This window comes from Tauraco erythrolophus, chromosome 3 (genome assembly GCF_009769465.1).
Source record: "Tauraco erythrolophus isolate bTauEry1 chromosome 3, bTauEry1.pri, whole genome shotgun sequence".
In the NCBI taxonomy this organism is placed as follows: domain Eukaryota; kingdom Metazoa; phylum Chordata; class Aves; order Musophagiformes; family Musophagidae; genus Tauraco; species Tauraco erythrolophus.
The window spans coordinates 74,878,090-75,020,016 of NC_141467.1; the positions used below are offsets into that span (position 1 = coordinate 74,878,090).

The 141,927-nt window shown below is 41.2% G+C and overlaps 7 protein-coding genes and 1 non-coding gene across 14 annotated transcripts in view; 4 read left to right on the forward strand and 4 right to left on the reverse strand.

Annotated features, from left to right (window-relative positions):
- Nucleotides 1–3,159: 3,159 nt before the first annotated feature.
- SLC7A13 (solute carrier family 7 member 13) lies at nt 3,160–9,972 on the reverse strand. The gene is made up of 4 exons (XM_009981828.2): nt 9,249–9,972; nt 6,232–6,363; nt 4,183–4,547; nt 3,160–3,405 (listed from the first exon to the last, which is right to left on the reverse strand). The coding sequence occupies exons 1-4, from the start codon at nt 9,970–9,972 to the stop codon at nt 3,160–3,162; spliced, it is 1,467 nt and encodes a 488-aa protein (XP_009980130.2).
- An 11,852-nt stretch (nt 9,973–21,824) lies between these two features.
- LRRCC1 (leucine rich repeat and coiled-coil centrosomal protein 1) lies at nt 21,825–44,125 on the forward strand. Of its 3 annotated transcripts, none has more exons than XM_086608710.1 (19): nt 21,825–21,923; nt 22,064–22,269; nt 22,599–22,664; nt 23,392–23,559; nt 26,421–26,590; nt 26,691–26,900; nt 27,722–27,934; nt 28,938–29,105; nt 29,454–29,602; nt 30,750–30,954; nt 34,125–34,264; nt 35,911–36,112; nt 37,007–37,192; nt 38,423–38,597; nt 39,332–39,495; nt 40,647–40,855; nt 41,046–41,183; nt 43,088–43,223; nt 43,844–44,125. In XM_086608710.1, the coding sequence occupies exons 1-19, from the start codon at nt 21,865–21,867 to the stop codon at nt 43,964–43,966; spliced, it is 3,087 nt and encodes a 1,028-aa protein (XP_086464836.1). In that variant the 5' UTR covers nt 21,825–21,864; the 3' UTR covers nt 43,967–44,125. The 3 variants fall into 3 exon arrangements, with proteins under 3 accessions (XP_086464836.1, XP_009982684.2, XP_086464837.1); XM_009984382.2 differs by having other exon boundaries at nt 27,722–27,924; nt 28,931–29,105; XM_086608711.1 differs by lacking the exons at nt 21,825–21,923; nt 22,064–22,269; nt 22,599–22,664; nt 26,421–26,590 and having other exon boundaries at nt 23,491–23,559; nt 27,722–27,924; nt 28,931–29,105.
- A 3,573-nt stretch (nt 44,126–47,698) lies between these two features.
- On the forward strand, nt 47,699–62,920 carry E2F5 (E2F transcription factor 5). Of its 2 annotated transcripts, XM_086608712.1 has the most exons (9): nt 47,699–47,827; nt 53,902–54,011; nt 54,663–54,824; nt 56,059–56,102; nt 57,548–57,612; nt 59,271–59,535; nt 60,225–60,425; nt 60,856–60,900; nt 62,271–62,920. In XM_086608712.1, exons 1-9 carry the CDS (start codon nt 47,699–47,701, stop codon nt 62,378–62,380), a joined length of 1,131 nt encoding a protein of 376 aa, XP_086464838.1. In that variant the 3' UTR covers nt 62,381–62,920. The 2 variants fall into 2 exon arrangements, with proteins under 2 accessions (XP_086464838.1, XP_086464839.1); XM_086608713.1 differs by lacking the exons at nt 47,699–47,827; nt 53,902–54,011 and having other exon boundaries at nt 54,763–54,824; nt 60,423–60,425.
- Nucleotides 62,921–62,965: 45 nt separating this feature from the next.
- RBIS (ribosomal biogenesis factor) lies at nt 62,966–69,191 on the reverse strand. Its single transcript, XM_086608714.1, has 3 exons — nt 69,072–69,191; nt 64,511–64,627; nt 62,966–63,132 (listed from the first exon to the last, which is right to left on the reverse strand). The coding sequence occupies exons 1-3, from the start codon at nt 69,189–69,191 to the stop codon at nt 63,064–63,066; spliced, it is 306 nt and encodes a 101-aa protein (XP_086464840.1). The 3' UTR covers nt 62,966–63,063.
- A 903-nt stretch (nt 69,192–70,094) lies between these two features.
- Nucleotides 70,095–90,363, forward strand: LOC104372640 (carbonic anhydrase 13). Its single transcript, XM_086608715.1, has 7 exons — nt 70,095–70,207; nt 76,256–76,453; nt 79,933–80,051; nt 83,371–83,466; nt 84,636–84,698; nt 85,656–85,811; nt 88,127–90,363. Exons 1-7 carry the CDS (start codon nt 70,177–70,179, stop codon nt 88,238–88,240), a joined length of 777 nt encoding a protein of 258 aa, XP_086464841.1. The 5' UTR covers nt 70,095–70,176; the 3' UTR covers nt 88,241–90,363.
- Nucleotides 90,364–100,245: 9,882 nt separating this feature from the next.
- TRNAL-CAG (transfer RNA leucine (anticodon CAG)) lies at nt 100,246–100,328 on the reverse strand. The gene has a single exon. It is a non-coding gene; the product is annotated as a tRNA-Leu (tRNA).
- A 7,170-nt stretch (nt 100,329–107,498) lies between these two features.
- LOC104372641 (carbonic anhydrase 1-like) lies at nt 107,499–114,443 on the reverse strand. Its single transcript, XM_086608716.1, has 5 exons — nt 113,686–114,443; nt 113,278–113,475; nt 111,984–112,102; nt 109,450–109,545; nt 107,499–107,610 (listed from the first exon to the last, which is right to left on the reverse strand). Exons 1-5 carry the CDS (start codon nt 113,774–113,776, stop codon nt 107,593–107,595), a joined length of 522 nt encoding a protein of 173 aa, XP_086464842.1. The 5' UTR covers nt 113,777–114,443; the 3' UTR covers nt 107,499–107,592.
- Nucleotides 114,444–138,833: 24,390 nt separating this feature from the next.
- The window catches only part of LOC104376073 (carbonic anhydrase 3), an 11,959-nt gene continuing 8,865 nt past the window's right edge, over nt 138,834–141,927 (forward strand). For 2 of the 4 annotated variants that reach the window (XM_009982570.2, XM_009982569.2), the window contains exons 1-2: nt 138,834–138,870; nt 138,944–139,141. In XM_009982570.2, coding sequence (XP_009980872.1) covers nt 138,834–138,870; nt 138,944–139,141 — 235 coding nt within the window. Of the gene's footprint in view, nt 138,871–138,943; nt 139,146–141,927 lie in introns of all 4 variants that reach the window. The other 2 variants (XM_086609438.1, XM_086609437.1) reach the window with 2 other exon arrangements.

Consider the following 141,927-nt stretch of genomic DNA (forward strand, 5'->3'; position numbering starts at 1 on the left):
ACCTGCTATTCATCTAAACCAAACTGACTGTGATAATTTGTTCTTCTTTCCTTTTCTACTATTCTCAGAACTTAACTCCAGGAGACTATATGCACTCTGAACATATTATAAAAAATCAAGTCCAAGGTACCTCAGCTTAGGAATCCAACATTAGTGAACAATTTTGACCATACTTCATTTCCATCTAAAAGATGCGGAAGAACTGAAATCTGTATATAGTGGCTGAATATCCATGCAAAGCACGTGTGCCCCAATTCCTCTTCCTCCCCACCTCTTCGCCCTGCTTCCTAAGGTAAAGAAACATCCACAGTTGGACCTGAATCGCTATCAATGTTTGTCCATCAAGGTGCTTGATCTGAATTGAAGGATCTCAGGTAAAACCAACAAAAGCATTTGTTGTGCAACCCACACATCATCTTAATTCACTTTCCCCAAAGCAAAGATGATACCACTGCTTCAGCTCATGAGAGTAAAGACAAATTAGTGGCTGTTTGTGAAGTGCTCAGATGCTGCCATGAGGAACAGCATAGAAAAGTCCGTAAGAAATTAATAACGTATATCAAGAACAGCATCTGAGCAGAGAGTGATAAATAAAGTGCAAGGTCACATGTTGAAAAATGGGAAGAAAATAATAGTGAATTATCTGGGCACCATCCATTTTATCCAATAAATGAGGTAAGGGTATATTGAAAGAATAGTTTATGATCTGATAAACAAAGGCTGTCTCCGCAGAGGAGGCAGATGAAGTTTGCATGAGCAGTTTTAATTCTGACTTGTTCTAAATATTCTTATCTTTGCTGATTCTTTGGTCATAATTATTGAAAATCTGGAGGGTGTGCATGCCTGTTTATATGCCATTTCCTAGTTTTTTGTTTATAGAAAAACTATCTACCTCATATTGCAAAAAGATACATAGATTCAATCTGTTTCATATTACATTTCATTGGGACTTTTGAGTTCTCTAATTTGTTGAAACTGCTAAAGCTCTAAATTCAAGACTTGTATCATTAACAGATACATGCTACAATTATCCAAACATACTCTGACATATGTATTTACTAGGTACGCAACTCATTACGGAATTCAAGTGTGTAAACAAGCTCAAATAGATCTACTGACAGAAAATTACATAGAAATTACACATTCAATTGAGCAACATCCCCTTGATGTCTGCTTTTTCTAACCACATGGTCTTCAAGACAATATCATTTACCCATAAACTTTTTTCTTCTTATGATTTCCGTTTTTATTTACAGATTAAAACCTGGGTTTAAATAAGTGACCTGGTCAGGATCGGTTGAAAATCTATGGCACTGCCAGGCACCACAACTGCATTTGCAAATCCCTAGTCAGTGCTTTAGTTACAGTAGAATTCTTCCTAACTTATAATACTTTCTAGAATTCAGTTCTTAAAATATTACTCCTATGAAAATTTGTCTAGTCTTTTAATTTTTTATATTTAAATGTTTTTCTGATAGCACTACTGAGTGAAATTAAACATTGATTCCTGTCTGTCTTTCAGCAGGATCCAGTCTCCAGCTCAGCTGTATTCACTTCACTTCTCACTTGCATGGACTTTTCTTCCCACAGCATTTTAAAAGGTCTAATTTTTACTTCAAATTTTCATTCTGTGTACATCACCAGCTGTCAGAAAAGCCCCTTGCTTCATGTACTTGTTTTCATTTGGGGGCTTGTTCCAGTGCAAAGTCAAATCCTCCTAAACCTTCAGTTGGTTCCCAGCATTACTGATGGGCACCCTACAGTTTGGGTAGCTATGTATAAAGTCTTTATCTGTCATTCTGACCTCAAAATTTTTGATATATCAGAGAATTTAATCTTCTAGAAAGATTTTTTTTTTCCTACTGTTCAGTGTTATAATGCAATGCTCTGTAAAACCGTTTCTCTCAATGATACAACATCCAACAAGCCAAACATCACAATGTAAGTGCGATGTTAGTCTGGAGCCATCTACCGGTTGTATTGCTGAGCTTTATACAGACAGATCTAGGAAAAAAAAAAAAAAACCAAACCACCAAACCCAAACATTTTACACACACCGTTCTGTTGTAATTACAAAACCAATATCATTTATTAAGAGATTAATCACCTAAGTATGTGATGTTTCTTGTGTATTATTTCTTTAAGTTTAAATACTCCATGGATTTAATGTGGCCCAATTAACAAAATAAACAAATCGAGAACTTCTTTATCTTGCTTTCGTAAACAAAACAGAAATGGAGAGAAGGGCGCCTAAAAAACCTCTTGTTTCTCAATAACACCGAGAAGGAACTAAGGAACAAGGTAATAGTAATGTTTCCTAAGATTGAAAAAATATATTAAAGTAATTTAGATATCTTGAGTTTTATCACTGTAACAAAGAAGATAAATAATTTTTATAGCTTTCTTTTATGCTTAGCAAGATTTCACCCTGCATTTGTATATGTTGTTCTAAAATAGCTAAGGCACACCATGTACGGTTTTCTTGGGATTAAAAAAAGATCTCAGTCAATTTTATTACATCTTTCAAAGGTTTTTATTACAAATAAATTCAGACAAAAAAGGTAGCAGATGAAAAGAAGTATAAAGCCTTTAAAACCAGCTACTACAAGCTAAAATTAATCCAGACAACTTAGAGATCAAAAGTATGTTATATAAGGATGCTGATAAGTACGCATTCACTCATTTATTATACAATAATATTGATAAGTATTGGTGCAGTAATTTAGTCTTACTTCTATTATTGCAAGTGTATATGCAATTTTAACTGTCTTCAGGAGCAAGAGGGAGCATTTTACAGATTTTACAGTTTAGGAGGGATTCTTTGCACCTACTAAATATGTATACACATACATAAACTACGCATATGTATGTGTACATACAGACACACAAAATATTTACATATTAACTCATGAAGCTAATGTCTACACATACATATGTATATATGTATATTTGTGCACATATATGTAAATGCATATATATGCACATAGACGTGTGCAATATATGCATGTTCATCTATATATGTATATACATATACACACATGCATGCACTTGCATGCACACCTATATATCACACCTAACATCTAAGTTGTTCCTTCTACAATCTCAGTTAAAGAAAATCCTCTGTTGGCTGATAGTTGTACCGGAATTAAACATTTGCCATTATCCACATTTGCTCTCAGCAGATCCATCAGCAGGAGAAACTTCCAACAGGAGCTGTAAGTGGCAAGTAATTTTATCAAGAAATGCAAAATGCAATTTAAAATATATAAAAGGTAGATAAACAATAAGACTTCCCAGCATAAACAGGAAAGCATAAACATATTGCAGGTTTGGAGACCAAACTATAGGAGCTAAAACTAGGAAGAAAGACATTGCCACCATCGCAAATGGAACTGGTAGAAACACCTGCAAGAGAAAGAAAAAAACAGGTTTAGGAAATAAACTCAAAAACTGTGATTTTATGCATCATTCATAAGACTAACAATGCGTTCTTTGCCACACTCAAGTAACATTTCTCATGTTGCTGCAATGTCACCCAGGATGAGATTCATCTGACCTCAAATACCCTACAAGACAGGCAAGTTTTCTAAACTACTTGTTCATGCTTCTTCTATTGTCAAGAGAGAAAGACAGGCAGGTCCTGAAAACTCTTCATCCACATATGATATTACGGGCACCTAAAAGAAACTCAGGGTTGGGTGCCTACAAGAAGCCTTGACAATGAGCATACACTTCTAACTCATGTTACTGATAGGTAGATTGAGATTAAATTAAATTTATGCTTAATGTCTGTGGTTCTGTCAGGAAAGAGGGTACAACAAGGTTTAAATAACTGTTAATGGCCACTTTGGATCCCACACTGTTCTGCTTACTGCTCCACACTGGTATGGTTTCCCATTTCACATTGTTTGCCCATTGTTTGCCCATGTCTTGCCCATTCTGTATATATCCATCCCTTGTTTTCAAGCTCAAGCTCTCTGGGGCAGAGACCATCTGTTGTCTTTTCCCTTTCCTTTGACAGTGTGAAATAAAGTTGTTGAATAAGGCTCTAAACATTGAGATTATTATTTGTATTTTTGTAGTGACTATTCACTTTTGACTTGCACTTGTTCTGTAACTTTTGCACGCTACCCATGACTCGAAAAAACCTGTAAAAATACTTTGCAACTTATTTCCATTTACTTTGTATGGCCGATGTAGATGAGGTTCCCGGTATCGAAGTACAATCAGGCTTGCACAAGTCAATCCAATCATAAGCCAGGCAGAAAATCCAAAGTAATTTGTTAACATAATAAGGTCAGAGGGGATTATAAAAATGGATGCAACGGTGGTTGAAAAAATCATGGCTGGTGCTGGAGTACAGGAGTGGACATTAAGCATGGATATTAAAGCAGGTAAATGTCCTGACTGACTTCCAGCATAGCTTAATCGACCTAGTGTGAACATGCTGCTGTTGAGGGCACCAAATATTGAGACAGCAACAGAGAGCGGAATGATCCAGGCAACAGAGGGGATCACTCGATCAGCCCAAGTGACTGCCACAGCAACTGCAAGAAAGCAAAGCATTAGTGTAGTGTAGGTATCATGTTTTGAATTACTGACAGACTCAACAGAAATGAAACTTAAAATACATGAAATGCCTATTTTAATACATGAAATACCTATGATAACCTAGTTATCAGCAATGCCTGGTTGTTTTGGGTTTTTTTGTTACAGTAGTCAAACATGACTAATCTAATCCTAAAGGTATTTAATTCAGGAGCTAAAAATTTCCTGGAGGGGTGACAGCAAGAAGGAGTCCTGCCTGCTGAGCAAGCAGTATATCTGCTGGGGCCAATCCCACGGTAATGGACAGCCCAGTGGGAGCAAGCTGCATCTCCCCACCATGAATCTCGTATACGCATGGGCAAGACCATGCAGGGAATGAAAATGAATGCATTAGTCCCTGGCATGACCACAGTGGTGACATGATCTACTCTTACGAGGAAACTGCCAACATGAGCACTTGTACATGCAGAGGCGGGTCAGCAAGTGTGTTATTAATGAGGTTTTGCTTTGGGTGGAAGTGGAAAATGAGAAAAATTATTTCTGAAGATATTCAATACTTCTTGGAAATTAGCTATATTCCATATTGTAGCAAGGACTAATTTAGTGGGTCTATAACTAACTGCCATGAGGAATATAGTGATCTGCACAGCATAGGAAGTTATTGGAGTAGGAGGAAACAACCCAAAAAAACCCACAAAATGTAGTGAACAAAGAAGAAATGCAGCAATGCATAACAATATTTGAAACAAGAGCTATAATTTTAAGGCTATCTCCACAGCTGATATAGATAAGCACAGTTCTCCCAGTATGTTTGGAGCTGCTCACACCAGCTGAGCCGCTGCTATTCACGGATACTCTGGTATTTGCTGCCTCCTTCATTGTAGGATGGATCCGCAAATGTACGCATCTCTCCCGGCAGATAGCCTGACAACAGCTGAACCATAATACCAGGTTGCTGAGTGACAGCTACACCGCTCCCATTTATGTTATTGAGCTGTTTTCACAGGAAAAAAAAATAATTGATCCATCCAAATGAAGAATGTTTTTTGTCAGTCCTGGAGGCAAGGTCTGACAGCTCAGCCTCATTACAGTGGTATTTACAAGGTGGTTTGGACAATCAAGGAGAAATACAGCTCCTCTTGGACATTTTCATGGACAGCTTATTGGTGTAGGATCTGAGAGAGGCTTTACATACACTGGGCTTTTGTACAGGCTCTTCTAAGGAATCACAATATTTGTCATTAATAACACACACACACACACAAAATGGCTATATTTTTGTGTCCTCAGTTTTTTCTATATTACTTATCATGGTGGACTTGTCCACCTCCTAAACAGTAATGGCTTTAGCCTGAGACACCATGAGGTAGGGAAAAAAGGTGAAGAGAAAAAACAGGAAAATAAAGGTCTTCTCTATACTCAGCAGAGACCTGATCTTCTTTCTGATTTATTTTGAGACAGTGCAGGCATAAGCCAACATTTTCAACACCTAAAAACATCTATCTGCATTCAGTCCAACTTGTGTCACACAGCAAAATTAAACAAGAATTCCCTGTTAAAACTAGAATGAAATTCAAACTTTCTGACTGTGAAGTTACATGAGCAGAAGTAACCCAGTATATTGACATCAGATAGGTATGTTAGTGGACCACATCTTTTTAATAAAAAAAATCAAATTCATACCTGAAGAGACAATTTCCTTAGGTGTGAGGACAGTCAGATACGAGATGTTCACCAGTAAATAGAAAACAATTACTGCAGGAACAGAAGTCATCACAGTTAAGGGGATATTTCTGCTAGGGTTTTTCATCTCTTCTGAAAAATACAATTTAAAAAGACTAATAAAGCAAGCACTGCAGCTTCTGCAAGTGTGTTTCAGTAGCAAATCTGCACAGAGCTTGACAAGACCAACACCAAAGTCCTGCCCAACCCCTAATTATGGCTCTTAAGCTACATTGTTTGTGAGGTCTTACAGTTGTTCTCAAATAGATTACTACCAAAGAAGCCTAAACAAAATATTTTACATTATGTTCAAATCTCTTTTTTCTTATTTAGCTATTTTTTAACTGTCTTGGAAGGAGGGATGAATAAAGGCCTGAGAGACAGACAAAAATGACAAAAGAACTGATAATTAGATTAAACATTAGGAACAAATTCTTTACTGGGAGAGTGGTGAGAAACTGGAACAAGTTGCCCAGAGAAGCTGTGGATGCTCCATCCCCGAAAGTATTCAAGGCCAGGTTGGATAAGGCTTTGAGCAACGTGATCTAATGGAAGGTGTCCCTGCCCATGGCAGGGGGATGGAACTGGACGATCATCAAGGTTGCTTCCAAGCCAAACCATTCTGTGATTCTGTGGTAACTTTTCTCTGATTTAACAAATTCTTGACTTATATTGGAGAATTGATTTGGTCAGAACTTTCAAGTAGCCACACTTTTAAATAACAAACTTGAATGTCAGACTCTAAAGTCAGTTTATTTACTCTTACATCACCTCAGGAGTCCTGATCTGAAACTTTCTGAGCGTATTTCCCTATTCCTGCACAAAACCTTTCTCTTTGCTCCTGCATCAAGAAATACAGAAAACGTAGGGGAAGAGACTGAAGGTATTGACAGAAGAGCAGTAATGCGGCAGCTCAAAAGGGAGCCACTCCCAGCTGGATTCTGCTGTTGATTATCTTTTCCAGAGCAAAGCTGGCAGAGGTTGGATGAGGCTTTGGGCAACCTGGTGTAGTGGAGGATTTCTCTGCCCATGGCAGGGGGGTTGGAACTAGATGATCTTTAAGGTCCCTTCCAACCCTAACCTTTCTATGATTCTATGATTCTACAAAAACTGTTTAGTGCAAAGCCCGACATCTTAGCTTAAAACTACACTTACCAAATAAGAAAAAACTCCAAACTTTGCAGCTGAACTGAGGCACTGGCACACATTCCGGAACATGTGATAGTCCCAGCAAAAGATGAAGTTGGTTTCCAGAATCCTAATAATTTACCCTCATCTCAGTCAAAAAGGGTCTTTTTCCCCTTCTTCACTCCTCTGTCCCTTCACTCTCACTCCCTCTCCCCCTTCCACTGCCCTCAGCATTTACTAAAGACTACCTGAGTATTGGCAACTGATAACTCCCACGGGAGAAGAAGTGATAAGTCAAACCTGGACCTTACTTAAGCTCTTGTAAGGAGACAGAAATCCCTTTCCTTCCTCAAATGCAATGTCTCCTGCCCACATTGTCAGCTTTGAGCCTGCCCCAACACCAGCTGTAGTGCACAGATCCAGAGGAACTGAATGAGCACAACAGTGGAATCCAGATATGGTTTATCGGAGAGTTTGGGATTTATTTCTAATATAAGAAACGCATTTGGTAATTTTGAGCCCAGAAGAGGACAAGCACCAAAACTGCCAATTTAAATTTATCTTTCCATTTGTTTTGTTGTTCGTTGCTGTCCTGCTGTCCAGCTGGCACCTGATGCTTTAGCTGAAGCTCGCAGGAATGAAGTTATTGTTGAAGAATAGGAAATTCAGTTCAGAAGAGTATTGCATAGGCTGCATCTGTCTAAACAGCTGTGCTGCACAGTGTATGATATTTATTAGTACTGCTAACTGATCAGAAAATAAATTAATATTTTACCAATAATTTTGTATTTTCTCAGGCTTACAAAGCTAAATGCTTGCCTTTAAGGAAATCCTAAGATTTCAAAATTATGCTTTGCTGATTTGCATCACCTTTTTTATTGCAGCATTTTAATACTGGAATAGCTGGATTGTAATAAAAACGGTCTTTTTTTAAACATTAACCCAATTTTCACACTGTTCTCACCATTGAACTTTGTGTTATACATTTCACACATTGTTTATTTAATGTTTTACATGCGATAGAGTTCAACAGATAAATAGGGTTAAAGATATAAGAGCAACATCCACTTACTTATCACTTAATTCTGTAAATCTGATGATACTATAAAATACTATTTGGCTCATGATGTGCATAACTAACATTATGAACATTATGTCTGCAGCTTTCATGAAAAACTGCTCTATTTATTACCATCACATGTGTCATCAGATACAGAATACAATTATTAAATGGATATTCAAAAAGGCTTTGAATGTTTAAAGTTGAGCACTATATGAAGGAATTTATACCTCTTTCCTTAGATTCTTCTTCATCTTCTGTACAAAACTCTATTTTCCCAAGGTAGTGACTACTGACCATCCTATATATCCCATAAAATTACTGTATTTTAACACCATTCAAAACAAATTACTACATGTACAAACCAGCTGCATAACCTCAGAGAAGGTACAGACCTTTAAATACAAATTAATCAATTATCTTTTCAGATTTGGTCCTTACTGTGCACGTAGTTTGGCATGGACATCTTAATCCTTTTCTAAAATGCACTGACACTAAGAAAGACAAAATGCAACTTTTTAAGGTATGAAAAAAAAACTGTTAATGCATGAGATTTTAAATGAACTATTTTGATCCTTTGGAAACGTCAGTCTGATTCTGGGGACTGCACAAGGAGAAAGAAACTTCCCTAGAGAGGAACAGCGTCTCTTCTACCAGCCCCAACAAACCCAGGACTCTCACAAAATGTAAGAGACCCCATGGTCTTGAAGGAGAGAGAAGTTCTACGAAGATGAGCTGAGGAATATAAGAATGGCAGCTGCAGAACAAAATCTAAAGAGGAGTGAGATACCTGCCATATAATTGAGGGACCACCAGCCACCATACGCATACAGTCCTTGGAAGAAGGCTTCGGCTACCTGTGAGGCATTGGGCATCTCTGAGCTGAATGCATCCTCAAACCTGGCCAGACTCTCCTTTCTCCTCCCAATGAGGAGAACTATGCCACCGATGGCGATTACAGACAAGGCCATGATCTTCAGCAGAGTGAAAACCGTCTGCACCCACGCAGCCATTTTGACGCTGCGGCCATTCAAAATCCCCAGGGTCCACAGAACGGCCAAGGCCAAGCATTTCTTCAGCACTTCCGGAGCAGGGCACATGCCGTAGAAGGGCTGGGTGGCGTATTCAGCAAACAGCAAGGCTCGAGCAGCATTTGATGCTGGCTTGGTAAACATTGACGTCCAGATAAACATGAAGGCAGGTAGGGATCCAAGGCCTCTTTTAATATGGCTGTATTCTCCTCCAGAGAAGGGCAGAGCGGTTCCCAGCTCCGCATAGCAAAGGGAGCCCATCAGAGAAACCAGTCCAGATGCTGTCCAGATCGTTAGCGCAACGCCGACATTGAGTAAGGAGTGCTTTAACACTCCCGTGGGAGACACAAAGATTCCTGCCCCGACAATTGTTCCTATAATAAAACTCACCCCATCAAAATAACCTATATTTCTTTTGAGTTGCATCTTGGCCTTTTCTTCTCTTTTCACATCTTTGGGATCGTTGCTCTTTCCCTTTCCCATTTTTCTCTGATTTTTTTCACAGCAGATTATATGACTTCAGAGGCTAGATTACATGTTTTTCTGTCTCACCTTGTTGTTAGCAGACTGTCACAGCCCTACTTGCTAGTGAAATGTTATGGGAAGCCTGGCTTAATCATTCAGAAAAGAGAGCATACTTCGGGCTTTGACCTCTTGTGTGTGAAGATGATTAACCAAACACTTCAAGAAAGGCTGGCAAATCATGTACACGTTGGTTTAATATGTACTTCAGAAATTATTAGGGTCTGGGGGTATTTTTAAAGAAACTGGCATAACAAATAATGCACAGTAAATGCTCATTTCTCAGCTGATTTTCATCAACAGATTTCAAATTTTTTAGGTGTGTCTTCAGAGACAACTGCGAAAGGTGGATAAATGTGAGCTCTGCATCAGACCTAGGGAAAAGGGAAGGGTATGGCAGCATGAAGAAAGATATCAGCTCTCCTTATGTTATTGACAGTGACATGGGCATTAACTGAACAGTCTGGTACTTCTTTTCCACCATCAATACATAAAAACGACAGTGATCACCAGTGAACACCAGTATGTTTTGCCAAATCCCATCAGTCACTGGGTATAGCGGAGCTCATTTATATTTCACCCATTAAACACTGCCCTGGAAATAAATTTGTCAGCTTATTCCCAGCTTTTCTCAAGTGCTCATCGTTACAGTAGCACCCAAGCATTTCCGAAGCAGGTATTAATCTTCAGACACCGGTGCAAGGGGAAGGGGCTGTATCACTATTTCCGTTGTCTGTATGGGGAACAGAAAGATGAAGGTTGAAAGTTCCCACCACCTCTTCAGGTGTAGCCACTGATTTTTCAACATATTTAACAATCTGTGGTATATTTTAATCTACATATTTAACAATCTGTGGTATATTTCTTCAAAATACAGAAAAGGAGCTTCTCTTCAATCAGATGTGGATACACCATAGCCATAGACATTTGCTCCGAAAAAAACCATTTGTTCTTTTTAAGAGATGTTGAAAAAAATGGGCAGAAAGTGGGAAACTAGCTGAAAAAGAAGCTCAGTATATACCTTAAGGGTTGTTAAGCACCCAAACTAGTAGCTGCAAAGTTCTTACTTTTTGTGAGTGAAGTTGTGGAACCAGTTTTGTCCCAAAGGTCAAAGCTCAATAACACAGCGAGTAAAACTCATGGCTTTTACAGGGCCCAACTTGAAAGACACAGTAGTTCAAATTGGTCCTGAACGGCTGGATTTTCACTCAAGTACAAAATAAATTAGTCTTAAAAATTAGATGTATGTAACCTGCCATCATGTGGAAGACCTGTAGTTAAACTAGGCATGTGCGCAGACTGTTATTTTTTAATTTTTTCAATGACTTAGTTAAAGTGAGTGTCCATCACCACCCAGAAACTACACAGCACAGTCAGTGACAGAATTCACAGCTCGAGAATAGCTTTTAACAGTAAGACAATTCTTCCATCTTCTGCAAATTCCTGCACCATTCATTATATACCTTCACCTCCAAAAAACATCAAGTCCTACAGACTACAAAAATTTGTTATACATGAAACACATCTCTATTTATAAAATGTTACATGCATTTTAAATTGTGTTTATTCACTTTAGAAACTGCAGTGTGTATTTAAGTATGCCTTTACCATTTATTGTAAATAATTCATAATAATTCAAAGTATTTATTCCCCAGTACTCATGAATTGGAAATTAAGTGTGACAAATGTTTTAAATGGCTAAAATACGTAATTTGTTGCTTTATTTCAGTGCCTTTTCTGAGTGTTCTTCTCTGTGAACGCATACACATTTTTGACATCCAGCAATCTTCCAACTCTTTATTTTGCGTGTTCTGCCACATACAGCTGAATTTGAATCATTATTTTTAAAACAAATAAATATTGCACTAAATGGCAGCTTGAGGTACAGATGCAAACGATTTCATTTCACTGTTCATCCTAAAGTATGTTAATTTCCAGTGTAATAGAGGCATTTCCAAAATCTCCCAAGCAGCAGATTAATAAGGACTTTTTACTTCTCACAAAGCTGCCTGATTTCAGAAAACCTGACTGGGATTATTACTTTCTCATGTGTGCTTTCTGCCTACCTCAGATAAACGTTCCTAGACTTCCAGCGAAAAGCTTTGGAGATTTATGCAAAGTATGCTTTTCATTTTGGTGTGCTGTTGCCAGAGTAGTAGGAGGTAAGAGCAGAGATAATGGCAACATTCCTACAAATCCAATAAAACCTGACATTCTGGAAACAGTGCGCTAACATGAGCATTACCAGGGCAGAACTCAGTAAAACACAGCTGGTTACACAACAACAGGTCGTTTTCAGCCAAACTGCTTTCTTTTTCAGTATGTAAGGGCAGAGGCTTCTGAAGCAGGTCATAAATATTCACTTCCCAGGTTTCCTGTAACATGTCCAACTTCTCCCTCTGGCTGAGAGGATAAATTGCCACAGTCTATATGATTATCTCAAGGTCTCATATTTCAGTGTCTCCTGCCTCACACCCAACTATGTACTCAATACCTGGTCACAGTCATTTTGATGACATTATCCAGAAACTCAACTGCTGAATACAGAGCAAAGATAAATGATTAAAATAACCTAGACACGTTTGTAAGACAAGCCTGAGATTCCCCCGGTACATGGAGCAGACTGAGAGGTTACATCATTATCAAAATAAAATGCCAAAGTACTGCAATTTTTATAGTCAACCAGGAACGACAACATTTCTTTTGAGTGCCAACTACCGAGAGTTCTCTTTGACAGTAAAATGAGGTCAAGAGAGGGCTATATAATAGCTACAGCTGAAAGCTGAAACTTCAGCTGATCATTTCTAGTTCTCCTAGTGTTTAGGATTTTTCCTTTTAATTTTCCGAATTTAAAAATTCTTTTACAATTTTCTGAATTGAAAAATTCTTTTAATCTTCAATGTCAAGTTTGTCATTGTCAACTATCAAATGCTTATCATGCTGATATCTTCAATCACTGTGCTTTCTCTAGATTTAAAAGAAAAACCAATACAGAAAAGTAATAGAAGAATATTTTTGTTGCCTACAATGGAAAGGTATTATCTCCTAATTGCAATTAACTGAATTTCAGTGTACTTGGATAAGGAGTCGCGATTTCAACCTTGTAAGAATTTCCTGCGTGTACTCACAAGGTCTTTCCTACGATCCACTCACTGATTAGATGGACTAGAAAGAAGCCCATTTGCCTAAACAACGTCAGATTTTAAAATATTTGTTTAATTCCTTTTCAATTAACTACACAGTGTTTCAAGCATGGTATTGACTTTTCTCTGCATCATCCAAAATCCTTTAATGAGAGAAGATACAGGAAAAATTAGAACCTCATTTGTCTTGCAAAGTTTCAATAAATATTCTTCTGTGTTGTCTATTAAGAAGCTTGCTGCAGCTGACATTCAGCAAGGATAAAGAAGCAGAGGAACAAAGCAAAATCTGAAGAGAGCTTCTAGAAAAAAAAGCTGTCCTATTTAATCTGCCTTGGGATATGTCAAGGGACAGACTGTATTTAGTATGACTGACAAATTTTATTTATAATCCTTTTTTTCCTCCTCTTCTTTAGCTCACCTTTTGTGGGAAGCCTGACATTTTAAAGCAGTTTTCTTTGTCTTGCCTTCTGAAAGGAGCCCAACAGCTATTCAAGGATTTCCGTAAGTCCTATTAGATAGAAGCCAGTTTACCCTCTGCCACACTGGACCCATGATGTATTCACAAAGTTTCATTTAGAAAATGAGTCTGCACATAGAGGCACGTGACAATCTACTGCCTTGGCAATATCCTTTTTTCCTGGTAGTCCACCAAGCTTACTACACATCTGCCTTTAACAAGAGACTTAAGGATCTATTTGTTTTCCTGGCAGATACATCATTCTACTTTTACTACTGATCAAGAAAGAGACTTCACATAATAGTCAGCTAATGGCAAACCAAAACTCAAGCGGAAAGCCACTGTTTTGTGATGTGGTACAATGCTCGCACTTTCATCCTACACAGCTGTTCATACTAGCATTACAGTTTACTTAAGGATTACTCTGTTAAAATATCAATGTAAGTGTTTCTGCATGAGCTGCTGCACATGTTCTTTGCTGGGCTCTAATGTGTAAAGAAAAGGATGATGGGGTTTTTGCAGTAACAGGTATTAATAACCAGTGGCTGGTAAGCATGTCTGATGGTAGCACTCACCTGTGCAAATGTAGACATTTAATAACTAGGTGTCTAGACTTCCCCTGCAGCAAATACCAAGAGATGGGTAGAGACTCATCCAATCCCAGTAATAGCTGTATGAAGTGCTCGCTGGAAATGATTCCACTTGTACTTTTAGAAGGGTAGAATCTAACCCACCACCCAACCCATGGGGATGGGCCTGCGTCTTCTACATCACAGAATCACAGAATGTTAGGGATTGGAAGGGACCTCAATGGATCATCTAGTCCAATCCCCCTGCCGGAGCAGGACCACCTAGATCAGATCACACAAGAATGCGTCCAGGCGGGTTTTGAACATCTCCAGAGAAGGAGACTCCACAACCTCTCTGGGCAGCCTGTTCCAGTGTTCTTTTACCCTTACTGGGAAGAAGTTCTTCCTCATGTTTAAGCGAAACCTCCTGTGTTTCAGCTTATATCCATTTCCCCATGTCCTATCATTGGATGTTACTGAGAAGAGCCTGGCTCCATCCTCATGACAGTCACCCTTTACATATTTGTAAACATTAAGGAGGTCCCCCCTCAGTCTCCTCTTCTCCAAGCTAAAGAGACGCAGCTCCCTCAGCCTTTCCTCATAAGGGAGATGCTCCACTCCCTTAATCATCTTTGTGGCCCTGTGCTGGACTCTCTCAAGCAGTTCCTTGTCCTTCTTGAACTGAGTGGCCCAGAACTGGACACAATATTCCAGATGCAGCCTCGCCAGGGCAGAGTAGTGGGGGAGGAGAACTTCTCTCGACCTACTAACCACACCCCTTCTAATACACCCCAGGATGACATTGACCTTCTTGGCCACAAGGGCACATTGCTGGCTCATGGTCATCCTGCTGTCCACCAGGACCCCCAGGTCCCTTTCCTCTGTGCTGCTCTCCAACAGTTCAGTCCCCAACTTGTACTGGTACATGGGGTTGTTCTTACTCAGATGCAAGACTCTAACACTGAAACACTCTGGGTTGCACTGTCAGCTTAGATAGCGACGCTACAGTGATCTGAAGGATAAAACCATTCATGAAGAAATGTCAATATGGCACACTACAGGGCTGTGGCAGTTGCAATGAAACCCTCCAACTATCGCTGACTGCTGATGCATCCTGTGCAGGACGGCTTTCATCATGTCCGCGTAGTCACGGTTGTCATGCAGGAGGTAAGACTCTCAGCCAAGGAGGACTAACGTGACCACATCTGACAACAGATCAGATCCAACGAGGGTATAAATGGCACCTTGCTGGAGAGCCAATCGAGGCGGTCCTCCTCGGAGCAGCGCGTCTGCAGTAGACTCTCCCCTTGGGTCAGGACGCTGCCCAAGGAAACTTCTCAAGGTTGAGAGACCTTGCCTTATTGGATGAGTGATGGTACATTCTGCGTTACTCTTCTAAAGCTTAGGAATTTCTAAGTCGACTGCATAGGAGCAATTTCACTTGAAATCCCAAATCTGTAACCAACCAATGTTGACAGAGCTTTAGTTGGTTTATAAAATAAATATTGTTTGGGTATATTATTTGCCTCAATTTATAAGTCTCTGTGACATTTACTGGCATAGTCGGCAGGATGTCCATAGAGAAACTGTCACAGAAACACGGCTGTGCCCCTTCACCCCCAGGGATAAAACGGGCAAAGGAGAAGTGGTTCAACATGGAGTGGTCATAGAGAGAGCAGAACAATATCATGGAAATAATCGAGACAGTAAGGGTAAAGGGATCATGTGTGCCATCTTGGGCATCTGTTTAATAAAAGCACAAGACCATTACAATTATTCTGGAAAACTGGAAAAGGATAATTTAAAGAAGCAATTAGAAATAGACTGTTTAAAAGGAGAATTACAAAGGGAAAGAGACTGAGCACGTTTATTAGAACAAAAGATTGAATTCATGCTGACAGAAGAAAAAAAATATCTCACTGTTGTCCAAATTCAAAAGTTGATCATGGGCGCAGACCCAGAGGACTGGGATGGAGACATCTGGGGAGATCCTGAGAACAGCTCCGAAGAAGTGGAGGAGTTAGAGGAAAGGGATGTGTGGCCCCTTATTGAAACAGAAAGGTCTACAGGTCTACAAGGCAGTAGCCCCCATATCACTGTCCATACAACCCCATGGACAGGACCGGAACTCAGTGAACTACAAGCCAAATTTTCACATAGACCAAGGGAAACAGAAACTGAGTATTTGTGGAGAGTGTCTCTCACAGGAGGGGATGGGATATTGTTCAGTGACGAAGAAGCAAGATGTTTTTTGGGTCCAGGGGTATTTCTGACCAACGGGTTGGCAGACAATCAGTCAATAACCTCCTGGGTGGCCTATTGTGCTAGAGGTGTAGACCCCAAAGAGAGAGGTTAAGAGACTGCTGGAGTTAGCAGAGGGAGTAAAAGAGCCTGCCTGCGTCCAAGTGATGTATGAGAAAGGGCAGCAGGGAGCACCAATGGCTGTCCCAGTAAACCCCAGCCACCTCAGACCCCTCCTTAGAGGGTTATCAGATGCTCTAAAGATATATGTCCAGTTTCTTATGGAGAGGATTCAGACAGCCATAGAACGCAACCAGCAAAACCCTCAGAAACCACCTGCACACGTATTAACCTGGGCAGAGGCTCTACACTGTGTAGCTACCCACAGGCATGAGATGGGATGGACTGAGCTGGGTGGTGGTGCAGATGGCAAGAGGATAGTCTGGCAAGCCAGTCCAAAACCCCATCCAGAACAACCTCCGCACTGAGGGTCTGAACCTTCCCGAGGTAGACCAAATCGTACTTACGACCCAGCAATGTTGAACGGCAATCCACTAACTGCATTTGGAAGCTGGTAGAATTGATGGAAGGAAGAGTTAAGAACCAGGAAACACAGGCAACCACCTTCCTTAACAATAGCATCCTTAACCCTTTTGTATCTTTGCAAGAGGACCTGAAGGCACTAAAAAACTAGGAGCCATGGTTTGGGGTTTGGGCCACCCAACCCGCATAGTGGACTCCTGCCAATGGTCTGCTGATAAGGAGCCCTATATATATATACCCCCGTGGGCTCTGTTGGGTTTGTATGGTGGGGTTTTGGTAGCAGAAGAGCGGCTACAGAGGTGGCCTCTGCGAGAAGCTGCTAGAAGCTTCCCTAGCTTCAAGTGGGACCCAAGGATAAGCCAATTGGGGCCTCTGTGAATAGCATATTGAAGAAGGAAATAAAAACCTGCACCATGTGGGACCTGCAGTGGAGAGAGGGGGAGGTGTGAGCTTCACTCTGGCCTTTCTTGGGCCAGGAAGCAGTTCCCACAGTCCAGCAGCAGCGGCCAAGAGCCTTCATCCCCCAAAACTGAGACCTGAGAGGAGTGGGATGCCAGACAAACAATCATGCAGACATCAAGGTCAGTGAAGATGGAGTGGGAGGAGGTGGTAGAGCTGAGATTCCCCTGCAGCATGTGGTGAGACAGCAGTGGCCCCCCTGCCGCCCATGGAGATTAACGGTGGAGCAGAGACCCACCCATAGCCCATGGAGGACCCCATGCCGGGGTGGGTGGCTGCGCCCAAAGAAGGTCAAGACTCCATGGGAACCCTGTGCTGGAGCGGTCTGTTGGTGAAGGACTGCAGCCCGTTGGAGGGACCCTACACTGGAGCAGGGGAAGAGTGTGAGGAGTCCTCCTTCTGAGGAGGAAGGAGCAGCAGAAACAACGTATGACCAACAGACTGTGATTCCCATTCCCCATCCCCCTGCGCCACTGAGGGGGAGGACATAGAAAAATAGGGAGCAAAGTTGAGCCCGGGAAGAAGAGAGGGGGTGGGGGAAGGCGTTTTTTTAAGATCTGACTTTGTTTCTTATTATCCTTCTCTGATTTGATTGGTAACAAATTAAATTGATTTTTTTCTCGAGTCGAGTCTGGTTTGGCCGTGACCGTAACGGGTGAGTGATTCCTCCCTGTCCTTGTCTCAACCCACCAGCCTTTTGCTACATTTTCTCCTCCCCGTCCCACCAGGACGAGGATTGAGTAAGCGGCCATGTGGTGCTTAGTTGCTGGCTGGGGCTGAACCACGACAGGGCCCAAAGCACATAAGTCTGGAATTTTTAATTGCTATGAGGCTCAAATTAGTGTTTTATATAAACAGCAAGCAGAGGAGTTAAGAATCAAACCCTCAAAGACAGCTATAAATATAGTGGGAATGACAGATGTAGCAGAGAAATGTTCCTTAGCTCAAACTCAACTCTGGCTACCCAGGGAGAAGAGGATGACAGCTGTGGACATGGCTTTAAGCCCCCACAGGGGCAACATACTGGGATTTGATGTGTTAGTGGGTAAACCATGGTACCTGCTCAACAGCAGCGTGTGGAGTTTTGAAAATATAGAAGCAAGGGTTGCCCATGTCAAGGCCTTATGGACTGCCCTGCGCTACCACCATCTAAGATGACCCATGTTTCCCAATAACCACTACCTACCACGGCCAAACTAAGCATTTTAGAAGTAAATAATGACCTCAAGAAAAGACAAATTATAAGTCACACTCACTCCCCCTATAATTCCCCTATTTGGCCAGTCCAGTGTAGTGAAGGGTGTCCCTACCCATGGCAGGGGGGCTGGAACTAGATGATCTTTGAGGTCCCTTCCAACCCTAACCATTCTATGATTCTATGATTCGCCTGATGGATGGTGGTGTTTGACCATCGATTATAGGAGGCTAAATAGTAATATCCCACCATTAACCGCTGTTGTTCCAAGTATCACCTCAATAGGAACAGCAACAGAGGCAGCTGCTCATCTGCGGATGGCTGCCCTGGATATCAAGGATATGTTTTTTATGATTCCCTTAAGGGAAAAGGATAAGCCCCAGTTTGCTTTTGCTTGGGAAGAGAGGCAGTACACCTTTGATCAGCTTCCCCAAGGATATAAGCATTCCCCTACTATTGCCCATAACCCCCTGGCCAAGCTCACTGATCCTGTTAAGGTGCCACCAGGTGTTTAAGTATACCAATACATAGACGATATTTTAACTGTGGGGAGACAGCACAGAACAGGTAGGACAGACAGGCCAGGCCATTTGGAGCCTGTTGACCAACACTGGGCTGCATGTCTCATCTTCTAAATGCCAAGGTCCCGGGCAAGAAATCAAGTTGCTAGGAGCTTGGTGGGTGGCTGGAGCAGTTGCTGATGATACTCTGCTGGCTACTGAGAGGGGACGGACTCCAGATAACAGAGTTGCAGCAGCTGCTAGGCACCTTGGGCTACTGGAAAAAGCATATACCAGGGTTTGCAGTAATTGTCCATCCCTTATATGACTTACTTTGGAAGGACAGAGAATGAGCACGGACCCTGCAGCACACAGAGGCCCTCAATATTCTTAAGGATGAGCTTACGACTTACCAGAGGTCAGGGCCATTACATCCGCAAGATCCACTGAGGGTAGAATGCGGATTTGCCGTCCACGCCTCCTGTTGCAGCATGTTCCAAAAGGGACTTTGGGGACTGGATAGGCCTTTGTTACTCTCTTTCATTTCATTTAAAGAGACAGAACAATGATACTCAGATCAGGAAAAGGGGTCCTTTCCCTCACTAGGGCAATTAAGGAGGCCAAGAAGTTGCACACCCTACAAGATGTCCTAGTACAGGGCCCTTTTCCCCTTCTAAATTTCATCCTTATTGGATTGCCCCCTCTCAAGTGAGCTGCCCAAAAGGCCACGGCACGCAAACGGTATGTATATTTAGATATATATTAGCGCTGGCTTCACATTCTGAATGTGTCGATACCGCTCCAGGATCAGATTAACAAGATGAAGGCAGTGGCCAAAGACTCAGAAGCAGTTGTTGCTGCATTAAGAACAAACTGGCTAGGAGAAGTTTTCAATATGTTGAGGTTTTCCCTCTTAGGGTAGTGTCGTGGGTTAGGCTGCTCCAGCAACCAAACCCTACACAGTCCCTCACTCACCATCCTCCACCCCCAGAGATGAGGGAGAGAATTAAAGAAGAAAACGGGAAACCCGTGGATTGAGATAAGAACAATTTAATACAGATAAGTACTACACAGTGTAGATGCTCACCACCCCCTCTTATCCAAAGCCCATCTCGTCCCGAAGCTGCAATCCCGGACGAACATGAGGCCCCAAGACAGAGAGCAAGAGAGAGAGAGAGAGCACTCTGAGAGTCCGAAAGTGAGAGTCCCAGAAGGGCAAAAGCCCTTCTTTCCGGCTGTCCCTCACTTTTATACTGGGCATGACGCTGCATGATATGGAATACTAATTGGCCAGCTTGGCCCTCAATCTTAAGTTCAAATACAAATCATAAGGAGAGTCGTAGATTCCCCATCCCGTCCATGCTCCCCCCTATCCTGTTGTGCTCCTGCACACTGGCAAGAACACAGCAGCTGAAAAGGCCTTGAGACCTCAGTGCCAACTACAAACATCAGCGCGCTGTCAGCGTTCTTCTCAGAGCGAGCCTCTGAGTAAAACCAAAACACGGAACTCTTCTAGCTGCTAAAAAGAAGAGATAACTCTGTCCCAGCTAAAACCAGGACAGGTAGTTAACTAGTCTTTTCCAGTCTTTGTTAATGATTATAGTTATAGTTATCATGATCTGTATTATAATGAGTTGTATCAAGCATATTGTAGTTAAGTCTGTATTGACTGTGAAGTACGCTCCCTTGAAACCTGTACAGGTGATACATATCCCTTTCCAACTGTAGAACAATTAAGGAAGGCTAACCCATAGCGTGCTTTAATGCTTATTGAGACTGTGCTCCCTTTTAACCTTGGAGGCAACAGGTGACTGCACCACCACTCCTAGAAAACCAGACAAAATCATGATTGTGGTCACAGAGTGGATTGTGTGGCAGGTGCTTCCACCCTGGCAAAATCTACAACCCTCCAGCCATTGCTGACTGCTGATGCATCCTGTGCAGGCCGACTTTCGTCATGTCCGCGTAGCCACTGTGGTCATGCAGAAAGTAAGACCCTCAACTAAGGAGAACCAATGTGACCGTATTTGACCACAGATCAGACCCAATGAGGGCATAAATGGAGCCCTGCTGGACAGCTGAGTGAGTTGGTCCTGGGATTCTCCTGCTCTTCAGGATTCGTCACAAACACCAGGGTGGGAGCCCGATTTCAGCACACTAGCCCTGACCAGGTAGGCCCATGGGCAAGTGCAAAACCCACTGCTCAAAGCGCTGCCAGGGCTTCAGCACAACAGCAAATTCCTGTTTCATGGAGCGAAGCTGTGTCCCTGTGAGGGGCGACCACCCCAGGCCTGCCTGAGCCGCTGGCAAGAGTCGATCTACGACCGGAGAAAACTCTTCATCATCCCTAAAGAAACCCAGAAGCCCCAACACATCTCCCTGAGGAGATCTCGCAGCAGCCCAGGTGACACACCCCGCTCCCTCGCTGGGCGCTCCCGCGCGGCAGGAAGGGCCCGGCCCCACAAGCGGCTCCGCGGGACCCGCCTCTCCGCCCGCCCGCCCGCTCGCCCCCCGCCACGGGCAGCCCGCGGCCTCACTCGGCACAGCGCGCCATGCTACGCGGTGCCCGGGCTGCGCGTGCGCCGGGACAGCGGCGCGGAGAGAGAGAGAGAAGCGGGAAGAAAAGGCGGGAGGTGCTGCTTTACGGCCGGGTTGTCGCGAGGGTGCTGTGCCTCAGCCGTAAAGCACGGGGCGCCGTTACTGGGAGGCGAGGGAAGTTTGAAGTGAAGCGGTGCGACCCAGCGGTATGGCGAGGGACCGCGCCGTCCCCGGCGAGCTGAGCCTCATGGATAAGGGCATTACGAGGTGAGGAGCGCGCCGGCGGGGCTGGTGCTCCGGCGCGGGGAGCCGGGCCCTCGGGGTGAGGGAGGCGGCGGCAGTGGGCGGGGGGCAGGGCGGCCGGGGAAGGCAGCGGACCGGCTGATGTCGGTGCCTTTCCTTCGCAGCTTGCTGGAGGTCTGCCTGAGCTCCGACCTGCGCTCGCTCAGCGTGCACTGTAACCGCATCGCCAGAATCGAAGGGCTCGGCCACCTCCGGAATCTGCAGCATTTGGATCTGTCGTCAAACCGGATCCGGCGGATCGAGGGGCTGAGTTCCCTGACGAATCTGCGCACGCTAAGCTTAGCCTGTAACCTGATAACAAAAGTGGAGGGTCTGCGATATTTATCTCTGTCCGTTTAGCGATTTCTCCAAGAGTTGTGTTATAGCTTGCATGTCATTAAGCTTATATGAAGTTAATGTAAGCTACTATCTGTGTTATGTGAATTTTAAAAAGAGCACATAGTCTCTGTTAGCTTTATCGTAGAAGGATGCCTTAAATTTAGAAGGCAAAACTGATTTTTAGTTTATGATTATAGTTTATTGTCATAAATTTCTGGTTATAACTTTAAAAGGTTGAGTTTGCAAGTTTTGATTTGATGAAGGCAGAGCATTCTTCTGAAAATCTTAACTGTTTGGGTTTTTTTTCCCCATTTTGTTTAGGACTGGAAAAACTCTTTAATTTAACTGTATTGAATTTGTCGTATAATCGCATATGTGATCTCTCTGGTAAGTGACTTTGGCATGTGCAGTGCAGTAGAAAGCAATTGCCTCACTTTAATTTTGAAAAATTTGACCAAATGTATTTTTAGAAGTTTCTAGTAGTTCAGCCATTGACTAAAGGCAGCAATTGCTGCTACTCTTAGCTTTCAAGTTTCTAGCATAATGGGTTGTTCTGAACTGAAATTTATTCTTCTGTATTTGGCCAGGCTGAAATTGTTCGCAAAGTAGTACAGTAAACATTTCAAACTCATTTCCAAAGGGAAAAATGCAGTAGTCTCAGAAAATGCAACTTTGGATACAATACGGAAGTTCTCTTCTAAGTCCGTTTGTTGAAATGGCCAATTGTTGCTTCTAACTAATGTTTTAAGCTACAGAATCAAAGGAGTTTGTAATAGAAAATTAAAAAGAACATGGATAACAATTTTGTTAATCAACTGAGTTATAAAAAGGAACTTCAAGAAAAATGTTTGGTTTTACATGTTTCTTAACAGTTAGAAACTAATCTGTTTCTTTAAAGTTAGCTCTCAACTAGCTTCAGCATTGTACTGTGTGATAGTATACTGTAGGTAATGAATATACATAGACAAGGATATGGAGCAAAAGTTGTTACATCATTTCCAGTTATGATGTGTTATTTACTCAATGTTTTTCAACAAGACGCCACTTGTTCTAAACCCTATATTCTAGTATCGTAGCAGAAATCATTATTTTGATTTTTTTTTCAAATTTTCAGGATTTCAGTGCCTTCACGGAACTAGTCATAAGATTAGCCATATTGACCTTCACAGCAACTGCGTAAACAATATTGATCACTTACTTCAGTGCACAAAAGGGCTGTGCTCTTTGACAAATCTGACGCTGCAAAAAAATGGAAAGGCCAATCCAGTTTGTCACACAGCAGGTATGGACCTCATGTTAGATAGATACTTCTTGCTTTTTAGGTCAATGATTTCTCTTAAGCTGTCAGCCAAGTTCTGAAGCTTGCCAATTCATTCATAAACTGACCAGCTTGCAGAAGTCTAAATTCTGTCAAAATGAAGTTGTTTTCCGTAGAGAAATCTCCCCTTCCAGCACCTTGGGCGTATGCTCAAAATTGTAACTTGTTGTATGCTTTGATAAGTGTCGTGGTTTTAGGCTGATCCAGCAACTAAAACTCACACAGTCTCTCCTTCTCCAATAAAGTAGAGAGGAGAGAAAAAAAAACCAAAAGGACTGAGGGTTGAGGCAAGAACAGAGGGAGCACCCACCAACCATGGTCCTGGGCAAAACAGGCAGCGCTTTTCTCAAAGCAAAACAGTTTATTAATGATTACTTAGAAGGACAAAGGGAAATAAAAACCGATTACTTGAGAGGACAGAAAGAAACAAAACCAGATCTTAAAACCGACACCTTCCCCCCCCCCACCTTCCTTTTCCTCCTGGCTCTACCTCCTCCCCCAGCAGCACAGGGGGCAGGGACTGGGGGAGTGCAGGTCAGTTCATTCCGTGCTGTTACTGCTGCTTCTTTCTTAAAGGAGAAGGAGTCCTTACACCCTTTTCCCCTGCTCCAATGGATCCCCTACCCACGAGGAAAAATCCACAAACTTCTCCAACGTGAGTCCAGCCCACTGGAAACAATCCTTCCCCACAGATTGCTCCGGTGTGGGCTATACCACAGTCTCGGGTACTTAGGGAGCTGCAGCCACTCGCTCCGGCGTGGGTCGTCACGAAGACTCCAGATGCCTTTCTGCCTTGCCGTGCCCCCAACACGACCATCCTCGGGCTCAGGCATCTTCTCCCCACGGGCTGCGAGTGGGTCGCTGCTCCACCGAGGCCGTCCTGGTTGCAGGGGGGCAGCCTGCTATCTCACCATCAGCCGCAGGGGAAACTCGGCTCCGGCACACCTCCTCCCGCTCCATCCTCACTGACCTGCTGTCGATGCAGCTGTTTCTCTCAGATCTCAGTCCTCTCCAGGTGAACTCAGCCCAGTGGGCACCCTGGGAGTGGGGTGCCCCCGAATTCCCCAGCTGGCTCCGCCGCCGCCATCCTCCGTGGGCAGCGCCGGCCCGACGCAGGCAGCCGCCCGGCCGGGAGCCAGGGAGCGGGGGCAGTGCCCTCCTCCCTTCTCTGGTCGATCCTGGGCGAAGCACCTTTTCCGGTCCCTTTGTCCCGACTTAAATAGGGCAATTTGCAGAGGCGCCCTATTGGCTCAACCCCGAGGGGGATGGCAGTCTGATCCGGTGGCCAGAACTAAGCCTAACCCGGATCCAAAACCGGGGAGGTCGCAGGGAGCAAAATCCCTCTCCTGCCACCAGAACCACCCCCCCCTCCACATCAAACCATGACAATAAGGCTCGACTTTTCACATGTTATTTTAGGTTAAGGCAGGAGACGGGCAAAAAGCGATGGGAAGAGAAAGTGTTGCAGAAATGGGAGGAAGGGAGTATTAATATTAAAAGGTTGGAGGGTGGAGAATTTGAAGGACGCACATAAAGATACTGTGCTATATAGAAAGAGGGCAGGCATGGGAGTAGGTGGTCATCTTCTACTGATAGAGACCACAAGATGAAGGTCAGTAATAAGCACTATGAGCCTTTCCTCCTTTTCCCACGCCTTCAGTAAGCACTGACAGACTGTAAAATGCTCTGCAGTAATTAGCATTTTCATCAAAATTAGTAGGCAGGGGTTTTGCTAAGCAGCGTGGAGGCAAGTTGGAGGAAAGTGTGTGGATATATCACTTTCAGTTGTGTTGCCTAGAGCTTCTGGGGTTTTGTGCCGTTTCAATGTTACACCCTGTGTTCAGGCAAGTTAAACTGTAGCATCCTGTTCTGGTGCAGGTTTTGTTTGTTTTCTTCATTTGTGTATAAGAGGGGAGAATCTCCTACAGGAAGGTAGATGTGGAGGATTGATGCTTTTTGGGCAGCACAAAGATAATTTTGGAAGTATTTAAACGTCAGTCCATGACTCTTCATGCTTCCTAAAATACTTAAAACTCGGAAAATTTCATTGCCAACTACAAAGAGTAGAACAGTAGGAATTACAATAATACAAGATAACAACCATATCAGGAGCGTGTAACTGAGGTGTAACGTGTACAATTCTTAGAAAGAAGCCTCGGAGATTAAGTGAGGGAAGCCAAGTAACGCCTTAGGTCATCTTTTCAAAAGCGCCCATGGACAAGTTTTACAAATGCATTCAGGCACCATGGAAGCAGAGAAGGGACTGTTAAAGCTATCTGGATAACCCAGAAATTTCCACTAGTTTTCTTCTGTAAGTGTTTACGTAACTCTTCAAGTGTACCTTTTTGTTGTTACTTTCAAAAGTAACTGCAACGTTTAGGAGCCCAAATTCTATTAATTTAAAGAAATTTAACTTCAATGCCTTACAGTTTGATAACACCTTACTTGGTTCACTGAAAAAGGATGAAGTTATCTGAGCCCTTTCAGGGCTTGCCTTTTCATTACATTTGTCTATCTTTGCACTTGACACAACTGTTCTGATGCAGTGGGACAATACTAAAAGGTTGTCTGTGCAGCTGCAGTGTGCTGGTGATGATGGGGAAATCCCTGTATAGACCAGGACTAGGCAGGTAACTTCCCAGTTTTTGTATGTTGTCTGTTGAAAGCCTTACAGGTAGGGAATGGTGAGACACTTGTAGGTAACTTGCTACTTCTTTTCTTTCAATAAAAATGCAATGAATAATTTAAGATGCCAAGGTACCTAAAATACACTAGACATCTCTTTCGGAGATTAATTTCAATTTAAATGTGGTCTTTTCCTCAAGGTTATAGAGAAACTGTTCTTCAGATGTTGCCCCAGCTAACAACTCTAGATGGAAGAAATGTTTCTGGTGAGCCAGTGGACCTGGCAGAAGAAAATTTTTCTGATGTGCAGTGTTTAGAAGACATTCTGGGCTGTTTGGTTTCTTCTGGGAGCCCCTCATCCAGAGATCGGGTGCCATAGTTTTTGCGTACTGATTTCAAAATTGATATATTTTATTTTTATATGGCATGCAGCTCATTAATGTTACAAGGGTTGTCTCTCCTTTTAATAGAACTATGTTTCTGTACCGGTGGTGACACCACATATTGACCAGGCGTTAGCTCGTTTTCATCAACGTACAAGAATACCAGTACAAAGTACCATCAGCTCCTCTACAGAACTTGTCTCATCTTCAGAACCAGAGAAGGCCGAACTTGATAAAATATACAGTGAGATAAGAATTAAAAAAATGGAAGATCAAATTTCACAGATACTGCAAAAGGTAGTTTATTTATTATTTTTTCCCCTGTGATTGCACAGAAAGTTTCGTTTGTAAAATGGGGTGTACCTCTTGATAATGCAAGGGTTTGCTGGGACAGACTGGAGCGTTTCTACTGGCATGTATGTGCTAACTTCATGCTAATGTGTACTTAATTTTGAGAAACTGGGGAAAAAAAATAAAACCAAGTCTTTAAAACTGAAGATTGCACTTTGAATCACGAAAACTCTTGTACTAAATAAAAAACTTAGTCTACAGGCTTAGGAGAACTATCTGATCATATTACATTAAGTAGAAAATTGTTTTCTGTTTTTTGCGCTGAAGCCGTCAATATATGTAACTGAACCTGAGTAAAATATGAAATGCAGTAAAATATCTGGATTATAGAGTTAGTGAAAATTAATTTTGCTAATAGGTCAAGTTGATCTGATTTGTTTGTCTGGTATGTTTTCATAGCAGTTCATGGTGTACCTTGCATGTTTGCAGGGCTTTTTTGGTTTGCAGGGCTTTTTTGGTTTTCAGTGCTGTATTTGTTTTACATTTTGCACCAAGCTTCTGTGCCTAAGGATTTTAAATAAACTTTGGGTATTTCAGAAAGATACAACTACATGTTCTCAAGCATGCTGTTCTGTTGGGTTTATTTTATCTTAAAACAACAAAATGTTTTACCAAGGAGGAAGGAGGTAGTTTGAAAGCAATTACTTACTTCTCTATCAAAATTATTTTGTAACTGTTAAATTTTAAAAATAGCACCTGAATAAGTGTTAGAAATTAACCAACTAGAAATTGTAAAATGTATAGATAAAACTTCTATCTGTTCTTAGGTATCTGATACCTCAAGAAGGGAAGCTCCTCCAAATGTTCTCAAAGCTAAGAGAGACACAGATCCAACTTCTGAGAGCGAAAATGAGAGTGGGAAAGAGAACAACAGAAAAGCTGTGAAAAGAAGCAAGATCCCTACTTACCGTAAAACTACCTTATCTACTAGGTGTCATGCGAATCACCTTAAGAACAAAATAATTGACAGGTATCCCAATGTTCGCCATATAAAGCCAAAATTAATTAAGCTGAATGTTGTCAGAGTGAATGCAATTTGACTTGAAACATTTTTTCTGAAAGTGGTAGGTCAGGTAAATTAGCTCTGTTAGTAATGCTCCAAAATGATTAGCTACCAAGGCTTCATAACAAATCTGTTGATTAGGAGAACAATTGTGTCGAACTTTGCAAGAGTTCGACCCTCTCCAAACAAAATGATATTTGTCAGCTGGCCTCACTCATAAATGTTTAATATACAAACCTCTTTTTTTTCTTAATCTGACTGTAACCTTCTGCATCCTTGTTTTTCCTACATTAGTCCTTTATTTATTGTTATGTATTATTTGAAACTTTTTGAAGTTCACTCTTCACTTGGTCATTTCCCTTTATGAGCATTTTCTGTCTTTAGGTGAAAAGGAAATTGAACTGAAGATTCCAAAATAAAAAACTTTCAGAATTCTAACAGCTTATATTTTCATCTTTGTTTTAAAATTGTGGAGACAGAAGAAGAAGAAGAAGAGACAAACAGAAGAATTGAGTCAAATTGAAAAATAAAAGATTCATGGTGTCAGAACAACAGTCAAGAATATAACTGTTCAGATTTTGTGATGAAACTGAGGGTGCCATAGTACTTTGATTTATATAGTAAATATCAGAAGTGATTATTAGAAGATGATATAAATTGGAAAATATTCATTTAGTCAGCCACTGCAGCTCTTCAGCTACTCTGCTTCTCTGAAATTGTTTCATATCTATGTGGAGATGTTTTTCAGATAGCATCTACTGGTACTAAATTTTTTTTTTTACGGCTGAAGATTTGAATTTAGCTGTTTGTTTTATGATCTGCTTGCAAATTATTTTCTAGGTGGTTTTGAACTCTGTACAATTTAGCTTCTACACAGAACTGTAAAATTTTGTCCTGTAAAAGTGTCTGAATTCTTTGTTACTGTTTAAACTCTGCATATTCTTAAATATATATTGATGTCCTGCTATTATAGGGAAGAGAAGAGTTCCTCGAAGTGTCCACGCTCCAGTCAGAGAGACTCTCATCTCAATTCATCATCAGATACTCAAGACTTGAAAGTAGTGGGAAGAAAAGCTGAAATATTAACTGCAAGACAGAGCAATGCAGAAGAAATTAATTCAAATGCCACAGAGGAATCAACATACAGAGTATGTTTTGCATTGTTCCAAGTTAAATATGAGTATGTCTTCACCTGAAACCAAGCATATGTCTCCCGGTGAAACTGGAAGTGACAAAATTTAAAATTGGAAGTGAAAAAATAATTGTGTGTAGATAGCATAAGAAAATAGTGGAGTTCTTGTAGTGTCAGCTGGAAGAGAATTTATGTTGGTTTGCTTTTAGAGGGGGTTTTGACCTGGTCATTTGCACTTTCCTCTGTCATCCATGAATTCCAGAAAGACAAAAAATCTTTTTCTACAGTTATGAATATTGTTTGTCATTTTTGGCTACATTTGAATGTTTCCTAGTAAGTTGATGCTTACCATGTTCTCGCTAAGGCACTGATTCAAGAACTCGATCAGGAGAAAGAAAGGAGGTGGAAAGCAGAGCAAGCAGAGAAGAAATTAGTAGAGCATGTCAGAGAGCTACAGAAACATGCGAAAGAAGAAAAGAATATTCAGAGTATGGCTGTATACACGACAGACAGGTAGGAAAACAGTGCTGTAGTTTGTTTGGTTTTTTTTTAATACAAGACAACTCAATTTATAGGCCTAAGAAATTAGAACAGCTTTAAACAAATTGCTTGGAAAATAATGCATGAAGAGTTAGTGCTAGAATTTCTCTTGGTATTACCTAATGGAATTCCTTTTCTGCAGCTTTCTTCTTGTTCTTGTCTTAGAACAGCATCAGTGTGTCACTTACCTCCATTTCTAGCCATTACTTTCCAAGCAATCTGTATCATAATTTTACTTTCTCTTTCAGCTCAGGCTCTAGTAGCTGTCTTATACCTTCAGCTTCCAAGTCCTCATCTCCCTTTCCACCTACACATACAGCTGTCTGTTTTTCCTGCACAGTGCACTTGAACAAAGGTGTTTCTGACAGGCCAGAGGTGGCCAACAGGCACTATGTTGTGCAGGTCAGGTCTAGCATATCTTCGTGTAGACTCTTGTCGTCATCCTTGTAAGTTCTGAGCAGTATCCTTTTTTTGAGAAGTTCTCCTTCTAACAAAGCATTGTTTGTTGTCAGCTATGGCTGGAGATGTCTGCTCTATTTGCCTTTTTCTTAATCGTATTGTATTTATCAAAGACACGTTTTCTTTCTTGTAAGGAAGAAACACCCCAAGTGCTTCCTGAGTTACCATCCACGGCTCTGATTATTTCCCTTTTTTTTCTTTTTGTTTTAGGTTCACTTCCCACCTTTATTTGTTACTGCCTTGGATAAGAGGCTTATTATGTTCATTTTCTTTTGATATAGATCTTATATCAAAAATTATCAGAATATTTAAGGGTATTTCAAAGTTTTCCGAAGAAAATGATCAAATTACAAATTGATACCAGATGTTCAACTTCTGTATAAAGTGAAATGATACTGGAATGTCATTTCCTTAAAGACCTATCTATGGGCTTTCTTCGGCTTAGTTTCTTTTAAAATGAAGCTCCATAGAGTAACGCTACACATGATTTTAGTAATATTTTACATATTTTTGAACAGTTTTACATGATGACCTGTGAATAGTAACACTAAGCAAAGAGCAAGATACAGTGCTACAACACTTACTAATGTCTCTCAATGTATGTGGCATCAAACTAAATACTAAAATGTTTGAAATACAACTTTCTTGCATTTATTCTCAGGTTAAAGGAATTGATATTGAAAGAGAGAGATGTTAAAGCAAGACTGCAAGCAGATGTCCAACAGTTGAAAGGTGAAACTGAAAGACTTACTAATGAGTTAAGTCAGGCAAGAAATAAGGAAGCAGAACATCAGAAGGCCATGCAAGCTTTAGAAGAAACACTATCCAAGATGGAGACACAGAGATTGCAGCAACGAACAATAGAGGTAAAGGTTTTTCTTGAGTAAATAATACAATGGCAACAGGATGGCTACTATAGTCCTAGATATTAAGAAACACCAGATTTTTTCAAGCCTTAAGTCTGATTTTTCCAAAATAAAAGCTGATTATTTTTTTGCTACATAGTAGTAGTTAATAATAAGTATCCATTTTAATTATCAACTAATGTCTTTTATAAATAGAAATACGTCATGTGAAGTAGACTTTAAGCTAAAGGACAACAAGTGCTATGTGCTTAACACCGAGAGTTGTTATTTTCTGAAGATATACAGTAACAAAACAGCATTTTTCTAAATGTTGCTGAAATTAATAAAGATCTTACTAGCGGGATGGAAATCTGGTGGTTCTGTTTGTTTTGCTGATGTAAAGAATTAGATGCATCTAGTTGCTACCAGAAAAATATAGTAATTGCTGAGAACTTATTTTAAAGATTCTGATTGTTTTGAGGGTTTTATTTGTTTGTTTGGGATTTTTTTTCATTTTGTTTTTACTTCTGGAGAAGATAAGGATACTTTTGTTGTCAGAGGCGCTTTGTTCAGTATACAAACACATTAAGATCAAGATGCTCGACCATATGCTGCTGCTATTTCTGACTGAATAATTCCTTAGTGACTTTTCAATGGCCAAATGCTGCATCCTCCAATATCTGTTCCTATTGTTTGATTATATTTCTGTATCAGCCCGTTCCTGTGTCACTGAATGCATCCACTTACAGAAATTCAGTCCTAATATATCCATCCTGAAGAGTCTCTGAACTACTAGTATGGTGCTCCTAGGATGTGTTGTGACTCAGATACCCTGAAAGAAAACGGAATCAGGGAGTGTGCTGACAGCCAAACTGCAAGCGCCGTTCAAGTAGCCACCCTCCACTTTAGGCTCCCATTTAGGCAGCTGAGTGGCTCTTCCGTTTTCTTCCTGACCTGTAAGCTCCTGTACCCTGGAGCTGTTATGGTTCTAGCAGTGACCTTCAATTTAGATCACATATGTGCTTGTCACTTTGAAAAGTACTAAATTTAGTGCTAGAGGAGAGTGTTTTCTTTTCTTTTCTTACAGGAAAAGAAAAAAAAAAAGGAAATACCTTATTGGTGTATGATTTTTATTTCTCCTTTGATGAAACTGTGGAAATAAGTGATCTCTTTTGATAGTTGCAGCATCGTTTTTATTAACTGCAAAACTTTATAAAGGGAAGGTCTTTCTTCCTGTCTTTAAGATCCTGTAGCAAATACTCATTATGTTTCAAAGAATAGTCATGATGCTCTAGGAACTAAATTCTCTTTTTCAATGTTCAGATTAATATACTTTTGGCCTGGTTTATCTACTCTAAGATTAACAAATTCTAGGATATTTTATAGATCTTTCTCATGGTACGCATTGGCAGTTAGCTACAGTGGTAAATGATGGTTACTCTAGGTGTAGTCGCTGTTTAAGGATTTCGGTCAACATTACTAGATTACTTCTTTAAAGAATTCAAGATAAACAAGTTACTCTGCATCTAAATATGTACCCTGTTTTCTGGCAGTCTTTAAATTTGCTTTTGTTCTCCCTTGAACTTTCTGGTTCCTAAACTTTTTTCAGTTTAGGAAAGAATTGCTTCACTTCATCCACAAAACAACAGGAATACAGTGGGGTGTGTTTAAGTGTTACTCGTGAAGAGGCTTAACATATAGAATATGAGAACTTGTCTTGATACTGGAGCCTCACAGCAGTTTTCATACAGCTGGAGTTACTGTATGAGTTTTGGGTACCTTTGGCATTCTCGAGCTGGAACTCATAACATGCAGCAGCACTAACATATTTCAAGGGCCATTGCAAGAGATGATAAACATTAGAAACTATGTTTAATTTGTCAGTGCAGGGCATTCCTTACAGCTGTTCCTTAACTTTTTTTTTCTCCTTTTGACTGATTGTTCAAAAATCAAGTTGAGTGGACAGTTGTGATGGAATTCTAAAAGAGAACAGATTTGAGATGATTTTTTTTTTTTTGTCTCTTTTGTTTTGCAGGGATTGGGGGTTTTTTGTTTGTTTTCTTGTGAGAGTTAGAAAGTAAACTGGGTTGTCTCTGTTGCATTCTGGCTCTGCCAGTAGATAACTGACACGGTAATCCTGAGTAGTCCATTAACCGTTTAGAGATTTGATGCTCTGGAAAGCAAAGAGATCAGAATTGTGTAAGTATGGAATGTGGAGATCCTTTGCTTTGCTTAGGAGGACAGGTTGACAAAGATAGTTAAGCTGTTAATGCTCACTGCTTGAATGCAAAAGGATTGAGAGGAATGCTACAAGTAACGATGAGGAGTAAGAATATCGCCATTAGCATCATCTCTGCTGTTTCTGTTGCATGTTCTAACTTGCAGCTTTCTGAAGTGTCTTGATTCGGAATTACCATTTCACGAGTAATTAAAACTTTTTTTATAACTTTTTTCATATTTTTTTTCTACTTGATGACTCAGAAAAGACAGTTTAAGGCTTAAGATTATAAAATGGAATTTTTCATAACAGCTTGCATCAAATGGAAAAAGTGGAATATGCCACCTGGTGTTTATACTGATTCTCCATTTTTTTTATAAAATCATTAGAAAGCAGCTCTGTTCAGCAACTTTAAAGTATAATACTCAGAAAGATACAGATTTTTGTAACTGGAGTGTTAAAGTGGTACTGCATACATCCAAAAATGCTCTGCTTAGAACTTACTGAAGTATTACAATGCGAGTTTCTAACTGAGGAAATCATTCTGCCAATACACTTGTTCTGTTTCCGCAGGACACTTTTGAACTCTTTATAAATTAAGTAAACATCCTTGGTGCTTCACAAAAATTGTTTTTCTGGTGTTATAGTAAGTTAAGCTAAGACCTAATTTTAAAAGTCTTATCTTAAATTTCTGCAAGTGTAACACAATATATTAAGTTAAAAAAAAAAAAAAAACAACAAAAAAAACCCCACTACCACCTTCTTTTGTCTTGGTGTAGGTAACATAATAAAATTCCATAAAATTTTGTGAAAAATACTGACAGTTGTGAAGCATGCTATAAACATAACAGCCCAGGTAGACATATATAAAACTTTAATAAAGCACCTGTTCCTTTGTATTCTAGTATAAGATATGAAGAATAGATTACAGTTTTAAGAAAATCTTGTTCCTCTCCTTATGAATTCTACACAGATGAAACAGGTGCAAGACGCAGAGCTTAAAGCATCAGCAAATGAAAGAGAAGTGCAGTTACTTCGAATATCCTTTCGACAACAGAAGGAGAAGATAAAACAACTACATGAACTTCTTATATTAAGAGAGCAAGAGCAAAGGTATAGGGTCTTCTATGTTTATTTCACAAGTTAATAGAGGTGCTAGTGTTGCAAATGTGTTTTGTTTAAATGCATTCTGCAAAATGTGAGTGTGGTTTTGTTTGGGTTTCTTTTTTTTAATGGGAGAGATGATCTTTGTAAAAATGTAGATGTCTTCCCACCCATTTTCTTGTTCACTTAAGAATATCTTCATATCTTGTAGATTGCTGACTCATAAGTCCGTGTAGGCAACTGTGTTCTTCCAGCCTTTCATTTGATAGGTTCTTGTCTTATTATACGGCTGAACTTTAAATTTTAAACACCTGATCTTTAATCCAGGAAATAATCAGATAAAAATAAAATTACATTTCAATTAGTCTGAAGATCAGCATATACTACAATAACACAAAGTGTTCCCAGAAAAAGTCAGCTTCTACAGTATCATACTCAGTGTGAGTGGGCGGCCTGCCTGGCTGTCTTCCTCTCTCTCAAAGTTTCCTTTTTTTGGAGAATACTTGAATGCAAGTTCTATACTGTTTAACCTAATACAATCAAATATGTGTACAAACTAAAGCAGCAAGCAGTGTGTGGTATACTAGTATGAGAGGGAGGTTATTGTCGGGGGAGTTCCTGGCTACTACAATAGAAAGCACCTGTGCCTTGTTAGGACAGGTGCTGTGAGTCACGTTGGTCAACCGGAAACCACGTGACTCATGGAGGTTTAAAGGTGGGGCACTCCCAGGAGGGAGTGGGGCAGTTCCCGCCTGGAGACTGGAGTGATAGGAGCCCCTGGAGAGCAGCGTCTTGAAGCTCTCTGTTAGAAACCTTTGGTTGTGACAAGGACCTTTGGAGGGTGTTAGAGCCTTCTGATATACGAGGAAGATCACAACGACCTTCTGGGTTGTGATCCCCGAAGATTGAGGCATCAGTAGTCCGCAACAGGTTATTAATAAAATAAGCTGGTTACAGTTGCTAAATTTCACAAGGATAAATAAATGTACTGAAACACCAAGATAAGTGCAGGTTTAGATGGGAAGAATCTGATGGCTGTGTTTTGAGAAATTCCAATTTTTATCTCATAAATCCCCAAAAGATGTGATGTGAAGGACGGTAGATGCGCTTTTATACTTGTTCTTTAAAGCAGATGAACAGAATAGTCTTAAAGTGCAGGGTAATTTTGCTTCAACATTCTCCTATAAGGATGCTTCCAAATAGGGAGGAGGCTTCTCCTGGAACTCTTTAGGTCCCTGTTGCTGCTGCTTTTCAGGTTTTGGGTCTAAGTGAGAAGCAACAGTTGTTGGGTAAGAGTGAAGAAAATGACTGCAGAAGAGAGTATCTGGCTGTAGAGTGCTTTTCCCAATTCCAATGTCTCTTCCAGATCTTTGTTAATAGCAAAGCAAACAAATGCTAACTAATAGCAAAAAAGCAATTGAATAATGTCTGCAAAAGTTTGAAATAAAAAGTAAAGTTATTCCTTTGGGCATTTTAACAGTAGTCAACACACTTTTCCTCGTCCCAGGGCCATTGTCATAGAAGACTGAAATCTGTCTGTGAAACTAACAGTTATGTAATTTATTATCCTTTTTAAGAAATACTAAGGAAATCACTTGAAACAGCATCGTGAGATACTGCAGTTCTTGTCTCAAGTATATGTTTGGTAACTTCAGGAAAGAACTTGAAAACCGAGTTGCTTTAAATGGACCTGAATTTCAAGATGCCTTGTCAAAAGAAGTGGCTAAAGAGGAGCAGAGGCATGAACAGCGTATTAAAGAATTTCAGGAGAAAATTTATGTGTTAAACCAGAAGTATACAGAGTTAGAAGACGAATTTCGTTTAGCTTTAACTATTGAAGCAAAAAGATTTGAAGAGGTAAGACTAAGAGAACATTTCATCTTAAACTAGGTGGAACTGTAGTTCTCTTAAATGTGTTGGAGGTTTTTTTTTGTTTGGGTTTTTTTTTTTTGATCCTTAAGGTCTTTGCTCCAAGGATTCATCTAAAAATACTGGTAAGTAAGATTTGAAATATCAATGATTAGAACATAAACACCAAATTAACACTCAAAAAACCCAGCATTTTTGTTCATAAGTGAAAGTTAATCAAAAGAGATTAGAAAAATTTCTATCTGATGGTATTTAATTTCTTTTAAAAGATATTGACCTTCTATTAGAATATATTCAGTTATTGTAAAAACTCTTGAGGTGTTTTGATAAGGTTATAGTTACATATATACTAGTGTATTTAAAAACAAAGTTCCCTGTTTAACTTTTCAAAATAGAATTTGGAATATGCATTTGGAATTTAAATTCAAAACTTGCTTACTAAATTCCTTAGATAACTTATTTCTATGGCTAGCATTCACACAATTTTATATGTTAAGTGAAGTAAAATTTTAAATAATTAATTTTAAGTTCTTTTCAGATTTTAACGTTAATCTTAACAATGAGATTAAAACAAGACATTATTTTTATTTCCCAAGCTGTGTTTTTTTTGCACTGCTTCCCATCAACCCATGATTTTTTTTTTCCGGTTTTGTTTTTTGTTTCTTTTTTTAAAATTTGTAGCTGAGCAGAACCAGTTTTTTGAGTAGAAGTATCACCAACAAACTGGTAGAAAACAGTTTCAGGTATTCACTAATTCCACATACTGTTGATGAACTTCTATTTCTTCCTTTATTTGAAATTCAGATGTCATTTTTATGTATGTATACACACTTTTCCCAAATGTTGGCATTTTTCAAGTCATCTTATCTTATAAAACTTTAGGTAAAAGAGAGTTTTGAAAATGTTGCTGCTGATCTAGTTGAACATAAACGAGCCCTCTTTGAGTCTGAACAAAAGGAAAAAGAGATGGCAAGTCTGATCCAAGACCTGACAAGCATAGTAAAAGAACAGAAAGCAAAGATTGCAGAATTAACAAAATCAAATGAAGAAGCTACAGCAAACCTAAAGGTACTTGTTTCAAAACATTTCAACTACATACACAATTTTTTCGGTAATATTTTATCTATGTAAGTAACAATTCCATACAAGGTAGATTGACTGGAAGACGCATGTTTCTGGTTGCACTGAAACCTAGTTCTCCACATCAGCCTTTGTTCTTGCGTCTTGCACTCCTGTTTCTCACAAACACTTTGCTCCCCATGTAGCAAAATCTAGGCTTGTTCATGCCTCCAGAACTGCACTCCTTGTTTATGTGTGATCAAGTGGTCACTCTAAACTGAGATTTAAGTTAATAATTTAATTATTGATTAAATTAATGCCTCTGGCCTTCTGTAAATTCAAAGTAGTGGAATATTATGCTGGAGTGGTCACTGTACACAAAGTAAAAATGAAATTGCACAAATAAATAGTTTTTAGCAGCTTAATATCTCTGAGAGTTGTGTAAAATTAGCAGTATTGGTCATTATCTACTAACTGCCCAATTTTAACGTGAAATACTGTGGGCGCAGTTGCTTTATCTTACACTACTGATCACCATATGGTAACGTATTTTTATAGTACTATGTAGTCCATAAATAATTCTTTACCATCTTAGGAACATGACTTGTAAACTGTTGTGTGATCTCGTCCATCTTCATGTTAAAACTTCCGTGCAGTACAACCCTGCACAGCTGTTTCTAATCTCCTCCCTACATGTCGCTGTTGGGGTGTCCAAACAGTGTGTTGCTATACAGAATAGGATTCTGCCAGTCAGTGATGCTGCTAAAAGCAAAACTAAAAAACAGCTGTATTAAACAGCTGTAATCTGTGAACAAAGAGTAGCCTGCATAACTGCAGATAAATTTTTGTCATGGGAAGTGGAAGTTCATCCCAGCTTCTGTCTGTTTTCTTCTGATTTGGTTTTTAATATCTCAACTGGACTTTCTGTTTCTCTTTTATTTGACTTGTGCATTTATATTCTAAACAGGTTTTTACAATGGCATTGATAGTTTAAGGTGGCTGTTTAGAAATCAGCTTCACGGTTTTCTGGGATTGAAGTATGTTTCTTTGAAGCAAACGTTTGTGTTTCATTATTTGGAAGAAATGCAGATACAACTCTGTATACAAGCAGAACATGCCTCAGTTAAATTAATTCGCTGTGTATCGGTATTACTTTAGTACCTGCTTAGTTTTGATTTGAAATTTTAAATACTTGTTTCAAAGGATCTTACTGGCTTTTTCCAATGTTCATTCATACAGTGTCGAATGGGAGAACTCGAAACTGTGATTGAGGAGAACAAACAGAAGGCTGTTCAAGTTGAACTTCTGAAAAAGGAAAACGGAAAACTTGTTTCTCAGCTGACAGCCCAGGAATCTGTGATTGATGGCTTAAAAATGGAAAGAAAAATATGGGGGCAGGAGTTAGCACAACAGGGTAAAATAATATTTTTTTTTTCTTTTGCAGAAAAAACAGTGGAGTTCAATGTTATAGCTTTCAAATAAACGCTCCAATATAGTTGTAATCATGGCGGGGTCTCTGGATGCCGTGTTGATCTTATCCAGTTGTAAAGATGATATGCAAAAATAGATCTTCTGTAATACATGGGTTGCTATAGGAACTATAACAGCAGGTGTGGGAGCTAGTTGCAAATGCAGTTTATCTGTTTCCCCAAAATGTCAAAATACCATAATGTTATACGAAAAACTCTTAAATATGAAACTAGGAAACCAGGGATTTTTAAATAGTGTTATGTGATGCTACTTGTCTATCAGATAAGTCTAATGTGAAAATTTCAGTAGATATCTTTCAAAAAAAGAAGTGTTAAACACTGGGCAGAAAAAAAGCTTGGGCTTTTTTCGTTTTTCCCTAATTCATGTGACTCAGCACCACCTTTTGGGTTCTTTGAGATTGTCTGGGTCTGTAAGAATTACTATTGACTCTTGTCAGAGAAGTTTTCAAAGGATAAAACACAGACCTTCAGTTCTACGTTTTCCTCTTAAGTGTTACCTACTTACAGATTAAAGCCCCACAGTGTTTCCAGTGCGCAAAATTGTCATGTTTGGTTTTTAAGGTGAATCTTCCCTCTTCCTTTGCCCCACCCTGACATGATGCATCTTGAAGTCATCTGTAAAATGAGTGCTGTAGTGTGTATATCCTGTTTTATCTAGGAGCTCATCTTGCTCAAGATCGGGGGAAACTGGAGGCAAAAATTGAAGTTTTAACGAATGAGATTGAGATGTTAAAAAAGCAAAAGGAACAGGACAGTGATACTGTAAGAATTAAAAACAAAATAGTGGATGATCAGACAGAAACAATTAGGAGATTAAAAGAAGTAAGTGCTATGTCTGACAATTTGTGTGCTCAGCTAAAATCAAGACTTGCAGTGAAAGTTGTTGTAAAGACTGTAACAAAAGCTGGCTCTGCGCTCCTCATTTTACCAACTCGGAAAGCACAGTTGGGCTGCCTGTGGCAGTTGATGGCATTGAGAGTAGAAGAGGGCCTTGTATTAACTCGATGTGCAGAGATGCTACTTTGAATCTCTCATTGAACCATATTTATGTAAAGACTTTCTTCTCAGTGGCATCCAATGATAGGACAAGGGGAAATGGATATACGCTGGAACATAGGAGGTTCCGCTTAAACATGAGGAAGAACTTTTTCCCGGTAAGGGTAACAGAACACTGGAACAGGCTGCCCAGAGAGGTTGTGGAGTCTCCTTCTATGGAGATGTTCAAAACCCACCTGGACGTGTTCTTGTGTGATATGATCTAGGTGGTCCTGCTCAGGCAGGGGGATTGGACTAGATGATCCTTTGAGGTCCCTTCCAATCGCTAACATTCTGTGATTCTGTGATACTCCTTGCCTTGCTTCAAGTTATCCTTGATAATGATTTTGAGAGAAAAAAAAACAGGATAGCAGAATTCTTCCTGTGTGTTTAAAAGAGAAGAAAAAAAAATCTTAGAAAAGTTTGCTTCATTTTACAATGTAAATATTTTTTCTTTATTCTTGTAAATCAGCATTTTAACAGCAGAGCTATTATGTTTTGTTCTATTAATTCCATTCATCTCATTTAGAGACTTAAGACTTTATCAATCAGCAAAGTTTTGTAGTGTGTAATGTCAGTCAAGGTTAGATGCGTTACTCGTTAAACGATATAGCCACGTCATAGGGTGTGAGCTCAGTGATTTGTGTATGTAGAATAAGTGGTTGTATTAGAGCTCTAAATTTTTTTTCTTAACTTGCTTTCAATTTCAGATCTTTGCTTTGATGATTCTATTTCTTTTTTAATTGACTTGTGTCAGGTGAAGATTATTTAACTGGCTATTGCTTTACTAAGTATTTTTCATAAAATACTATGTTTAGAAGAGTAAATTTTCACGTCTGCCTGTGCTTTATTCCAGCATAGACTAAACAGATAGTCTTTAAGAGTAAAAATAAAGTTAAAATGGAGTTTCTGTGTTCTAAAATATTTATCTTCTACAGGGCTTACAAGAAAAAGATAAACAAATCAGAAAACAGCATGAAGAAAATCGGGAAGCTCAGAAATTTTTTCAAGTACAATTGGATGAAAAAGCTGCTGAATTTGAAGAGTTAGTGGAAAAATTAGAAAGGCAAAACAAAAGAAAAGAGGAATTAAAGCAACTGCTAGAAGAAAAAGAAGTAGAACTTGATGACATTAAGAATGCACACAGGTGATAGATGCAAGCAGCAATAATTCTTTGAGATCGTAACAGTATGCAACACTGCCATGAAGTTATTTTATGTTCAGAGAATACTTGCTTGCTGTTAAAACCCGCAGAAACCTGGAAAAATGAAAACTTTTTCCACCCTCCTAAGGAGTGGTATCTACATTCATTGTAAATATGTGCATTTTATTTTCAGTGCGCTCAAAAAGAAGTGGCAAGGTAAAGGAGAGCTATTAAGCCAGCTGGAAGTGCAAGTTAAACAAATGAAGGAGAGCTTCGATACCAAAGAGAAGAAGCTGATTGAAGAGAGAAATAAAAGTCTTCAAACTCAGAGGTGAAAGCCTTAATAGCTTATTTCGTGACTGCTCAGTTAGTATAGAGTTGCATTGGTAATAAGTATGCAAAAATGTTTGATCATATGGTGGAAGAATACCGTTTTTAAAGTACTTGGTGAGCCGAGTTGCTGCAAGCTCTGTGTGCGCAGAAGTAACTCTTGCTATCCAGGTCACTTATGTTGTGGAACTAGCATTCCGTTACAGCATTCATCCTTTAAACTTTTTAGCTATCTTCCTGTTTTCTTTGAAAATAATTGGAGCCTATGCTCATTCCTCCTTAGTACATCCATTCCACCACAACGCTTCCGGTTTCCCTCTGTGAGGGAACTCCACATCATGCTTATGTGACAGGGACTCGTGTACAGTTGCTCCCTGTGCTGGCTGGAGTCACGCAGTGAAGATGCTCGTGCACGAGGCAGTTTCACGGTCTGTAGCGGGATTTCCTTGAGCGTGAGCCTGTCAACCTTCTAGCTCGTGACCAGGATGCACGGGGCAAATCGGTGGCAAGTCACAGGTCAAGCCAGGCAACTGTGGCTGGCATTTGGGCTTACGAGAGAGGTCACAGTGCTTCACTAGCATCTGTGCAGGATGATGAAAATACCTTGTGCGCAGTGTAGGAAATTGAGGGCAGATCCTCTATACTTAGCACAACCCTAGGGTAAACATTATTAATAATAATAAATATTTCAGTCTGTCACAAACACTCGTTTGTTATCTGTCATTCTCTTCCCATACAAGTAGCAACAGGTTTTTAATTTCTTTTATTATTTCTCTTGTATTGTCAATTTTTTTCAGCAGTTAATAGGAAATATGAGATGACACAGAAACAAATACTCATAACCCAGAAAACGTTCAGGAGCTTAGATGATGCTCAGTCATTTCATATGCTTCTGGCATTATGGAGAAGTCTGAGAAACTGCTGCCTGTGATGAGCTTAGATTGTTAGTATGATTTTTACTTTATTCTTTGGCCCCTTTCTCTTATTTTTGTTCCTTCTCCCAACTATTCTTAAGAAAAGATTAGTTAGTTAATAAGACTGCATATTTATCTAGCAGTGTTACTGAAGGAATGATCTAGTATGATTAAGGTTTTTTTGCTTTACATGTTTAAATTAAACACTTTGATTAACATAATAGTGAAAGTGTAATTAAGGAAGGTCATCTGATTAATAAATGAAAGAAAATACATTGATAGTCAAGGTTGATTTTAAACACCAAAAAAAAAAAACCCAAAACAAAAACACACCCCCCTCACCACCATCACCACCCTCCCCCCAAAAAAAAACCAAACCAAAACAAAACAACAAACGCAACCACTTCAAATAGTCAACAGTACTAGGTTTTGGAATGGTTGAAAAATCAGTAGTGAAACTAAAATTTTGTCCCAAATACTTCTGTTTTATTTCAAAATTTTGGTGTAAATTAAGTGCTTAGTGGAATAACTTGCCCTGTTTTCTGTTGCTACATATTTTCAATTTGTCACCTGAAAGCAGAATTTGTTTGGAGTCAAGGAAATGCTTCACTGCTGCGAAGCAGACGCTTTGCTCTTTGTGAGATGTTTAACAGAATCACATAGTTCAGTCATTGACTTCTCAAGAACCAAAACCACATAATGTAGATGTTTGAAAACAGGTGGAGTTCTTATCCATGTTGACAGTAGCAAGCTTGAATCTTTGTATTCTTTGCTAGTGATTAATGCCTCTGCTGAGGGGAATGCCAGAAGCCCTAAACATGATGCATAAAACTAGGTCATGTACTTGAGAAAACAAGACATCTTCTGAAGCTAGATATTGAAATAATTGTCTTCGTGCCTGTGTTTGTCAAAGGCAGAATTGGGCAAAGCAAAATATTTTGGTTGTTTGCAGGAGTGTGATTTTTTTTTTTTTTTTTTTCTTCTCTGTAAGGATTGCCGTGGAAAAGCTTCATGAAATGGACGATGCTTTTAGAAAACAAGTTGAGTCCATGTTGGCAGCTCATCAGGCAGAACTATTGCAGCTGGCAAAGGAAAAGGACAAACAAATTGAAGTGGCAAATGAAAAAGTAATTTTTATACTAAATGTATATTTTTACTGTATTTGCATTTTTATTCTACAGCTACTACAACAGTGCTGCTTGAAGTCACCTATGTATATCTCTCTGGCTAATCTCTGGATGGAGACAGCCCTGGTTTAGTAACTGAACTGAATCTTTATACAGCAAGAAAATCTCTACAACTGTACCGTCATGAGGTTCTGTATTCAAGCAAAGTTCTATGCTCTGTAGCTCTTACACGTCGATAGCCAAACGTTCCTTATCTATATAGGCAACAATAATGCTGATTATATGAGATAATCCATTTAAATCACCTATGCCAGTGTTAACAGTTACTGTTCCTGTCACATACTGCATTCTTCCTTAGTGTGACATGGTGCTTTTTCTGTGTAGTAGGTATTTTGGTTTGATACATTACCTGCTCTCTCCTAGCAAATTAATACTTTTTTTTTTTCTAAAGCAAATTTCTGCTATTGCATTCAGTGGCAAAAGTAGTGCATTGCTTATTTAAACATAAGCATATAACTCTTGCGTTGCTTATCAGTGTTAAGCATCACATAATCTTGGCAAGTTTTAGGTATATTAAGGAAAAGCAAGAATTCTGTTTGATCTCTTATGTGCTCTTTCAGGTTTACTATGTTGAAGAAGAAATGCGGCAGCTTCTGCAGGAAACAGCAAACAACAAAAAAGCCATGGAAAATAAAATAAGACGACTTACACATGCATTGAATGATATTCAGCAAGATCTTTGAAGATTATTAATACATACACTAAAAACATGTATTACACAAACTTAAGCAAATACATATACTACAGTGCACTTTTCCTTGTTTTCTAGAGAATAAATTATTTGTGATCTATTTTGGTGGTTCATCAGACAAATATTTGTACAGTATTTTCATAATAAAGCTTTTTTCAACACTTGGTTATTTGTAACTGTTCCGTCAAAAGGGGTCAAAACACATACATAGATGAAAGGCATCATATGAAATTAGGAATTACCATGTCTAATAAGAGAAAAGAAGGTAGAAGCAAAGGCCCGAAGACAAGAGCTTGAAGGTTTCCTTCACTGGGGTAAAGATTCTTGTAATGAGCGATCCAAGAATTTACCTGAAAATACATTTAGTGCACCACTACCGCTGAAACATGCATGAGTCCTGCAACTTAGAGCAGCTTTTTTGGTAGCATATTTTGGTTCTCTGCAGCACTAGGCTTCGTAGCAGGCTTTTGAAAAATAGGAGATAATAAACTAACAGCTTCTTATGGAAGCTAATGATAAGCCTTAGGTTAATATGATTGTTCTGCTCCTTTCATGATGGAGACTTTCCCATCTCCGCTGTACTCAGGCGGAGTTTTATTTGCTTGTTCTCAGAAGATCCTGAACTGTCATTGTACTACACCAGCACACTTAGTAGTAAAATCAGTTGTGTGTTGGTACACCAGGTGGAGCTATTTCTTCCCACCTCGCAGTAGCTGAAGCAGACTCCTGCTGCTCCCATGACAGTAGAAGTCCCTAAGCCGACTTTTCCATCGGCTTGTTCAGAACAGGCACAGGGACACCGTACGGTGTAACTGTATAGGCATCTCTGTGCCCAGCAGCCCAGTAAAAGCACGAGTGCTGGAGAAAGGCCCTGGCCTTCGGCTGACCGCACACGGCGAGGTGTTACCAGCTTGTTGTGAGAACTTGCCGTGGGAACCAGAGCTTGATGGCAGCTGCCTGGTGAGCGAAGTGCAGCTGGAGCGTGGGATGTAACACAGGCCTTGAAAACCTGGGCACAAGTTGAAAGCAGTGGCCACAGCAAAAAAACAACTCAATGCTGGTCAGTGGCCGGTCTCTGACAAAGCACGGCCTTGAGAGCTGGGAACAGACTGCTTTTGCTTTGAGAAAGGAAGCCGCAGCGAAGCAAAACGAAAAAAACAGCCCAACAACTGAATACGGCACCTGCAGCGGACTGGGAAAACAACACTCCCACTCCGCTTCGCACAGTAACTAACGTTGTCCCAGCGTGGAGGTGGAGGGCGAGGAGTGGCCTAGAGATTGCACAGTTTTACCACAGGGTAAGATCCCAAATTTGCGGGAGGAGGTAGAAAGAAGACATCTTGCTTCAGCTCTGTCTCCCTGCGTCCAGAGTTCCTGCATCTGAGTTCGGAGACCACCAAGGATCGGAGCCATCAGCGCCGACAAGGAAGCATCTGCTCTGTGGTACTGTATACTCCCGGCTCAGGTGGGATACAGCTGTTCCGGACTGACTGCTTTGAATCCGTGCTAACGGTCGATAATATGTAAAAATTAATACACAGTGGTAATGGATAGCAAGGTGTAGGAACAAACTCTTAGCACAATTGGGATAATGAATGTCAGCCTAGTAAATTTTATTGTAAAGTTTAAAATTAGCCTAGTTTGTTGGTCTACTGGCTTCCCGGTGATCTCGATTCTCTGATACAAATAGATCAATGTTATCCAAACACACAATTGGGAAACGTATTCTTACCTCGTGCTCTGCACACTTGCTTCTTCAGAAGCCACGTTATGTGAGGAAACACTTACCTGGAAAGCTGTTCTACAGGGTTTACACGGATGCCACTCGTGCAGAAAGGTTGCAGCATTTCTGTGGCTCTTCAGAGTGCTTTTCTGTCACGTTTATCCAGTGTTTCCTTGTGCGCTGCTTTCTTTGCTTATTTAACCAAGCTACGCCTTGGAGTGAACTAAATGAATACCTGGAATGCACCAGGAAGGTAAAAGAACTTGCCATTACCCTGATGCAATTTATTAATATCAGATTTTTTCCTCCAGAATTTTCATTCTGAAGCTTATTTTCTGGTTTTGTCATAGGAAGCCATCACTGCTTCTAACATAACTTTTGTTCCTTGCTCATGGCTCAGAAATCTCATACTACAGCACTTGGGCACATACACCCGTTAGCAGTGCTTGGATTGTTTGGTTTTTATGTGGCTACTTCTACCTTTGCAATTGTTTCCCTCTGTGCTTACGTGGCTTCCTTAGAACTTTTTAATAGGTATTTAAATTACTTCTACCTTGGGAAAAGGCCTCAAAAGGATAAAAGAATAAAAATATGGCACAGATCAAAGCTGTGCCAAATTTACCTATTCACGGGGATAAACTTCAGCCTGAGATTACTGAAAGGTATAACTGAATACATAAAATAAAAATCTAAATAAAATGTGAATTCTCTCCTTGTCAGATGCAAAGCATGTTCTTCTGCATTAATCATGACAATTTAAAACTGATTCCGTTTTTGGATTCTGCTTTGTTTTGATTTCCAGACAAGATAATGGATCTATTTAAATCAATATTGACTGTGTGATCAGTCAGGAAATTCCTGTGCCACTGGAGACCCAGAGGAAAATGTTTTAAGGTCAAGAGGGAGTGCATACCTGCTTGCTCCCACACATACATATATTGCCCAGAACATGCCATTGTCTGTGAAGGTACAGCTCCAACGTGGCATGGCACCCACCTTCAGTGCAACGTCCCTTCACAACGTGCCCCACTGCCTCGTGTGGTGAGGTACCCGAGGGTCTTGTCCCAGCAGGCTTGCTTTCTTCAAGTGCATCTCTCAAATTCCTAACGCTACATGGACTTTAAAGCTTCTCTGCTTTTATCTGATGGCAACTGAAGGAAAGAGGTGTACCTGAGCGAAAGCTAAGGCCGAGTATATTTGGACACCAGTGCACGGACGGTGTAAGCACCCAAAATTCTTGGTGCTTCTCGCCGGAACATCGGCGTGTCCTGGGTCCTGCCTCAGGAGACGGGAGAGCCTAGTTTGCGATTACTGTAAGTGTTTTTGTATCAAAAGCAAACGGTGAGACAAGTGACGAGGCCGTACTGCTCAGGGGGAAGGCTGGCTCGCAGGGGGAAGGCAGGCTGGCTCGCAGGGGGAAGGCTGGCTCGCAGGGGCACTCGGGTCGGTCGCCGAGGCCCGGGTCCTCCCCTGCTGAGGCGACATTCAGGCCTGCGCCGCCCGCGGCCCACCTCGGCCCGCACCGGGGCGCGCAGCGGCGCCTCACCCTCGGCCGGGCAACCGGCACCGCGGCGGGTCGGGCCGCGCTCCCGCAGCCGTGCCCGCCCTGGGGAAGCCGGGGCGAAAGCCAAGGGTAGTTCTTGTCCCGCACGCCGCGGGGCTGCCCGTCCCGCCCCCGCCTCTGCCGGCTGGAGGCCGCAGGGCAGAGGAGCGCCGCTCCGCCGGCCCCCTCGGGGGGACGGGCCCCGGGCCGGACCCGTCGTCCGTCCCTCAGCCGCAGCCCCGAGGGGCGGTCGCGGCCCGTTCCCGGCGGGCAGCCCCTCGCCCCCCGCGGCCCAAACATGCCGGTGTCCAGGCAACGGCGGCGGCGTCACTTCCTGCGGCGCCGCCCCTCCCGCCGCAGCCCTCGGGCCGCCGCTCCGCGCCGCGCCGCTCCGTTCCGGGCTCGGGCCGTTGCGGCATTCGCGACACGTGGCGCGGCGGGGCGGCCGCGCTGGCGGCATGGCCGCGGCGGCCGAGGCGGCGGGCGGCGGCGGGAGCAGCCGCCACGAGAAGAGCCTGGGGCTGCTGACCACCAAGTTCGTGTCGCTGCTGCAGGAGGCCAAGGACGGCGTGCTGGACCTCAAAGCGGTGCGAGGGCGGGGCGGGGCGGCGGCGCCATGGCGGCGGCCTGCCCGCGGCGGGGCGACGGCGCCCGCGGCACCGCCGGGCCTCGCCGCGGGGAGGGCGGCGCAGCGCGGGGGCCGGGCCGGGCTGGGCCGGGCCCCCCGCTCGCTCCCTGCTCCTCTCTCCGGGCGGCGCGGGGTGCCGCGGCCGCTGACGGGTTGCGGCTGCCCGGTGGTGGCTGACAGCCGCCGCTGCCGGCTCAGAGACGCGTTCCGCCTCTTTTTAACGAGGTTAAAATGGTTACCGTGCGTAAAATGTAGGTCACTGTTTGTTTGTTTTGTTTTTTTTTTTTCCCCGATTTATTTTTATTCTCCTGCGTTGCTCTGTGCGCTGGCTCAGTACGGGCCGTCATTTAAAACTATTTCTCACCCGTCCCCCTCGATGTCCTTTTAGCGAAGGGAAAACGATGTTGAAGAATAGACCATTGCCTTTTTAGTGCTTTTTTTTTTTTTATTAATACGTATAAATGCTGCTTAATTGGCGGGGTTGGTGGCAAATCATCGTCACCCGCCTCTGCTGCCTGTCGCCACTGAGCCGTGATGGCGTTGGACCGCGGGCGGCAGCGGGAGGACTTCCGCGGTGAAGCCCCGGGACGAGACGACCTTGCTCGAGGTCCCCGTATCGGGAGGTCGCCCTGTCTCAGGAGGGGCCCTTGGCGAGGTGCCCCCGCTGGCCGGTTCCCTGCAGCGTCCGGCCGCGCTGTGCCGGGGCTGTGCCCATGCCAGGGGCTGTGCCCGGGCCCTGCGGGCTGTCGGGGTGTGCAGCGCGTCGAGGCAAAAGCGTATTTTGCCCGGTTGGTGATGGACCTCAGCAAAGTGCTGAGGAGTTCAGCAGAGTGCAGTAAGGGCCTGGCTTAGCGCTCTGGTTACTCAGGTCCTTTCTGGAAAACTGACCTTATTTGTTGATTATTCTTAATGGGCTCCAGGAGGTGAATGGTGTTCTCGGAGCTTTTTGGGGCATCCCTGTGCAGAGAGCAAGCGCTTCAGTGGTGTTACTGTGGTTAGTGAAACTTCAGGGTGGACTTGAGAGGGACACTGGTAGGTTTTATATTCTTCCTTTAGTGGTCTGGACAAGTTGATTAACTTCTTTGTATTTAACTGCCTTTTTCTTTAGTAAAACGGAACTGAGCTGTCACATCTTGGGAGTTGTTGTGCAGGTTACTTTATCTGTCATGTGCTGCGATGTCTTCCAGGTCAGTCTGCGAAAAAAAAAACATACTCAATTTGTAAGACATCAGGGCCAAAGAGGATGGATTTGAACAACAAAGTTGAGCTGTGTAGAGGGACAGGATGATGTTTCTCATTCCCTTTTGTGAGGAAGGCATCCACCCAGAGAGAATGGAAGGGTTGATAGCCAGGGAAAAGTAAGTGGGCATTGCAACAAGTCATAGATGTTTCTGCTCAAGACCTATTGGAGACTAGTTTCTGAATTACAGGATACCGTGTGTTGGAAGTGAATTCTAACTGAAAAGAATAAATCGTTGGTACTTTCATAAACAGTGAGTCAGAACACACATTTCTGTAACCGGCATTTCTCTTAAATTAGCCACATATCTAAGGAAAAAGGAAGACCAGCATGCGCGTTATGTCGATGCGCTCAGGGAAGCGAAGAACAGGACGGTCTTGAAACAGAACGGAGCGTTCCAAGAAACGATTCGTGTGGTGAATATCTTCAGATGTCTCCCTCCTGACAGGTATTGACTGCCTGATGTGCTGCTGGTTAGTATTTCTGTAGCAAAACCAGCAGTGCGCTATGAAGAAAATATAATATGGAAACATTAAGTGTACTTCTGGCTTTGTGATTTAGCAATTGAGAATGAAAAGTTGTTCTATAGGACGTTTCCTGGTGATTTTTGGATAAATCTATAATTATAGTTAAGCTGTCTGTAACAAGATACTTTGGGACACGTGTGTTGACCCACCATGAAGCAGTAGTGATGCATCATCCTGTGTGTGGTCACTGTTCCTCGCTTTAGGTGCAGGGAGCCTTTCGAGTTCTGTAGGCTAAACTGTTTTTTGGAAATGTTTTAGTGCTACGCACTTCTCGGCTAACATCTGACAACTCGTGGGAGTGGAAGTGAGGATTTTCTTTACTTGGAATTGGATTTCTAGAGTGCTTACTTAAAAATCAAACAGCTGTTCTCTAATAATTGCATAACTGTCCCTGAATAACCCTGTATAAACAAATCTAGGTATGGAAATAAGCTTAAAACATTAAGGGATGAGATGGAAGGGAAAGAAAGGAAAGTTCCTATATGCAGCAACCCACAAATTGCAGGAAAGAGAGAAAAAGAGCAAGATGAGTGAATAAGGGATAAGCTACTGAAATGACTCCCAAAACATCGTGTATTCTTTCTCTTCAGTAGCATGTAATTCCTTCTGCCTTGGTTTCTTAAATGGACTTGGTTTATAGCAGAACGCTGTCCCTGCTATACAGACAGTTAAGTAGTGTTTCTGATCATTGGTGCAAAACATCAGGTACTCTGAAATCTGCTGGTTTCCTACTACCTTTAGAAATGTAATGATCAGGAGCAAATAGCAGCTGCCTTACACTTGCCCTATTCCATAGAACAGGAAAAAGCTTATCCATTAAATTTTATATTCCCTTAACCTTTATGTGTGCAGTGATCCTCAGTAGTTTTCCGTACAGGTTGCCAAGCACGCCGTTTCATTTAGAACTCCCACTGAACTGTTGGCAGTCCTCTTGGGGAGAAGGTGGTGTCATCTGCTATGGGCACAGTCCGGAAGACGCAGGACCTCTTTGCTCTGACACATGGAGAGGAAGCAGGCGTTACTGGCCTTCTGCTTTGTTAAGCCTCTCGGTTATGACCCTGCCATGGTGCTCTGGCGAATTCCTCTGCTCGTTGGTGCTAACGCAGCGAATGAGCCGCTGATAATTCCTGCTGCCTTTTGTCAGCTCCCAGGGAGCAGAGAAGTAGTTGTGTGGGAATGCACCCAAACTCTTGATTATCCTCTTTCTGATTGTCTTTTTTTTTTTTTATTTCAGGGCAGGGGTTTGGGCGGGGGGGGAGGTGGGGCATGCCTGCAACTGGAACAGTGCTGAACAGCACGTTTTCTGTGTTCCAGAAGTTGTACCATCTGAATGCACGCAGAACAGAAGCACTGTGCTTAGATGTTTTTCTTCCAGTTCAGAACGTGTCTGTGAGATACTCATATAGTGCTAGTCTTGGATACATACACATTCAAAGTATGAGGAGATACAAGAAGGAATGACTAGAGTACAGCAGCTTTATGTTAAAAAGATTTTTATGAAGGAACTCCAAATACAAATGATTCGGAGGAAGGAACGTGGAAGCTACATTCAACCATCTTAACAGGGCCATTGTGGTAGATGCCCCTTTCTTACACTGCCTAGATCTGCTTCAACCATAGGCTGGGAAATGATGAGTTTTATAAGTGGTTTTGACAACAGGAGATTGGTTTAAAGGTCTCAAGAGGCTCTTTTAATTATTGAAGTCATTATCACATGGTTCATGTGGAGGAACTAAATGCCCGAAATTCATTTCTGAGCCATGTGCCTACCAGGAGGTGTTACATTGGTAACTGCTAGAGTGTTGGGAAGGAACTTTTCAATTGGTTTTGAAAATATCTGTGAAACACCCCATAAAATTTTGAGAAGATAATTAGTTTATAAGACCAGCACCAGAAAGTTAGTAAATGTCTGATTTAAACTTTCCAGACTGGCCCCAGTTTGATTTCATTGTTGGAATTTGTAGCTGTGGTTGAATTATACACAGTGCTAGTCAAGCCAAATATGTATGTAACTTGGATCCTTCATTTTCTCTGTCCCTAACCTGGGGTTCTGGAGCCGGCTTTGCAGCAGTAGTGAATCTTGACTGCTGGTGTTAATGAGGGCTCTGCTTTGGGCATAGAAAATGCAACAGAATTTAGAGTACCGAGACAACTCCAACTTTGAAACATCTGAAGTTGGGCACTCAAAATCAGTGACCTTTTTTAGTCTTAAACTTTGGTTTGAAAATACATTAAGATCAGTAAAGCATTTATATATATTGGACAGACGGGCATCTTGGAAAAACGCATGAGGTAGTGAAATCCGTCTTCAGAGCAGTTTCTTCATCATTCAGCCCATCAGTGGTAGGCTAAGTCCTAGGTCCATGTGTTGAGCAATGGGAAAAAAAGCAGAAATTAATCAGAATAGCAGCTGATTAAATGCGTGCTGTCCATTCCTTGCACTGAATAATGTAGAGAGCTTGTAGAAATTGTGCCTCTGAAGACTGTGAGATATACAGGGCGTTGATTAAACATTGCACAGGCGGCATCAATTTTGTCACTTCCTAGATTTCGAAGGTTTCTTTTGCAGTCGTTGTAAGCGGTGTGTATGCGTACAGCAAAAATAGCAGGTTAAGATAGCAGGTGCATGCCTGCTGATAGAAGTGATTGAAAAGCCTGTTGGACAGAACTAAAGCCTGTGCTTTATATGTACTTGTATGCATTTTGTTTTGTTAGATAGGAAAAGATTTTAACAGACAGCTACAGAAGACCATTTAAAACATAAATTTTCATAACAGTATCAGCAGAAACCCTGTTTAGTAGGTACATCACTGTCCAGGAGAAAGAGCAGTGTTTATACTTCAGGGCTATAAGAGTGTATTTTTTTTTAATCTCCAGTCTTCTTTCATGTTTTCCTTTAGTTTTACTTCACAAGCAAAACATTCACCAGTATAAATTGGACTACCAAGTCCTAGTAATTAACTTTCTAATAGGAAAGTGTCACTTCTTTGGAAGATTAGTAAGTCTGTTTACCGTTCAGAAAATACTGTAAAAGGAGTTATATGGACTTTGCTATAAAATGGATTTGGTTTTCCTTCCTATTTGTGGTTGTCTCAGGTTTTACTGTTCATACAGGCTACTTTACTAAAAGCATTCATTTAATAGATTGTTGGACAAACTGAAATAAATTATGATGTGCCTATAGTGGAAATGAGCTGGCTTTAAGCATTAGTTCAGATTTGAGATGCAGAGGTTTTTACCAGCTATCCTTCTCTTTATTTTTCTTCTTTTTTTTTTTCTTTTAATCTGTTTAATACAGTGATTACAAGGGATTAAATGTATCTGAGTGTCCCGAGTAGTTACAGAGTCAGACGCCTCTCTGCTTTCCCTCCTGTGGCTAATACTCTTTGAACTTGAGCCGCCTTACAGCATCAAAGAGATGAGGGTGTGGAAGGCACGACTACCTCGAGTTTGCTTATTTTGTGTTAAGTCTTTGCATCAGCAGGTACGTAAGGGTCACCATGGAGAGAATTACGGCACGAGGCAGGCTGTTTCCTCTGCCTGACACTGCTTGGCTTTGAGTGACAAGCTGTGGCAGCACGCAGGCGCACGGGCTCGCTAGCCGTGATCCATAAGCGACAGTGTGGCAGCGGCGAGCATCCCTGTGAGCTCTACCGGCATTCTGGTGGCTGTGAAACGGCTCCCAGTACTCGGTGTGACAGATTGAGCGAGCCCAGGTATGCTGCAAGGTGGATTCGTGCAGCGAAACATGAGAGGACGATGCTGCCTTTGAGGTATCGCAGCTCTCCTTCAGAGAAATTGTGACATTACAGCCCCGTCGGCTTGTCTCCCGGCACAGTTTAATCCAAAGTCTGCGATACCTCGAGTGTCAGCGGAAGGGATGATAAACTTAATACGTCGTTGCTTTCAGAGGCTTGTTCCGCTGCGGGGTGTTGCTGTCTGCCTTCCCTACTTTTCCCCCTCCTTCTGAAAAAATCATTTCAGGCTCCTCCATGCAGTTGGATAGCGCGTGCTCCAAACACTGACGGCGGTCTCGGCTGCCCACGTGAAGACTCCCCTCCGAGGAGGGGACTCTCTCGCCATGCTTTGTAGCGCTACGTGCAGGTGCTGGACTTCGGAATTAATGGTTGAACGCCTGGCTCTTGAAGAGCTGAGCCTTCTCCCTTCAGAGTGATGTTATTTGGCTTTTTTCCAAGGGAATGGCTCAACGGTGTCTTTTGCCCTCGGCATGCAAGTTGCTGATACTCGTCATTCTTCTCATGACAGGCTGCTGACACCCTGGCTGTGAGGCAGAAGAGAAGGATCTATGATATCACCAACGTTTTGGAGGGGATTGATCTCATTGAGAAGAAGTCAAAAAACAGCATTCAGTGGAAGTAAGTTCTGTCAATTCTGCTGATTTTTACGCACTCAGAAGCAACAAAAATTGCCTCCTTCCACTTCTGACTAGATATGACACACCATAAAATTAACCTTACACTCAGCAAATGAGCAATACAACATTTTGGAATCACAGTAAACTTGCAAATCTTCCCTTTAACTTGCATCTTTGATACATAAAATCAAGTTTACAGCATACAGGAGAGAAACTTTCAGAAAACTTTTAGTGCTACTTTATAACTAGCAATTGTGGTTGAAAAATTTACTCTAGGTGAAGCCGGGAAGGGTATCGGGACATGCTGTCTCTGCCTGCCTACCCACCTGTAGTTCTTGCCTATTTTCTCTTGCGTTGCTGAAGGTGGAAGGTCAAGCTAAGAAGAGAAGGAGAAGGAGCCTGCAAACCAGCTCCAATCGCAGAAAAAGATACATTCCAAAAGAAACTAAATTTAGGCAGAGGAGAATTCTAAATTGGATCTGAAGTTAAGAATTTTTATTTTTCTGTTAAAACACTGCTGGGAGGGTACATGCTCATTTCCTTTATGTTGAATATTAGGAGATTTTCAAAATGTTTAGTCTTAAGAAATTATCTTTGCATGTTTGCTTCAGATTTTCATTTGTCATTTCATGAACTTTTATACCTTTTTAAGAGGAGTAGGTGCTGGCTGCAATACAAAAGAAGTCATAGACAGGCTGAGGTATCTGGAAGCTGAAATTGAAGATCTAGAGCTAAAAGAAAAAGAACTGGATCAGCAGAAACTGTGGCTACAGCAAAGTATCAAGAATGTCATGGATGATTCTACAAACCACCAATATCCTTTTAAATGAATTGAACTAGAATTAAAGCAACAGTTAAAGCATAGGTTATGGGTAATGTAGTAGCCCATTTTATCCAGAAGCAAGGAAAGGCATTTTTTTTTTTTTTCTGGGTTTGGTTCAAAAAGAAAGAACATATAAATCTTATTTACATGACTTTTTAACCTCTATGACTGTATGATTGGCAACTTGAAAATAATATATATATAACATATATATGGCAGTAATTTTTAAGTCCATAGTATAATCCGGGTGTCTTATTTTAAATTAATTATATTATTTTCCAGCACTCAAATTTATATTTGCTTAGTGGTGCTTTACATTAATCTCTTTTTGTGTTGCTTCCTTCTCTTGGAAAGATTAAGCCGTCACTCAAAGATAAATTGAGATGACGAAGTCCTGAAGCTTGTTGGATTTAAAACTGGAAAAATATCTTGTGTTATATTTCCTGATAATAAAATATCTCCATAAGCAGAGACTTCAGCTATGTTATTTGTAACCATGTGTTTAGCTGTCTTGCAAGATATTGAGCAAAACAGACACCCGAGGTTGGGAGCAGGAAAGTGCCCTTCTTACCTATAGCACTAGTGATAAGTACTTAAAAATTACCTGAGTTGCTCTGTAGAAACTGTAAAATGGATTTTGTAACAAAGGAGATGGAAGTTAAATGTTAGGAGAAACTTGCCTTTGGGAGAGCTAGCACTGGAATTGGTGCCCCAGGGAGGTGGTGGAATATCCATCGCTGGAGGTTGTTCAGAAAAGGGGAGGCAAACATCTGTCTGGAATGTCATTAACAGTTGATCCTACCTTGAGGTGGTGGAATGGGATGGCAGATGAACTCTCAAGTCCCCTCTGGCAGTATTTTTGTGTGATTCTGGGAAGTCCTGATACATTCTTGAATTCTGTATTGTCAAGTTCATGAGGTAAATGGTATTCTTCAAAACAAGATTTTACATTTTCTCTTTTTTTAGAAGAAACTTCTCATTCAGGCTACACAACTTTTTCCTTTTTGTATTTTCTTCACAGATATAGATTATTTTTTTCTTTTAAAGACAGAACTCCACTATTTTTAATTAGCCATTCTGAAAGCCAGAAATCATGCCTTAATTATGCCTCCGAGTAACAGCAGCAAGTTTATCATTTAGGCTCAGTTTGGACAAACTTCTTTTAAAGGGCAATGAGTATCAGTTTCGTGTTGCTTTAATAAAAAAGTTCCTTGACATAAATTACATTTTCATATGTAACCCATGAAGATATCTGTAACTGCTTCAATGGTAAGTTGCTGCTGGGCTGTATTTCTTAAAGTGAGGGATTTCCTGATCTTCCTCTTGAGCACTAACTTGCTAACTAACCTGCTTTTTCCCTGCAAGTATTCTGAATTTAGAAAAGGTATTTAATAGGGATCAGTGCTAAGTAGATATTTCTCATGATGTTCATAACTAGCAAGTTCTGGCATTTCCTAGTTGTAGTCACAGATTGTGCAGAATGGAAGTTCAGCTGTTTTCAGGGTAGTGGTTTTGGATGTCTTTTTCTGTATTCATACTTTGCAGCAGCTTGCCTCGGGCCATTAACGGAACCAGGGCCAGGGCATGTTGGTCCAACCCACCAGAAAGACCAGGCAGGTCCAAATTTCCTAAAATTTTCCGGTGGCAGCTGCGGCCAGAGGGAGCTGTTGAGGGTGCCATATGAATGGAGCCAGCTGAAGTTCAATGATGGGGCATTGCTACTAAATCAAAAGGATTCCTAGTGTACAGGAGGTTGAAGAAATTGCTGAGAATTGCAGGCAGAAGTTACTTCCCTTGACATCCTTTCCTGATCCTGGGGCACCCAAGAGAAGATTGGTGCTAGACTCAGAACCATCTCTTCTTTGCCATAAGGAAGGTTGGGTTTGTTTTTGAATAAAAATGCAAGATTAGACAACTACTGCAGAGTTTAACGAAAATGAGCTGTTACTGAAAAGAGTTAGTCGTTACAAAATGCAGAGACACTAGTACACCAGTCACATAGCACTTCGTGCAAGTATCTCTCAGGAGGCAGAGAAAGAAAAGCATTATTCCGAGTTAAGGGACACAGGGGAAATGATGTGCAGGTAGGTGAGTGACTTGCAGTGTAAGGCAGGTTGTGCCAGTGCTGTTGATGTGATTGTGATCTCCTGACTTTAACCAATACATTATAGTGCACATAGTAAGCCACAGGTGTTTGACAGCCAGCTCATACATCCCAGTTGTATGTGCTGCAGAAGCTGCGAGCTTAGACACTGGGAAATGCTGGCACTGAAGACAATCATTAAGACCCTTCCTTCCTTCTGTTAAATCTCTCTGTACTACCACCATTCTTCAAAGCCAGAAAGTGAGCTGGACCAGAGAGCTGGTTTAGCTGGAAATGAAACTGGTTAAATATTTTCACCTCATGTTACGCATACAACTAGGAGATCCGGGGATAGTAACAAACAGGTAAAGGAAATGGTAAATCTTGTACTGCTATGGAAAAGGTTCTTGCAACTATGGTCTAAGTATTGGAATTCTGTGATTTATAGTATAGGATATACTCAGATCTTAACGAGAGTATGCAAGTCCCACCACAAGTTTATTTATGCTAGAATTACGCACTATTTTAAGTGACCATAGAGAATTCCCATATCTCATTTGAGTGGATACCATGCAAGACTTAAGAAAAATATGCACACTTAACACTTTCTTTAAAATTGCTGTTTAACCAGGAGACACACTTCTAGCAATTCAAGCACCTTGTGGTACACAGTTAGAAGTACCTATACCCGAAATGGTATGTACTGGTTTCTTGTTTACCTGAGTGTTCTAGAGGGACAGTGGAAAAGAAGAGCTATGTTAGAGTAGAGGATTTATCTCTATCTGTGTGCAGGAGAGGGAGGGGAAAAAAAAAAAAGATGGTTTCAGTTGAGAAAGGAGAGGTTGGGTGGGAAAAAATGGGTTTTGTACACCTAGATGGACTAATGGTAACTCTGTCTTCTATTAAAAACAAGATATAATAGTGGGTTTCTTTGCCCTCTCTCTTCTTTCTTGCTTTTAAATGTTGCAACTTTCCAAATTAGGCATAATTGTCATGAATTCCCTTGAGAACTTATTAGCAGCAACTTTTATGTGTCAAATTTCTCTGTTGTATTGTTAAAACATCTCTTATGAAAAAGCCTTTTAGATTTAGTTGTAGATTTAGTTAATGTTTAGTCTTATGATTCTAGACTGGCTAGAGAAACAGACAGCAGTCTTGCTATAACCAAAAGGCTCAAATGGACAAGATTAAGAGGCCAAATGACTTACCTCTGTCCATCTTTAATTCTTTTTTTGTTGTTGTTGCAGTGCTCTGTTTAAGATAGAGTTTACATAGTTGGGAGAGAGCATTGTATGAAGCCTGATAGCCACTATGCTTGCAGAAGGCTGAAATTCACCTGAAAAGTTTCACAAGCTATTTTTAGTGAGGCTAAGCACAGTCTAATTAATCGTAAGAGCATCCAAAGCTAGAACCATGAAGCTCATCAGTGGTACTATCTTTGTCCATTTCTGCTGAAATCAGTTCAGGCAATGGTAAGGTTCTCTGTGGGACCAAAGTTAGCAGCTGTGATGTTGGGGTGTTGGTTTTCTTGGCTTTTTGGTAATGAACACGAAGATCAGCTGTTTTAGTTCTTGACAAGTTCAAACAATGTTTTTGCTTTGGTTCCCCTTCCCTGAGGCTCCTTTCCCACTTTTCTCATCCTCATTTTTTCTAGAACATACTTGCTGAAAACCTATTTGCTGAATTAGCCGCTGTGGAGTCAGTGGTTTCATTGAGACTGTGCTAGAGGAAGCTAGTCCTAGCTGTATTGCTTAAATAACTTGCCAAAAGAAGGCCTGGCAAATCAGCGAAGAAATTGTTTCTACTGACTCATGATCCTGTGTTCACTCAGTCTGGGTGAGATATCCGACTGGTTTAGGATGCTCGGTCCCAACCAGGATTGTTCTGAAACTCCATTTAAAAGGAAGAAATGAAATGTACAGAAATCATTATTTATCATTGTCGTTGATAAGATGTAGCCCTGCTATGTCTCATGTAACTTGAATTCAAGATTTACTTAAGCGCTTAGAAGAATTGTATATTTGTGTCGTCTGTAACTGTGTTCTGGACAGGTAAATACATTACAGGTTGATAATCTGGTTTGTTTTTTTTTTTTTCTTTATTAGATCACGTTTTAAATATTTTTTTTCCTGAGTATGATTTGATAAGTTTGTGCCAATTATCAGTTCTTCCTAGTCATCTAACTAGAAGAGCACTGTATTTATCTTCTTGGAGGTAAAAAGTACATCAGTTTGAGAATTCTGTTCGGACATCTTTACTTTCTGTGGGAATTAACTCTATGCAGTTACTGTTGTATTTTGTGAAGTTCCAAGTTCTCAAGGAACAGTAACTTTCATAATATACCACCTTTACAGGGACAGAACGGGCAGAAGAAATACCAGATCAACCTTAAAAGTAGTTCAGGACCTATCCATGTGCTGCTTATAAATAAAGAGTCAAGCTCCTCCAAGCCCATGGTGTTTCCAGTTCCTCCGCCCGATGACCTTGCACAACCCTCATGTCAAACTGCAGTTCCAGCAACTCCCCTTAAACCTGCTACAGCTTCTCAGAATCCACCAGAACATGATCTGAACCAAGCACAAGAGTTACCGCAAACATCAGCTGTGGACACGCCATCAGGTGAGTCCAGGGATTTTCCTACCTTCGTGGGTGGAGGAGGAAAGGAACTGGAGGGAAAGAAGAAACTGTTAGAAGACGTGGTAGATCATGGAAGGATCAAGAATTTGCCTAGTGTAGCAGCTGTCTGTTAAGAAGTGACCCCAAGGGCTTACTAACAGCTCTCAAGAGGTTACAGAGAAGCCTCTTCCTCTTCTGTCTGGTGAAACAGATTCTTCCCTTGTAGCTTATCATCTTACATTGAACAGGTTTTAGTTGTGGTCCTGTTAATTATTCGGAGGTGCTTCTCCAGAATTCAGTATGGAATGAAATTGCCAGCCTCTAAGGGAATATATGATTTGAACATGTACTTTGTTGAGACACGTACACAGGCACCAGTTCCAGCTTTTGTGCCACAAGGTCACTTACCTTCTTCCACGGAGCCACAGTGAGAGACTGCCTGAATTATCAGGTATTTTTTTTCATAGCAATACTAGGGTAATATGCAAAGACCGAAGAAAACGCTGTCAGTGATACAGACTGTGTTTCTGAGTGGTCCTGATTACATTATATCTGTGACTCTGGAAGGGGGAGACTCCTCACCTCATCCCAGACATTGGCCATGTTCTCCTCAAAAGATGAAGCTGGGTGCAGGCCTTTTGTGCTCCCTTTAACCATCACAGGCTTTATAACGTGCCTTTCTGTCTCTATAGACAGCAGCGTGCAGCAGAACAGTACAACCCCAGCAGCTCCTTACTCCAGCCTTCCAGAGTCGGTGTTGTATCCCAGCCTTTCAGGAGATGTCAGCCAAGCTACAGCTAGCTCAAGTGACTACCAGGGCTTGCTGCCCCTGGATGTTAACTGTATTCTCAAGCCAAACTCATTCGACATAGCAAAGATGGAGGAGCCAGCAGGTAGGAGGAAGCAGTTACTGTTTAAATGTTTTTATTAGTTTGCTGAGCCCTTCTTTGTGACCAAGCTACCGATGAGGTACACAGAGGGAAAGATGGGCACTTTTCCCAGAGCCTTTCCCAGGCCTTTGTTCGTCTCCTAATGCAGCCACTGAGCCACTGCCAAGTAGCAAACTCATTTTGAGCAAAGTACCTTTCTCTGCCATCAAATAAGCTTCATGTTGTCCATGGCTTTAGGGTTGTAAGGGATCAGTGGGAGATATGTATCAGGAAAAACTGAGGGATACAAAGATGAATATATTTTACATATACATGGCGTACTGTCTGCACAGCTCCTATGCTGCACATGAGCCATACTGCACTTTGCAATTCAGGGTTTTAATGCAGAGAATATGTGTTGACTTCCATAAACACAAGCTCCTGTCTTTCACAGGAAATATCAGTGGAGATATTATTGATGAACTCATGTCTTCTGACGGTAAGTATTTAGCATCTCTACTTTTCTAATAATCACAAGTAGCAGCACGGTTTTCGTGTGAACAGCACTCTTGGTAGGTGTCTGTAAAATCTGATGCCAAGAGTCAGTATGAAACCACTTCTTTCCCCTGTACTGCCTCCTCTGTCTTCGTCGTTCTTGTCTTTGCTCCCTTTCCATTCTCTGCAACAGTTTTGTTTAACAATCAAAATATGAAAGCCTTAATCCAGCAAGCGCTTACATGCATGAGTAACCTACCAGTCCTTAATTCAGGAACAAAGAAAGAACAGGCTGACAATTGCAGTGCTGCCTTAAAAAAAAAGAAGCAAAAAAAAATCTGGTTTAATTCTGTTGTGCCTCAGGCTTCCTGCAGGAGCTTTGAGTAAACATTTTGGAACATACTTAGGTGCCTGCATGCAGACTGACAGATGGCCAGCTGCGGTACACTAACAGAACAGACAAACGTCACCTGTTTCTGCTCGTGCACCTCAGTGGCCGTGTGAGTGCAGAACCACAGCTAGTAAGTTCATGTGCTCCCTGCCTCTCTGCTCCTTCTCGCTACGGTGCCAGGCGAAGAGGTGAACTCGGCTGCCGTCATTCCTCTTGCCCTGTAAATGCACTGCTGTGAGCAGGCTCTGCTAATACCTGCCCTTCAAGCAGACAACCTCCCTCAGGGCTTATCCAGAAAGAGCCATGTAATTATAAGATCGAGGGGCAAGATGGGATTATGTGAATCTGCCAATACACGGCTAAAATGGACATAGTTTCCGCTTTTAGAGCAGGTACAGCATGCCCAGCCCATCTGTGCTAGGTTAGCCTTCCTGAGGTGCAGCATGTGGGCTGAGGCTTCTCTTCTTGCATTCCCTCCCCAAAGACAGCTTCAAGTCCATGCTTGAAATGCAGTGCACAGAAAAACTGCTAGCCTCCATTTTTTTAACTGTAAAATAGGGATAATGGTAAATTCCTTACTTAAAATGATAAATATTTGAAGGCTGATATATATGCAATACTGTAACAAGATGAAGGAATATAAATACAAATGAGGGCTTTCTGATGAAAGTTTCAAAAGCTGCTCAGGAGCTTCTCTGCTGCAGAAGGAGAAATTAAGGCCATGTTCCCCAGCTATCACTCCATTCCAGCAAATTCACTTCATATGCTAAGAAAAAAACCCGTAGACACGTCACTTACTGCCTTAGTTTAAAGGCAGTGCAGGTGTTCACAGTATGTATCCTAGCATGCTTGTCAGATTATCAAGACTATTTTAATTACTAAGACTAACTCTGATACTGGTGATGACAAACATACTGAATTATGAGACAGGGCTGATATTCCACAAGTGTTTTAATTTAAACTAAACTATTCCTGCTTTACAGTTTTTCCTCTCTTACGACTCTCTCCTACTCCCGGAGATGACTACAACTTTAACCTGGATGATAATGAAGGAGTCTGTGATCTCTTTGATGTGCAGATACTAAATTATTAGATATTGTGTCAACCAGACTACTTATCTACCTCTAACTATAACATTCTAGACTTCTTCATAACCTAAGTATTTGAATAATGAATGTATAACTTCTTAGTTCACTGACTCTGGGAGTATATTTCCTTTTGCTTCCTTTAACTACTTCACAAAAAAAAATTCAACAATGAGAAAAAAGGGCTTTTATCAAAAATTCTGGCACGTTTTTTCACCTGAGTGTCGTCTGTGTAATCCAATTATTTGGAGTTTTCTTCAGTAAGAAAAGTGAAAATACTTTGTAGCCTTTTGATCATTTTTTAAAAAATGATTAGGCTTCTTGCTCACTGTTAACAGCATTGTCTTTGAAGCTTTACTGCCAAGAAGCTTTCTGTATTTTTTTCCAACCTTTCAATCAATTTTGAAGCTTTCACTGCCAAGCTGAAAAGTGAAGGATATCAACTCGAGTTATGCTAAGTTGTTTCAGTGAACCAATTTTGTGAAGTGCCTTCTGTTTTAGCACTTTAAGTTTCTCACACTGACTTCTGACATTCCGCTTTCCTAGATGATAGGAAAGGTCTGTTTGTAGTTTGTATTGAAGTGTGCCAATACTTGTATATTAACAAGATTTTTTTAATAAAATTGTACAAACAAAGCCACCAGTAGTTTTGATGTTCATTTCTTGCAATCCCTTCATTGTCCATTATTCATTACAACTGAGATAAGAGGCTTGTGGCAGCATCCACATTTGCTGGTTCCTCTTCCAGATGTGCGGAAGCCTGAAAAAAATGTTACAGTTGAAAGTAGAAGCAATATCTTTTTATTCTGCTTGGAAAATAAATAAATAAATACATGTTGTCTAGAAGATTAGTTTGTCTTTATATGTTTAATTTAGGCTAATTTTGCAGTCATAATTTATTAATTTGGGGGATTGCAGGATTCACTAACCTTGACAGATAAGCAACCCAATACTTTATGCTGCAGGAGAAAGACAAAGCATCATGCCAGTAATGTAACATACATGGCCAAATGGTAATAGGCTCAGTTTTTAGTTCAGGTAGTGCTTTCAACAACATAATTTTGCAGCTTTACCAATATACAAAACTATTACAGCCTAAGTGATCAAATTCAATATTCTACCAGCATGGGAGCAGTGGTATAGTCCGAATTCCTGGCTGCATGCAATAGCAAATGAGCAGGGACAGGGCCACTGACACCAACTGCCTTGAAACCCTTGCTCGACCTCATCCTGTGCTTGGTGGCACTGTCACCTATGTTTCATTTTTCCCTCAGCTTCTCCTTAAGGTATTCGACACTCGTTCTGTTGCTCCCAGCCATACAGAAATTTGATCATCCCAGACACAGTAAATAAAACTCAAATCATGTCCATGTCTCCCTACTCCCTCTACTTCCCCCAAAAGCCAGGATGGATTGATTCATCTGTACTTTGTCCTGGCTCACTACTTTCTCTCTCCTCCCAACCATGCTCAGTACATCAGGAAGAGGCAGTGTAAAGACTTTATACAGAGGAGCTTGTCTGCAATTAAATTCTGTGAATGACTTCTTGCTCAAGACTGCATGTAGCCCTGTTTAATAGAGTAGACAAAGGAAGATGAGTGACACACTGTCTTGAACCTGAAGTGCTACAGGCAAGAGCTCTAGTACAGAAATAGCTGCTTCAGGTGTTGGTACTTCTGATGACGGAACAGGAAGGCTTAGGAATTGGGAACAGAAAGAGTCAGAGCTGTTTGGTTCAAAGCACTATCAGGTGCTTCAGGTACGGAACAGCAAGGTTCATCCTTACTTTCTGTGTCTATTCATGTTGAGGCATAAGTCTCAAATTAAGAAGCTGGAGCTGAAATTATCTTTTTTAAAAAAATCAATTAAAAACCAGCTAGAACATAATTTAAAAATACATTTTAGAAGCATGCTCTGGCATGGCTGCCCACCCTCTTCCCTCTTGACTTTAGTAGTTATATAGCACTTGAATATGCTAACCAGATTTCAACATTGCCACACAACTGAAATTAATAAAGCTGGGTTTATAGTTTTAAAGCAACTGCATGAATTGCCTGCAGCCTCAGAGCCAGGATATAATGCTTTGAACACGCATTTTCCTTTCATTTACCTCCTCAGATTTTTACAAAGGGAAATTACCTCATGGCTTTTCTGAGGTTCCGCTGCAGTGCCTTTTGATAGCTGCTGTACTTCTTTCTGAACTTCAGCAAATGCTTTATTTATGGTACTAACTTTCTCAGCATTTCTAATGTTTATCTGTAAGGGAAAAAAAAACACACACATTGGTATTTTTAACTGAAGTTCCATTGGCATGTGAAATTGCACCATTTTGTACAACTGTTATACAGCCAGTGTTATATGCATATATTCCAAAATTGCTTTTTAGTAGGTATGTTTTTAAACTTGACTTTATCTGTTGCTTAATTATATCATCTAGTCACGTACTACTAATGTTCTAATAAATTGAAAATTATGAAAGCAGTTAAACTTGTTCTATTGTGCCCACAGTGATCCAGAAACAGAACACAGAGAAAATAAAAGCCAGGCTGTGGAAAGGCCCCCAGCTCCTCTTAGCTGGAGTGGAATTCCAGGAAGGTCTCCTTCCTTCATTTGTAAATGATCTTACCATTTTGAGTTTTTTCCAGTAGTTTGCCTTTCAGCATCACACCATGCATTCCTACTTTGTCATAGTGTAGGTCTGGCCAACGTCTATCAGATTTTGCTACAGTATTTAAAAAAACTTCTATGGCTGTAGCAGACCAGGATGTGTACCTGGTCCCTGCACACCTCCGCCTCGCTTAACTAGCCCAAGTCTGTCTTCGCAAGTTATTTCGGCAAAGATGCTTACTTTTGAATGGAAAAAGCTAAGATACAGACATGTGCTGTGCTCTGGGGACAATAATCTTGTCCTAGAGGAGCAGAGTGGATGCATTGGGCCATCAACTCTGCAGCAAATTAGAATTCAGCCGATGTCAGCCCTAGCACCTGTTGCTGGAACAGGATTGTAGCCAGATAATAGCCCATTACATTGCAAATGTTCCAGAAGCACGCTCATACTTCTTCAGGCAACCCCAAATTTCAAGATACCTACTGCTGTTCCAAAGGTTACCCTGTAATTCACCTCTCAGCAATTTACATAGGCAGAAGCAAACCGTGAACTGTTACACGTATTCATTTTGCTTTCGAAGCTTCCATAATTTCGGAGCATGTGTACAACAATTCCATTTATTCTAAGCGAGTGACCAAGGGAACTAGTAGCAAGAAAGCAGTGGCAAGAGGCTGATAAAACAAGCCTATTCAGATCAGCAGTTTAATTCCTAATAACCTGGATGGTGACTCAGCTCCCAGCTCAAACCAGAGTGGGTGGGACTGTGGGCAATGCAATTTACAAAGAGCTTAGGTTTCCATCAGGGCTTGCTACCATCTTCTGGCTTCACAGGGATGCTGAAAGGATCCAGTCAGTTTTAATACCCGATACCTTCAGCTACTCTGGCAGGACTCCTCCGTGGAAAGAGGCTCTGTAGCTCACGTGTATCTGTATCAAAAGCTGTTTGAATAGTTACAATGGGCTTTTATCCATTTAGGAGTAAACCTATTCTAACAATTTTTTCCGAGCATTTTCCTATACTGCTTAATGGTAAGTAAATCCCTAAAGGCTTAATGAATTAAAGAATACAGCTTCAAACACACAGAATAAAATTTTACTCCTAATAAGCTACTGACTTTACATGAATATGTTTTTAAACCTGTTTCTCCCTTTGTTATACAGAAACCTCTAAACTAAATGGAGGTGTAACACCAGCAATATGAAATCGTTTTGGCACTGAAGGCAGTAGCTTAAAGGAAAGGGGTGAGTGGAGGCAACTCCATGCTCGGGACAGCAGGTGAATCCCCCTCCTTGCCCACTTCGCCTTCCCAGGTGCCTCTGTACAACAGGTATGAGGCTCTGGATGTGGATAATCCACCAGTGGATGATGTGGGTGATGCTCCATCTACACCAGAGGTGTTGCCAAGGTCAGAAAGGCCTACCCCTAGTATCACGACCACCTCCACAAGGAAGAAAAGACAGGGGTGACTACTTTTAGGCAACTGCCTTGTGAGGGGAGCAGAGGGCCCAACATGCTGGACAGACCCTCTTAGGGAAGTCTGCTGCCTCCCTGTGAGCCGAGTTAAGGGCACCGCTAGGAAATTTCCTAGCCTGCTAAAGCCCTCAGACTATTACCCATGACTGCTCTTCCATGTGGGTGGTGACGAAGCTGCAACACATAGTCCAAGGGTGATCAAAAGAGGCTTCAGCCCTTGGGATGACTGGTGAGGGAATCCGGAGCACAGGTTATTTTTTCCTCTCTCCTTCTAGTTGCGGGCAGTGACACTGGAAGAAACAGAGGCACCCGGTCTATTAATACATGGCTCCTTGGCTGGTGTCACTGCCACAATTTTTAGTTTTCCAATAACTGGATGGCCTGCTGGCACCCGGTGAGATTCACCTTTCTCAAAGGGGGATGAATGAGGTCTTTGCTCATGAGCTGGCGGGGCTCATTGACAGAGCTTTAAACTAGACTTCAAGGCGGAGGGGGATAACGACAGGCTTGCCTGTGACAAGCAGAGAGCACCTGAAGAGCAGCAGGAAGGAATTCCAACCACTCCAGCCAGTAAGTCAGCTTCATCAGGGGTCCGACTTAAATGCCTCTATGCAAACACACGCAGCATGGGGAATAAACAAGAGGAGTTAGAGGAGTGTGCACGCCTGCAGGATTATGATCTTATTAGCATTGCAGAGACGTGGTGGGATGAATCCTATGACCGGAGCGTTGGAATGGAAGGATACAGGCTCTTTAGGATGGACAAGCAGGGAGAAGGAGGTGTCACCCTCTATGTCAGTGACCAGCTGGAGTGCATGCAGCTCTGCTGGGGGTGGATGAAGAGCCAACAAAGAGCTTATGGGTCAGGATCAAAAGGAGAGCAGGACAGGTGACATTATAGTGGGGGTCTGTTATAGACCACCTGACCAGGAAGACCAAGTGGATGAGGCCCTTTATGGACAGATAGGAGCAGCCTCAAGTTCATAAGCCCTGGTCCTCATGGGGGACTTCAACCACCCCAATATCTGTTGGAGGGACAACACAGCAGGGCATAGGCAATCCAGGAGGTTCCTGGAATGCATGGATGATAACTTCCTTCTCCAAGTGATAGAGAAAACAATGAGGAGAAGTGCTATGCTGGACCGTGTTCTCATCAAGGAGGAGCTGGTGGGGAATGTGAAGATCAAGGGCAGCCTCGGCAGTAGTGACCATGAAATAGTGAAATTCAAGATTCTTAGGGAGGCAAGCAGGGTGCTCAGTAAGCTCACTACCCTGGCCTTCAAGAGAGCAGACTTTGGCCTCTTCAGGGGTCTTCTTGGTAGAGTACCATGGAATAAAGCCCTGGAGGGAAGAGGAGCCCAAGATTCAAGGATCACCTCCTCCAAGCTCAGGGGCAGTGCATCCCAACAGAGGAAGTCAGGCAGAAAAGCCAGGAGGCCTGCATGGATGAACAAGGAGCTCCTGGACAAATTCAAACGTAAAAAGGAAGCTTACAGAGGGGGTAAGGAAGGACAGGTAGCCTGGGAGGAATACAGAGAAATTGTCCAAGCAATCAGAGTTCAGATTAGGAAAGCTAAAGCCCTGATAGAACTAAATCTGTCCAGAGACATCAAGGGCAACAAGAAAAACTTCTATAGATACGTCAGGGATAAAAGACTAGGGATAATGTGGGCCCTGAAGGGGAGAATCATAGAATCACAGAATGGTTAGGGTTGGAAGGGACCTTAAAGATCATCTAGTTCCAGCCGCCCTGCCACAGGCAGAGACATCTTCCACTAAAGCAGGGTGCTCAAAGCCTCATCCAACCTGGCCTTGAACACTTCCAGGGATGGGGCATCCACAACTTCTCTGGGCAACCTGTTCCACTGCCTCACCACCCTCAGAGCGAATTTCTTCTGTATATCTAATCGAAATCTGCCCTCTTTCAGTTTAAAGCCATTGCCCCTTGTCCTATCACTACACGCCCGTGTAAAAAGTCCCTCTCCAGCTTTCCTGTAGGCGCCCTTTGGGTACTGGAAGGCTGCTAGAAGGTCTCGGCTGCTAGAAGGTCTCCCCGCAGCCTTCTCGTCTCCAGGCTATTAGCACCAGCTCAGCAGAGAAAAATGCAAAATGCATTTTCAGTGGCTTTCGCTGCCGATTTAGCAAGCTGCATCACCCACTACGCGCCGAGTTCCTGAGCCCGCCCCAAGGCGCGCTGCGGGAACCACGCTCCCCAGGACGCGTGTCAGGCACTTTCCAAATGACGCTCCTGAAGGAGAACAGCTCCTAGTCTCACGTGGCGCAGATTTAGTGGAATAAACTTTTTGTCCTTCTCTTTTTAGAGACGACGACATCAACATACAAACCTCACTTTCAGGTGGAAATTGCCTGCTTTGCGATTACGTACCCAGAAGAGCACTGTCCATACATCAGCTCTATCCTGTCAGTCCCGAGCGCTTCCTCCGCCCCGCAGCAGAGGCCCCAGCGGGCGAAAGGCCGCACCGGCCCGGCCCGGAGCCAGCCCCGCGCGGGGCTTCGCCCCCGGGCGGCGCGGCCGGACGGCGGCGCTCCGGCGGGACGCCGCCATGCCGCTCCCCGGGCACGCCTCCTCCCGCCCGGCGGCGCCCCGCGCCACTCACCTGCTTCAGCCCCGAGGTGACGGGCCGCGCCTTGCCCTTGGCCTTGGCCTTCACGGCGCCGCTGCGGGCGATGCGGAAGACGCTCGCCGCCTTGGCCGCCCGCGACCGGCTCTTCCCCATGGCGGCGGCACCGCGCCGGCGGCCGGCTGACGTCACGCCCGCGCGCCGGGGACGCCTCCGACGCTGCCACCGCCAAGTCGTTGGGCGGCGGGGCCGGGCGGGGCCGACAGGGGGCGCTGCGCCTCTCCGCCCGCCGCTGGGGCGGCCCCGCGGCGCGGAGCCGGAGCGGGAGCGGCGGTGGCGGCGCTGTGGCCGCGTCCCCGTCCCCGTCCCCGTCGCAGCGTGTGCTCCTCGCCGGCCGCTCCGGCTCCCGCTCTCCCCAGCCAGCTTCCAGCGCGGGAAAGCTGAGCTTTGTGCGCGTGCCGCTGCTGGCCGCCGGGTTCAATGCCACGGTGCCCCAGCACGTGCCGGACAGTCCCTGAAACACACTTTTTTTAAAAGAAAAAAAAAAAAAGAAAAATATTCCTACCAACTTATGGGAAACCCTTCTATCTTACGGGTCCCGCTTGTAAAACGTGAATCTTTCTACGACCATTTCCAAAGGGAATGAGCTTCACTCCCCTCGGGAGTCAGGCGGGAGGGGAAGACCCGCGGGGCCGCGCAGCGGTGCTCGCTCTGCTTTACTTTCGCGGGGGGCAGAGGGGGGAGTAACTCCGGGAACAGACAGTTGTGTCCCCGTCTTTCCCTGCCGCGCAACTCATGGCACTCGCGGGAAGGTGGCCGACGGCGGGGTAAAAGCTTCGGTCTGTCGGAGCGGTCCCTTGCGAGGTGGCACCGCAGCTCCCAGCCGGCCGCTGCCCCCGGGCCGCCCCGACGGCGCTGCGCCGCGGGGACGCTGGGCGGCGGAGGGCTGGGGGCGAGAACCGGCACGGATGGGCCGGGGGCCGGGGCCGGGCTGCGCGGGCGCGGAGCGCCGCAGGCTCCTTATCGGCGCCCGAGCATCGGGGCGTCGCCGCCCGTCGCCTTCAAAGCGGGCGGCGGTGACGGTGCGGCCGCCTCTCCCGTCCCAGCCCAGCCCGTCCCGTCCCAGCAGGAGACCAGAGCCATGCTGCACTGGGGATACGACGAGCACAACGGTAGGGTGGCGGCGGGCGATGGGTGGTTGGCCGGGGGCGGCCGCGGTGCTCTCCGCGGGGCCGTCGAGGCGGCCGCTCCGCCGCGGCCAGCGAGGTACCCCCGAGGGCATCTCCGGCAGCTGGCTTCGGCAGCTCCCGAGCCCGCGAGAAAGCTGAATGAGCTGAAATGCTGTCGAGGCTTTGCAACGTGAGCCCGAGCAGATTTTTGTCTCCGCATGACGCAAGGCTGGTTGCTGAGAGAGGTGTTTCATGTGCGTGGCATCACCTGTGAGAGTCGGGTCAGGGATTGGCTCTGAGTTGGAAAATTGGTCTGTCTCCTGCCCCGAAAGGATTTCCTTTGCTTGTCTAGTTGACTAGCTGCGTGCACGTATCTGCAATTTATTAGTCACTGATCAGAGCTGCTGTATAGACAGCGCGTTCCTGACTTTGGCTACCTTCTGCTTCTGTTATATGGTGGGAAGTACTAGGTACTAGAATCGGTCATTTGAATCTATAACTATGCACCTAAGAGGAGATGCTTTTGGATTTTAGTTGCTTCATGGTTTCCTTAATCTTGTTGGTCTTTGAAGTCCCAAGATGTGCTCATCAGCAGTCTTAAAGACTTTCCTCTGTTTTGCATTGTAAGTCATGCAAACGCTGCTCCTGTGTGCAGACCGGCACAGTCATTCAAGTAGACATGAAAGTGCTTTTGTAAGTTGGAGACTCAGCTCTGATAAAGTAAATGGAATAATTTACATTGTCTATTATAATACACAAAGAAATAAAACACCATGATAGTAAAAGGAGAAAGCTGTATGTTTGCATATACTAATGCCTATAGGAGTGTGCTTCGTTTATATTATTACTCGGAGTTTGGAATACTGTGTGCGCAAGTACTACCTTTCCTTCCTGGTCCTTTTGTTCAGTCTTTTCTGGATGAATATACTTTTCCTGAAAAACTGGGTGGTGGTGGATTGCAGTGATGTTGCAATGATTAGGCGTGTTTTATCTACTGTTGTGCAGTCTACTCTACCCCTCCCCTGAAGACGTAAATGGGTCTTGTTTTTCAAATTTGTTTCTCCATATGTTTTCCAAGAGTGCTATGGACTTCACCTGCACCGTCCAGATAAGAAGCCCACTTTCCCTCCCTTATCCTATCCCTCCTCCTTTGCTATCCTCAACTTCTAGGAAGGGGAGGGCACCAGAATTTCTATCGAGGTGGCCCTGGACCTTGCTTGAGGCCCCGTTTCTCCTATAAAACTGTGTTTACTGGCTGATAACATATCTGGGGTGGAGTTTGACTTTCTCGCTCTCCTCCCCTCTTAGAGCCCCCAGCAGCTGAGGTAGGTAGTTCTTCATCAGTCCATCTCCTTTCCCCTGGCTCTCACAGGAGACTAAAGGAGAGAGGCGTGGATATCTGACGCTTCATTGCTCTTCCCTAGCATCAGTTTTATTTCTTGGCCTTTTCTCTTTGTATGCATTTATTTTGTTGGGTTTGCTTGTTTCTTGTTTTGCTGAAGAGCAAATACAGGAGATTGCTCTGATTCTTGAAAAATTTTGTTGCCCTGCATGCCCCTGAATAGTCTCCCTGAGACTAAGATTAGGTTTTGCAACTAAGGAGGTAGCAACAAAGTGAAATTAATTAAATTTGGTGCAATCATATGTTAAAATTGATTTCCTGAAGAGTTGAAAAGATGTCTGCATCCACTCTGAGTTCTGCATTTGTTACTTGCAGTGATAAAATCACTGTTTTTATAAATAGGGAGAAAAATCATTTGCCCCTTAGCAAGAATAACTGCAACACAAATCATTCTCTGCATAAAGTAGGCTGTCAAATATTACACGTACATGTCTGCACCATGGTATATCTATGTATAAGGGTATGGTCTGACTGGTATACACAGAACTAAATGCTCTCCCCTGCTTTGATGTGCGTATTTCTGAAATGCAAAGAGGCGTTATTTTATTTCTATGCAAACCTTGGCCTTTGCTTTCTTGCCACTGTTCTTGCTTCACAGTTTTGATGGTGTTTATGCATGGAGGTATAACACTGAGATCTTTAAAACTGGCTTCAGTGTGGCGTCAGGCATGCTTGTCTTAGCTGCTCAAGGTTCCTGTGAAGAGAAGAATGTTCTCACCCCTTGAAAGAAACAGTCCCCTTAGTTAACAGGGGAATTGCCTTAGTTAAAAGATAAATCAATAATCAGTTTCCTTCAGTTTACTATTTGTTTAATAAAATATATGGAAAGTACTTAAATGTATTGTGTTTTACTGCAAAAGTGTGTCTTGGTCTAGTTACAACTATAACACTAAGGTGTTTTATAAATAAAAAGGGATATGGATTCCTTAATTATTTTTTTTCCTCCCTGAGAATAATTATGTAATTTTGATGTCTGATTTAAAAACCAGCACTTAATTTTACTCATTAGGAGCTTCCAGTTCTTTTTATTAAAGCTAATCCTACTGTAACCTAACATGCAACTGAATTACTTGCAAACTTAACTTTATAAATACAAGCATTTTGTGTATGATAAACTGGGCAATGAATTTTCTTTAGGAATACATGAGGATATGACCCTGCAAAGGTGAGACCATACCAAACTAATAAACTTTCTGCATATAATAGCTAACTGTCCAAAAAAGAATTCACTTTTACATACGTACTCTATTTATCCAAGTACAGAGGCTCACTGCAACTGAATTGTATTCCATGGTGTCTCTGCTAGGCTTGTTTGAAGTTAATCTAGCCTTTTGATGAACTCATCACCTTTGACTGCAGCTGGGTAAAAAAGCACCGCTGTTAGGTGCTATAGCAAGTTGTGTTAGTGACAAACTCATAGCTGCCTTCCATGAGATGTTCATGAACTGAATGTGTGCAATGCTGATGGGAGCCATAAGTAGCAATAGTCTAGTCTAAAAGTGATAGCAGCGTGTATCACATTTGGTAACTGTGTCCAAAATAAAGGCGTGCAATCTTCAGAGTAGGTGGTTCAGGTGTTTGTCCAAAATCTCGGTCGCAATGGCTTTGATTGTTAAGAGCTACTAGGTAATCTCCACTAGCAAAAGAACATTTTCCCATAAACAGGAGGGAATTTCATAAGCTCAAAAATTGGTATATTTAATTGAGTTCCTTCAGTAAATTGAAAAAATGAAAGGAGGTGAATCAGCCGGTTCCGTGTTCCTGGCTATGTCTTAAAGTACATATCTGGAAAATGGAACTGTACATTATGTTGAGACAGAGGCATGTAATTCAGGTCCAAATTTAGAAGAAATTTTCACCCTGGAGATCCCACTGGCTTATATCTGATTGTATGACATGTATTCAAGCATCATGTCCACATTCTTCCAACTGTAATGTGTTATTTTCCAACAGTCATACACAATGTTTGCTTTGAGATAGGGTCCATAGTGTGATGCATCGAGCCACAGTTTTCCTAGACCGGTAAGAGTATGATAATTGTATTAGATTGCTGGTAGATAATCCAGTAAGGAAAACCTCTTGGTATAACCAAGTGGTAAAAAATGAGCTGAAATTTCCTGGTATTTTCCTGTATATTTTGAAACATCAGATTTCTGGCAGTCTGGTGTTACAGATGTTTACTCATGAAAGCAAAAGATTATTTTGTTCATCCGAGCTAAAGACAAGCACAAAAGCAGGTACAATGCCTCTTTAGAACTGAAGTTTATTGTTGAATAATTAGCTAATGCCAGAATCACAGCCTTGGGTCCTCTTTCTGACACATTCATATTATTTATGAATGCAAAGCATTCCAGTTATTTACTGAACAGTAACTATAGTTATTGCTGAGATGGAGCAATAGAACTGAGTATATTTCGCCTTTCCTCAGCTTAGGAATATCCTAAGCATTAAAATTAAGTAGCAATAAGCTTTTTCTAAGCTTCCTAAATCACAGCAGTTAGTTAGGTATAAATGATGGAGTGCTGCTTCTTCAATTAATAAAATTGTACATTGCATCTCTAACTACAAGCTACTGGGATCTACACACAATTAAAATTCTATCATATGCTAAACTGTATGTAATTAAAATATTTGATAGCTTTGATGACCATTTCTGAAGTGAGAAAAATTACGTTTAAACAGCTTTATATTTCAAGCCAGTAGGATTTTGATTTTCTGCCTTAGAAGTGGTTTGCTTAATGAGTTTAGTTAATGAAGTCATTAACAAAAGGACTTTTTAAAAAACTCAGGACTGAAGGCCTTTGCCTTTGTTCTACCTGAGGTTTAAGTCTTAGGCTGGTCTTTACAAACTACTCTTTCCTTTTCCCATTTTCTGGTGCTGCTCAGAGGAGAGTCAGGCTCTGCCCAGGTGGCTGTGCAGGCGGCTTCCCCACGGCGCCGTGGGACGCTTCCCTCCCTGATTTACTGCTGGGGCACTTGGGTTATTTTAGCACCTGTGAGTTTCTGGGCTATGTTTGCTTCTATTGAAGTTGAGGACAGAAAACTATCTGACAACTTTTGATGTTAGGCAATTAATCACAGGGTAATACTTTTTAATCCTTTTTTTTTTGTCATTGTGTTTATTTAAGTGCTAAGCCATCCAGAAAGACCCAAACCAACAGGCTGATTTTTGTACTGAGATCAGTTACCTTCAATATAGGGAGTTATGAGGATTTCCATTGATGCAGCTTTTACAATATCAGGTTCTGATGCTCATATTTGAGTTTTTCTTATATCCAGTCTTTCTTAGTTGATTTATTATGCTTCTTACCCATGATAAGCCTGGAGGAAAAATGAGTGCTATGCTCTTTACAATACTGAAAGATCATTAGCCCTGCAGGCTTCTCCCTTCTCTCTTTTCCTTTACCTCTTTTCCATCCTAAACATTGTTTGCTATCTTTACCTTATAGAACATATTCCCCAGCAACTTATTGTTCCTGTTTTTCTTCTATGGCCTCATTCCGCATTGTTTATTATTCAAATATGGTTCAACAATGGCATATATATTCTTAATAAGGACTCTGATGTTTAGTAGATGTCCTGATTTTGACAGAACAGACACCTCCCAGATCTCATCAATGAAGCTTTTCTTACTATTTTAGAATGGCATTTGCCATTTTTCTCGTATCCATATTGCTGGTTTACAGAGACAATGCTTCTCAGCTGACTTTTGGCTTATCTTGCATGGAGACAGAAAGGTTAACTCGAGATCACTTGTATTGCTTAACAGCTTCTTTAGTGTTTTAATTTCTAGGTAACTCTGGTGAATGGTGGTGCGAGTCTGTGTCTGGAAGATCTGCTCTCATTTATCAGCAGGAGGCAGTAGAAATCCAAACCTCATGCAGGCACCACTGCCCTGAGTGTTTCTGTTCTTTGCTGGTTTTGTCAGCACTATACTAGTGTGTGGTTATGTGTGTGTGTATGTGTGTGTGTGTATGTAGACTTCATGGTTAGAGGGTGACTCTTGTGTTGTCACAGCTGGTTTGCAGGGTTGGTGGGTTGGGAGGAGGTGATCGGTTGTGCAGTGATGGTTGGGTTACAGGCGCTGCCATCAGGCCCCAGGAGAGCCCACGCGCCACTCAGCCTGTCTGTCTTTTTTGACATCTCACCATCTCATTCAGCATAGTCAGTAGAAGGTGTGTTGTCAGGTCTTTTGCAGAAAATTACTGAGGTACAAAAAAACCCCTTAATGCAAGGATTTTAGATAGATAAGGGGTAATCCTTAAAGATAATGAGACGTGATATTAGGCAAAAATGACATGTCAAAAATGTATTGGGGCACAGTGCCTGTTGGATACAGGACGCTTATTTGAATGAGCATTTGTTGGATATGTCTTGTGCATAGTGGAGTCTTAACTGTGAATAATTAAATATCTGCCTACTGCATGTGGGCTTGTTCAAAGGCCAAATACAGGTAGATACACCATGCGAGGTAGAAAAGGGATCCTGAGAGCTGCTGTTGCAATGTGATGCTGCGAAAGTAGCTGAATATTTTGATGTGTTTTTCTGATGCACCCTTTTTGAATTTAAAAGATGCAAATTCAAGCAGAGTCTTCTTTCATAGGAAGCAGGGCACTGCCATCAATTTAGACTTCTCCAATGTGTTGCAGGGCCTGCCCACTGGAAGGAGGTTTTTCCTGTTGCTAATGGAGACCGTCAGTCACCTATCGACATCAAAACTGAGGAAACGAAGTATGATCCCTCTCTCCGTCCTCTAAATCCAAATTACGATCCGGCTTCTGCTAAAATCATCCTTAACAATGGGCACTCCACCAGTGTTGAGTTTGATGACACCGTCAACAAATCAGGTTTGTTTCTTTCCTGTTGCACTGTGTCTTCTTCCACCCTTTCCTGAATAGAGCACATACAGCCTGGGCATGTCTCGCTGCTGGGTATGAACTCCTCATAAACAGTAATGCTTCACTTCTCTGGATACGAGATTCCTTTTCCCCGTCTTTCAGCATGACACAATGTGGGAACATATTTGGACACGACTTCGAGGTTGCATTTCTCAGAAAGCGCTAAGATTCCCTTTTCACAGGGATGGTTTGATCCACCCCAACCAGCTAGATAGTGCCAGCCCCCCTGTTTGAACAGTGTTGTGTACAATTTTTCAAATGCTGCTCTCTCTCACTGCAGATGAATCCTTTGTGTCTCATTACAGGTTCATTCCAACCGAATCGCTCAAGTCTCTTATCTGACTTTAGCTGCAGGTTTGGTTATCTACTTTTTCCCTTTTTACAATAAATACCTGGACTTCTTGTGTCAGGAAAGAGCCATTACAGAACAGATGAAATATATTCCGAGTGGTCCCTTTTCTTCTCTGAAAAGTGTTATTGTCCCAGTCTTCTCTAGAAGTACATAGCTTCCCTTTTTGCCAGCAATAATTCTTATTTAGAAGTTCTCTGGTTTAGCATAGTCCATGTAATGTTGGTGCGTTCATCTTTAAAACCTTCTCTTGGATGGTAGACAAGCTAGCACACCTTGCCTTGAAACTGTAGGAGTGCAATTTCTGTGAGCAACAAAATGCTCCTGTGGTTGCATGAGCTTAGCTGAGGATCCAAGTCCATATGGTGCATTCACAAGGGTCAAAGCCAGAGGGGGACTAATTTGTGATCACCCTGTCCATTAGTCCTGAGGAACTGTTGGCTTTTAGTGGCAACAGCAAGAGACCTAGATGGAGACAATATTATACTTTTCTTTCTTAAATTTCCTGCTGATACAAGCAACATTGGATGTTGCCTGAAAGCCACCAGCTGACCGTCAGTGATCTGGTCCGACCTCGTGCATGTCAGATGCCACGGGACTTCCCAGAATTAATCTCTGCTTCCAGCCTAGTAGGCATGAGTGAACTAAAGCACATCTCTTAGAAAAATATACAATCTTGATTTCAAAATTTCCAGCGATGATGAACCTACCACAGCCTTTGGTAAGTTGTTATAATTGTTAATTACCCTCACAACTGAAAAAATCAAAATCACACTTTATTTCTGGTGTGAGTTAGATGAACCGGCCTTTAAACTCGTTTGGGTTTGTTTTTTTTTTTGTTTTTGTTTTTTTTTTAAATGATAAATATGAATATGAATACACCAAGCACTTCTTCCACTTTCTAACTCCATCTGTGAAGTGACAGGGCCTGAACATAGTATTTCTGTAGGTTTACAAAGGTACCAAAGCAGAGGTAATGTGATCCTCTTCTTACTGCTTTCCTCAGGCCATATCTCCAAGGATATAGTTCATGTCATGGCAAAGCACTGCCAGATGTTGAACAGATACTTAACAAATGTAATTGCCATTCCCCTTCAGGAGGCTCCGTATCTTCTATGTATGGACTAGATTCTTCAGTCCATATACATGGCTTTACACATTGGTCATTATCATGCTTTACTTATCAAAGAATTCAAATCTTTCTGTATCCATAAACTGAGTTATTCACTATTTTCCCTCGTATTTGTCACCGACAAACTTTATCAGTAATGTTTTTGTTTTCTTTCAGGTCATTGATCAAAAAATACTGAATTTTCTAGGGCCAAAATTTGGCCTCTGGGGCACCCCTGTGAAGTAAGCACTCCTGCCATGTGGTGGTTTTATTAAAAAAAAATATTAATTTGTACTAAATACATTAGCATTTTTTAATACATTATTAACCAAGTTCCATATGAACTATTTCTTCACTTTGGCCAGTATTGAAACCAGGCTGTCAAGTCTGTAACGGTTTTTGTAATTCTATTTATCCTGTTTGGTACCACATTAGCTCTGTTCTCTGAAATTGGTCTGTTGATGTTTCAAGGACCTCTTCTAGCTCTTTTCAAACATTGAGATACTGGTATTTGCCTTAAATAGCTTCTGACTAACCTCTTCCTTAATTGCTGCTGGAACGGAAGGGTTTTACCATCACTGTATGATGTGGTACAAATACATCACCAGACCATTTCCCACATTTTTCAGCAGAAGTATTTCATTGAACGCTTATGCATTTCTACGCAATTGTTTTCCCTCAGCCAGTTAGAATGCCGATCTTTACACATTTCTAGGATCATTTGCCTCCAAATTTTGAGTCCTTGAAAGAAGGCATTTGTTTTAGGAGTGCCACTTCCCCATCCCCTTTGTTCACTAGGTTTATAGGCTCTATAAAAGCGTGGTTTTAAGTTGAAGTTTGAAGGAGGTCAAATGTTTTTCCCCACAGATAAACAGCTCCAGTTCCTTTTCATTAGCCAGGCTACTTCTGTTAGCAGATAGGCAACTTAAGAAATTCGTTTTTTATCTTTTTTGATGAAGTTTAGGTTTTGGACTCAACTTAGAAGAGAGAAAAAATTACTGTTGTCCTCCCCAGTGCTCTTGATTTAAACACCATCTGGTTAAAACTCCCATCCTTTCCCTTTAATATCTCTATAATGAGCCAGTAAACCAGCCCAGACTAATCCCCAAACCCTCAGATGAGATATGGAGCCGGGAGAGTGTGGTGATTTGTTTTGCAGTGAATAAGGCATCTTTTTGAATGTGATTCACGTTCAAGTCTCTGTGCAGATGTGGTTTGGTTCCAACACTGATTAGCAAAAGACGAGCACTTGCAAAACCAAAACAATGAAAAGTCCACTCATATGAGTGTTAAGTTGAAATAAATAGCTAATTAAGTCTCAGTAGGATTTCATATATAGTGTTGGCTTCATTTTATTTATTGTAATATATGCTTCTTTTTCTCTGCCTTCAATCTGATGTAACCGGATCCAGTTGCAAATGAAGGAAAGAGCCTTGGAATTTTTTTAAAGCTCCACCTATTTTCCTCCAAATTTCAAAGAGGAGAAGGAGTTCTATTCGCATTATATCTTTCTGATCCTCCCCTTTATTCATAAACCTAGATTTTAAGCTTAATTTCTCAGAGATTCTTGTAAATACATTCAAGAGAGGAAACCACTTGCAAGATACAACTGTTTTCCCATCTTCTGAGAAATATCCAGCCCATAGCAAGACAAACCTGGTGATAACAACATACCCTTTAGTGGGCCACAACCCACTAATCTACACATAAATGGAATTTTGAAAGTCATGTCATAGAATCATGTATTCATATCACAGAATCATATCATATTCATATCATAGAATAATTGTCCAGATATCCTGGTCCAGTGAGGGTTCCTGTAGTACTTCAAAGAAATGGGAAGCCATCTGAGACAGCTTTTGGGAAGGAGTGGGGGACTGTCCGACTGAAGTCTGGTGTGAGGGTAGAGGATGTGGGTAGCGGCTCCCGTTCCTGCAGTGAAGCCTTTTGCTCTGCTTGGGTTTGCAGTGCTGACCGGGGGACCACTCAGCGGGACCTACAGGCTGCGCCAGATTCACTTCCATTGGGGGTCCAATGACGAAGCCGGCTCCGAGCACGCAGTGGATGGGATGAAGTACGCAGCAGAGGTAAGGCTTTACATGGAGTCGTCTGGACCTCTAAGCTTGTGTCTAGTTTTCTGTTGTAAGAATAATGTTGCCCCTCCTCTGCCCACTTCTCCTTCTCCCCCCGTTTTATCAAAAGACAAGCGGTCTTCCTGGAGTGTTGAACATTTGGTCCTTTCTCAAAGGAGAACATATTTGAAAGCTTTGGAGAGGATTAAAAAAGGAGTACAGAAGACAAGAGCTTGATAAGAGCAAGACTTAATGTTCAAGAGTTATTTTAAACTTTGTCTTTCACTGTCTCTTCCTTGGAAAATATTTTCAAAGTCAGCTTCAGTTACAAAGCACAAAATGATTTGATTTGGGGCCTGTGCAGTGTAAATTTTATACAAGACATAGGAACGTTGCATTTTGTGGTGCATTTAGCGATGTGATGGTTGTGATTTTGAGAACCACACTTGATTTCTATGGGGTGCCTGCTGTCTCTGGGGGTACTGCCTTTCAGTGGAGGCAGAGTACTACAGGGGAGAAATGCACTGTCTTCTCTGGCACAGAGAATTCACTCCTGCTCTGTCTCCCTTGGTGGGTTTGAGTAGTCTACAGTAAAAAGTATTCAGTATCTGATTCCTCTTTGCAAATGGAAGTAACATGGAGTATTCTGATGAGACTGAGATCTTTAACAACAAATGTTTCAGACAGTGGAGAGTTTTCTGGGGTTAAAAAGAAGTAAAAAGTATAGAAGTAAATGGTAATGGACAAATAAAAGACATAATACTAAAGAAGAAAAAAAAATATATGCACAGTGGTGTGATCAGATTTTACTGGAAATGCTGTAAGAGATAGTGGTCAGAAAAAGAACAGTTTTCTAACACTAATGGGGAAAAGTGACATTTGCAGTGTTTAAAGGCTTATGTTTTCCACAGGAACCAGGTGAGATGGAATATAAAGAATTAATAGAGGTGCTTTAAAACCATTAAGTACCAAAACCAAATTTCTAGCTGAGAAAATATGTATGTTTCCCATCTAAGAAACCAAATGGAAGGAGAAAATATCTCTGAATTTCTAGCCAGTCTAAAAACCTTTCCGTTACCTGTTGGTTGGGTAACCCTCCACAAGAAGCTGTCTAGATGGCATTTTGGCTTTGGGATAAGAAACCCAGAATTAAGATCAAGGCTTCTGAGCACAGTGCACACAAAAGAAAATACCTCAGAAGGAGACATGAAGATGGTTTCAGTGCTCACCTTCATAAGGAAGATGTGTAAGATTTTGAGAAAAAGCATCGACCAAGCCGAAGAAAGAATTAGTGTACAGGTAAAGAAGACTGCAAGGTTCAGCCCCCTAATCCCACCGGGAAGCAGAAGGGATCCATGGCTCCATTCTTTCTGACAACGTATGGTCTGATCAAAGTCTCTTCACAAGCTACAGTGACAGAGTGGTGGTAAGACGGGATATATTCCTTAAAGAGAAGTCACAAGCCATTGAGAATGGGGATGTATCCAAAAGCGTTTCACAGCTCTGTTTGTTTGGGGTTTCTGGATTTTAAGAGGGTTGGTTTGTTGGTTTTTTTTGGCAAAGCTATGAGAGAGTGGGAGTGGGCTTTATTTAGTTGCAGGAATTTTGCTTTGTTCTTTGTTGTTTTTTTGCTTTTTTTAAAAATCCACAATAAAAGTCAATTCTGACTGAGAGTATCTGTTTCCTTTTTGTGTATGTAAACATGTAATTGTTTAAAAGTTGTTCAATGTAGCTTTTGTGAGCTTGTAATAGTGAGTGGTGCAGGTGCCGTGAGCTCCAGGACACTAATGCATCTGAGAGTGGTTTAGTGGACTGTGTTCTCCTGATTTAATTTATACAAATTTTAGCGACTTTCCTTCAAGGATCTCTGAAGCTGTGAGCCAGCATGTGTTTCATCGTGAGCCTACATGGATTATTATTAAATTCAGTGGGAATCCTTACTTGCTGGAAGTAATGTTTAGCCCTTCAAAGTCCAAGTGCTTAGCAAGCATTAATTATACCCTGTAAGACCAAGTTATGGCTCTGTTTCACAGATATGGAAAATTAAAACTCTTAGACGTTAGGCAAGGATTGAGATTTACAGTCAAAATCTTCACACTCCTAGATCCCTATTTCAACCAGGCAGCTATGTTGCTTCCCATAGCAAGCCTTTAAAGCAAGTTCCAGCTTTCCTAAATTGCTCTTCCTTTAGAGGTCTTGAAGTGCTGTATTCCAAAAGCAAGCCTTTTGTTTTTTTTTCAGGGGTTCATCCCAGTTTAAGTCATTCAGTGGAGCTGCTTTTCAGCACTCCTAAAGAGTTAAGTTCAAAGTCTGAAAAGATGATCACCAATTTTAGAAAAGGCAATCCCGTGCCCTGTGTCTGACCCTCTCTTATCTAAAAACTATGGATAGTAAGATTTACTAATCCACCGAGGACTTACGAGGAGAGTAATTAATGTTTGTGAAGTACTTAGTCTTAAGCTCTGTGTGAGTGTTTGTGCTCTCTCCAGCTTGGCAGTCGGACCGTTGCTCAAGGCTGGGATGTCCTAGCGCTTCCCGGGAACCCGGAGCTCCTGCTGCAGAGCGTGGCCAGGATTTAGGAAAGCTGGCTTGGCAGGAGGGACTGAGGTGGTATGGGGGTAGACATCGCCGGCTTTTCCTTTCCCCACCTGGCTAGATGGTGTCTCAAAGCTGCTTAAGCAACTACCACGGGACAGTTCCAGAATAATGCATGTTGGGCATGCAAATGCTCAAACCTGAGATAATCGAGCTGCTTGTAAGTGCCTAGCTACTGGTAATCACGGAAAATGACATTTGGAAACTATCAAAAATGAAATTTTTATGTTCAGCTTAAATTAAACAAGGGAAAAGGGGTCAGTGCAAGTTTAATGTGTGTTCCTCTGCCGGTTTTCTAGCTATTTATGTGGCTGATTAACGTTACTGAAAGCTTGATTAAGGAAAAAGAGGAGCAAAAAACTAATGACATCCTCATAATTGTCAATCACCTTTTAAAATCAGCTGTACTAAAAATGGTTTTAAAAGCTTTAGTTATATAACCATGGGATATCTTGTCCTAGCTTCTCTGTTCAAAACCTGGGGACTCAGCAGCAGTTTGCCAGGCACTGTGGTCTGCTGATTACTGCTAAATTTTGAATAATCCCAGCCACTGGAAATGCTTTTGCCATTTGTGTGAACTGCATATTTATCAATTCCGTGAAATATTTGCATTTAGAAAACTGAATGACTGGATACAAAAGAGTGAAGTAGAATATCAAAACCAGTAAAGTTGTAATATTAATTTGTGACTATTTGAGTTCAGCGGGAGTTGATGCTGTCTGCGTCTCTTGCTTTTCAGCTTCATGTGGTCCACTGGAACTCAGAAAAGTATTCCAGTTTTGTTGAGGCAGCTCGTCAGCCAGATGGGTTAGCAGTCATGGCTGTATTTCTGAAGGTACGAAAAGAATACCTCAGCCCTCCTAGTAAATCTGCATCATGAGCCCAAAGGGATAATGGTGATCATTGGTATAATTATTGCTAAAGAGATACTTGTTTTATATGGGCATTAAATTATGCTATTTTCTTCATACCGTTTACTTTCCAATATAGAAAACTGTGCATCCTTGAAGATTAAAAATATCAGATTAATAGATCTTCAAAACAGTGAGACTCTTCAGTTTGCCTAGTCTGCACTCCTGTACAACATAAGATATGGAACTTAATTCAGCTGCCCCTATAGGGATCCCAATAACTTGTGCTCAACTAACAGGTTTCTTTAGGAGGGTGATCTCATTTGATTCAAATGCATCTTTAACAGTCTGTTTCTGAGCTGATAGTTTCTTCTGAAAACTGAAAAAAAAACCCCACCACAAACAAACCACCCTAGAATCTGGAGAAGTTCCTTGTAATTGCTATATGCCTCTTTGCCTCCTGCAAGTATTCTAAGACGAAATTCAACTCTTGCAACAGTTTAATTGACTTCTGTGCAAAGAAGCAGATGGAGAATTCACACAATCCGTGACAAAGGATAGGACTTTGGTCAAAACTGTAGTTTCTGCCTGGCTGCCACAGCTTCCTGGGCTCAGCTAGTGCTGGTGCTGGTGCTGGCGCAGTCAGCGTGCCTTTACATGCAGCAGTTGCAAAGAACTGCTTCAGTAATTCTGTCTTTCCAGTTTACATTAGAATGATTCAAGGGAAGTTTCACTGGATTTCTTACCACACAAATTCTGCTTGGGCTACATAAGAATGTTTTCACTGTTTTAAGCAATTTAAATTTCAGATGGAAGCCTGAAAGTTTTAATATCCTGCATATAAAACATGAAAAATAAATTGCTTTTACTTCCCTGCAGTGTAAAGTTTGTGGGTCTTTTGTAGCTGAAATAATTACTATGAGTAGCCAGAATAAATACTGTGAGCAAGGGAGTGGATATTCTTTACAACCAGTACTACTTCTAAGGTCTAGCTAGTCACAGGCTTGTACTCACAAAATCCATCAGATCTCACAGTCACTTAAGTAAAGTTATATAAAACAAGTTCATTATGCATTTGGTTTTTGATTATTTATTTTTGCTATTTTGCTCTGCTATTTTTCTCAAGTATTTCTTTTTTCTCTGGTGTTAATAGATTGGTGAATGCAACCCTCAGCTGAAGAAGATTACTGACCGCTTGGACACCATCAGAATCAAGGTGAATAAATGCTTCTAAAAGAATACTAATACTGCTGGCTGCTTTTGTTGTTTTGGGTTTTTTTGGGTAACCTGGCTGCTACTTCCTTCACCTTCATGTTCCCTAGTCTTTAGTTTCATAGCTATCCATATCCCAACTCTGATTTGGGACGGTTTAGGAGCGTTCTTGTTAGGTAAAGTTGAAAACTTTTGTTAGGTAAAGTTGAAAACTAAGCAAAGAATAGGTGTTATACACTAAGAGATCAGAGGAAAAGGCTAATTCTTCACAGAACCAAGTCTCTGACAAATCTGTTGCTATGACAATAGTAACAGAGAAGAATATACTTTACGGAAAGTTGTGAAAAAGATGCGGGAAAGGTTTCCTCCCCTGTTTTGCTGAGGTACAGGGTGAGAAATAAGCTATTGTTTGTGTGAGAGAAATCAGCCAAACTCACAACATCATGTTTCGTACGGGTATCTCTGGCCTGGTAGATGGAACAGGGAGAAGCAGTAACCCATGGGCTTAGGAGGAGTGAATGGGGAGGGGAGCAGGTGGCAATAACCTGTGGGGTTACTCTGCCAGCCCCATAGAGACCACATGGAAAATCTAACATCTTCTCACCTCTCCCTCCAACTTCCATCTCATGATCATTTGTAGCTATGAGGAGCCTGTGCTAACATGACACCTTTGATGGTGTCCTGCTGGCATCAAGGATAGCAGCAGTAAAGCTGTCACAGAGGTGAGACCTCATCAGAAGGGCGCTGGCTCACCACTGCGATCATCCAGGATGTGCCAGCCCACTCAATAGTGGAACAAGCTCTACCTTCTTCAGCATGATTTATCTTGGCCTCTTGCTTTTAAATAATATTGCTCTGGGGTTTTGTGTGGGTTTTTTTTTCATATATACTTTGTGTAAGAAATACATTTCTATATATAGTTAATCTGGAATCACAATGAGCTGAGTTTTTTTCTTTCCAGGGTAAAAGAGCACTATTCACAAACTTTGATCCTAGCTGTCTGCTTCCCAAGTCTCTCGACTACTGGACTTACTTTGGCTCTCTCACTGTTCCACCTCTTCTTGAGAGTGTCATCTGGATTGTTCTGAGAGAGCCCATAAGTGTTTGTTCTGAACAGGTATTTTTTGATTTTTCACTGCTATGGAAGTGTTGCTTTTGTAAGCCTTGAAACTGTAAATGCCGCCCAAAAACATATCTTTCACAGACCTTGGCATTGCATACCTTATCAAATTTTCAAAGGACAAAATAAGTCTGTCTTATTTTGATAAGTCTGACTTCTTGTTACCTTTCTTTGCATAACAGCTATTTATTATCCATTTAAAAAAAAGAAAAATCTGCATACTCTAAAAAGACAGTCAAGAATAACCCACAAGGAACTTACAGAAAAAAAGGTTCTGATGATGCTTAGAAGTCTTGGAATTCCATTCGATTCAATTATTTGCACATCCTGCCCAAACCTCTTCTCTGGCATTTTTATTTGACAGATCAATAGTAAATTTCTTCTTGCATTCCAGATGTGTAAAACTTGGTGAATTTACTAGAATAATGAAAAGCAAATACAATTGTAATAAGTTGGCTTTTATGTTAGGCTATCTTAGGAAAAGTGTGATACCACATAGAATAGTCTGCTTACATTTCTTATTAAATTAAGCTTCATGCTATGTTACTGTTGCAACAGTGACACCAAGTGGGCTGATCATCTTAGGAATCAAGAATTTTTCCCATTGGAGACACTGCAAGTATGTCAGAACATAGTTTCTAATATTGGATGTTGATTAAGTACATCACCTGCAATATGTTGTCAACATTCTGGGCTCACTGTAAACCTTAAGATTTTTGTACCACAGTGTTCGTCTAGTTCGTGGTCGGTATTACCAATACCACAGAAAATTCAATACCCAGGCCACATACGCAGCAGAAATGGTGACTTCAGTCTTTCACTGAATGGAACACTTGTTAGTCAAGAAACCTCAGATTCTGTTTGTAACTGATTGGAAGTAATACATTTGCTCAATGAGTCCATTTTTCTCATCTGTATCTCTTCCCCGCTCCCGTCAATCTGGCTTCGTAAGACTCACGACAGTGCATATGAATCTAGGATTGAAAATTTGTGTTAAGACACCAACAACCCAAAGCCAAGCCATTGTTCAGGTTAAAAGATTCTTGTTTGGGCTAAGCTATCGTTAATACATTTTAAGATGTGAAAAAACGTATGCAAACACTCATGTGTAACAGGTTCAGAGAACACGGTGTCAGAAACGATGTCAAATACGGTGATTCTTTACTAGTCATTTTTCACGGACTGTAGCGGTATCTTATGTATTAAAGTATAAACTTGCTATATTCTTCTAAATATAAGCATGTATGCAGCTAAAAGTGTTTCCAGTAATGTCCACCATTGTGATTGATCAGTCATGGCCATGACTGATACTGTTCTGCCATTTAATTTTATTTATCAAGTTTGTATTTCTTCAGGGCTTTACAGTTTAACAGTTTACTACCTACTTTTTGATGAACTTTTAAAGTTGAAAGAAATTAAAAAATAAATTTTAAGTTTTTAGAAACTCACAGGGAGCCTGAATTACAAATATTAGCTTTAGAATGGGGTGAAGTAAGATAGCATTGATGTTTTTTGCTCTTAGTGAAATTAAGATGCAACGTACCGTACAACTAAATGCTCTATTATAGCGGAATGGTTTTTGTGCTGTCCAACCTTTGTTAACGTAAATGGGTGGTATATAGAAATAGTAAATATTGGAAATACTAGAAATCAGACAAAATACTGAACTTCAGGTCATAAATCAGATTTGGACTTCCCAAGGTTTCGACATGGAGCCCTGATCTGGGTTTCTGCTAAGATCAGCTTAAATAGAGAAGCTTATGCTGAGGGTTGAATAACTGCTTGTTCTGTGTCTTCACAAGGGAAAAATTTGGAATCTCTTCTGGTTTGAGTACATGTTTAATATATGAAAAGTGCTAATTAAAGAAGCTTTCTGTAGCACCACACCTACTATTACAGGTTAATTGTGAATATGCTCTTGGAACAAGAAGATGTACACAGGTGCACATAAGAAATCTGATTTTGGGCATGAAACATTCCAGAATCTCCAAACTATAAAATCTAAGTAAAAAATATGAAACCCCTTGGTTTAGATCAGGTTATGGAAGACAAAGTGTAAATGTAGGAAACAAATAGTCCTTATGCACACTTTCATTCTGACATGCATTTTGGGAGATTTTCTTGGTAGTTGTCGTTTTTCATTTGCAAGGATAGAAATAGTGAAATTGCCATTCCCTACATGCCATAGAAAAATACAGTTCCATTCTTCCTGGTAGAAAAAAGGTGACAAGTATCTTTAATATTTGCTACATGCTTTTTCATTAGTATGAGTGTGAGGGTTTTCTGCTGAACCTTGTGTCTCTTGATTGCAGCTAGCCAAATTCCGCAGCCTCCTGAGCACTGCTGAGGATGAAGTCGCCTGCTGTTTGCTGAGAAACTACCGGCCTCCCCAGCCTTTAAAGGGACGAGAAGTCAGAAGGAATTAGAGGAGTAAAGCCGGAGTAGTCTCCCTCTGAAACCAAAGGCTGAATTAATTTTAGTAGTTAATATACTTTGTGATTTTTAGTTCTTTTTTTTTTTGTGCGTTGTTATAACAAATAGGTGGTGTTTTATTATTGATTACTATGCAGTCGTTTCTTAAAGAGAAGTACGTCCTGAGTTGTTGCAGGTTCATCAGTGTTAACAGTCTGACTGCGTTTGAGGGCATTGGTTTGGGAGCATCGAGGCGTTAGTGTTGCGTGCATAGAGGGCAGCGCTAACCGTAAGGGTCAGATGTGGTGAAGGAGTTGTCCAGAATTTGCCACTAAATTACTGAACAGGTTTCCTGACATTAATGGCAGTAAAGGATGTTCTGGGATTGTTCTTCTCGACTCTAACATAACATTTATTTTCTGTATAAGGCTTCACACTGTAATTCTAGAGAAAAAAATATTTCAAGGCTGATATAATTTCATTGCTGACTTCTCCTTACCATCCTACAAAAAGCAGTAATGACTAACAGCATTTAAGTAAAACAGATGTTTATATGATCTTGTTATTCTGACTGGTTCACAGCAATAATGATGTACTGATTGATATATTTTTAAAAAGCAAATAGTAAAGATTTTGTATATTGCAGGATCATGTCAGGTGGATTAGGTATTCCTGAGTTCCACCACATACAGTGACAAAATTGTCCTGAAACCTGAAAACTGCAAGGTGGAAGGGCATAGAGAGAACTGTTCATCCCTAAATCCTGTCTGTTGCATTTGGTGAACAATAGTGAACTGTAACGCTATCTGCATTTGGCATCAGACTCCTACCACTTAAAATCAGGAGGCAGAGGTAGCTGTTGCTCCAGACTGTTTCATACCAGCTACGTGGCACGCTGCGAGGTGAGACACGTGCTGCATACCTCACATCGTGCAGTGGAGCACAGCACTACTCGGGTATGTAATGTCTCCTAGGTACTAGCTGATGTTCTGCTGTCATATCTGAACTTGGGTGGTTGCACTTATATTCCAAGACTGAAGATAGCAGTTAGAGCAAGCCAAAGAAATCAGAATCAAGTCAATATCTAATAAATGATCACCCCTCAATAGCAATATGTTGAAATGTCTGTCTTTATGAATTGACATGAGCCTGTGTTTCTCTCAGGAGCTTTTGTTATCTGACTATAATTTTTTAGTTTATGCCAAATTTATTTTTATTATTTTTAGTGAACTTGCTATAGGACGTAGCTTAGTATAGGACTATATTTACCCTCAGACTAAGAACTACATAGTGAAAACGAGTGATACCTGAAATAGACAGCTAGAGGTGTCATGGGCAGCAACTACTATCAGTCTCTGTAGTACTTATGACCAACTCATCTTCCATGACTTCTCTCCACGAATTTGGGTTTTTATAGGCTGTGCCTTTTACCTCAATAGATCTTTTGATCTTAGATGGACAAACATGAGGGAAATCACAATCAGGGTTGACTTTATATACCTTCTTATAACTGAATAAATTAGGCATAGAGACATAGATATTTTAGTTTAGTTTAAGATAGGTGGATTTTTTTGTTTTCTCCTCCCCAGAATATAGCTACTATTGCTGCAAGGCCTCTCGATGCCTTCTGAATGTTTTCTGAAGGAAAGAACATAAATAGACCACGGGAGAAATAACAAGCGTTTGACAGCAGCTGCACTCATCAAGTGCACTCGTCTTGTACTCGTCAAGTACAAGTATTAACCAAAGGGAAAAACCTGCAGGCACTTTTTGTTTTCTGGCATAGGGAGAAAAATGCAACTGAAAGGACCTCAGGTTGCTTCTTTCTGAATGAGGATGTCTGGAAAGTGTGTATGGAGAGAGTGGGAGTGTGTTGCATGTTTTTACACCCTTTTTTAGAATTAGTGTTGGATCTGATATGTTTTCCTGTCATGCAAGTAGCTGCAGAACATGAACAAAATGTTTACAAATTGCATGAAGGTTATAAAGTTTGTTTGCCTCAGAAGAGAAAGGAATACGGCTACTGCTTCATATCAGAAACAAAAGTTTTACATGTTTTTTACATATTGAAAATAGTGGAGTTGATCCAGTGCTTTGATATTTATAAGGATTTTATCAAAATAAAAAATTGATTTTATGAGTGTGTCTTGTGTTTTCTGTTGTAGAGATTAACATTTTAAAGAGAAGGCTGCAGTTTTATAACTAGCGCCTGCAGCTCTAGTTTTGGAAAAAAACTGTCACCCCTCATTTGAAGTCTATCTTTGGGCAGTGTAGTATTAGGTATCTTTTTTGTGTTCCAAGTAAAATGTCATTGGCAGCGGTAAGACATGCAATCAATTGTACATAAAGTTTCTCATAGCACTTTTTTAAACTATTGCCTATTTTTATAGAGTTATGCAAATAAGTTTTAGAAGAAGACATCATTCACAGTAATTCTCCTAATGTGGAGATGCTGTGTTCACATTAGGTTGACCTAGTATGGTACTGCATAGAATCATAGAATCATAGAATGGTTAGGGTTGGAAGGGACCTTAAAGATCATCTAGTTCCAACCCCCCTGCCACGGGCAGAGAAATCCTCCACTACACCAGCTTGCCCAAAGCCTCATCCAACCTGGCCTTGAACACTTCCAGGGATGGGGCATCCACAACTTCTCTGGGCAACCTGTTCCACTGCCTCACCACCCTCAATGTAAAAAATTTCTTCCTTATATCTAATCAAAATCTCCCCTCTTTCAGTTTAAAGCCATTGCCCCTTGTCCTATCACTACATGCCCTTGTAAAAAGTCCCTCTCCAGCTTTCCTGTAGGCTCCCTTTAGGTACTGGAAGGCTGCTATAAGATCACCCCAGCACCTTCTCTTCTCCAGGCTGAACAGCCCCAACTCTCTCAGCCTGTCTTCGCAGCAGAGGTGCTCCAGCCCTCTGATCATCTTCGTGGCCCTCCTCTGGGCTCGTTCCAGTAGCTTCATGTCCTTCTTATGTTGGGGACCCCAGAGCTGAACACAGTATTCCAGGTGGGGTCTCACGAGAGCCGAGTAGAGGGGCAGAATCACCTCCCTCGACCTGCTGGCCATGCTCCTTTTGATACAGCCCAGGATACGATTTGCTTTCTGGGCTGCCAGCGCACATTGCCGGCTCATGTTGAGCTTCTCATCCACCAGCACTCCCAAGCCCTTTTCCTCAGGGCTGCTCTCGATCCATTCTCTGCCCAGCCTGTACTTGTGTTTGGGATTGCCCCGACCCATGTGCAGGACCTTGCACTTGGCCTTTCATCTGGGCTGAAAGCTGGCGGTAGCATCTGAAAAACACTAGAAATGCTCAGTTGCCTGAAATCCTTCGGAAACAGCTTCCCATATCATCTCTCTGCTGTCACTGTAAGGTGAGAGCATGGATCCAGTCATGGCACTGGACACTTGATTGTATCCTCAGTCACTAACTTTATGCCCAAGCTGCACTGAATCTCAACCAGACTACATGATTGCTCTCAGGCAACTAAATCTCAAGTGTGGGCTCCGTGCTGTAATGAGATGACTCTAGAGCAGACAAGGCTAAAATATGCCCTCACCCCCCAGCCAAGTGCAGGTCTCTTTGATCAACTGTTTACCCTCTGACACACTTGAAGCCTTTATACTAAGAAGAATGAAATGCTCAGTGACCAAAAAACATATAGGGTATTTCCTGAAAATAGTAGCTGTAAAGAATTGTATATGGCTGGAAGGTTGGTCACCCATAAACATTCTCAGAATTAAATAAACCTCAGTAGAGCCTTGGGGTCAGCTCTGCTGATTTTGGCACAGGAGGGAAGCAGTGAGGTCTGCTGTGATCATAGCCTTTGCCAGTCATGCTCATGATGTCTTTCATGTCGCAAAGTCAGAGTTTAACATCAGCTGGGAATTTTGTTTATGTCAAAGGAAAAACCTGGGATTTAGCTGCCTTTCATTCTGGAGTACAGTGGGCTGAAGATCAGGCAGACATCTATTTGCTGCCGTACACCCACTTGGTACATACCTGTGCTTTCTCTGCCCCTGCAGAGATTTGTCTCTCAGTTGCCTTGGCAAACAGCACTTTGCTGGCCTTCCAGGCGTGATTTGGAACCTAAAAGAATTCAAGGAATCAATTCCAGGAAAAAAACCCAAGTTTTCCAAATACTCAATTTTAAAGTAACTTTACTGAAAAAAGTGGAATATGACATATGAATAAAGTAACATAATAGAAAGAAATATATAATAAATTTGTCATAAACTTAACGGAGAGGAAATTCGGGATTAAGATTCTTGTAGCTTTAGGTAGATAAGTTGCAGATTGCTAGTGATAAATCTTGCCTAGCCTTCAGACGTTAAAAGTTGCAAATAACTGGGGGACTTGAAGGTTGCAGGCTCAGCATGAAGGTATGAATACCAGAGGAATGCAGCTTTAGAGATTTCTTTTGTTATTATACATTAACTAGTATAAAAAAAGCATTGTGACAATGTCCTTTATCACTCTACTTACTACTACACAGACTACATCTAACTTCTGGTCTAATAGTTGTATTTTGTTGTTCCTCCCACAGTCTGATCTTGCTTTGTGGTTTTAGCTGTGGAGTAAAGAGTTTGTTCCATTTTTGTGTTTAATTACCATTTCTTCCCTATGCTCATTTTTCTTTGATTTGTCTTCCCTGGCATCTCTTTGATACTCAGGGTAAAAACATCAACTTGTAAAGCATCCTACAACAATGCAGTAGCATTGTATTTCCACCAATGTTCTGCACATACAGATAGTTGACTTGTTTTTCATATTGTTACTTACTTGTTACTGTTTGTTTGTACAGATCTAGCCTAATAGAGATTTGATCCATGACTTGATCTCTTAAATACTGTTAATTCCATGCTTTTTATTCATGAGGTGCTTCCTCTATGGACAGATGGCCTTTTCTAGGTGTCTGCTGTCTTTGTGAGACAGGACATAACGCTAAAGTGTTTAAACAAAAATGTTTCTAAATTAATGTTTTGTTTCCTCTTTCCATCAACCTCTCCATCATTCGTGTCAAATATAAGGTTTCACTGGTGAAACGTCTGCATGTGTGATCTGTATTGGCTTCTCTTGTGCCACAGAGTTTGGGGACAGAGAACGTCTCCAACAGGAGAGTACTCGATTGTCCCATGAAAACAAAGATTCCCTGCCTTCACCTAGCAGAATTTATGTGCTGCGCAGTCAATCTCTGTGTCTTTTCTATTTTATCAAATTTCACCCACGTACTTGGGTATATAAATTTGAATAGTTTGTAGGTGATCCTGACAGTTTCTTTTTTCAAATGTAAATCATACAGGTTGCTTGCAACAGATAGATGAAATGTATTTTTTGTGAAGATCTAATTTATTTTTTTTTTGTGTTGCTCATTTGAAAATATTTTGAATAAAGTATATCAGCTGTTTAAATGTCAACATTTTGTTTCCAATTCTTTTTTTCTACAGTTGTATGAATACCACACAGAAACTCAATAAAATATATTTTTTAAAAAAAACAGCACTTCGCCATTTTTGAGGAAAAAATGTAACCCAGTCATCCTTGGTGTTTTTCAGAGTCTGTTCTTGATTTCTGTTTTCCCTTTGTCCTATTTAAACTCTAGCTTCTTATGTAGTTTGTGATTTCATGAATAAACAGTTTACCTGGAAGTCACTAAGGATCTCAGCATCCAAACTTATATTCCAAAATTGTTTTAAAATTCTCATGGTTATATAAAAAGCATAGGTACCTGTGTATGAATAGCTGACAGAACGCTGTGTCCCCAGGTCTGCAGATAGCAGCGGCAACCCAAAAATTGGTGAAGATTATTTAAATAGTATTTGTTACCTATTTCATTGCAAATACAGTTATGAAGAAAATCAATATCTTACTGTTGTATCAAACTAAAGAATACGAGAGTCATGGTATCATGCTGCCATACTAATTTTGAAGTCTGTTTAAAATATCTGCAGAGAGTAGCCGACAGACCTCCAGCCTGTTGGCCTAATGCCCAAAAGAAGCCTTGAATCTGTCAAAATAGTTTAGCTCATCTTCATGACTGGTTCAGGGGACTTTCATAAGAAGGGCAAAGCCAGAAGCAAAGCCCAGAACAAAGCCCTTCATGAATGTCTGCTGCAGCAAATCTGTTTGACTGAATCAGTTTTGAACTGGCTGATACATAGCAACAATTACATATAGCAAAATCAAAGCAAAACACTCTTTATTAATTAACATTATTTGAGTAGCTGTAACATGGTGCATGGTGTTTTCAGCGGGTATCCTGAGTAAATCCTTGAAATATTTTTTTCTGTACTCACGGTCTGGTAGTATTAATGTAATTACTGTTCCTACATATTGCTCCTAAAATGTTTAACAACTATATTAAACTGTCTATATCCTCTCTGTATATGTTTATCAATTTATACACATATGCTATATACATGTTATGTATGTGTATACATACACATATACACCATAGAATATACAGGAAGAGCTGGAGGATGACTGTAGAGCACAGCAGATTCTGTTAAGTACTATGGAACTGAGCTGCAACTGGACTCCACTAGCCTCCTGAAGTCTGCAGACAAGGTCCTGTGCCCAGAAAGTCTTCAGTTTTGGTGTGTGGATGGTGTCAGCGATAGCTACATTCAAGGGGTAGGTATGCGGGAATGCTAAATATATGATGTTGAGATGATGCTACCTCAGCAGCAGCTGTGCCTCCTGGATGTTGGAGATGTCCAGCATGCTTGCATTCACTGACAAACGGTGTTGATGAGTCAAAATCTTGTTCTGTTTTGACATATACACTCGAGATGGATGGATGATTGATTGAGGACAGGGATATTGGGTTTGAAAAGATGGTAGCAGACTAAAATATATTCAGTAATCTAAAACGTTGAGCTGAGTGTCAACAACTGAGCAGTGACGTGAAGATGAAGAAAAATGCCAAAGATAGAAGCATGAACATCGAAAAAAACCTTCTAATAAAGAGGCCCTTTGCAGATTGCGTTTGCCAGTAGATGTCACTGTAAATAAGACAATGGTCTGGGGTCCCCTTCACACTGACACGCCAGCCCGAGTAACATGCACCGTGTCCTGAAGTCTCAGCCTGTGGAAGAGGAGTAGGTTCTATGTACGGAGGATGTGCTATTGATTGTGACTTACTCCTTTTCTTAAAAGTGAAACAAGGATTATGAAAAAAAGGGATGACTTTCAAATACATAACAAAAGATGTAAAACATCATATTTAGGTGAATCCGTGCATTTAAACGCTCACCTATTTTCCATAAGCAGTAAGATTTGTATAGAAAATCTGACCAGTTATTTGAAACCAATTTCTGCTTCAGCTTCCCAGCTGATTCAGGTGAACAGTGGTGCTCACTTCAGCCGTGGCACCACTGTTACCTCGCTTTCTATGTGAGGCTCCAGAAAGCATTTGCCTGCCTGCCTCTCTCAGTTATGTGTTAACTAAATATCACTGCTAGGACTCAAGGCTTCTTGGTTGGCACAAGCACACTGTGTGTGTTAGCTGGAAATAGATCTGCATGATTGCAGAAAGACGGGAGCTGTAATTATGGACAGGAAAATGCACTCCCAAATTGTTCTTTTCTGGCCGGTTTCTTTTTTTTTTTTTTTTAATTTATTAGAGAACCGTCATATTTACTGATCTGGATCTCACCCTTTGCGTCAGTGTACAGGGGACATATACAACCTACACTGCCCCCGCCTCTGGGTTATGGCAATCAGAAAGCAATCTAGTAATCTAGCCCTGCAGCACGGCCATCCAACAGCAGGGTGGGAACACGCCGGGTATCGGAGCAGAACAGCACTAAGGACAACACACTGCTCAGGTGCGATAGCGCTTAAATAACACAGAAGTCTCCTGATTGTGCCTCGCTTTTCTCTACTCACTGGCACGAGCATCACGGTGATGTGTTCAGGAGTGTTTGTAGAGTCACTTGCACTAAGCTCCTACTAAAACAGGTTGAGATTAAAAAAAAAGATTTAACTAAAGAATTTTCTCTTGCATCTTGCTTCCAGTTATTCATGCAAGAGGAAAACACAACTGACTGAACTACTTTGTATTGAAATAGAGATAGCTCCATTTCGTTTCCTGAAAAGTGTGTATTGCTGTTTAGTTGTGCTTTACAGGCTGTTACTTCTATGTCTGTACTGGACTTTTCTGTTATGGCTTAAGGCTATATTCAGTCTCTTCAGAGTCGGTCTCATCCCAGTCTGGGCACTGGGCCAACTACTTAGCATGCAAGTCTTTGAGTGCTAAAATGTGCTTCACTTCTAGTACTTAGCACTCTTGCGTTGGTAGGCACTGTACAAACATTAGCTAATGCTTCTTACTGGCGTTAAGAGTTACTTTTCTCTTCTGGCAGGGAAAAAGCTACTCAGCCAAGATATAAAACCACTAGCCAAATAAATGGGTAGATAGTTAAAAATAAATTATTTAGTTGCATATTCTTGTTGCTATCACTTTATTTTCTGACTTTACAGAGGGGCATAATGTCACACCCACAATGTTAAGTACTATCCAGTTGCAGCAGTGAAGGGTTCATGTTAAAAAACAGTGCAGCCTCCTGATGGGTTGGTTCAAAGCCTGCTCATCACGGCACTTCCAGAGGCAACAGGGATCCCTCAGGCTGAGTGGGGAAAAGCTGCCTGCTTCTTGAATGAGTGTGTTAACTGTTAACCACCAACACCCCTTGCTTTTCTAGAGGGAAATCGAGTGTATATGCTGTGCTTTGCAACGAACTTAATAGCTGTGCCTGTTGTAAACAAACCAAGCCAGAGCCTACCTTCTGGTCTTGGAACAAAGGTGTTAATGTGTCCTGAGTCTGAACAGCTCAACTTTCCTGTGTAACTTCTTCCATATGGTCTCTTGGGAACCACCATTTCACCCTGCCTGGGCCCTCTCACAGAGACCTCTAGCTGACGCTGGGGAGCTTCCACTTGACCATGGCCAAGTCCTGCCCCACTCCAATAGCAAGTATGGACACGGATAACACTTCTGGTGTGTGCTAGGAGTGCCACGTGCAGCAGTATGACCCAGGGCTTCACCAGCACCCCTCTCTTGTCTGAATCGCACTGGAGCAGCTGTGTGACACCTTGTCCCCACTCGATGTGGACACTTAAGTCTCCATAAGCTGGCTACTGCCTGGGCACCACTGCCTGCAGCATTCCTGCATGACAGTGGTATTTAGACGTCTCGTAAATGAGAGGCAGGGTGGCATCTGCTTTCTTAAGTTATCTACTGAATTTAGCCACTGGCATTCATCCTAAGTTTCATTGCAGGTGCCCATATGCATCTTCTGAATCCTTTCTTGTGCCTTTCCTTATTTGAAATATGAGTGCATTAATGCTTGTGCCATTCATTAATGTGTGGTCTTTCAGCAGAAATTAAAGATTTTTGTGACTTTTGTGTCACAGAAGCCAGCACATAAGTGAATACTGATTTAACTACAGAAAGAGCCACCGTCTTTTTAAGTATGTGGTCGAACTAGAGCCAACTGGTCCTGTGGTCAAAGCCAGGAGCATGTAGGTGAGATTAAGGAGGATGAGAGCAATTAGAAATTGAGCCCCCTCTTCTTCACCTGTGAGGAAAGAAAGGCCTTCTGGTTTGCAGCCTGGAAAACTGAATGTGTAGAAGGAGTTAACTTTAGGCCAAGGGCAGGTCACGTATCTGTCTCAGGGAGCATAGTGGAAGGTGTTTTTGGAAAGCTGTCATTAATGCTAGGTCTGCTTTAGGGGACTGAGCCACCGCAGGCATGGGACCCCTGCACAGAAACTCTGTTCTGTTCCTCACTTTGCATCACTTTTCTTTGTGGCTTTACAGTAGCCACGTTATGTCAGTATTTTCAAAATGGTACTTAACTCTGAGTCTAGCCATTTAAAAAGAAGCTTTTAATTACCTTCAAGTACTGACTACCAAAGAGATCTCCTAGTTAATGGAAGCTCCAGCCCTGTGGCAATGTGTGCCACTTCTCTCATGATGTTTAGAGATTTCAAAGCATAACCTTTGAGAACAAGGGTTCATGAGTAGCTCCTGAATCTTACCATTAGTCTAATCACCCCATTGGAATAACTATATAGAATCATAGCATCTTAGAATGGCTAGGGCTGGAAGGGACCTCAAAGATCATCCAGTTCCAACCCCCCTGCCATGGGCAGGGAGATCCTCCACTACACCAGCTTGCCCAAAGCCTCATCCAACCTGGCCTTGAACACTTCCAGGGATGGGGCATCCACAGCTTCTCTGGGCAACCTGCTCCAGTGCCTCACCAGCTTCAGAGTGAAGAATTTCTTCCGTATATCTAATCAAAATCTACCCTCTTTCAGCTTAAAGCCATTACCCCTTGTCTTATCACCATATACCCTTGTAAAAAGTCCCTCTCCAGCTTTCCTGTAGGCTCCCTTTAAGTACTGGAAAGCTGCTATAAGATTATCCCGGAGCCTTTTCTTCTCTAGGCTGAATAACCCCAACTCTCTCAGCCTGCCTTCATAGCAGAGGTGCTCCAGCCCTTAGATCATCTTCGTGGCCATCCTTTGGACTCGTTCCAATAGCTCCATGTCCTTCTTGTGTTGGGGACTCCAGAGCTGAACACAGTATTCCAGGTGGGGTCTCACGAGAGCTGAGTAGAGGGGCAGAATCACCTCCCTCCACCTGCTGGCCACGCTCCTTTTGATGCAGCCCAGGATACGATTGGCTTTCTGGGCTGCCAGTGTACATTGCCGGCTCATGTTGAGCTTCTCATCCACCAGCACTCCCAAGCCCTTTTCCTCAGGGCTGCTCTCAATCCATTCTCTGCCCAGCCTGTACTTGTGCTTGGGATTGCCCCGACCTACGTGCAGGACCTTGCACTTGGCCTTGTTGAACTTCATGAGGTTCTCACAGGCCCATCTCTCAAGCCTGTCAAGGTCCCTCTGGATGGCATCCCTTCCCTCCAGTGTGTCCACAACACCACACAACTTGGTGTCATCTGCAAACTTGCTGAGGGTGCACTCGATCCCACTGTCCATGTCACCAACAAAGATGTCAAATAGCACTGGCCCCAGTACTGACCCCTGAGGAACACCACTCGTTACTGGTCTCCACTTGGACATCAAGCCGTTGACCGCAAGTCTTTGATTGCAACTATCCAGCCAGTTCCTTATCCACTGAGTGGTCCATCCATCAAATCCATGTCTCTCCAATGTAGAGACAAGGATGTCGTGTGGGACAGTATCAAGTGCTTTGAGACAAGTAGATGATGTCAGTTGCTCTTCTCTTCTACCAATGCTGTAACCTCATCATAGAAGGCCACCGAATTTGTCAGGCACAATTTGCCAAGTCTTAGTGAAGCCATGTTGACTGTCACCAATCACCTCCTTATTTTCTATGTGCCTTAGCATAGTCACCAGGAGGATCTGCTCCATGATCTTGCCGGGCACAGAGGTGAGACTGACTGGCCTGTAGTTCCCTGGGTCTTCTTTTTTTCTCTTTTTAAAGATGGGGGCTATATTTCCCCTCTTCCAGTCAGCAGGAACTTCACCAGACTGCCACGACTTCTCAAATATGGTGGATAGCGGCTTAGCAACTTCATCTGCCAGTTCCCTCAGGACCTGCAGATGTACCTTATCAGATCCCATGGACTTGTGTACCTTAAGGTTCCTTAGATGATCTCACACCTGATCTTCTCCTACAGTGGGCAGTTTTTCATTCTCCCAGTCTCTGCCGTTGCCTTCTGTGACTTGGGCTGTGCGCAGCTGAAGCTCTTGCCAGTGAAGACTGATGCAAAGAAGTCATTGAGAACCTCAGCCTTCTCCATATCCTGGGTCACCAGGTCTCCTGAGAGGGCCTACATTTTCCTTAAATCTCTTTTTATCACTGACATACCTGTAGAAGTTTTTCTTGTTGCCCTTGATGTCCCTGGCCAGATTTAACTCTATCAGGGCTTTAGCTTTCCTAACCCGATCTCTGGTTGCTCGGACAATTTCTTTTTATTCTTCCCAGGTTACCTATCCTTGCTTCCACCCTAAAAGGAACTGTCAGAAGTGGGATTTGAACCCACGCCTCCAGGGGAGACTGCGACCTGAACGCAGCGCCTTAGACCGCTCGGCCATCCTGACGGGTTTGAATACTATTAGGTTTCAATATATAATCCTTATATTGTATATACTTGCAATATTTTTCTGTTGAATCATTTACTTGAATTTAGTCTATACTCCTTTCACATCTAAACCAACTTGCTGTAGTATCACAGAAATGAGATTTCAGAAACAGATCTGGAGCTTGATCTCCTGTACGTAAGTGTCTGGTCTTGCAACTGCTTGAGCCAAATACCTGTTTTCCACCTCCCTCTCATCCATCAGATATGCTCAAATGAGTTAAAATGTCACTAGAAGAAACATGCATACAACAAATGCTTGGAAGGAGGGCTAAAGGATCACAGGATAGGTCAGCAATGTTCATACCAGAGGAACTCAGGAGGCCAGAAGCAGGGTACGATGAGTGAAATAGGAAACAATTCTGTAGGTCTTGGCAGAGCTTTCCTTTGCAATAATTACCTAAAGCTATCTGGAGGCTTTCCCTGACCCAATAACAAAAGAATCCATGTTACAAACTTTGCTGTGGGATATGTAATGGAAATGCAAAACACATTATCGTTAGCTGGCAACCTTGTAAAATCCTGCCTAATGTAATCCTGCAGGAATTGTTCAAGGGCTGAAAGCACTCTGAATAGTTGGAGTATGACCATTTCAGGCATTCCTCTTGCATATGTGCATTTTCACAGACAGAAGACACAACGGCTCCATTGGACCATGCCTCCAAAGTATGTTGTCATTGCAGAAATGGCCTGTACAGTTCCATGAAGATAATTAAGAAATAAGGTTCTGTGAAAGGGTATCAGACCACTCTTCACAACAGTGCCCATCAATGAAAGAGCACATCATTTAGTGAGGGAAGGAGGGGGACATGGAGATCTGACCTCCCCCAGAGGACTGCAGGGAAACCCAACTGCTTGCACAGAGGCAGCTTTTTTCTCCTTGTTCTTCCTCATGGTGAACTTCCCCGATAAGACAGGGGTGGTCCTATTGAACCAGTTGCTGACAGCTTTTTGTGCCACTACTACCAAATCCGTCCTAACACATTTTTCAAGGGTAAATCTAAACGTTTCCTGACATCATTTTGTTGGCGTGCCAAGGCTTAGCGTCTCCTTATCATGAGGAAGCAGTTTGCTTCCAAGGGGCAGCCCCGATGACCAGATTGCCCTGGTCCTCAGCTCCCTTCTGATTAACACCCCTCCAGAAGGAGCGAATATGCAGCAGGGCAGGAGGGTGTGTGCTCTGAGGTGCCATTTATGAAAGTACTGTCAGTGTATGACTTGGTCTTTTATATTGATTCACGTTATTACGTCACTCTGGTGACCGAATGTCCCAGATAGAGATGAGGTTTTATTACACTAGATTTTGTCATGCAAGACACATTTTTTTCCCAGTCTTTTGGCCTCATTCACTGCTTTATCCTGTTCAACGTCAGTCAGCGGGCAGTTTGCTGATGATCTCAGTGAGAATAAGAGCAAGCCAAATCATCACCACAAATCCAACTTGCGGTGTCTCAGAAAAGCGCATCCTCGTACCGCCAGGATTCTTGCGTGGATCCGATGTGTCTGTCATCGAAAGGTCACGAACGCCGCCGAGGAAACTGTCTTACCGGGGCTGATGGAGTCACACTCACCTACACAAGGGTGAGGGGCTCAATCCAGGGCTCAATCCAGTGGGGTGGCCGCAGCCAGGACCTGGCCCAGGGGGTGCACAGCCGAGCCGCGGGTCTGGGTCCCGCACGCCCGGCCCCCGCAAGAGGTGGCTCCGCAGATAAAATAGGACGTGAACGTAATGGGTATCTAAAAGGGGATCATCAGGTGGCGATAGTTCGACGGTGAGGGAAGTGCTCGTTTCAGGCTGCAGGAACAGACAGTGCTGCTGCCAGTGCTCCCAGAACGGCTCGGCATGGTCCGGCACCCGCAGGGGAGACCCCCGGGACACCTCCGGGATGAGGGGCACCCGGTCCCTCGGGGGAGCAGGCGCCTTGTTGGCACTCGGGCTCCTTCAGTACCCTTCTGAGAGGAACCTCAGGCCTTTGGCTGACATGGTGCTGCAACCGATAGACCTTAAAGAAGTTGGTCGCAGTATACCGTACTGGTGGGAACTCAATTCCATAGGTGTATTTGTCCGGTACATATACTATTTAAGCTGATTTGACTCTAGCTACACTATGGTGAACTTTGTGGCACAATTTAGATTGTTGATTTTAAAAGTTTTTATAGTGTGATCTCTTGGTTACCTCAGAGCATTGCAAAAGACTTAATGGCTTCAGAAGTCAAAAAATAAATGCATTTTATTTGAGCTCTGTGCTAATGCAGAAAAACTTGAATAAGTCACGCAAGGAAGATATAACGCATTTCCACAGCATAGGCAACAATACACCATTAATGTGGCGGGATTTTTTCAACAAGTTTTTTCATTTCTTTTCTTTGATAAATAATGCAATCAAGAAATTCAGAATAGCTAGTAGGAGTGTTGATTTTGACAAGCAGTTTTACTTGAAAAATAATTGTAGAAGTTTCAAGATGTAATATTACATCCAGTCGTTTTCTAAATGGTCTACTGTGACTGATTTCAGTTTTAAGTTGTTTCTTCCACTGCCCAGCGTTGCTGTTAGCTTCTTCATGCCCCACATTTCCCATCCTGTGCCGTTGGGCTTGCTCAGCACTGCAGCCCTACATGGCTGCGCCTGTTAGAGACTGGATCACAGATGCAGATGATTTCCAGAAAGTCCTATGAAGGAAGTGAGACTTACAGACCCTACAGTAAAATCCCTAAGCTGTACCAGGAGCCGTTAATTAGGCCTCCTCAGACTATCTCATCTATAGGTTTTATCTGGGCATTCTCAAAGCATACTTATCAGTTGACACCTGTGTGGTTATAACACTACACTTCTTCCCTCAACATGAGAAAGAAGTTGAATTAGGAATGATTTTCTAAAGAAAAAAATGAATGTGGAACTTTAACAAATCCAATTTTGTCTTACAACCCCAACGAAGGACTCCTAGTTAAGTTGTCCAGCAGAGATCAAGATGGAAGGGGTTGCTGGAGCCTGACCTGAAGCCCATTCTGTTGATCAGATGCTAAATGCTAAGAGTAACTAATTTTTCCCAGCTGTGGAGCTACACAAGGGAACTCTATTTTAGCAGAGTTACTGTATTTTCAAAATCTTTGCAAGATGAGGAGAAGCTTAGCAGAAGTTCTCTAGATGAGTTGTGTCTGTGGTAGCTTCTATTTGCCTGTTTCTCTGTCTTTTGGGACTAAAAGTAATTTACCCTGGGGTTTGTCTATTGATGCACAGCACACAGATACCAGTATTTTCACATACAGATAAAATATGGAGCAGCAAATAAGACAATTCATTCTGGTAAAAGGCAGAAATGGTATTCTTAAAATAAGGCTTAAAATATTTATGTTCTTCTGTGTAATTTCCTCTAGACTTTGGCACTGAGATATCGCCCCTTCAGACTACTGCACTGGGTAATTTTCCTTTCCATCTCTTTTATATTGCCAGCAAGTACCATTAGACGTCAATATAGAGATAGTTTTATGTCCTAAAATAAAATTCTGTTTTTATTTTGTTCTCTTTCTCTGCTATAAAGATAAGAGCTCTCTCCTTCACTCCTAGTCAGTCTAGAGAGACTATGAAATGATCTTTCCTTTCCTTGATCAAGTCAAGGACATTTCCTTTGCCTTACTGTTTCCTAGACTATGAATTGCTTATTCATTTTCTTGATTCTTATAATCAGATCCATTTGATTTTCACCGTTTTTCCCATTTGATATCTCCACTTTTATTTTATTAAAGCAATTTTCTGGAGGAGCTACACAAAAAGAAGCAGAGTGAAGTCATTTATGCTGGAGATGAACTTGAGACAGACTGGTAGATCCAGCTGCCTACTTCGTGTCACCCTTGTGCACATATGCAAAGGTCTCCAACTGATTGAACTCACAGCTCTGCAGCTCAGACCAACTCTAAACCTGAAAAATTGCAAGATATAGCTCAGGACACTAGTTAGAGAGCTTTTTAAAGAGACTCTGAACGAAACAGCTCCTTATAGGAAGTTATTGTTCTGCCTAACAGATTTGTTCCCATATCTTGAATGTGTGCCTATTTGTCATCTCTTTGTGAAGTTCAGGTTTTTTGCCATCGCAAGGAAGACGCGACTGATGAAATCAGTGAAATTGATATAGCTGTGTCTCTGTTCTCACTTTTCCCAAAAGCACCATCAGATATTTTTTTTCTGGAGAACTGAGAGGAGTGGAAATTATTATCTTCCTTGGATATTAGGAAAAAATTTTTTACCATGAGAGTTGTAGAACACTGGAACAGGTTGCCCAGAGAGGTGGTGGACGCTCCATCCCTGGAGACATTTAAGGCCAGGTTGGACAAGGCCCTGAGCAACCTGATCTAGTTGGAGATATCCCTGTTCCTTGCAGGGGGTTGGACTAGATGACCTTTGAAGGTCCCTTCCAGCCTTAACCATTCTATGATTCTATGATTCTATGATTCATGGCAGTTAAAGGGATGATGCAGTTGTTGCACTAAGGCAGAGACAAGTGGTGTGGTTTCAGCGTTGCTCATTAAGAAGGTATCAATTACCCAAGGGAATTATTGGCCTCTCTGTAGCGTTTTTTATAAGCTTATGAACAGAAAGAGGCATTTTACTAACTCTGCTGAATAAGGTAATAGGAATAGGTAATTGCTGACGAGGACAGCAGGAATAGCTGACTGAATGTTGATTTGTCTGCTTTTTAATCAGCATAGAAGTAGAGATTGCTTTTGAATACTGAGCTACTCATTCCTATGCTTATGGGTGAGCTCCCATTTTGTTCATGATTCTGCATCAGGGATTGACATTATAACAAATAATAACATTTGACATAACATTAATGACATAATAACAGTCAAATAACATTTAAGTTACATAATGGGGTCAACTGGAAACCTGATTTCTGTTCTAAGGCTTTATGTTGTTCCTTGTAGAGTCTGACCATGTCTTCCTCAGAACTTTGCCATTGCTGGCTTTTAAATAATTCAGTTGTCGCTGCGGAGCTGTTTGCAAAGCTGAGTACTGCTCTGCATGAGAAATAGTGAAACTGGTGCCGTAAGTATGTGACTTAAATGTACAGCCAGGTGCTTTATTTTTCCATGAATTTATGTCTACTCATTCTCTATTAGATGCTGCAGGTGAAATAAAACAGCAATTATCACACAATTTCTTTGAAAACACTGCTAGCATAGCACTGTTACAATACTGTTTCATTTCAAGGTACTTTCTTTATTAATTTAATTTCAATCAAGCATATATCAGCTAAATTAGAAAAAGAAACTGTTTTTATTAGCCAAATCAACAATAACCCATTAGTAATTGCCCTTAACAGCAGGAATTTCATTGCAGAAAACAACAGACCTGTCATTCAGTTGCATAAACTCTCCTTGCGGGAAGCTGAGTACCGATTAATTTCACTCCGAACAATTACTTTGCTTCTTATCGCCATGGTTTGCTTAATACATCAGAAGGAATGTGAAGATTCATTAAAGTTTTTTAAGTACATTTCACTGTTAAAAGTCATGCATTAAAACTCATTTGTTTCCTACCACAAAAAAGATATAGATTAATTCCAGTAAAAGCACTAGCTGAGTGCCACAGTGAATTACAACAGCTTCTGGCAGGACAGGAATATTGCAGCTAAGAACACATGAACGTTCTCATTTCTCTGGTAGATTTTTCCACGATCTTTGTTTGGATGTGTTGCTTTTGATGGGCAGACTGTGCTCCAGATTTGCTTTGGGTTGTCTGGAATCAACATCTCACCACTATCAGGTGTTGGGTTGCTGGTGATTGCTCAGTATGGGACAAGGTGCTTCCCCTTCAGTAGAAGACAGGATTGTGCTGAATTGAGCCAGCGAAATAGGATGAGGAAGGAGGGGGTATATTTAGCTTTGCACTTATATACTGTATGTCAGTGAGAAATCGTTATACTTCCGAACTAAATTTTTATTAAAAAAAAAAAAAGCTTAATAATATTGAATTAATCCAGTGGTGAGTCAGAATTTACGCTGCCACATAAGTACTGAAACAAACAATGATCTTTGAATATTCTATTCACCCCTATATTCAACTTAAGACAGTGGTACCACTGAGTTATCAGCTATGTAAAAAAATCTGAGTTTTCATAAATCAAAAATATCATTAATTGTGAAAGTAAAAAGCAATGCCTTAGAACTAATTCAACTTTGCTTTAAACATTGCTTTTTATGTTAAACTATTTATACCTAATTTCTGTCTCTTGAATACACCAGTTAACACCTTGTATGAATGCTAAGGATCCTCATAATACCCAACTCATTTCTACATGCGTGCTTTTTATTTTCAAAGATTCAAAGTACTTAACTAGCCTTATCTGGAAAGATATTAATTCAAACACCTTTGAAAGGACAAGTGGCAATAATTTAACTGCATAAGATGGTTTCATAAAATCTTAGAATGGGAAGAATACTTACTTCAATAAGGCCAATGAGTCCTACAGACATTATTAGGAAATAATGCCATAATAAAGCAATTGGTACAGCTCCTAAACACTCTATGGTGGAGAACTGAATGGAGAACTACACTCTGGCTATTTGATTTTATAGCACATCACAAAACTCCCTGCTCAGGCAAGTTTTTGGCTAGGATTTAATGACAATATGAATTTCTTTTGGAGAGTCTTGTAGGAATGAAGATGAGAAGAACTCAGCTTCCTGTCTGGCTTCTGCTTTGGGAAACACAGCATTGTAAGGAAGTTGAAATAAGCAAATAGCCTTTCCTGGAGCAACAGAAGCAAATCCACCAATCTGAAGTCATCTTATCTTGATTCCCACAAGACTTTGTGAGATATGAGTAGCCTAACTTGGCTTAGGAAGAATTGTAAGTGTTTATTAAAAGCAATAATGTGGTGTAAAGGTAGTACTCATTTTACAGTAAAAATGAGACAAATAAACCTAATGAAATGCAGCAATGCAATGTAAAGCGATAATGTTCCTGAAGCTAAAAGACAAGAAGGGTCTTGTTCCTTGTAACACTGTACTTGCTCTGAGCTGATAATAATTGGCTCTTTAAGGATCATCCAGATGACACTCTCATGGAGGGGAGAATGAGTCAGAGAGCCATTGTAGGTCCAGTAATCCAAGGATTTAGGCAGTAGGTTTGAAGGATCAAAATCAGAAAAGGGAGCTTGCTTACCTTGTGGAAGATACTCTGGCTTAATGAAACCCATGAGTAAGACAGGATTTACATCTCAGGCTACAAGAGAGTGTGTTCCTAAATCAGAGGAGGTAATTTCAAAATGTTAGTGTTTTCTCATAGCATCAAAGGTGAGTTGCTCATCCTGGTGATAAGTTTGACACTGAAATACATCTAGGCTGGCAGCACTGAAAATAAGCAGTGTTACTCTAAAAAACCAAACAAAACCCAACTTCCTCCCAAATGGTATCAGATAACAAAGAGTTCTGTCATTACTGGCTAGAGTTGTGTGGGTGTTTTTTTTCAAAATACTGAACTCTGTGCTCCTGAACAAGTGAAAAAGCTTTAGCGTATAATTAATTTTCAGCTGTCTGTTGAGGCTAAAGGGAGGATCCACACACGTTGGTAATGGTTGCATGTTCAGGGCCAAAGTCTACATTCCTTTCTAAAATGCTGTGAGAGATGCTGTATTGTATTTTTAACATGCTTCATGAAAATTCTGATACTCACATTCTACCTCTGCTTATCTTGTGCCTTTATGAGAGGCTCAGTGGGAACAGTTGCTGCTTTACAAGACAGCTTAAGAAAAGTGCAGTTCTGATGTTGTTTCTTTTCCTTTTTTTTCTTTCTTCAACTGAGCAAAAATTCAGTTTGGTTATTATGAGGCTGTTCCGGTGGTGGAAGCCAGGGGCAATTTTAAATAGACAGACAGATGGATGGAAGTGTAGGATTAGGCAGGAATCAGGAACTGTGTACTCTTACTCTTACACAAAGAGCCCATAGCTGTCTACAGGGTGGAGCCCAACAATATGAAATATCTTCTGGGATCCCATAAACTCATGTCCAGGAGCATGCTTTCAGCTCCTCAACACCCTCCTTCAGCCAAATTTCTGCATTATTCTGAAGTCTTCAAAAAGGCAGATGAGAGACTGTGTAGATTTTAATTTAACTGCTGTGTTTATTATCATGATCAGGCGTGATGATGTTTACCTTGGTCTTTACTGAATCCAAGGCCTTCAAGACATCCTTTAGGTTTTTATTGCATAAACCAAGCTCTAAATAAAAAAATACTTTAAAATCCTAAATAGGTAACACTAGTTTTATTCTAACAGATTCAAGAATAAGAATATGCTTTATAAATGTTGATTAGTTTAGCTTTGCAAACCCACATGAATGTGACAAAATTTAGAACTTTTGAGGAAATAACAGGAAGTTTTGCTTCTGCTTTGCAGAGTAATGCAAACAGGAGTGCAAAAATAATCTGTGGTTCAGAAGTATATGTACTTTGATCATATGTGTTTATCCTTGAAATTCACTTTGAAAGCATTCTGAGAGATGGTTTTGCTGGTATCTTTTTTCAATGTGAACTATGAGTAATGATATTATAGCAGCATATAATATATAATATTATTTTATTTCCTTAATATAACAAAGTCCTTAACAATAGGGAATTCTTTTTCCAGCCTCAGTTGGTTTTGAAAGGCTAAATATGTAATTTGCATGGATTCAAGATTTCTTGGAGTTCTGATTTAGAATTTTCTGGTCTGATTGATAGTACTAGCACACGTGACTCAAAACGTCATTCTGTGAAAGTTCACATCACTGTTAATGAAGTGAAAAGCAAATATGAAAGGTGTGAGCATTGCCTGTTACAAAGGTGGACGAAACACCACAAGCTCACTAGCGCTCATGCCTTTAAAGCACAGCTCTTCTTGAAAGCTCCGTGGATGAAATAGGGATTTTGGTATAATGCCGATGTAGAAGCATAGGCAAAGCTGGCAACATCGACTAAATCAGGATAAGAGACAGTTACCTCTGCCAATTTAACAGAAAGATGTATTTTTCCTAGTCCTCACCACTGACTGCAGTTTTGATAAGGGATGAGACACACATGTTTTCAGTATGTCAGTAGCTGACCTTCAGGAAAACAGTGACAATTGCCAAGCCATCCGGCTTGTTGAAAGCCTCAGCTACAGTTGAATACTTGTCCAGGTTCCAGTGAGTGAGATGAAGCTAAAAAGCAATGGACAGCATCATTTTTGCTGATTCTGTTACAAGGAAATGCCACAATTAGAGTAAAATAGAAACGCCACTCTGGACTCGTAGAGTCTGACCGTGAAACTGAGAACGTGCTTGTGAACGCCTGCAGGTTTATGATGTCACAACTTTAAAGGGATATATATTTTTCTAACTCTACTGCTAACAGTCTCCTGTGCATGCCTTAATTTCCGTGTCTTTAAAAATGTAATACATTAAATAGCGTTTTGAGGAGCATAACCATTTTATTACACATGGTGCACTGTTTATTCACAATAGTCCCATTTGCTGCGAGAGGTTGATGGTATGCCCATGAACATCACGGCTGCAGATGGTTTATATTCAACATAGATATTTCAACAACTTTACAGTTTTGACAGTATTTGTTTTCATAGAGTTTTGAGGAACTTTTGTTCATCCTAGTATGTTGCTTATCATATTTTGAGCTACTTTTCATGTGAAATACAAATGTCCAAAAAACTTACAGAACTTGGAAATCATAATAATTTCTTTAAATGCCTTCTCACTTATGAATATGCTTAGCAATTCTTTATCAGCTGTGTAACTCTGTGGCAATAGTCTAGCCCAGGATTATTTGTATAATGTTTCAGAGACATGGTCACAGAAAATATGAAAACTTCTTAAAATACAAGGAGATTCTAAAATATAAAGACAGAACATGGAAATTACCCTATAATGCACATACATTTAAAATTCTGATTTAAATCAGATTTAAAAAAAAAATCTGTTACTTTAAAAATCTGAATTCCTGTCCTTTCAAATTAATAAATTAATTAGCAAACTAATAAACACTTAATCATGTGCTGCTTAAACACAGCTGAAGTGCACTATCTCTTTACAGCAGAAAGCAATTCTAAAGGGACACCCCTTTCTTATCTTGGCTGTATCAAATGTGGTAGCTTTAGCACTCTTAACAGCGGAAAGTTTCCTATTAGGAACACGCTTCTGGCTGCGTGTTCCTAATGCCTCAATTAAAAACGTATCATCCATCTCATTAGATTGTCATGTTGTAAGGTTCCTAAAATCTAAAAAGCTGCCAAAGATAACATTATATGGATTGAACATGAATTGTTTGTTGGCGTGTTGGTGAGCATTAGCAGGACGCTAAGACATTGGAAAACAAAAAATCTGTTACTTTAGAGATGTTTTTTGATTCTTGTAGAACAGACCTTGCTTCATTATCTGAAGGCATTTAATGCACTTGACAACCACTGGGGCTCTTATTAGATAACTTTTTTATCTCGTTCTCTTCATTAATTTCTTCTGCATTTTCTTCTTATTTGCTTGCTGTTCTTGAAAAGCCAGGAAAAAACACCTTAAAGTGATCAGCATGCTTGCAACTTTGAGGAGCTCCAGCTACAATTATAGTGGGCATTGGGTGATGTCCCAGTTTTAGCTGGGACAGAGTTTTTTTTTTTAACAGCCAGAAGAGCTCCCTGTTTTGGTTTCACTCAGAGGCTCACTCTGAGAAGAATGTTGATAGCAAGCTGATGTTTGTGGTTGGAAGTGAAACTCCAAGGACTTTTCAGTGTGCGGAGTACAGAAACACGGCAGGATAAGGGGGGAGCATAGCTGGGACAAGGGGGGCACGATTCCCCTTGTCATTTGTGTGGAACTTAAGACTGAGGGCCAAACTGGCCAATTAGTATTCCATATCATGCAGCGTCATGCCCAGTATAAAAGCGAGGGTCAGCCGGGAAGAAGGGCTTTTGCGCTTTTGCTCTTTTTGCACTTTTGCTCTTTTGCGCTTGCTGCGCTGCTGCTCTGCTGTTTTTTTTTCTTTCTCTCTCTCTCTTTCTCTCCCTCTCTGCCCCTCTCTATTTCGGGGCCTCGCGTTCGTCCGGGATTTGCAGTTTTCGGGACGAGACGGGCTTCGCATACGAGGGGTGGTGAGCACCTACATTGTATTAAATCATCTGTATTAAATCACTCTTATCTCAACCCACGGGTTTCACGTTTATCCTTTAATTCTCTCCCTCATTCCTGGGGGTGGGGGAGGGGGAGTGACCGGCTGTGTGTGGGGCGGTTCAACATAACCCACGACAGGTGATTAGACTCTCTAAAAAGAAGCTGATTTAGCCTTAGGCTGAATGTACTTGCACAGCTGACCTTTTTAACGTTTAGCAGATGTTTCTTTTATACCTGCACCTTTCAGGCCTATTTAATTATTTAAATATGGATTTAGATTATCTAAATTTAGATGAATAGTTACTCACCACAATACCCAAGTAGCTTTTGCAAAGTCAACTTTGCCCTTGCAGAGATGGTATTGCTTTTGCAAAATAAAATAATTATCAAAGCTCTCTACATACTTTTTTTTTTTTTTCCCTAGAGATGATCTATGTGACCAGACTTTGAAAACTTGACTTTGACTTTTCTTTCATTGAGTCTACCTCTGAGGCATATTTCCTTCCATCCACTGTGTGCTCTGAGCCTTGCTTATCCGTTTGGCCCCAATGGAAATTAAACTGCCACAATCTGTATGTTCCAGTAATAGGTCCACCTATCAGCACTGCAAATGCGTGAAGTAAGGTAAAAACATTAATCGATGAAGTCTTCCTGACAGGCAAGTTATAGAGTTCAAGGATTCTATAATGTGCAAGCAGTTTTCTCCATTTTAACATGTTTTGATATTATATTATTTTTAGAAATTTGGAGAAAAAAAAACACAAACAAACACAGTTTGTGCAGTTAAGCCGAAGTTACCGAAGATTTTAATTCTATGTATGTATATGAGTGAATTGGTTATAGTAAATCTGCAGTGTCCTCAACATAGTTCCAAAATTCAGGTGAAACATATGTGAATACACCTTCTACTTCAGAGAGAAAACAAAAGGAAAAGTAATGTAGAAAAGCAGCAATTTGCCAGAAACAGTAAATAAATTTTAATAACTGCAGAAGAAACAGTCCTACCTCATGGAATTCACTTCCCACTAAAATTTGTATTATTTATGACAGTATTTTAAAGACCTCTTTCTTTACAGAAGTAACAGTTATAGCTACTTGTTGTTTTCTGAATTTAGATTATGAGATGCCACAGGTATACTGAGATGTTATTGACACTTTCTATTTGTCATTATCATTAATTCATTGCTTACAAGCACATAAATGTGTATTGATTACTACCGTGGAGACAGGCACCTGTAATTGCGCATGATGCTTAGAAATATGTGCCTGGAGTTCTCGCAGCACTTGTGATATTATACACCAGCACATCTCCTCCTTTGCTTTCAAGGCAGTAACTCTCTAAGGAGAAAACCTAGTCCAGAGTGATTTCATACAGAGTTATACTGTGAGTAATTTTTACATATCTATAAATCTCCCACCCCATGTTGATTTAAAAAAAAAAGACACAATTGAGTAGCTGCGTTTGGAAACTCTCCTCCTACTTTCCTCTCCCCAAATTAGTGATTATCCTGGAGATTTCCTACGGGGAAATTAATAGTCCTTTTGCCATTAACACAAGAGCACTTGCCAACAAGTCCTAATTTTAAAGAATATAATTTGGATCTTCTGTGACACTTAAAAGGTGTTGCCAACTAGTATAACAAAATTAGCAAGCATACCCTAATCTATGCAAATACTCCTAAAAGGCAACTAGTCTTGTTTTCTATATAAACTAGAGAAAAAGTGAATGAAAAGAGAAAATGTCTCACATTCGCCTCTCCAGATCCCCTTTTTACTAACCTGATTGATTGTCCTTATGCTCAAAATTCATGTGGAATGAACATCCAACTTTGACAATCTCTTTGCATGTGGAAGATTTCCAAGTGATTCCGAGAAGCCCCAGAGATGCATCTTTTTTGACTTCCTTGGTTTTAATATCAATAGCAGATTGATGGTCTCTGTTGGCAATAGGGTATAACTTGTGCCAGTGGTCAGGCCCTAAAATAAATAAATAAATAAGTGAAGTTTTCTACTTCGAATTCTGTATTAATACTGATTTGATGACACTTTCCCTTGGAAGCAATTGAATACATAATAAAGATACTTGGTATGTTAATAATCCAAGTAATTCTGAAGAATTTTTATAAGAAAAAGAGCTATTTAATGTATTACAAATAAATCTGATTTTCTATTAAAGGTAGCTCTTACCATTGTCGCCTTGATAACTCCAGTTCAAACTTGCCATTTTTTTCTCCTTGTAAGGTACTGTTTTCTTTAAAAAGATACTACTGGTGCTCATGAAAGCTATTAAGACAAGATCTCTGCTTTGATTTTCTTCCAAATTCCTAACTTTTGCCTGGGCTTTTATGTGCCTGCTTAAACAGTAAAGACAGTAATATTTTCTAACTAATGTTTATTGATTTCATATGATTTCAGAATGGCATGAGAAATTGTGATAAGAGAAAGGATTGTAATAAAGAAACAGTGTGGTTTGCAATCCGTTTACTTTTTGATTCAGTACATATATGAAGAGAGATATGAGTTAGATGCCAAATAAAATATACATCATTCTAACTGTTCAAATGTTGTCCAAAGACCTTTACACTAAATTGTCGCAATCCAAAGAATGATTATGGTATAAAAGTGTAGATCACACAGAAAGCCTTTTTGAAAATCCGTGTCAATGATTTAAGACATCTATCTGTGGATTTTAGAACATTAATTTTGACAATCACTAAAAGATAATCAATCTCAGGAGCTTTTAGTGGTGGAAAACAAATAACAATGCCAGTGTGCAACAAAATGGTCAATACGTTACTAAATACTATATTAATATGACTAGCAATGCTCTCATTAATAAAAGAGGAAGTCCAAAGCCTCCTAAGTCCTACAAGCTTCAGATGTTTTGGGAATGATCTCAAGCCATTTTTGTACTGCTGGGAATCTTCAAGGCAATCTTCTTGGGAACTGATACCTGATTAAGTGCATGATTGAAGTCCAACTTCCAAAGTTTTCTCCTGAAGTAGGTCCTGTCTTGTAGTTCAAGAATATTTGCACACAATCACTTATTTCTTCAGTAATAAGATACCATGTCCTGACTCTCTGTTAAAGCTAAAATCTACTAATACATGTAGGATTTTGCCTGGCTTAACTCTGTCTCGTACATGCTTAAAAGCAGGATTGTATTTTTAGAACCATATGCTTGACAAGTACTGCAGCATAGTTAAATAGTTGTGGTATTATCTATAATTGTAACCATTTGAACGGAGTGTATTTCTATATAAAATAAGGTTTATCACAGACTATGTAAGCATTGCCTTGTCATCCTGCGTTGCAAAAATGGAACCTGTTGACATTTTCCTGTTTTTCTTACAGACTATTCTTAGTAATAGGAAACTACTGATATCTGCCTTTGCAGATGTCCACAGCTGACGTCAGGAACTTCAGATATCATTGTGCAAGTAATGTTATAACCTGTAAAACTCGTGGCATTGATGCCTAGGAATATGACAGCTTTTAGGTACATCTCAGTTATAGGCAGATTCCCATTTTCTGTTTTTTTTTTGTTGTTGTTGTTCAGAAATTGTTTTATCAGAGTGGAAAAATTTCAACGGAAAATCACCACCACAAACTTCTGCTGAAAGAGAGACAGCTTCACCTGCTTAGTCCCTGACCAATTTCCTAGTCAGATTACTAATATGATATCAGTGTTTCGCTACAGCGTGAAATTTCTGCTTGAAGTGAAGGGTGTAATAAATTACTGCCATGTTTAGCGCTGGAACAGATTCAGGCTGGTGTTGGTGACTCAATTTTGAGGCTTCAGAAACCAAACCTGGCATCAGACACTAAAAAGATGCAGCCCACCACTCTGGAGAACCAAGCTGTATGGCAGGCAGCCCAGGAGCCCCGAAAAAGCCGCCTTCACCTGAGGCACTCAGGACTTGCAGCCTCTCTCCTGCTGCAGAAGATTTAGGGTTTGAGTCCAAGTTACAAGGTTATTAGTGACATGGAAGCGGCCCAGCTTCCTGCTTGTTCCCTAGGACAGCTGGATGTCCTGGTGGGACAGATAAGCCTGGAACATTGGGGCAAAGGTGTTCATGGCTCAAGAGTTTTTCACTTTGAGAATCAGAACTCTTTCAAATGTGTTTGTGGGTGTATTTAGCAGCCATCAGTAAAATTTATAAATTCTTTAAAGAACTGTTTTGAAACCGAATGTGTTTCTTGCAGAACAGAAATCCTGGCTTTTGACTAGATCTGATGACAATTATCATCGTTCCTTTGGAATAATGTAGGATGAGTTACTTCACTCCTATGAGAGCCACAGTGCCAACTGCCGTTGTTCACACTCACAGCAGGGTGAAAGAGCCAGAGACCCCGCAATTCCTTGTCTGCTATCAGTCATCTGTAAACAGTGTTGGTCACTGTGAGTTAGTTATATAGATAGTATTAAAGATCTCTTGTCAGTGGTCAAGAACTATTGGCTGGATCACTGGAAAAAACAAGTGACCAGTTAGATAGGACTAATTCAGAGAGATCTGAAACTGTGTTTGTGGTTTGAGTGAAAGAGATGGTGTGTTCCACCATGATATGAGAGCAATATAATATAAAGAAATTCAGTGACAAAGAATATAGAAGAGTGGGGCAAGATGATTTTGAATTTTCTAATAAAGAAAGGAATGAAGTTTCAGGAATAATAGCCAAAGGAAATATAAATCCTGTCTTGTTAGACAGATGCAATGGGAATATAATGTGGAAAAATTGCCATAGTATCTTTTGCTTGATCAGATAATCAATGTCAATTTTCTGACTATGAAAAATATTTTTTCTGCGCGAGGTGAGCATGGCAGAGAGTCAGTAAAATGATCTCTTGGAAGAGGAGCCAAGATTTCAGAACTGTGACCTTTTTACTGTCTCATCAGCCAGGCTCTAAAGTAATTCTAGACCTCCGATTTAAATGCAGCAGGCTGTGTGTGACTGACACAACAACTGGTTTGCTTCTTGAAACCCAACACAACTGGTTAATGATCCCTCCTGTTACACCCTTTTATACCTCCCTAAGTGCACTTCAGCTTTTAACTATGACTCTATCACTGTTGCTAAAATACTTAATTATTAGTATTTCTTAATTAAAGTCTAAGCTGCTGGTTCTTACAACTTTACATTAAAACCTGTCAAAAACAATTTATATTTTTTCTTCATGAATGTAAAGAATAAGGTTGATGTTATGAAGGAGCTTTTGATCTCATGAAGAGCTCATGAACGAGGATTCAAAGGAAAAGAATCCAGTATTTCTTTAAATAGACTTACCACTTTTTTTAATTCCTGAAGTTACAATGCGGCTGTATGATCAGCCTTTCTTCAGATGACACAGAAATTAGGTTTGACTTTAAACAAAGTCCCAGGAAAGAAGGTGGTGCAACTTAGGAAGGGAGGATGATACCATACTGCTCGTTGCACAGCACTTGCCATTTGGGCGATTTCTTTCAGTTCTTTCATCTACCTGACAAAAATAATTTCAAGGCTTTTTACAACTTAATGCTAGGAGGAAAGACTTCTGAACTCAAATAAGCTGAGTTTAATTTTTTTCTGAAATAAAAGCTTTTTACAAATTGCAATAGGGATTGAAGTAAATTATCTACAAATGTAAGTTAAAATAATAGGATTTAAAGCATTTTATAATTATTTTTGTGGCTCTTGTGCATTCTGCCAGAGTACTTGTAGCCCAGACATCGTCATATTATACTAATGCATTAGAATAATGGGAATAAATTGCTGAGACAGCAACCACAGAAAAACATCCCAGCAACACAGGGCATAAGAAGGCTGAGGATCACAGATGACAATAAGCTTCTTAAAACACAAGCCTGTACTCCATCAACCGCTGATTATTGCCTCCACATTTTAGGCTATCCACACTCTGCAGGGAAAGTGTTAGCACCTTTCCAGGAAACTGAGATCAAAGAAATATGATATTCTTGGCAAAACCTTCACAGCATAAATAGAAGTGGATCCCTGGCTTTCCAGATGAGTGTGGGCAAAGTTTAAACGTCTAAAGCTCTGAACTTGCAAACTGCTATAGATGTATTTAACTTTATGCATAGCAGGACATCTATTGACCTTATTTACAAGTACGAAATTAAAAATGAACACAGTATATGAATAAATACAAAATAGTCTTATTTTAAGGACACTGGCCGGAAAAAAACAGAAAACTTTTCTGAAAAATATATTTACAAGAACGTTAAAAGGAAATTTTTCATTTTTTAAGTGTCAAACACTACTTATCTTGATAGTGAATATCTTTGAGAAAAAAAATCCTACAAAAAATTTCATAAATGTTTCACTAGCTCTCATAGTTAATGTTTTTAGTTAATGTTTACAGAGAATCAAGATATTGCTATTTGTAATGCTCTGGTCAAAATTAAGATGTATTAGATAATCTTCCCCTATAGCTATTGTAAATAACCTAATGGGAGGAAAGTCGCACAGTTATAAAAATTTTGGAGTGAACTAGAAGGAGGATGCTTCCAAGCCATCAGGCATCACTGGATCTGAGGAAGCTAAGGCTATGCTTGTGCGAAGTATTGCATAAGGTGCAAAAGATAAGGATCACCTTAAAAACAAAGAAGACCTAGTAAATATTGGCCTGTGGCATAAAGGCAGGAGATAATAGGACCCCAATGGTTGTGAAAGAGCTATTATTTTCTCATATTACCTCGCATCTGCTTCCTGCACCAGGCTTTGCTAATGGGAAAGATAGAGCTCAGTTTGTCTATGCACAGCTGGTTATTGTGGATAGGATTAAACCTGGCCCCTCTTTGCGAGAGGAAAAGCATCAACTTAACTGGGGAATTTTATCTGCTGTGAGCTACAGCTTTAGGCTTTTAATGTTAACTGAGCATTTAATTGCAAGTGATGAAAGATAATACATCTCTATTTTTATCTGCAATCAGACCTATAAAATATAAAACTATCTGTCCTGTAATTCCCTGTCCCAGTTATGAGAACAGCCATAGTCTGAAGCATGCAAAAAAGGTTGTGTCCAAATAACGAAGTATCCATAATCTTTTCTTGTTAATAGATGTTCTGTGAGCCTATGTAGTCCATATTTTCTAGCAAATACCAACAAAACATTATGCATCTCATATTCAAGGAATGTATTGAATTTGGCCTAATACATTTAATAATCAGAACAGATTTGTAGCAGGGGGATGATAACCAAAAATCAAACTCATATGCTGGACCTAGCATGGTAATAAATATAGACTTTATTATTTGCAATTACAGTGACACAACTTTAAACAATCTGTAACAGAAATAATGGGATAATTCTATTGGAGTTTTTCTCCTTTTAATTCTGTATCTTAATGTGAAAGAAACATATATAGCTGCAACAAAGTATATCTAGATTTATAGATATAACATATGAAAGAGAAAGACAGACTGCTATGATGGTACTTTTTTTTTTGCACCACAGGAGGGTTTTTCAGCTCTTAGATTTCCGTAGATGCTTAGCCATTTACCAGCAAAGATACAGAAAATTAAAGCCTACTGAGAGCAGGCTTGCTCTTCTTGGTTGTCTTTCACCTTGACAAGAATACACAGACCTCAGGATTTGAGGACAGAAGTTGAAAATCACATTTCCATGCCATGAGACTGCTGAAAATTATTACCTGCATGACACATTTTCAAGATTTGAGACCCTTCAGTTGGAGTTGCTGGTCAGTTTGAATATAACTTTGCCAAGTGTTACTGCTATCATTTGTGAACAAGTTTTAACTGCACGTATGGAGCGCATACTTGTCCAGAGTGACCAATATTCTCTATTTCAAATTTATTTAATTTTCAGAGTTCTGTACAAAACAATATGTAAATAACTACTTCAGTGATCTATGATAATACATGAGTTCTGGAAGTTACCTTAGGCATAAATAAATCTCAGGATTTTGTACAGAACTGACTGGTGGATACACAAAGAAAGATAAATGTAGTCTTTCAGAGGTATTACTGGCTGTGGAAACTGCATTGCTTTAATCAAAACATCACTTCTGATTGACAGACAGAAAACATTTTAAGCAGAATGAGGCCCAGGCACACAAGCTCCTGCCCTGAAGGCTTTCGGCAGGGAGCTGTGCCCTCTGCTGCTTGCTGGAGGACAGTGGAGAAATAACAGTAAGAAGCTTGGCCAGTATACCTTTGACCTGAAACGTGGGTGAAATGGGACAATTCAAAGACATCTTCCAGCCTAACTGTTTTTATAGGGTAAGGTTATTGTCCAAAAGCAATTTCCAATATTAGGATTTTTGTTGAAATGCTGCAGAAAGATTTAATTCTTGTTGGATTGTAAGCTGCATTGGGTGGCTGAGAATATTTTTTTGTTTCCGGTCTCGTGAAAGACTAAACAGTGAAAAACAGGACCAGCAGAACTTTTGAAAAGGTGTGGGTTTTTTTCTTTTCTCAGTGAAAAAGCATTAAAATTCATACGTTTTTCAGAAGAATGAGTAAAAAAGTGCTAACTCTTTTACCAAAACAACAATAGAATAGCAAATGGTATATGGCTACTGAAAAGGTTATTGTTCTTTCCATTATTGTTGAACCTTTTTTCATCAAATACTGCTTAAAACGCAATTCAAGGTTTATTTGACTATATTTCTGGCTGGCTATTCCGACTTTAATTTGCCATACCTTTTAATTTTACCGTCCACATTGGTGATAGTCACAAAGTGTAATTTCTGTGAGCAGTTAGGGATGCAGTGTTTCTGTCATAGTTTGTCAAAAAGTGTTACTAGTAACAAAGGGACAGGAAAAAAATTATAATTTCCGTGTCAACAGCTTTGCAAAATTAGTTCTCTTTTTGAGCTACTGAACTGCTGAAAAAAACACCTGCACAAGTAACACATGCAAGCCTATTTATGTGCTATAGATGTAGTTTCACTGATTTCCATTCTAAAGATATGTTCTCTCTTCTTACCCTCCACGTTAAATTCCACAAGCATAGTGCAAGTTGTTGGAGTATCCAGCTGCTTGGTGGCGCGTGGGCAGCTTGGCTGGTGCACAGTGTTTCCTTTTCACCAGGGCATGTTTGAAATCTACTGCAACTTCACAATTGCAATCTCAGAATCATATTTGTTATGAAACAGAAACAGTTTCAGGAATGTCACAGAACTCACGAGTAACACAGAGCCATTAGACCAACTCTGCCACCTACAGACACGCCATTTGTGTGCTCACCCTAAAAAAACCCCATCTTAGCCTTGTGTAGAGTTCTTACAGAAGTGAAACTAGCAGGTGTCCCAATTGGGACATCCCAGCATGTAAACCAAAAGCACAAAAATATGATGAATGATCAAGATTTAATGTAAATTGCACAGAAACTGAGCAAGGTTTTTGCAAGAAACCGTAACCATCTTTGCCACTGGACGTTCCACTGGGACGTAACTGAACTCTTTGATGCTAAACGGAACTAAAAAGAATTAGTTGTTTTAATAGATAAATCATATCTTTTCTATTTCTAAATGAACAGCAGCTTTCCCAACTTTCTGATAAAAGACTAACGTGCCTGAAAAGGATCTGCTTGCCCTGTTTCCCCTAGTTTCTGTTGCAGTTTAGATTAACAGCATGTTCCATGCTCCCTGCCACCAAGAAATCACGCTCTACGCTACCTAGTTATCTTACTCCTGTTACAGAGGCAACAAAAAAATAAACTCTGGTGTATTGGCAAAGGATCAGAGAATTGTGTGAGTCCCGGGTCAGTGGAGCAGACTGCAGGCCTCCTCTAAATTTAAAAAAAAGAGAAGTTTTCCTGCCCTTTCCTGTGCAGAAACAGCCTTGAAAACCTGAAAAAATGCCAACAGACTGAGATGGAGTAAAGGAGCCAGTGAGTTGATCTCAGCATGATAACAGACAGAAAGTAAGAGTGTCAGTGAAGAGAGAGAAGTGCATGATGGCACACCCGCGTACTGATGTTCTTACCTCTTCAGAGAAGTCAAGAAGAAATCCTGAAAAATCTCTCCCTATCCCTTACTACCTCCCTGGCCATGGCCCGTTCCATCGCACGCTGACAGAGCAGGAACATGGGAGACCATTAAGGAGTCTCCCAGCTATTTCAATTCAGCTCGGAAGAACATCTTTACCTGGCAGGATACATAGTCAAAAAATAGAATTATTACTTCTGTGAAGAATCCACATTCTGTGTGTTTATTTGCAGTTTTCCCCAATGCCACACTTCCCAGTAGCAGTGTCTTAAAAAAATGTCTGCTTTTATTCAGAATGACTATACCCTCGTGTATCTTTATTGGAAGAATAAAACTACTCAGATGATCTCAATAACAGCACTCTTTGACAGCTTTCTGAAGTGACAAGAAAACAGTTCTAAATAAAGATATTTTGGGTTCTGTGTTTTAGAAATTGAAAAAGAAATTGTGAAGAGTCTGGATGGAGGCTGTAAGATGCTAACAGGAAACAGAGGACCTGCAGAAGTATTAGATATGTGGAAAAAAATCTGAAAGGTGCAGAATACAATGGGCCCAGACTGTGGTGACTGAAGGTGTGGGAAAATGGAAAGGAAATATATGTGTAGGAGAACCTGGTGGGATAATAGTTCTAGCCTGTGGCTCCCTCACTTGCACATCTTTAGTATCTCTAATATAGATACATAGAACAAGGCTATTTTAGCACTGCTTGATGTTAGCAATAAAATATTTCTGTCTTTTGTAATAATCATTCTGTACTTTACTGGAGACACTAATGTTAAGTGAAAGTTGGTCCTTCTTTTTCTCATCCCTGTATTGCTCTCTGCCAAATACACCAACCACAGAATTTCTGTTCACTATTTTTCTTACAGAGGTAGTGCTCTGTATGTTTTCTTAATTGTCCATGTCACGCTGTTGTTGCCTTTGCACTAAAACACGCTGTCCTTGTAGGAAGGTTAACCTCATCTAATGTGAGACTGTGGACTTCAGATATATTTTTTTCCCTTATTGTTTCAATATCATCTTATTGAACGTCAGCATATGGTGCATCTGAATGGTTCTTGTACATTAACCCTATGCATTTCATTTTACATGGCCTGCCATTCTGGAAGTATATTTCATCCAGGGACTACTGAGATCACATCTACTTCTTTCCAAAATTTGTATCAGTAAGTGAAATGAGATTTTAGCAGCTGTTTTAAGAGTAAATTTTACAAGCAGATTATATGGTAACTAATATTCATCATTTTAATATATGTTCTGAAACATATGTGAGATATTTTTGGGTTGCTATTTGTGCAGGAGGTTGGACTAGATGACTGCCTAAGGTTCCTTCCAACCTGAGTGTTGGTTCTGTGACTGAAATTTTGTCTGGAATGTCATAAAACATTTTCCTGTCACTATGAAATATATTGGAACACTAGATAAGAACTATACTGAGTTTCAGCACAGCTGGTTTATTTTTTGTTTATTTTCTATGATTAGATATAGGAACCAAAGAATGTGTTGTGTAGAGAATATGTCCAGAGTTAAGATAAGAAGAATGAGTCAGAGATGTGGGTGTCACCTAGGGAATTTTGAACAATGTTGTGCAATGATTTTTATAATTCATTATATTCGGATTAAGACATACACAGATAATGTTTGTTGTCTGAATTTTTATGTGGTGAAATCAGTTATGTGAATAAAGTAAAACAGCAAACAGTCCAGAATCTATCACTTTGTTAAAATAAACTAATAGAATTGAGAGTTCAGAGATGCGTATATGTAGGAAAAACAGGACAAGTGACCGTGTGGGATGTTGCAAGATAGGGATGATCTCAGCTATTACAAACAGGAGACTAGTTCTAAATGAAGGGGATTATAAAAGCTATAATTAGCTAATGCTTCCTAAAAGCCTAACTAAACTGTTGGGTTTTTTCCATTCCAAAGTGCAATACCATAGTGAGATCAAGTGTCATGTAGTAAGTGTAGACAGAGAAACAAATCTTATGAACACAGTATTGTCTGCCATTATTTCAGGACAGTCTTGTAAGCTGTCTGAAACAGATACTTTTCCTTTAACGATGCTATGATTGCTGAAGGACTGTTTACTTATTATATGGCAATATAATAAGCACATCACAATTAATTGTCACCAATTTATGTTAATTTTATATACATGTCTACAGGTGACGCTTCTTTAATCTCTATTCTGTTCTGTAAATTCTTAAGAAAGCAGATGGATTGCTGAAGAGACCAGACTCCCTTGTCTCTTAAAAGCAAGCTCACTTTTCTCAGAAGTGGTTTCATTGCTGTTTTTTATATATGTTTACAAATATTCATGGTATTAACATAATCACCTGATGAAGGATGACTGTGTCTGTTCTGCATGAATCATATTCTCTGTTCCCAGAAAGATTTCAAATTGCACAAATATGCAACAGTTCAGACCCTGATGGAGTATAATTAGAGGAGATTCTTCCTCTCATAGAGGACCATCAAATGTGGCTTGGCTTTTGTTACTGACACGTAACAGAGGAAAGCATCAGAGAAGGAGGAGGACTGCTGGCAATGCAAAGGCTTTTCAGAAGAGTGGTAAATACTGTCTTACAAAGGACAGGCATTTTGTACCATCTGCTAGAGATGTAGGAGAACACAAATAAAGTGCTTTGCTAAGACATGCATTGACTAAATAGGGAAGCACAGGCTTGATTCTCTCAAGTCCCACCCCAGCACATGCAAACAACACCTAGAAAGCTAATTCCATAACGAGATTGAGTTACATTAAGTTTTGAAACAAATTCATAGTTTCTTCAAAACTGAAATTTTACGCGACTTTAAAAACAGACCACTGTTATTTAAAATAAAACTCCAATATCTGACAAAAAAATGTTACTCACCTGAACTGTGTCTATAAAGCGTACGTGCTTCTTTAAAGTCGAATGCTCTCACTGAAATAAAGAGAACTGGTTATAAACTTAAAATTCTGCATGTGCTTAAATTCTCTGCTAGGTTGGGCTTGTGTGCTAGATGGCTTAGTTGGCCGGCAGTAGTCCTTTTCTCTAATTATGGGGCAGAGGAAGGTCTGAGACTGTGTTGCAAGTGTCTTGTCCTCCATAGCACAAATCTGTCACTGTGACAGTGTATCAGTGGTCCATTGAACTCCAGTTTTCTTCCTTCTTGTATTAAATAAATGAAAGCTTTAGTTATTAGGCCATAGAAGCAAATGACTCACTGAATATCTAAATGACTGCCTAGTAACAGCAAATATTAGTCTTTCTGAGTCGATGCTAAGAGTTATGATCTGTTTGAATGCTATCTGATAAATCTATACTATATGACCCATTAGGAGGTTTTCCCCGCAGGGGACATGACTTGCCTTCACTGAGGCACTGGAGCTACAATGGTGACTGTCGAAGGAGAGACATCAGTTTCTAATGCATCTTCTCTCTGAAAATCAGCAAAACGTTCGTAATAACAAATGACTCATGTTTAGCAGCGCTCCTGCAATTGGGTTCTGTATATAAGCATGTCTGACTATTAAAATATAAATCTTTTGTATGTGACTTTGCGCTTCCTGAACCCCAGCTTGAGGTCAGTGTGTTCCTATGAGGCGGGCCATCAACACCACTAGCTTGCTAAGTTGACTGTGCAATTAGAAAACCCCTCTGTAGCAGGGTAAGGAAACAATTAATGCTGCCTTAAGCATTTGTACCCGTTCCATGTATGAAGGACTTGAGGAAGTCATTCCTAAAAACAACCATTCCCCCCAACACAAAACCACACTCCAGCAGGGCAGAAGTTAGTCTAGTACAGCCATGCTGTGTGCTCCCACAGCCTCTGTGCAGTGCGTAGGCAGTCGATGCAGCACACGTCAAAGCCTACTGCATTCGTGCTGCACTGCTGATTTGCACGTGCACAGTCAACTTGCTGCACGTCAGATATAGCAGACATATCAAATGTGTGCAGAATGACAGTCAATTGTGTCAATATCAAATTACTCTACGCACCCGGAATGTCTGCTTTCCAGTATTTCAGGACGCTTAGTAGCCAGTGTTATTAGATGGTAGTCAGTAAACTACCACCCAAAAAAGGACAGCTATATATTACTACCAAAAGCAAAAGACCACTGTCAAAGCTGATAAACTCAGCAACGCTCAATTAAGGTGTTGACTTGTGCATAATGAAACAAGGAGACTTAAGATGCTTTTATTTTGAAAACTTTTAGGATTAGAGCACTGCTAGTCCATATGAGATGGCTTAAACCCTCAGTTTTAGAGACTGTCCCCAAAACAAGAAGGACATAAACCTGTTGGAGTGAGTCCAGAGGAGGGCCATGAAGATGATCCGAGGGCTGGAGCACCTCTCTTATGAAGACAGGCTGAGAGAGTTGGGATTGTTCTGTTGGAGAAGAGAAGGCTCTGGGGAGACCTTCTAGCAGCCTTCCAGTACTTAAAGAGGCCTAGAACAAAGTTGGAGAGGGACTTCTCACAAGGCCATATAGTAATAGGACAAGGGTTTGTAACTTTAAACTGAAAGAGGGCAGATTTAAATTAGATATAAGGAAGAAATTCTTCACTCTGAGGGTGGTGAGGCACTGGAACAGGTTGCCCGGAGATGCTCCATCCCTGGAAGTGTTCAAGGCCAGGTTGCATGAGGCTTTGAGCAACCTGATCTAGTGGAAGGTGTCCCTGTCCGTGGCCAGGGGGTTGGAACTAGATGATCTTTGAGGTCCCTTCAAACCCAAACCATTCTATGATTCTATGATTGTGTTGATTAAGGGTTTCTCGACTTCATGAACTATGTGCCTTATTATTTAAATATTCGCTTCTGTGGTTTGGGTATATTATCTGTTATTTTACCATACTAAAGACTTTTTTTTTACAAGTTTACAATTTATTATTTTGTTATACTCAAAGACATAGTGACATAGTTAAACAGAGACCTTTATTACACTCAGAGAATTATAAATAAAAACTTAAGAACAATGCATTGGATACTCAGAAGATGGCATTTTAAAACTTTTTCTTTGTTGAGCACAGGACAATGTGAAGTGCTGCAGCAAAATAGCTGAGTTAAACAGAATTTATTTATAAAACTGAAATAATGCCCTCCTCACTCTTTTCAACAACAGGCAATCTTCAGATAGCCGTGTTTACAGCATCCCCAACACTTAAGGTACCAGTGCAAGGTCCAGGGAAATCATCTGTTGAACAAAAGATGCAAGACAGGGGCATTTTTAATGCAAGACAAGGATGATCTTATTCTTTTTTTGTGACAAAGTAACTTTTATCAGGTTTGTTTTATTGTCCTTTCACATTGGAGAGCTTATTTTCCTGGAATTCAGAATTAGCATTAGAACGTATCGTAACTACCTCTTTTAATGAAAACTGTTGTTAATATTCTGCAGGCTTATCTGTGCATCAAATTTTCTAACAATAGTATAAAACTCTCTGCTGTTACTGTTTTTTGCTTTGGGTTCTCCGATTCTTTGCACACTGAGAAACTTGCTCAGAACATAAACCTTTTTAAAAGAAGGGTGGCACTACAGGATGAGGATTTTCTTCAGCCCTTGTGAGACATGTTTTTAAGGAACTGTTAGTAGCACTCCATGGAAGCATGTGCAAGGATTAACTGTTTACAGTCGCACCAGCTTGCAGTTGTACCAGCTGTACTGTCGCCTTTCTGCTGACCTGAGCAGCTGATCAGAAATTCTTCTTTTTACCTCATTTTCAAGAGGGAAAAATCCCTCTTAAAAAGCATTACCAAGTTGCTAAAGTGAGCACTGTTTAACTGATAGAGGAAAACTCTTACCTGCTTTTTCTTCCCAGAACGTTGTAGGTGAAGGCATATGAAAACAAGTCACTGGACTTTGCAGTTGAGACAAGGAGTTATCTGTGGGTAATAGGATGATTTGGGTAAAAATTAAGAGCCTACTCACTGAAATCTTGCCTTTGACAGCAGGTATTTTTTACAGACCCTCATTCATTTGCTGCACCTAGAACGATAAGGCTACTTGGAATCTCATACAGCTCCCTGGGTTTTGTAGTAATACAACTGAGAGCAGATCTGAATAAATTTTGTCAGGCAAGTAGCTTATGCAGTTTCTCATCAGGGGGTTAAGATGAACCTGGTGATAGGGACTGTTAAAAGAAATGGGAGAAATACTAGAAAATAAGACATTTTGGTTTGACACATTCATTTTGTTGAGCAACACTGTATTTTCAAATTAAACCTATTTTTAAAAAGTCAAAATAAACCAAATTATGAAAATTATGTCAGTTATAGAAAAGAATTTAAAAACTGCTTTAACTCAAAGTACCTTTTTTACCTTGTTTTTGTTTTTAATTTTCTGTTTAGCAACTGACATCTGACATTACTTCAGAGAATTTGACTTATGATACTATTTCTGGTGCCACTTATGTTTATCCAAAATTTGGTATTTTTCATTACTCGAGATCTAGTATTAAGAAGTTACTTGTATACATTTGTAAATATATTTTGGTTACACAAGTATGCATGTTCTTTGTGTATGAAAATTTGCTACCAGAAAATGAAGACATAACCACATTTAAAGATAGCTTGGCTCTATCTTTACAGTTAAGTATATTCAAATCATAAAATAGATGAAATGATAAAAAATGATAAAAAAATAAAAGCTAGAGGGAGAAATATCATCCAGTTCTAGCTTCCTGAAGAATTCAAGATGTGTCGTTTACTTTACTCTTGCTTTGTCCAAACTAATACTAGATATTCCAGGTGAGAGAGGGAAAAGACTTATGTTGTAATGTTCCTGTCACATAATCTCTACCTTTCTTTTTACATAGTAGTAAGATGTAAGACATCTGGAAGGCAAACGATGAGTGCAGTAGCATATGCTCCCCTCTTGATCTCTCATCAGAAATACCTTATTTTATTACATTTTGTTAGATTCTTGTCTCTGGAGTTTAACCAGAAAGTGATTAATTAGTTTAAGCTGTTTTGAGAAAGGGCTTAATCATGGCATGTATTCTCCTAGTCCCAACAGAAGATCATAACCTACAGCATCTCTGAATTTATAGCTAAACAAATGCTGCTGGTCCTGGAATACACAGATGAAAATTGTTGGCCTGCTGCCCAATTGTGTGTGTAAGACCTATAATTGAAACACTGGGTTCATTGCCTCTATCAGGAAAGGTACAGTGATGAAAGGTTAGAAAAATATTTTCCATGTCTAATGCATTAAAATACTTTGCTATAATTTCTGTAGAGAACCTTTGCAAAAAGCACGTCGTTAAAGCTGGGAAAATGCCCAGCCAGAAGCACACAGAAGACGACTGAATAGTGAAACTAGCTTTACAAACACTAATGTTTATGGATGCAAACTGAGAAATGATGACATATATTTCAGGTTGCTGTGGGTGTTCAATCTGCTGTTCTTTCCACCGAGCATGCTTCTTGCAGATTGTTAACTCTACAAGAAAACAACGAAATCAATTTGTGATGCCGTGCAGTGCAGAGATCAGGTTTCCCTCCTTCGGTACAGGTGTTCCTATAACGAGTAGGTAGCTCACATTTAGCATTTGGCAGTTTTGTTGAATAAAAGAGTTTGCAGTAATCATATTATTCATCTTTAAAACAGTCTTGTGAGATCTGGAGTAGGGTGCTGTATTCTCTGCACTATTACAGTAATGTGAACACCGGCCAGGCAATAACACCCACAGGCCTTCAGTGTTAGAGACTGGACTAGATTTAATGGCTTCTCATTCCTTCTCATATGCCTTTGTTACGGTTCAGCCCAGCCGGCAGCTAAGCTACCACCCAGCCGCTTGCTCAATCCTCCCCCTCGGTGAGGTGGAGAGGAGAAAAATGTAACAAAAGGCCCGAGGGTCCAGACAAGAACAGGGAGGGATCACCCATTAACTATGGCCCCGGGCAAAACAGACTCGGCTTGGAGGAAAATCAATTTAATTTGTTAACAGTTCATTCAGAGAGGATAACAAGAAATAAAATCAGATCTTAAAAACACCTTCTCCCACCCCTCCCTTTTTCCTGGCTCGACCACCTCCCCCAGTGGCACAGGGGGATGGGGAACCGGGGGGGTCGCAGGTCAGTTTGTCACACGTTATTTCTGCTGCTCCTTCCTTAAAGGGAATGACTCTTTACATTCTTCCCCTGCTCCAACATGGGGCCTCTCCTTATGGGAAATAGTCCACGAACTTCTCCAACGTGAGTCCTTCCCATAGGATGCAATCCTTACCCATCAGATTGCTCCAGTGCAAGCTTATCCCACTGCTTCTTATGGTGCAATCACCTGCTCCAGCATGAAGTCCCTTCCCATGGACTGCAGATGCATTTCTGCTTCACTGTCAGTCTCCAGCAGCATGGGGGTCCTTCCCACAGAGACAGTCCTCTACAAAGTCCTTTGGGCACACGCATCTCTGCTCCAGTGTGGGGTCCTCCACCGTTAGCAGGTGGATCTCTACTCCACCGTTTATCTCCACGGGTGGCAGGGAGGCCACTGCCATCTCACCATGGGCTGCAGGGGAATTTCAGCTCCGGCACAATTCCTCCTGCTCCATCTTCACTGACCCAGTGTGTAGCCATTTCTGTCAGATCTCAGTCCTCTCTCTGCTGCAGTCACTCTGGGCCCAACCAGCCCAAAGAACCTCGGCAGTCTCGGCAGGATGAAGTCGGCCCAGCAGGTGCCCAGGAGTGCTCTCCAAGCTGCGCTGCTGCGGCCATCTCCAGTCGAGTGGTGGTGGCCCAGCGTGGGCAACCACCCACCCAGGAGGTTGGGGACCAGCTCCCCACCTGCCCCATCTCTTCACTGCAGGTCCTGCCCGTTTCGGGCTCCTTTGTCTCCATCTTAAATAGGGCATTCGCAGAGGCGCTGACTGGCTCACTCCTGGCTAGAGGGGAGGGGGATCCGACCTGACCAGAGGTCAGTCTGACCAGTTTTGGAGCTGGGGAGGCTTCTCCCATCTCCTTACAGGGGCATCTCTGCAGCCCCTCCCCCACTACCAAAACCCCACCACATATACACAGCACAGCCTTTCACTACAGTTGTGCTGTCCTGGAGTAGTTTGCTCTCTGAATAGGTGTGAAATCTTTGCTGTGTCCTCAAACATCCCAAGTTGGCAGATACTGCTTGGTTATATAAACTGCTAGTACTGACTGGCTTGAGACTTCCTATAGGTATTTCCTGATCTGTGATTCTTCATTATCATATATTTAATCCTCATTTCTCCATTTCAGTCCAGCATATTTCTTAAAACTAACTAATAAGATCTACTAAGGAATTAGGTCAGTTACATCATGTATCCAGGTTGCACAGTAGTGAACTAGTGCATCATTCATGTCCTGAGAGAATGCACCTCAAAGTGCATCCTGAACATGAATGTTTCATTGATCTTAACACTGAGCAAACTCAAAGCATTTCTGAAGTTTAGAATGATTGCTTGACTATGTAGAAAGAAGAGTTTCTTGAAACCACTACAACCGAGAGACAGACAGCAATCCAGCACTCAGCAAATGTGAAGAATCAAAGAGAGTTGTGTTCCCGACTGCTTTCTGCAGTCAAAATTGAGTTATTCTACGTTGACAGTGATTGGGACAGTGATCTGTGCCTGTGACAGTTTGGGGAGGATATACAACCATTGCTGCTGGGAAAGCCAAAGTTTGTAGTTCCAGATTGCGCATGTGGCTTCCAATAGACAGTGCTTGCATGCTCTGGGTCAGGGGTCCCAAGCTGGATAACAAAAAGAGTTTCAGTGTCCACTGTTACTGAACTCTTTATGTATTGATTATAAGTCATGACCATTAGTGTAGTGGCAGCAAATACCAGAGGGCATCTCTCAGCGTCACTCCTTGGTATGATGCTGTTCCTGCTTCCAAAAACATGAAGTGCAGCACAATATTACAGTTGTCACTGTCTTGATTGCAAGCATGAAGCATAATTTCCTTATTTACCTCGATATCATCATGTAAAGGCCCTTACTAGTCTTTTCAGAGAAGTTAGGAAGATGTGGAGTGTTTGTACCAGAAAATATTCTGTCCTTGTCTAGGAAGAAACTTCCATGATTACACGAAGGGTTTACTGATAAAGAAACTCAAAACTATCCAAAAGGTAAGTATCAAATTGATAATTTTCACTTCTTTTATAGGTAGCACTGAAGCATCCTTAAGGTCAAGAGTCAAGACCTTAGTTCTGAAAGGGTCGGAGTACTTTGGCTCCATATTTCAAACGTGTTTCTGTACTTCAGCACTACTGTGAGTATGTAAGTAGGATCACTAAAATGACTATGAGATTTGAATGGCAGAGTTTGAATCACATAAAATATGTCTAGCATTGATCCTTAAAACCAGTCATGAAGTCTTGGCATCCATTAGACAGAAAAAAAGAGGAGATTTTTTTTTTTTTTTCAAAATACATAATGTAAAGATGCACTGGGCAACCAGTATGTTTGTAGAGAATGAAGAGTAACACCACAGAGAAAGTTAAAGAAATTTGAAGAAAGAGACTGAGGAATAGAAAGACACAGAAAGCTAGGAATGGAGGGAGAGAAACTAGCAAAATCTTTTGTGCTGGACAGACAACTGCACTGAGTCATGTTGAACTGTCAGACTAACAGCATTTCAGTTAGTTGTACTGGTAACTTTAAAGAGAAGATGTGTTGTAGAATCCATAGCCCAAGTTTGTAAGTGGTCACACTAGAGAAAGCTCAACATTGCAGAGAAGACCATGGAGATGCATCAGTGTAAATTCATTGAAATGAGACTTAGAATGCAGAGGATGGAATCTGAGGATTTTATCTATAGAACTGTAATGTGCTACCAACTGCAAAATGAGGTACTGCTCTGTTACTGTACCCTCAGACAGATTTTTAAAGATTACATGTTAAAATCACTGCATATCATTCTTTTAGTCTGCTTCTGTAAGGTTTGTTAAAAAAAAAAGAAATACTTTTGATATATTTTTAATTTCTTAGACTTTTCTTCTGAGAAGAACATTAATGTTTCCAGCCACTATTGTTTCTCAGTTACTGAAGGCTTTTTATAATGTTTTTTCCCTCTCTTCTGGCAATACCTGCTCTTCAATATATGTTGCTGAAATCTGTGTGTTAGACAAGCATGGGGTGCCTTATACTGATTCCTTTTTAATTACATACTCCTTGCACTTGCTATACACATATAAATGTTTATACTTCCACACATCACATTATCTTGTTATGACCCGTAGATGATGCTCTCAAAGTTGTCTCATTGTCTCAAAGTGAAATCTTCACACCATTAAAGTGAAGAGAAGCACAGGTGCTGGTAGAAATGGGACGCTATGCTCTGACCTTTCGAAGTGCACAAATGGTATGGATTCATAAGGAGTGACTTTCTCAGCGCTTCGAGAGACACACATCTCAAGAGATTTCTGGAAGATGATTAAGAGCTGAAATCTCCACTGCCTGCAGAAGGAGGGCAGATTTCAACAGCTGGAAACACATCCAATGATTTTCTTACAAAATTATCTTCTAGGAGGATGTGTCTCACTGGAAAATATGTATCAAGTATTTCTGATTTGCTGCGTCGTTAACAATGTGACATACATCATTGCAATGTCTTTTGTAAAGCTGTTATGAGTGCCTCCAGCCTCATCCTAGCATTTCTGTGATCTGATTAGGACTGTTCCCAGGTGGATGTTACTGTCGGAGTATCACACACGATGAAGGTCATACATAAAACTCTACCTTGATATAGAAGAGTTGCCAATCTGCTGGAATTTCCAAACAGACATGTCCAGAGCTTATAAAAGCAAACAGTATAGGTCAGATTCTCATACTTGGATTATGTCAAGTCAGACTGTGCCAGTGCATATAAAAGTAGACAGCCCAGCTCAGATTTGGATTTCAGTGTGAATGCCATACAAGCAAATCCCTACGGGAAAAAGAGAAGAGTCATCTTCCAGCAGAGTTTATTGGTTTAGTTCTTCAGATCTGAAAGACGTGCCTTAAACAGGCAGTATAATTTTGGTGTAGGTGTATGTGATATTTAATAAATTTACTTCCCCCTCCTCCCCGATACTCTTTCAAGTCTATGCTTATTTTAATAGATTGCCACAAGGAAAACTTGTTTATCTTTTAGTTCCTTTTGCTAAATCTGAAGTCTGCCTTACTGTTTCCATGTTTATTGTATCTCATGGACTAAATATTAATTTCTGTAAATGGCAATATAGGTTCTGAGCCACAAGAGGAGAATGATGGGATTTTGCAAGCAAGGTCCTAGAGTCCGAACTGCACACTACTGAGTTATATGCCTTCTGAAACAAATAGATGCATTGAAAGTCTGCTCAATGTTTGTCTAGATATGCTACCTTCTGCTTTTCATCAAATAAGGTAAATGCAGCTAAAGAACTCATTATGTATAAAACCAGTAAAATTGACCCAATATGCTTCTCTTTTTCTTTTGGCAGATCTTCCAACACAGATCTGGCTGTCAATGGGGGTTTCCATTCATGCCTACAATGTTTTCCATGGTATGACATCTTAGTGAAGGAGAAGGCATATGACAATTTGGCTTTTTGGCTGAGGCACGCCACCATGGCATCCCTCAATCAAAAGTACTGAGTGACATGCCTTTCTTGAACTGCCTGGCATGCAATGTGCAATATGTCGAAAAACATTGCTGCTCCTTCCATATTGTGTATTATCAGATTCCTTTCTGTTGTATTGTTTTCTTCCACAAGCTATTAAATATAGTGGAATATATTTTATATTTAGACTGGCCACAGGCATCAAGTAAATGCTTTTGCTCATTTAACAATGTGCTCATTGTGGGCATGTTCTCTGCTCCGGTAAAGCCCTTTGCATGAAATCATCCATGGGAAATAGCCCTGAGCATGGTGTAACCTGGAAAGCTTAGCTCCAAGCAGGGGAATTCTTGAATGACATCCTGCTGGCATATTTACTTCTGTGTGTCCCCTTACAGTCAGCCATTCCTAGGTGTCACACTGGCCCCTGGAGACTGCTGGAAATTGGCATGCTGAGGTGAAGCAGCACTTTGGTTGTTCTAGTTATCTCAAGATATTGGCCAAGCCAACCATAGCTGGCAGACTCCAAAGCTGCTGTAAGTCACTTTTCCATGCATCATTCTTCTGAATGTGCTTTGTGGGCCCTGGGTAAAGCCATGGCTTTCAGCCATTTTCCAGGTTCTGCTTATTCCTGCTTTCCTTACCCAAAGAAAGTGTCTTTGATTTCAGGTAAGGTATTTTTGTGAGGTGAGATGAGCATGATTATGCCTTTTGTTTGTGTGGCAGCAGCAAACACTGCACGTGAATTGTAAGTCCAACAGACAGTGTTAAACAGCTAGAGCCCATTAATTAGTACTAGTCCCTCTGTTTTGATCTTTCATTTAGGTGACAAATGCACAAAATCCTCTTTTGGATGCAGATGCAATTTTATTGGTTAGGTATCCAACAGGACAACTATGTTTTATTTATTCTGTGAAGCTTTTGAAGTAAACTGTTGCCACCAGGTGCAAAGCTGTGATCCTGTGAATGGGTACCAGCTTCACATAAGAGCATGACTGCAACTACTGTGTAGGCTAAAAACTCTCACTTTTGGTCTCATTTCATCCTACTGCATTTCTCTTCAGTTACAGGAATATATGACGCATGTACTTGTCTGCTTTGCATGGGTGGTTTTATTATCGTAACAGAAAACCAGTTTAGCATGAAGACTGCTGGTTTATATCCACTGGGATCAGATTCTACTACTTTTTGATATTACGTATTTACAGACACAGCAGTGTTAGGAAGCTGTCTGGCAGGCTTCTCTCAAAGCTAAAACATCATCTGCATTCTTTAATGCAATCACTTTCCATGCTTTGTCACTTGCATTTTACTTAAGTCTTTGCATTATATGTGCTGTATTCTTGGACCATTCTAAAAGGACAGTCTGACAGAAGCTAGATTTAGTATTTATTTAGCCTACACTTCATCTAGCAACCTTCAGTTGATGCTCAGATCACTTCTCCCTTTAAGGACAAAATCAGAACACTATGAACAGCACAGCTTTGCTTCTGCAACTAAAATCACAGATAATTACTTTACTAATACCTTTTTAGCCATTAATGATGCTGCTGAAATTTGCCATTCGCTTTGGTCAATTTGATTCAATTCCCTGGTTTTCCTCTCATCTTTCCTTCCCTGACTTCTCTAAACCCTATCTTTCTGATGAAACAGATGTCAACTTGCTAGGTCTTACAATGCTACCAACTGAGTATTACCACATGCAGATATGTTCCTGAGTGAGACCTGAGTAAAGCATAGAGTAAAGGGGGCTGCATTGGATTCCCTGCTGTGTTGCAGTCATCTTGCCTACTCAGAGTTAAATAAACAATATCAGCCAGGATTTTTTAAAGTGTATGAGAGATATAGGATAACTTTTATGAATCACATCCTTAAAAACGTAGTACCTCAATTCACCTATTTTCAGAAGATATTGCAAAGGTGCTGTCATTAGTGGCACACTGCAGTACTGTGGGTGAAGGTACGGCAGCTGGGCTCACAGAAATCCTGAAGCTTTTCATGAATGATAGAGGCCGATCTCGTCATGCCCTCACCTTTGCTATTTGAGATGGCTGTTGGTTTCTAAACATGTCAGAGATTTAGAAAATAGAAACAAATCACTTCGATGCAGCTGTGAATGCACTAGGTAACATGGCTGTTCTTAAATGTTAAAAACTGTAGCCTTTTCTAAGTTATAATGGCTTTTTCATAACAATTATTTACTGCATAGAGAAAGCAATATTATGCAAGTTAGATGATAATGAATTTCTGAGTCAATATCAGAAGAAAAGGATAAATGGCAAAGGTAGGTCCTAAGGGATGTCAAAATAATTTTATTGTGATGATCTCTTAAAGCAGATAAAGCTACTACATTTTCTTCTTGCTCTACCTTTGATGATGAAAGCAGCAGGAAAAGAGTATCACCACCACAAAGTCAGTGAAAATCTGTGATATGACTCAGTGCCTGGGGCAGACTCCAAGTACCTACACTGTTGATCCTAGCATTCGTCACTTACATGTCAGTGCCTAGGAACTGCAATGTGCAGAAGCTGACGAAGAGCTGCTCCTCTGGGTGCAACAGGACCACCTCACTGGAAAGCTAAACCACGAAGATTTTTGGTGTAGCCATGGGGGGGCTCCTTAATAGAGAAGAGTATGTAAATTATCATGTAGAGCAAAGAATTGAACACAAGGGAAAGAACTGACTTGCATCTTTTTCTGTGTAATACAAATCATGTCCCTTCCCTCCATCAATGGTTCCAATAAACATACCTTGTATATATGATTAAAAGTCTCTCTGAGCCTTCAATAAACAAGCCCACTAAAGCTGTCTGTTTATATAGACAGAAAATGAGCCGCTCCAATTAGAATTTCATGAGCTCACAAATGTTTCTCTCCAGGAAGATGAGGTAGAAACCATTTCAAAAGGATTAATGTCTAAGCTTTATGAATTAAAATTGCAACAGGTGTCAATTTTACATGCCTGCCCTTGCAACAAATTATCCGTTTGATTGATGACAGAGTAAAAGATTGTATTTTCTGTTGTTTTGGAATTCTCTTTTGAAAGTGAAAAGATGTCATTTTTCACACCATTGTACCTAAATCACCCCCTAGTATTTTCTTAATTGAATTCTGCCTAAGGAAGGTATGAGGAACTACATTTTCTGAAGGACATTTTGATAAAGAGCACATCTTTGTATCCTTAAAGATGGTAAGAGGAATGCCTCTTAAAATATATGTTTCTAAGTCTTAGTGATTTTCAATCTGATATATCTTCTCTATGTAAAGATACTATCTACATCTCTACGTAAATCTTCTCAGATGCAGATTCCTAAATGAGAGATCTTGTCCTACCTTTCTCTCAAAGGGAGGATGTCTTATTATGATTAACCTCAGAGCAAGAAGAATTTACTAAACAAGTTCAAAGAAATCATTCTAGTTACCCTAAACAAAGCCCATATTTAGTTATTTATTAGCCTAGCTATGTAAGTAAGCTAGAAGGGGAACCTTTATCTTCCAGCTGGTTTTGGAACATGAAATATAACCAAATTAATCTTAGGCTCTGTATATTACAGCTTTTCAGCCTTTTTCCAGTACCTCATCAATACAAAGGGTTTGCAGCCTCTCAAAGTTGCAGATTTATTTCCATGCTACTTTCCAGTGCTGATGGGTACAAGGAGCATTTGAGCAAGTTCACTGCAACTATGCTGGAAATCTCCATGGTCCGCGATGCTTCTTGGCTGACTCCCAAATATTTAGCTTGGGATATTATTTAGCTCGAGGTATGTAGTTTGAGGTAGTGTTTAGCTCGAGGTAGATAGAGTTGCAGCAGTGATAACACGGACTGACAAAGCGAAGGGAGGCTGCAGCGAAGCTGACATTTAAAGAAAAGCTTTGAGTAGTTGACATAGACGTAGAGACAAACCCAACTAACACAACCATACCGATCACTGACTCTCCATCATGCAGAAAACAGCTGTTTTCCTGACCGAACTATCGACTGCTGAGTTGCCTAACACGAGAAACGCATTTGGTGTAAAGCTCTCTGCACGAAGGAGAATTGACTGGATGATACCAAACCCAAACTTGACCGAATGGGAGGGAATGGCCCCCACCTGGGGATGGCAGAGGCTAGCTTTGTGTGACAGCATGGTCTGGCAGGCCACGAAACTTCCTTTCGGGCAGATAAAGTGTCTTTTGGAGCTGTTAACCGGGAGCATTTGCGAGCGGAGCTGAGCCGGAGCGCTGACGCCCGCCCGCCCCGGGCACTCTCTCACCCGGGCGGACTTCGCTGCCTGCGAACAGGGGAAAGCCGTGCGGGCTGGGCGGGCTGGGTGTGGCGTTCCCGTCTCGTCGGCTCCCCCTGTCTGTGCACCAGGTTAGCTCTCCGTGTAGCAGCTCCTCCACCCGAGCCCGGCTCCACGTCCCTCCGTGGGGGCTGCGGGGCGCTCCCGCCATTTCTGCCGCCGGCTCAGCACCCGCCCGCCCGGTCCCGTCGGGCCCTCGGGGCGGTGCAGCCCCCTCTTTCCCACTCCCGGGGCCGGGGGCGCTGAGGCGTGCCCTCTGGGAGGCGGATGAAGGGAGCCGCTGGGTCCCGCGGGCATCCCTCTGCCTCGCCTTGCGGGGGGGAGAAAATGGCTGTTCCCGCCCCCGCGGCTCCCCGCCGCCTCCGCCCCCCGTCCCTGCCCGCCTCGCAGCCTCCCGCCGCCGCCCTCCCGCCGCCCACCCCCCCGGGGAGGACGCGGAGCCGCGGCGGTCTATAAAAAGCCCCCCGGGGCGGGAGGGAGGGAGGAAGGACGGTGGAGGGTACCGCGCTGCCGTGAGCCGCTGCGGAGGGTGAGGGACGGGGCGCGGGCAGCGGCACCATGGCCCAGTCCGTGTGGGGCTACGACAGCGACAACGGTGAGTGGGGGCGCGGGGCCGCCAGGCTGGCTGGGGACGAGGCAGAGCGACATTTCCGTGCCTTTCCCCCCAGGACCCGAGCGCTGGCATGAGAACTACCCCATGGCCAAGGGCGACAAGCAGTCGCCCATCGAGATCAACAGCAAAGACGTGCGGCACGACAGCTCGCTCTCCTCTTGGCATGCCAGTTACGACCCCGGGGCAGCGAAAACCATCCTGAACAACGGGCGCACCTGCCGAGTCGTCTTTGATGACACTTTCGATCGATCAGGTCGGTTTTGGGTTCAGCTTTTGGGGATTATTAGGAATTGAGGTTTGCAAAGCGCTGGGAATCCAAACGCATCCTGTGGTACCTGGCCTGTGCAGGCTGGTGGAGAAAAGTCATTTGGGTACGTAAAAAAGGTTCTCCTGGAGTTTATTCTGGTGGATCCAGCCATGTTTATGTCCCCCATAGGTGGGACAGGAAAGGTGCAGCCGCAAGGGCACCCCTGAAATACAGGTGCAGCTGGAAGGTGGACTTCTTTTCCTCAGGTCACCTCCTTCAATGTGGACACAACATCCTCAGGTTTTGTGTAAGGGGAGAGTGTGTCACCCAGAGGGGTTTAGTGTGTGCCCCGAGGCACTCCATAAACACAAAACTCGCATGTTTCCACACAACTCGACTGTGATCTTGATTTCTTCTGTTTGTACGGGTAGTCTTAAGATCCTTCACAGCCTGAAAAAGCATTTATGAAAATGCTTTCCAGAAGCTATGAAATGGCTTTGTTATTTAATTGAGAGAGGGCAGTCTCGCATCTCTAAGTTAAATGGTTCAAAACTTGATTCCAGAGCTGTATCAGTGTGTAGCTCTGAATGCAGACAGGCAATAATAGTCAAAATGAATGATAAATTCACAATACCGTATAATGCAAAGACATCTCAAAGGCATGCTATATTGATCAGTCCTTTATCAAGAAGTAAAGTAATCTAATTAATGGAAAACAGGGTTACTTTCCATTGTATTTTTCTGCATCTGCTTTGATAGCATTTGGATTGGGATTTTGTTCTTAGTAAGCTATATAATTAACAAAATATGTCTGCAGTACAGTGAAAGATCACTCTCTCTTGTTTATCTTGATGAGCTCATTGTTTCCTTGGACTCCTTTATTTACCGTTACAGCTACCTATTATTGTTCCACATCTCGCAGATGGAATCTAAACTATTGAGGACTGAGACCATCTCTTTGTTATGTGCTTGTATGGCGCTTTAGTACTTACTACCGCGGTTTCTACTCAGTGGCCTCAGACAAATCATAAGTTGCACTTTTCTTATAACACAGAATGCTCTTCCGCAAACACTGCATAAAATCAATACCATGATGGAAAGCATGGGAAGTAAATTGATTATGAATCTTTTCACATGGTGGTTCTGCTCTATCTTTACAGCTTCCTAAAGGCTGAAATGTTTAGACAGAGGCTGCTCAAGAACATGTTTGCCCAGGGAACTGTGTTGGAGAATGACCCTGATTTGGCCAAGCAGAGTGCAGCCCTTGTTGCACCCCTTCCTCTGAATCATCTTCCCTCCATTCCCTCCCTGCCTCTTCCCCTCCCCATAATTTCTGTTGTTCCTTTGGACACCCAGTGTGCACATTGTCTCCCTGCTGCTCTTACTAACTTTCTGGAGGCTGCTGGACAGTAGTTTAGAACTCAAGCCTTTCATAGGGATGTGTCTGATTGGAATCAGATACAATGTTCAACAGCTCTGAAAACCACATGAGAAAGCATTTCATAAACATTTTATTACCTTCATTTGTTGGCTTCTGTGGTGGCAGCAGCTGAGGATAAGTAGTAGTCACGGTTCTGATTTTAATTGGAAAAAGAAATCTATCTTGAAGATAGCCTTTTATTGATCTAATCACATGGAAAGTTTTGAATGTTAAAAAGTTTTATTTTTATGCTAGACAGATCTGTATACTGTTATGAAATGCTGTTTCCAAGTGCTTCACAGTATTTGAGCTCTGGAAAGGGCCACCTGTAAGAGGTGACTGTTAAATGAGTTTCCACCTCTGATACTGATTTAGCTTGTAAATGTAGGTAGATTACATAAATTTAGCTCCTGATTGATTCCAGTGGGAAATGGCAAGCGAGGATTTGGGCCTTAGAGTCTGTGCCTTATTTTTCCCACACTCAAAAGTGAATAATAATAATACTACTAATAATACATACTTTCCATTGAAGGCTTCTACAGAAGGCTTACTCAAGACTGTATTGAGTTAGTTATGATATTTTATTTATGCATGAACAAACTGAAAAAATAAGTGGAACTGGTTGCCTAAAACCCAACACAGTGCTTTGTTTCTTCCCCCAATGGCTGTGACACCTACCAACTAAAAAGAGAAACAGCAAAGTTAAACCCCTTGCTCTGTGTAGGTATTCCAACACGTGATATCAAGAATTCATTTGAGACCATTGGGCACAAGAGGATTTAAATATTATTTCAATGTTAACTTTGAACTTCAAAGCTATTGGTAGAAGTTCAAACTTGAATGCTATTTAAACAAGGTCTTCTGGCACTGCAGTTGTGAACTGCATTATCAGCTTTCTGTGTAAGGAAACACGTCTCATTCCTGCCTTAGGTAATGAATGAAAAATATAGTCGAGAGCTTATCCTCTAAGCAGTCCCTGCTCAAAAGAATCCCCAAACTGAAAGAGCAGGTGTGATGTTTTGAAAGTCAGAGTTGATGTACACTGTCAGACTGATGCATGGTCAGCATTTTTTGGCTAACAACAGCAGAAATAATAGCTTCTTAATTTGTTTCATTGGCGGTAATGTTAGATGTGAACGATAGCTTTTGCTTGCTCAGGAATGCTTTTCTAACTCGTTTGACCTAAACTTTATTCCCTTCCCTCCCTTTCAAGAAGTAGATTTTTTTTTTTTTTAATTTTTATTTTTTTTAAAGCAGCAAACTGTTCTGTAACCATTGTTTAGTTGAGTTGTCTGAACTGTAAAAGGTATGTCATGGACTAGAGGTATGCTTCAAAGCACCGTTGGGTCAATTTCACAGTCCCAGCCATTTC

What these genes read in the sequence shown, in the direction of transcription:
- SLC7A13 (XM_009981828.2), bottom strand. Translation starts at nt 9,972, where the DNA reads ATGGGAAAGGGAAAGAGCAACGATCCCAAAGATGTGAAAAGAGAAGAA. An exon ending in GTCCCTCAATTATATGGCAG is followed by an intron (nt 6,364 to 9,248) that starts GTATCTCACTCC and finishes TGTATTTTTCAG; the next exon opens with AAGAGATGAAAAACCCTAGC. An exon ending in ATCTACATCGGCCATACAAA is followed by an intron (nt 3,406 to 4,182) that starts GTAAATGGAAAT and finishes TTTCTCTTGCAG; the next exon opens with GTGTTTCTACCAGTTCCATT.
- LRRCC1 (XM_086608710.1), top strand. Translation starts at nt 21,865, where the DNA reads ATGGCGAGGGACCGCGCCGTCCCCGGCGAGCTGAGCCTCATGGATAAG. An exon ending in TCGCATATGTGATCTCTCTG is followed by an intron (nt 22,665 to 23,391) that starts GTAAGTGACTTT and finishes TCAAATTTTCAG; the next exon opens with GATTTCAGTGCCTTCACGGA. An exon ending in GACATTAAGAATGCACACAG is followed by an intron (nt 40,856 to 41,045) that starts GTGATAGATGCA and finishes TTTTATTTTCAG; the next exon opens with TGCGCTCAAAAAGAAGTGGC.
- E2F5 (XM_086608712.1), top strand. Translation starts at nt 47,699, where the DNA reads ATGGCCGCGGCGGCCGAGGCGGCGGGCGGCGGCGGGAGCAGCCGCCAC. An exon ending in TATCTGTAACTGCTTCAATG is followed by an intron (nt 56,103 to 57,547) that starts GTAAGTTGCTGC and finishes CTGTTTAACCAG; the next exon opens with GAGACACACTTCTAGCAATT. An exon ending in AAGTACCTATACCCGAAATG is followed by an intron (nt 57,613 to 59,270) that starts GTATGTACTGGT and finishes CCACCTTTACAG; the next exon opens with GGACAGAACGGGCAGAAGAA.
- RBIS (XM_086608714.1), bottom strand. Translation starts at nt 69,191, where the DNA reads ATGGGGAAGAGCCGGTCGCGGGCGGCCAAGGCGGCGAGCGTCTTCCGC. An exon ending in TCACCTCGGGGCTGAAGCAG is followed by an intron (nt 64,628 to 69,071) that starts GTGAGTGGCGCG and finishes TTTCCCTTACAG; the next exon opens with ATAAACATTAGAAATGCTGA. An exon ending in AACCTCAGAAAAGCCATGAG is followed by an intron (nt 63,133 to 64,510) that starts GTAATTTCCCTT and finishes CATTTTTTTCAG; the next exon opens with GCTTCCGCACATCTGGAAGA.
- LOC104372640 (XM_086608715.1), top strand. Translation starts at nt 70,177, where the DNA reads ATGCTGCACTGGGGATACGACGAGCACAACG. An exon ending in TGACACCGTCAACAAATCAG is followed by an intron (nt 76,454 to 79,932) that starts GTTTGTTTCTTT and finishes TTGGGTTTGCAG; the next exon opens with TGCTGACCGGGGGACCACTC. An exon ending in TCATGGCTGTATTTCTGAAG is followed by an intron (nt 83,467 to 84,635) that starts GTACGAAAAGAA and finishes TGGTGTTAATAG; the next exon opens with ATTGGTGAATGCAACCCTCA.
- LOC104372641 (XM_086608716.1), bottom strand. Translation starts at nt 113,776, where the DNA reads ATGAGCACCAGTAGTATCTTTTTAAAGAAAACAGTACCTTACAAGGAG. An exon ending in GAGTTATCAAGGCGACAATG is followed by an intron (nt 113,476 to 113,685) that starts GTAAGAGCTACC and finishes TATTTATTTTAG; the next exon opens with GGCCTGACCACTGGCACAAG. An exon ending in GAAGGAAATATGCCTCAGAG is followed by an intron (nt 109,546 to 111,983) that starts GTAGACTCAATG and finishes ATTGCTTTTTAG; the next exon opens with CTTCATCTCACTCACTGGAA.